We start from the raw sequence: 144,179 nt of genomic DNA, 5'->3' as shown, positions 1-144,179 counted from the left end.
GGACTGATTCGATTGTTCTGTAGTCTCAATGGCTTTCCCATTCCCTTTCTCGACCCTAAACCATGATGTTACTGTATTGCTCATTTCTTTCTCCTCAGCAGGTATTTCAGTGATAAGCTGAGGCTGGGAGCATGCACTGATATAATGCGTTGCTGCCCCCACCACATGACAAACAACCTCAGTTATAAGACTATGCAAATGCACATTTTAGCTACTCCTTTTCTCTTTTTTGGGTTCTTCTTGCTATCCTGCATAGCATTTCATACCACTACTAACAAGTCATCCATTTTACTAGAAATTTTACATAGCGTACTTACTGGGAAGTCATGCTTTGCACCTATGATCTGCAAAGAGTCATCTAAATTTGATAAAAAATAAAACACTGCAACTGTGTCTACATTATACTTTCACTTATACTAGAAATCTTTTTATTTTGTTGTTTAAACCTTGTTCTTCTTTGTAATTTCCTTTTCTTTTAAAGAGTAAAGAGCAAGCAAAAAATTGACTATGCACACAGTTGCAGTGCTTTATGGGTTGAACATCTTTTGAAGCAATTCCAATTGTAAACTTGCCTGGAGACTATTTATTTTTCTTTAGTTCAGCTGAAACTGTGTCCTTGAAATCTGTGGAACGTGCCTGTGCTTGATTCCTGGGAATCATGCACACTCATCTCTATGGAGATGGTGTTTTTCATCTGCTCAAGAGTGGTTTATGGTTCTTAGTGGCTAAACTTGGCATACAATGATAGAATGTTCACTTTTTTAGGCAAAATATTTTGCCAGTTAACTTTAGAAACAATACCTATGTTGAAAAACACAGCATAACCAGGCCCAAAGCTCTCTGCATTGCAATAATGAGGGTGCAGTGTTATTTACTAAGTACATTTGTCACACTACTGAGCAACATTCACTGTTTAGTATACTCTATTAAAATCAATAACAAAAATCCATTCATCTATTTTCATTACCTGCTTATCCAATTAGCAGTTGTGGTGAAGTGAAGCATACAGAATGCTGCCAGCAGCATATGCAAGGCGGGACTCACCCTGAACGGGATATCAGAAAGCATAGATACAGTGATTCTTAAAGTTATATTGATGAAATTTGAAATGCTGACATATGTATTTGGGCTATTGGAGAAAACAGTAGTACTAGAGTAGATCCACGTGTAACAACACAATAGCATGCAAACTGAAAACAAAAAATTACTACAATCCAGAACTATAGCAAGACTCATGCAGAGTAATCTGACAATGTACAAATTAACTGCACCTTTTTCTTTTTTTAACGTCATCTTTCATTAGGTTAGTACAGAATTTACTTTAGCAATACAAGCACTCTATTAAGTTACTGTACTACAATGGAACTATTTTTATTAACTAGACACACACTGACTCCATGCAAACACAATAACTCAAATAACATTTCAATCAGTCTGAAACCTAAACTATCTGCCAGTCTACAGTCCCCAGTAACAACAGTTCCACCAGAGAATCCAACCATCTTTTTTGAAACATGCTTATCTGGTTCAATAGTGTTAATGTTAGTAGTAGTAGTAGTAGTAGTATCTTTTGAGCATGCAGCATATCACAGATAAGGGTGATGGGGCAAACCCTGATTGCATTGGGTGGGCCCTATCCCTGGACGAGGTAAAATTCATCACAGGGCCCATTCACACTGACACCAACACTCTTTTTTGCAGGGTCTGCTTCAATACAAGTTATTCTAACATCTATTCCAACACTCAGACACAATAGAATCTATGAAGTATGGGGAAAAAAGCAGAGTGCCAGAAGAAAAACCCACACTAAAAGCAAGTGAAGACCCACACAGCTCATTCAAAAACTAAAACTATTATGTTTAATTTTAGTAAGTCATATTTTGAGCTGACGTAGCACAGGCTAAAAAGGATTAACTGGGACAAACTTTTAGGTGCTGAATGATTCAAATTTTAAAGTATTTTATGCACAATGCAAGCAAGTTCATCCTGAAATCTAGAAGCAGTAAGAAATTAAAGACGATATCGCAGCAGATTAAAAAAAACAGCAGTATGCATAACAACTACAACTACTTCTACTTAGATTAAAAAAAGGTGAAGTCAAAATCAAACACCAGGGCTAACATTTATCCAAAAGCACTTAATTATGTTAGTGAGTACATATACTGTATAAACCCTGTATTTTTCAGAAATCAATGCACACTGGAGAAATTCTTATAGATTAAAAGGATAGCAATGTTGTCCCCTTATATAAAAAAGTGATCCACGAAACTATAGGCCAGTATGATTAACATGTATCGATATCACTTAATGGAAGCAAAGATTGAAGAAAAGATCAAACATCACATGCCTAGAACAGGAGTATTAGTCAACAGACAACAAGGGCTCAGATAGAGAAAGATCATGTTTTACTAATATGCTGGAAACCACAAAAGAATATGATCAGAGAGGTGTCAGAAAGATTTGAAATGGTCTCACATAAGAGACTTGTAATCTATCTAAAAGAAATGGAAACTCAAGGCATTGTGTGTAGATAGGTGCCAAGTTGGCACAAGAACAAAAGGGTTATGGTGCAGGGTACTTTTTCAGAATTAGGCAGTCTTAAAAGTGGTGCCCATCAAGAATCAATGCTGGAGCTTATGCACTTAAATCTTAATCTTATAAAATACAAATAACAAGCCAGTGAAGTTTGCAGCTGATACTAAACTAGGAGGAAAGGCAGATCATGTTGAATCAATTGAATCATTACAGATGGACATTGATAGAATACAGAGCTGGACAAATTTGTAATAAACAAAATTGAATGTAAGCAAACGTAAGATATTACACATAAGATGTAAAAATGGTAGGGTTGACTACACAATATGAGGCTTGAAACTAGAAAGAAAACATTTTGAAAAGAGCCTTGTTGTCAGAGTGGACTCATCGCTATCCACTATCCAGACAGTGGAACAATTAAATAAGTAGTTAAGAAGGACTAATAAGATGTTAGGTAATGTGTGGGGTACAGGTCAAGGGAGGCCTTACCCCCCTTTATGTAAGTTAACTTACCTGCTTATAATTCAGTTGTGAGGCCTTGTCTGGAATGCTGAACGCAGTTTTGGTCTTCATGCTTCAAATAAGGCATACTGTAGAAATGCTAGAGAAAGTCTAGAGAAGAGTAAATAGGCTGATTCCATGACTATTAGGTATGAGCTATGAGAAAAGATGTAAGGTGTCAGATCATTTCAGTTTAAGCAAAGGAGGATTAGGAGACTGAAATGTTTAAAATTATGAAGAGAATTAGTATGGTGGAGCCCAAGTGTTTGCTTGTTTTTTTTAAAGAGGCCAAAATGGGAAAAGGCTGGTGGTTCAAAAATACAGAATGCTGCAGCTTCTGGCTAGCTGACAGTCACTAGACTACACCGAAAAAAAAACTGAAAACAAAGTGGGGCATCTGTGAGAGAAACCAGGCATGAAAACACAAGACTATCTCCTTATACTGGTAAGAAGTACAACCAAGAAACTGACCTTCAGAATTCAAATCATTTTCTTTTTGATGATGCAGCCAACTAGATAGAAGACCAAAAACAGACAAAATATCCTACTTCTAGATATTTTCTACATCAAGTATCTTTTTCTTTTGTTTTTCAAATAGGAAATCACCAGTGACATCAATGTACTTTCACTGAGTGTGTGAGCAGACCATGCCACAGTTTGACATCACATATTTGTAGGATGCGTTGACAATGCCATCAACACATAACCAAAATGTACAAAAAGCACAAACTGTATGGTAAGTATAAAAGGGATAAAACAACAAAAAACTGTGCAAACAGAAATTACAGTGAGGTCTGGAGAAGTAATTTTTAATTCTGAGAATAGCTGTTTCAGTGTTGTGATTAGCTCTGATTCTGTTTTACAAAGATTCAAACAGTTGTTAATAAAATGGATACTTAATACGCTGAGAGGAAACAACATGTTTATGAGTTTTATACACGAAACATATATTTAAGATTTGCAAGAAACTTGGAAATAAAATAAGGATCAGGGCTATAAGGGTATAATGCTTGTAAGCTTGAGTGTGGCAGGAAACCACATTTAGGGAAGAGAGAGATTGATAGTGGCCATGATAACTAAAAATTCAACTATGTAAATCATGCAGAACTTCATTCAGAATTAAACAAAATTCATATTTGACTTTATTGTTTGTCACACACGTGCGCATGGGAGGCAGCTAAAGGGCTTGAGGGATGGCAGTTCTGATACATGCCAGGAGGTGACAGAGTGCACTGACTCTTTTTCTCTCTTGCCTGCAGACCGTTCCCGGGAGATTCCACCTGGCTCTCGTGACATCATTTCCGGGACCGAGCCAATGGAAGGAGACCTGACTGGTTCCGGCCCTTCTGACGTCATGTCCGGGCTTGGTCCAATGGAGAACGAACACATCCCTGATCCTTATGACCTCACTTCCTGTCTTCCCCTTTAAAACCCTGCCCTCTTTCCTAATTCCTCAGTCTTATCCTGGACTCAATTGTATGCACATCAGTGCTATTCATTGGCTTTCAACGACTTTGTAGCCGAGGATTTTGAGATTATATGGGTGGCTGCCCCAAACCTTTTTCTGTCTCAGACTCGTTTTGTGACATTGGTGTAGTCGGCAAGATGGAGAAATCCTGGCAGAGAAGAGGACAGGACCTGCAACACATCCAGGTGGGAGCGTACCGGGGCCGAGTTTCCAGGCGGGGAGGGTGTCCCGTGTTTCGGAGTGGCCCGGTACAGGCTCTGCCCCCGGCATGCTCCACTAGACAGCCTAGGCAGGCCAGGGAGTGTGCAGGAGGGGCTCACAGAATTGGGCTGCTTTGGACTGGGGAGGCAAAGAGGGCTGTTTGTGCTCTCTCGGAGGAGAGTGCCCACCTCCCTGTGAAGCCAGAGCCCCGATTTCCACCTAGGGGTGCCCCAGACTGGCAGGTGAATAACCTGAAAAGATGGAGGTTCGACCCAGAGAGGCCGACCTCGCAACAAGCCTGGTCCCTATGGGCAAAGATAGGGCAGTGGCTACGGCCACACGAAAATAGGCCCTACCACATAATAGAGCAGGTGGCATGCTACCTGATACTGGAGTCACTTCCCCAGTGTTTCACCCAGCCGGTCTGGGGAAGACAGTTTAAAAACATGGCAGAGCTCATCGAGCTCGTTGAAAAACAAAGGGGGGCCTCCCCATCTGGGGGAGCTGAACCGTCCCTTGGCCGAACTCAAACGAAGTACGTCCCAAACCCTAGCCTCTCCCTGTACAACCCAGAGCTTGTGCCGATGTCCCCGAGGCCGCGGGCACGCAAACCGCTTGGGAATAAGGAGGAATGCAGGTGGAGGGGGAGGAGGGGTTGGTGTGCTCTGACAAACTCGTTGACGGTCCCACACACAGACACGGCGATCATTAATGGGTATAAAACGTCTGTACTGTTCGATACCGGCAGCAACATTTCCATTGTTGCCCGCCGATTTGTGCTACCGCAACAGTGGTTGAAAGTTAAGACCGGTATAACCTGTGTCCACGGGGAAACCCGCTGGTACAGGACCGCCGCTTGTGTCATTAGTTACGGAGGGTCAGTTCAAAAAGTAACCGTGGCGATCCTTCCTGATCCTCCACACCCGGTGATACTAGGGCGGGACTGGTCTAAAATAAAAAGCGGTGAGACACCTACCACTCCTGGGGATAACTTGGGCATAGTCATGGATGGGAATGAGCCGTCTCCAGCTGCCTTCACGCCGTGTAATCAGCCGGCAGAGAGAGATGAAGCAGCCATCATGAGTGACGTGGCTACTCCCGGACCGTCTCGTGCCAACACGTCATCCACCAGGGCCGCGGCGGAACGGGAGGAAACAATTTCAATTTAGAGAGACGCCGGCTTCCTTTAAAAGGGAGCAGTGGAGTGACGACTCCCTGAAATTTGCAAAAAATGCAGTGGTCCTAGACAACGGCCAGCGCACAAATCAGTCCATGCCACAGGGTCCTCACTTTGTGTTGGAAAACGACCTTCTCTATCGTGTAGCAGTGCATGACGGGCAGGAGAGAAGGCTACTGCTAATCCCGCGAGCCTTCCGGCAGCAGGTCTGCGAGTTAGCACACGCCCACCTCCTAGGTGGCCACTTGGGCACCGAAAAAACCCTGGAGCGGATCAAGCTCCGTTTCTACTGGCCGGGAATCAATGAGGAGGTTTGTCGCTTTTGCGCTTCTTGCCCGGAGTGTCAATTGCGACAAATTCCAAGAAAGGACCGTGCTCCTCTCATTCCCATTCCCCTGATTGACATTCCTTTCCACCGTATTGGGGTCGATATAGTTGGACCTCTAGAGCCCTCAGCCCAAGGACACAAGTACATCCTAGTCCTTGTGGATTATGCTACAAGATACCCCGAAGCTGTTCCGTTGCGCTCAGCCACTTCTAAAGCAATCGCACGGGAATTACTAGGGGTCTTTTCGCGTGTGGGGATCCCCAAGGAAGTCTTGACGGACCAGGGGACCCCTTTCCCCTCGGAGACGTTCAAGGAGACTGCCAGATTACTGAAAATAAAGCATTTAAAGACCGCGGTGTATCATCCTCAAACCGACGGTTTAGTGGAGAGATTTAATCAGACTCTCAAACAAATGCTGCGTAAGGTGGTCAGCGAGGATGGAAGGAACTGGGATCAGCTCCTCCCCCTCGTCCTTTTTGCCTATCGGGAAGTCCCACAAGCCTCCACGGGGTTCTCCCCTTTTGAATTACTATATGGGCGACAACCCCAGGGCATTTTAGATATTCTAAAAGAAGGATGGGAAGAAGAGGCTCTTCCCTCTACAAACATATTAGAGTGTATCGCGCAATTACGCGATAGGTTTGGAAAAATACGGCCCCTCCTTAAAAGTTACATGGAAGAGGCTCAAGCAGCACAGGCCCGTTACTACAACCGTGGCACGTCTCTCCGGGAGTTCCACCCAGGAGATCGGGTCATGGTCCTAGTGCCTACCTCCCACTCGAAGTTACTTGCCCATTGGCAAGGCCCCTATGAAGTTAAGGAGAGGAAGGGATTGGTCGATTATTTGGTGAATCAACCAAATCGTCGCCCAAAGGAGCGGGTTTATCATGTGAATCTGCTGAAACCGTGGAAGGACAGGGATCTCGATCCCTCCTCCGGCCAGCCCCGCTCACTCTTCGCTCACACCCATAGCCTTAACTTCGGGGCGGACTTAAGTCCCAGACATCGGCAGGAGCTGGAAACAGCCATCCGGGCCGCTCGGGAGGTAGTCAATTTGATGCCTATCCAATGCCACGAGTGGACGACCTCCTCGAGAGGCTTGGACTGGCTCGTTATTTGACCACACTTGACATGACAAAAGGGTATTGGCAGGTTCCTTTAACGGACTCCGCGAAGGAAAAAATGGCGTTTAGTACCCCTAGTGGACACTGGCAGTATCGTGTCCTTCCATTTGGGTTACACGGGGCACCAGCGACCTTCCAACGTCTGGTGGACAAAGTGCTCCATCCTCATAATTCATACAGTGCTGCCTACCTGGATGACGTGGTCATCTATTCCAGCACCTGGAAGGAACACCTACAGCATGTCCAAGCGGTATTGCGGACACTTGGTGAGGCCGGGCTCCGGATTAATCCCAAGAAATGCTTCTTCGGATTAACCGAGGCCAAATATTTAGGCTAACTGGTGGGTCGGGGTACCATAAGGCCACAGTGCTCCAAGATAGACGCCATTCTGAAATGTCCCCGTCCGCGAACCAAGCGGCAGGTCCAAGCCTTTCTCGGATTAGTGGGGTACTACCGGCGGTTTGTGCCCCGGTTCTCGGAGAGAGCGGTGCCCTTGACTGATTTGACAAAGAAGAGGGCCCCGAACATTGTGGTATGGATTGAGAAGACAGGCGCTGCATTTAGTGACTTAAAGCAGGCCCTTAGGTCCGCACCTATTTTGATGGCACCTAACTTTTCTTTGCCTTTCATCCTCCAGACGGACACTTCGGACACAGGCCTTGGAGCTGTGCTGAGCCAAAGCGTCGATAGTGTGGAACACCCCATCATGTACCTGAGCCGGAAACTGTTAGACCGGGAGACCAGGTATGCAGCGGTGGAAAGGGAGGCTTTGGCGATTAAATGGGCGATTACTCAACTGAGGTACTACCTGTTGGGCCGGGAATTCACCCTTGTCACGGACCATGCACCCCTACAGTGGATGGCCCTGCACAAGGAGTCGAATCCGCGGGTCACCAGGTGGTTCATTGACCTACAGCCATACAAGTTTTCGCTCGTTCATCGTTGAGGTTCTCTCCATGCCAACGCTGATGCTCTTTCCCGCGTTCACGACCTCTCGGTTAGGGTCGCCCGACCCGACGGGTCTGGGCTAAGTGGGGGGCCTTGTCTCACACGTGCGCATGGGAGGCAGCTAAAGGGCTTGAGGGACGGCAGTTCTGATACATGCCAGGAGGTGGCAGAGTGCACTGACTCTTTTTCTCTCTTGCCTGCAGACCGTTCCCTGGGGATTCCACCTGGCTCTCGTGACATCATTTCCGGGACCGAGCCAATGGAAGGAGACCTGACTGGCTCCGGCCCCTCTGACGTCATGTCCGGGCTCAGTCCAATGGAGAACGAACACATCCCTGATCCTTATGACCTCACTTCCTGTCTTCCCCTTTAAAACCCTGCCCTCTTTCCTAATTCCTCAGTCTTATCCTGGACTCAATTGTATGCACATCAGTGCTATTTATTGGCTTTCAACGACTTTGCAGCCGAGGATTTTGAGATTATATGGGTGGCTGGCCCAAACCTTTTTCTGTCTCAGACTCATTTTGTGACATGTTGTGGCTGGTTATCATTTTACTAATTTATGATCTCTAAATGACTAAATAAACTATATATCTATAATATTATAGAATGATAAAACATGTGCCTTTAAAATTATTGCTTACACACATAGTATTTGTTATACAGTTTATGGTAAGAAAAATCAGCCTAACACAAAAACAGAAGAAACATATTTTTCTTGGATGTAACTGAGGAGGAGTATATTATCACACTCCTGAAAGCAGAAAATAATAACCTAACAGAATGACTTCATACAGGGAACAGTCTGTGGGAACAAAATCAAACGGATTACCCAGACAGAGGGCAATGTGTAAAAAATAAGTTGATTCTTTCATAAAACTCATCTCTGTGGGCTATGAACGGGTTATACAATTACATGAGTTTAGAGTTTAGAATGGGGTAATGCTTCACTGGTGTATTAAAGTGCAATAAGAAGACAGGTTTAAGTTTTCTGGTGATCATGGATATCTTATTAGAATTATTAACCAAAAGTAAAGGGCAAAGCACTTTAAGAAGACCGAAATGATTCATGGTATTTAAAATAATGTGCAAAACAAGCAAAGCTTTTAAGAAAAGCTTTTGAACAGTTATTTTTATTTTATATACATGAGAAAAACACATAAAATTATATCAAATAATTATATATCAAGTAATTCTCTAATAATTTTACTGACCTCTTCAAACACTTTTCACAGTCATAGCTAAGCTTTTCAACAGCAATCAGCAGCCATTCACTTACAGAGACTTCAGTAGGAGGGAAAAGTGGTAGGCAAATAGAAAACTGTTTATTTTTGTCTTATCTCTACATCTCATGCCTTTCCATTAATTTACAATACTAATGCTCTGATTATTTGTTCTGGCTTTTGCCTTCTGAAAACATTACACATTAAAGCTGATGGAGTATATTTTATCTATAGGGCATGAGAATATTGTGCATTTAACTTGTCATTGTTCTGTCATTTTTCTCTTTGTCTTTGCACAGGAAATGTGCGGATGACAGTGAACAAGCCTGTGTCTATTCATTCATCAGTTTTAGAGTCTACAAATAAGTAGTGTTTGCTAGTGTGCAATGCAGGGCTGTTGCCATAGAATAAAAAAGTTAACTGCCACAATGCAGACAGGAGAAAATGAAAAAAACACATTCATCTGTTATTAATTTAAAAATCTTGCTGAACCTATAGTTGAAACCCATAAGTTACTGAGCAAATGGCTGATATAATGTTACAGTGTGTCCTGGGTTCAAATCCCAGCCTGACTCAGGTACTGTCTCTGGTTAATATTGCATTCAAACTAAGTGTGCCATATTTCTTACCTGTCTCTCTGCAGTGACAATGTCGTAACTCTGGCTAAATGTCAGTTCACACAGGAAGATCACAGAGGTCATCAGGTGGGCCCCCCACTCCTAAATGGTATTTCATTGAGTTTAAGGCCCACGACACTGAGGTTTCAGCTGTGCGTGTGATGTCATACACACAACCCCCTCCTTTCCTGATGGCAGAGACTCAGCCAATTAAATACATAAACCACCTACTATATACAGTATATTAATACCTCTAAGACCATAAAGGCTTAACAACATTCTATTCCAGTTACATTGATTCAAATTGCATTTAATGTATAAAATGATTATAACACAAAAACAAAATACATTTAGACAAGGTTGCACTTCTCTTGGAGTATAATGAAATTCTTACTTGCATGCGCTACCAACATGTAACATGTCGTCACTGTATAGTACCATGAGTAGCAAGTATTAAAATAAAATAAATGTTGATTGAGCATTGAGTGGCCACATTTCAAAAGGTTTTAATGATTAGATGTGACATAACCAGTCATAGATGTTGAGGCATGCCAAGCAGATGTTCAGAATTCTTAATAATTAAAAATACTTTTAACGAAGGTCTGCCAAATTCAAAAGATGTTTTGATTAATTCTTTATAAATGAAATTTGACTTTCTGCAATATTAAATAAAATAGGTGTGGTCGAATAAGGTACTGCAGGTTCCACCAGCAAAATGTTGGGGCATTAAACTGGTCATCCTTGTTTAATAAATTCACAAAAATGAAACAAAAAGGGGGTCACTATGCATGCCACTATAAATAACTATAACAAAATCAAGGCAAATTAAGTAGTTTTCTTAGGACACTTTGTCAATTTTTGGGGGGCTCCACTCTATGGTGCAGTTGGTTCAGAGCTGACTGCCTCCTTCTGACAGCGATGGGTTTTAAAAGTGGCAGACCAGAGTCAAATGTCCTCACCGGGCATCTTCTCAGTGCTGCTGAGGAAAAAGAAGAGGAAAAGGTTAGAGCGAGCGCCCCCTCTCAACCCGAGATGTAATACCTGCTTCAGATGAGCCTGGAGGGTGATCCACTTATGTGTATGTATGACAACTTTATACAACTGTAGGATATTACTTTCCTACAGTATTATGGTAGGTGTCGTGGTATGTTTATTTCTGATTACGGTAATCCCTCCTCCATCGCGGGGGTTGCGTTCCAGAGCCACCCGCGAAATAAGAAAATCCGCGAAGTAGAAACCTTATGTTTATATGGTTATTTTTATATTGTCATGCTTGGGTCACAGATTTGCGCAGAAACACAGGAGGTTGTAGAGAGACAGGAACGTTATTCAAACACTGCAAACAAACATTTGTCTCTTTTTCAAAAGTTTAAACTGTGCTCCATGACAAGACAAAGTTGACAGTTCTGTCTCACAATTAAAAGAATGCAAACATACCTTCCTTTTCAAAGGAGTGCGCGTCAGGAGCACTGAATGTCAGAAAGTGAGAGAAAACCAAACAAATCAATAGGGCTGTTTGGCTTTTAAGTATGCGAAGCACCGCCGGTACAAAGCTGTTGAAGCTCACACCACCTCCGTCAGGAGCAGGGAGAGAGAGAGAGACAGAGGAAAACAAACAGTCAAAAATCAATACGTGCCCTTTGAGCTTTTAAGTATGCGAAGCACCGTGCAGCATGTCGCTTCACGAAGCAGCTGCACACAGAAGGTAGCAACTCTTTCAGCATTTTTAGACGAGCGTCCGTATCGTCTAGGTGTGCGAACAGCCCCCCTGCTCACACCCCCTACGTCAGGATCAGAGAAAGCCAGCGCAAGAGAGAGAGAGAGAGAGAAACAAAAGTAAGTTGGGTAGCTTCTCAGCCATCTGCCAATAGCGTCCCTTGTATGAAATCAACTGGGCAAACCAACTGAGGAAGCATGTACCAGAAATTAAAAGACCCATTGTCCTCAGAAATCCGCGAACCAGCAAAAAATCTGCGATATATATTTAAATATGCTTACATATAAAATCCGCGATAGAGTGAAGCCGCGAAAGGCGAAGCGCGATATAGCGAGGGATCACTGTATATCTTTTATTTGGAGTTCTAGATAAAATATGTGTAATGGTAATGATTGAGTGGATAGGATACTAAAAAAAACTTTTCTTTACTAAATTTTTCTTAATTCTTATAGACAAGGTTCTACCAGTATCATGAAGATTACATAAAAAAGTTTCCCTTGTAATCATTCTCTAGTTTTATGAGATGAAGTGAAAAGTGCAAGACAATTCCGAAAGATTCTCCATTCTGAAAATACACTTTCTGATGTACCCTTTAATAGTGGAAAAGATCAAATGTCACCATATAAAAGATGTATGTGTACAGATAAAATTCATTCAATAACAAATGATTCATGGTTTAAAGTACAAGCAAGCATACATTTAAGATAAAATCTTTTTTTGACACTTATTATTAAATAGAACAAATGTGGATATAGATTTAACAAAATGAAAAAAATGTTACTGCAATGAGCAATGAACAATTTATAATAAATACTGTTGTGGCCGCAACTCTGTGCTTTCTGCAAACGGTGTCGTTTGTCTATTATTTGCATTTGTTTTAATTATTATGTATAGCTATTCCAATCATGGTTTCTAATCTCAAGCTCTAAAAAAGATTGATGCATCATAATTGTACATGGAACTCTCAAATAAGCGGACACATATTAATGCTAGACAACTTTCTAGCTGTACCACAGTTAGTAAAGTTTTTTCACCCTTCTCGACATACCCCAGTGCATACTTTTCTGTGAGGTGCCCTTAAAAATCCATAGACTTGTCAATAATGTTGGATGAGCAGCCATTTTAAAAAGTTAGAAACCCATTTTATCATTCAAGGTAAAGAGGTAAGATAAAGAACTAACTAATAATCTGATTTTTGCCTTATGAGGAACATAAAGAATAATGAATATCTGGTAAACATTTACAAAAAGCCTACTCAGAAGCACTCAAGGCACAAACAATTAATATGTTTACAGCAATCACTAAAGGAAATCCATCCATCCATCCATTTTCCAACCCGTTGAATCCAAACACAGGGTCACGGGGGTCTGCTGGAGCCAATCCCAGCCAACACAGGGCACAAGGCAGGAACCAATCCTGGGCAGGGTGCCAACCCACCGCAGACTAAAGGAAATGCTTCATAAAATAAATAATGGCTTTGCCTGATAAAAATTAAATTGTGTATACAGACAGGCAGCTGCAGTACATAACAAAAAAGCAGTGAATGCATGATCATAATAGTGGATATATGAAATAATACACTGTATTAAATTGTAAACATTTTCTACTTTATGCCAATGCCAAGTCAACCCAAGTTCAAAATTTAGAGTGAATTGATACTGCATATAACTGCAGACTGCATTAATGAAGGACAGGTCAGTCAGCTAATAAAGCCAATTTGCAAAAGCCCTGTTTGTCTGTCTTGCAGACAAGACACAGACTTTTTTTGTGCAAAAGTTTTAGGGAGGTGTGAAAAAATGCTGTAAACAAAGAATGCTTTCAAAAATGGAAGTGTTAATCATTTATTTTCATCAATCAACAAAATGCAGTGAATGAACAAAAGAGAAATCTAAAGCAAATCAATATTTGGTGTGAACACCCTTTGCCTTCAAAACAGCATCAATTCTTCTAGGTACACTTGCACACAGTTTTTGAAGGAACTCGGCTGGTAGGTTGTTCCAAACATCTTGGAGAACTAACCATAGACCTTCTGTGGATGTAGGCTTCCTCACATCCTTCTGTCTCTTCATGTAATCCCAGACACACTCGATGATGTTGAGATCAGGGCTCTGTGGAGGCCATACCATCACTTCCAGGACTTCTTGATCTTCTTTACACTGAAGATAGTTTTTAATGACTTTGGCTGTATGTTTGGGGTCGTCATCCTGCTGCAGAATAAATTTGGGGCCAATCATACGCCTTCCTGATGGTATTGCATGATGGATAAGTATCTGCCTATATTTCTCAGCATTGAGAACACCATTAATCCTGAGCAAATCTCCAACTCCATTTGCAGAAATGCAGCCCCAAACGTTCAAGGAACCTCCACCATGCTTCACTGTTGCCTGCAGACACTCATTATTGTACCGCTCTCCAGCCCTTCGACGAACAAACTGCCTTCTGCTACAGCCAAATTTTGACTCATCAGTCCAGAGCACCTGCTGCCATTTTTCTGCACCCCATTTCCTATGTTTTCATGCATACTTGAGTCGCTTGGGCTTGTTTCCACGTCGGAGGTATGGCTTTTTGGCTGCAACTCTTCCATGAAGACCACTTCTGGCCAGACTTCTCCGGACAGTAGATTGGTGTACCTGGGTCCCACTGGTTTCTGCCAGTTCTGAGCTGATGGCACTGCTGGACATCTTCCGATTTCGAAGGGTAATAAGCTTGATGTGTCTTTCATCTGCTGCACTAAGTTTCCTTGGCCGACCACTGCGTCTACGATCCTCAACGTTGCCCGTTTCTTTGTGCTTCTTCAAAAGAGCTTGAACAGCACATCTTGAAATCCCAGTCTGCTTTGAAATCTTTGTCTGGGAGAGACCTTGCTGATGCATTATAACTACCTTGTGTCTTGTTGCTGTGCTCAATCTTGCCATGACATGAAACTGTCTTCCACAACCTCACCTTGGTAGCAGAGTTTGGCTGTTCCTCACCCAGTTTTAAGCCTCCTACACAGCTGTTTCTGTTTCAGTTAATGACTGTGTTTCAACCTACGTGTGACATTGATGATCATTAGCACCTATTTGGTATAATTGGTTGATCATACTCCTGGCTATAATCCTACAAAATCCCTGACTTTGTGCAAGTGTACCTATAAGAATTGATGCTGGTTTGAAGGCAAAAGGTAGTAACACCAAATATTGATTTGATTTAGATTATGCTTTTGTTCGCTCACTTTGCATTTTGTAAATTGATAACAATAAACAATCATTATATTTCTGAAAGCATTCTTTATTTACAGCATTTTTTCACACCTGCCTAAAACTTTTGCACAGTACTGTATATCAACTGTATGTTCCCATTAGGTGAGATTATGTGTTGGTATGGTTTAAGCTTCCACTGCTATGCTGATGACACACAACTTTATATAAGTGTTCATGCAACTGCAACATCTTCAATCAATCAATGGATGACAGATAATATTGTACGACTTAAACCTGATAAAACAAAAATCTTATTAATTGGTACCAAATCTGTCCTTTCTACCCTTCGTGGGCTAAAAACTGACGTTGATGGGATCCTGGTTGAACCCTCAGCATCAGTCTGTAATTTGGGTGTCATCTTTGATCAGCTTCTTACTTTTCAACTACACACTAGCTCAATAGTACAGACAGCTTTTTTTCGTCTTTGCAACTTTGGTCATCTGCAGTTTGAAAGATACTTGTGACAGATAGGGGGCACTGTCATCCCCTTGAACCCTCAGACCAGACATCAGACACCAGATAAAAGTCCAAATATTGACTTTATTATAATAATACAGTGCACAAAGCACCCTCCACTCCACAATAAACAATCACTAATCAATACAATACTCAATAATCCTCCACTCCCAGCAGCTCAGTCACTCTTCGTCCCAACTCGGCTCACTGCTGGGATCTCCCAGAGTCCTTTTATATTTTCTGACCCAGAAGTGCTTCTGATCCCCCAGTCCACGTGATTTCTCAGCACTTCCGGATGAGATGAAAACTCCTTCTTTTCTTCAACCCGGAAGTACATAATTTCCTTTGTCCCTGTGACTGGGAAGTACTTCCGGGTTATAAGGAAAATATAAGTCCCTGAGCCTCCCTGCAGTGTCCCCTGGTGGCCCCCATGGTCTCCAGCAGGGCTGCGATGTAAAACTTCACTGTCCATGATGCCCTGCTGGAATTCGGGGCCCCTCCCTGTTGCAGGGATGGCTCCATCTGGCGGCTTGGGTGTATTGGCCCCGGGATAAACTGTCGCCCATCCCTCACAACTGAAACACTAATTCATGCTTTCATCACTACCCGTCTGGACTAGTAGTGCATTGTTTTATGGCCTCCCAACTAAATATATCAATAGATTACAATATGTTCAAAATTCTGCTACTCGTCTGCTTAAACACACACTAAAAAATCTGCTCACATCATTCCTGTCCTTTATGATTTGCATTGGTTACCAGTCTTTTCAAGAATCAAATATAAAATTATTATTCTCACCTTTAAAGACCTCTGTCTGAGCTACTGCTTTCTTAAACTCCTGCCCGTGCATTAAGATCATCTGACGCTAACTTACTCACTGTACCTAAATACATGTTAGTAACTATGGGTGACAGTGTGATAGCACCTAAAATTTGGAATGCTCTTCCTCTCAGCCTTCGCAAGGAAAAATTTATTATTCATATTTTTCATTATTCAACGCCTGTTAAAAGCACATCTCTACGATGAGAATTATTCATTTCCTTGTATGTAATTTCTACTGTCTTGTTAATATGTTTATTGAATTGTAAAGTGTCCTTGACTGTACGAAAGGTGCTACATAAATAAATAATTATTATTATTATTACATACATTTAACATGGATCATACAGATATGCAAAACATAGTAGTTTTCTTAAGCAACTTTATGAAGTGAATGCAGGTAGTGTTGTGTAGTGGTTAAGGCTTTGGACTTTAAACCCTGAGGCTGTAGGTTCAAATCCCACTACTGACACTGTGTGACCCTGAGCATCCTACTCTAAAGAATAAAATCAAGTTAATTTATTTTTGCATAGGGTTCATTATGGAGTACAGTCTATGAGCAGCTAAAACACAAATTTTACAAATTTAATTGTACAAACATACATTGGTTTAAATATACTACAAAACAAATCAATTTGAAAATGATTACAATAAACAGACTTATGTCATTATAAGTAAAGTAATACTATAATTCAGATGTTTTCACTTGACAACAGAAAAGAGGAAAACAAAAACTCTGGTCAATATTATTCCTGAAGGAAAACAAACCTTGGCAGCATGGCTGAAAGTCATAGAAAAAATTCAGAAACCACCACAGTTCTGAAGACCTATGTTAGCTAGCCACCCTCCCCCTCCTGGCCATTTTATTGTCTAATATTAACACTAAATCCTTTCCTTTCCTTCTGGATTCCAAGGTTACCAGTATTTTGCTTGACTTTCTAATGGTCCGGAGAAACTTGAGCACACGTAGGAAAAACGGAAGGTACAGCCAAACCAAACACTGAATGGAGACACCTTGAATGATTAATGAAACGTTAATACCTTTCGTTTAGTGCTACTGCCACACATACCTAGTGTCCAAAATTTGAGTCACACACCCAGTCATTATCAATGTGAAGTTTGCATGTTCTCTCTGTTTTTGGATGGGGTTTCTTCCAGCAGGTCCCAAGATGCATGTGTTACATTAATTGTTGATTCTAAAACAGTTCATCAGGAGTGTGAGTGAGCCCATCAAAGGACTGGAACCACGTTCAGGTTTGTTTCAGACAATTTCGGAATGAATGTATCTATATACATAGATCAGCATTATAGCAGCAATTCTTCTTTAATACATTCTTATAAACAATTATTGTATAAGCTATTATTAAACAGGAAATATATATCGAATCAACAAACTTCGACTTCTTAGACATCTGATTTGTAGACTATAATTTGTTAACTTTGTCACCTATTGCAGCTAGTATCTGTCTGCTAAGGAGCACAGTCAGCAGGCTTCCGGATTTGCAGCTTGCAAAAGATCTGTCATATTTTCTATTGCAGTACTGAACCATGACCATTTATTTTTGATGGTGGATTGTGCATTTTTAGATGTCCTCTACAGGATGAAACTGTGACATTTCAGGGTCATTTAGAATCAGAGCTCTAAGAAGCTCATTACTTTGAGATGTACGTTATGTAGCTTTATACCCTTGGGCCTTTATACTCAGGAGAATTTCATTGGTTCAGTTAATTTCACATAGATGCAATCTGATTGCCAGTATGATACTCAAAGAATACCTTTTTTCTCCTTAATTTTTGACTGAGGGTTTTTCACCATTGTGCCTTGATAAAATATATTGAAAACACAAACTTGAAGCATAATTAGACAAATGTGTTGCAGTGCATAATTCTACAATGCATGATTTTTTAAATCTAAAGACATGAAAAACAAAGCATGTACAAATAAAGTGTGTATTATTTTAGTAACTTAATAGTAAACATGAAAAGATGATATCTAGAAAATAAACATTTTGTTTTGTTTGTAATGTTGCATAAATTATTCAGTAATGTAACTCATTAGCACAAATTATATCAGATGGAATTATGGAACGTGACTGACAGGTAATTTACTTTTGTCATAACATTGAAAATTAACAGAAAATAAAATGGGAAAGGTCAAACTGACACATTTCAACAGTTGCATTAATTATCACAGTACACAAAATATTACTTGCATGTCTCGTTATTATGACTAATTCTATAGGCATTTTCGACTTGTTTTTTTATCTCTATTTTCCATCCATCCATTTTCCAACCCACTGAATCCGAACACAGGGTCACGGGGGTCTGCTGGAGCCAATCCCAGCCAACACAGGGCACAAGGCAGGAACCAATCCCAGGCAGGGTGTCAACCCACCACAGGACACACACAAACACACCCACACACCAAGCACACACTAGGGCCAATTTAGAATCGCCAATCCACCTAACCTGCATGTCTTTGGACTGTGGGAGGAAACCGGAGCGCCCGGAGGAAACCCATGCAGACACGAGGAGAACATGCAAACTCCACGCAGGGAGGACCCGGGAAGCGAACGCGGGTCCCCAGGTCTCCCAACTGCGAGGCAGCAGCGCTACCCACTGCACCACCGTGCAGCCCTTTATCTCTATTTTGAATAGCTTAAGTATGTATAAAAAGTAAATTACGTAAAAAATCATTCTGTATGAGTAAATTTTTGAAAAGAATAAACCATTGAATGTAATTGCTATTACTTTTTACAAAGTAACTTTCAGAATAGCACCCAAATGAAAAAAAATTTGTTGTTGTTTTAATGAATAAAAAGTATGAAAAATATTTCTCTCTATTATAAAAAAAAAAAAACCTGGAAAGCAAAAGCAAGCAAGGCTACGATACGTGATCTTCTCGGAAGACATTTAAAAGACCCGCGAGACAAAAGAGACTTGCCACGGTGTGTCTCGTGGGGACCGTAAACATGAGACTTAGTGCCAAGAGATTGTCCCAGGGCCATCTCGCGCAGACATGGAACATGACATTCTTGCAAGACACGCCCTACTTACAAAAGATATTATATAAGAGCACACCCATCAAAAAACACTCAGTGGTGTAAAAGCACATAGTACACACAGATCATGTCCTCTCAGCACATATAAAGCGTATAAGGACAATACGGAGAATAGAGACCCAAAGGCATTGGAGAGATAAAAAGGCAGATAAAAGATTATGAAAGCAGTGGAATCCGAAAGGCTCAAACAAACGATGGCGCGATACACATGCAGAGAAAGGTACAGAATATGAAAGCAGTAAAATTAGAAAGTATTGTAGTGTCCCAGCCAGGTTGAGGGCTTTTTGGTTTTAAGTGACTGTTAGGTCCGATTGAGGGAGGGCGGAGTACAGTACGGAAGACTGATGGCAGGGTATTGATTGATGCGGTAAGGGGGGGGGAGGGGCATTGGAGAGTGCTAGAAAGTTGTGTTTAGGGTTAGGAAGTCGGCGATTGTTCAAGTAAAAATTTTGTGACACTTTATCATGTCTGTCGCTACAGTATTAAAGAAAAGATTACCGCAAACAAAAGGTGATTAATCATCAGAACCAGGTGTAATTGAAAAAATAGCAGGACAAATCAATACAATACAATACAATACAGTTTATTTTTGTATAGCCCAAAATCACACAGGAAGTGCCGCAATGGGCTTTCACAGGCCCTGCCTCTTGACAGCCCCCCAGCCTTGACTCTCTAAGAAGACAAGGAAAAACTCCCAAAAAAACCTTGTAGGGAAAAAATGGAAGAAACCTTGGGAAAGGCATCCTAGAAATTTGATTCTGTTCATCTGGACAAAGTTTTTAAGTGGGAGAAATATTTCTAGACTTATCCAAGTCTCTTCCTCAGTCTCAATTGACTGCAGGTTTCCCCAACTTTATAAACAGTACCTTTGCTTAATCACAGAGACTAGCACCATTGACAAAGGGCCAGTTGATCAGTGATATGCAAATTGTCCACTGATTAGTAGACATGTGAACCATTCATAGAGGGTTGAGGAATGGCTGCAATCATAGCATTGTAAGATGGTGACAGATGTACCCTTAGGCCCCCTCCTCTGTTCAGAGATGGTCGTTCCTTTTTCACGTAAATGTCCTCCTTGATTCCTCTCTCAAACCAGCGCTCCTCCCTGTCCAGGATGTGCACCTCTTCATCTTTAAAGGAGTGACCACTATCCTGTAGATGTAAATAGACTGCGGAGTCCTGGCCTGACGAGGAAGCTCTTCTGTGTTTGAGAGAGGAATCAAGGAGGCCATTTACGTGAAAAAGGAACGACCATCTCTGAACAGAGGAGGGGGCCTAAGGGTACATCTGTCGCCATCTTACAATGCTGTGATTGCAGCCATTCCTCAACCCTCTATGAATGGTTCACACGTCTACTAATCAGTGGAAAATTTGATTTTCACTGATCAACTGGCCCTTTGTCAATGGTGCTAGTCTCTGTGATTAAGCAAAGGTACTGTTTATAAGGTTGGGGAAACCTGCAGTCAATTGAGACTGAGGAAGAGACTTGGATAAGTCTCGAAATATTTCTCCCACTTAAAAACTTTGTCCAGATGAACAGAATCAAATTTCTAGGATTTCCTTACCTGGATTATTGAGCATGCATCGAGACTTGGGAAAGGCAGTTCAAAGAGAGACCCCTTTCCAGGTAGGTTGGGTGTGCAGTGGGTGTCAAAAGAAGGGGGTCAATACAATACAATGCAGTTCACAGAACAGAACAATTCCTCAATATACTAAAAAATAAAAAATATAAATTTTAGAATTACATAGCAGAATTTAACAGTAGATGATATATCCCATAATAAGATTTGGATTTGTGTAGAGTCCTGGAGACCTCATCCTTCAAGCTGCCTCCCCCATTTGGCCATTCCACGGCTGAAACAGTGCTGGGCCAGCCAATCCGATGAAAGGACCCCTCTTTCCCACGATTCCTGCGATCCTCCATCTGGGATGACTTTTCCTTAGGCAGGCAAAACAACTTGGCAGGTGGGCCATGGCACCAAGTGCCACATTTGAGTACCGAGAAGAAAAACAGAATAAGTGAGAGTTAGTATACAATTATAACTGTCATGTTACTTATGTTTAAGTGCTAATGACTAACAACAGAGATGCAGTCTGTACAGTTAATCAGCAGCTCTAGTCAGGATATGCTAAACTGAAGTAGTGAGTCTTCAGCCGGGATTTAAAAGCTGAGACCGAAGGGGCATCTCTTATAGTAGCAGGCAGACCATTCCACAGTTTAGGGGCCCTGTAACTAAAAGCTCGACCTCCCACTGTTATTTTATTAATCCTTGGAATCATAAGCAGACCGGCATCTTGAGACCTTAATGTGCGCTCAGGTTTGTAAGTCATGATAAGTTCAGACAAGTAAGCCGGACCTCGACCATTTAATGCTTTATATGTTAAAAGAAGGATTTTGAAATCTGCCCTAAACTTAACCGGGAGCCAGTGTAAGGATTTAAGAACTGGAGTTATGTGTTCATATTTTCTTGTTCTTGTAATAATTCTCGCAGCCGCATTTTGGATTAACTGGAGGCTGTATAAAGAACAGTTTGAACATCCAGTGAACACCGCATTGCAGTAGTCAATCCTACTAGAGATAAATGCATGAATTAGTTTCTCAGAATCCTGTTTATTTAAAAAGCGCCTTAATTTCCTAACATTTTTAAGATGGAAGAAACATGTTTTGGACAACTTTGTAATATGCACTTTAAATGACATGCTAGAGTCAAAGATAACTCCTAGATTGCGGGCTGATTAAATTCAGATTAAATCAAGGTCAGAAAAAAAGAGTAGACAACGAAGTCTTTTCGCATTCGCATCAATCAATGCACAAAACGTGGATTTACACAATAAAGGACCATACGCTATGAGAATCTGTGGTGCCGGAACAATTTAAGCAACGACAAGTTAAATTTCAAAGAATACACAATTTGGTCGGGTGTATATTGATGATCACGGAGAAGCGATGCAAATTTTAACAGGCAAAAACAAACGTAATGTATATATTCCGCGAATAACATTACACACCAAAGGAGATTGTGATATGCCATTCGTATTAAAATGTTTACAGTTTACCATGAGAATAGCGTTTGCTATGACAATCAATAAATCACAGGGACAAACATTAGAAAAACTCAGATTATTTATTACAGAAACAGAAAAAATATTCACTCACGGGCAGTTATACGTTGCGTTGTCACAAAGTGTCTCCAAAAAATATTGTTTTTAATAAAGCTTTAAAGTGAAAGTGCAAATAATGAAATTGAAACAATTCCAAAGAAAAAAAAAATTTTAATTGTATATCCGATTAACCAAACACCGGGATTGGCGAGCGAAGCCCCCTAGTTTCCAACAAAATAAAGTATTTGAACATTTCTTGTTGTTACATAAAAGCATCAAATAATCAAAAATATTTAATCAAATCTAAAATTTCATATTTGAAGAAAAAAATTATTTCCAGAATGTAATCATTTTTTATTTTGTTAGCCAACTTATATATAAATTTATATAAAACAGATTCTAGTTGATATTTAAGAAATATTTGGTAGCTGAGCACTATAAGTGCTCTCCATGATATGCTCCACATTTTAGGCATATTGCATGAAAACCTGATTTGCAGGTAATGCAGCTGTGACAGTGTGTGTAATGTGAATCTAAAATGTTTTTTTTGCACAACTTGTTACTGTATACACTCATGTTTACCTAACACAGGGGCAAAATCAATGGAATGCCATGTCAGTTTAAGTTTATTGATAAATGTTTATAAAAAAAATGAAAGACATGCATCATTTAAAAGAAGTTGGAAAGAGCAGAAAAGAAGAGACAGGGTGTTAAAGTTTAATTAAAGGACCAGACCAGAAAATCATACGGTGTATGTACTAAAGGGTTTATAACAAGAATTCATTTTTCTCATGGGCTATAATCAATTACCAGAATTCAGAGTCAGGTAAAGTAAGGATCAAAACCAGAAGTGCACACACCAGTAAGCCAAATAAACCAAAGCAACATGAGAAAATGGGTTACTGGCTAACCAAGTCCAATTCATGTCCAAATGATTTAGGGTGGCTGTCAGAGGAGGGCTGCTTACTGCACCAACAACCAACCGATGCTTATAAGAGTCAGCAAGCCAGCACAGATTACAAACAGCTAAATAAACAGACAATAAAGATACAAGACTGTTAAACATTAGGTTGCGAGGTAGAGTTTGACACTGAGGTTGTTGGGAGTTAGTCAAACAACAGAAAATAACTGTATACTTTGAAACTCATAAATGTACTGCTATATATTTACATCATATCCTAAATCAAATAATTCAAAAGTCTCACTTACATTAACAGATTAAAAACACTGAAATTGCGAAAAAGACATGCGTACTATTAGCAACATTTAAATAACAGAAAACTTTTTTTTAGTTTGTCTGCTTGTTGTTTTGTGGCAAAAAAAGTACTTTCTTATTTGTTAACAAGTTAGAAATATATACATAGTGTTAACAGTCAGGTGTTTTCTGAGTTTGGGTTAGCTGTTATTAAAGGTAAAGTGTTTTTAATTTTTTATTTACTTTATCAAAGAGACATTCTAGTTTATTAAATATTTTTAACATTGGTTTGTGTGATGTGTGATAGAGATTTCTTCTGGCCTCTGCACTGCTGTTTGTACGCAGACCGTGGGAGCGCGGGCATGCACGCAAGTGCAACTTATTTCAATAGCTTGGACTAACTATTGAGGATTTGTTTGCCAACAGGAGAAGCCATCAGACATGTATGTCAAAGATGAAAATACTGTGAGCAAGTTCAAGTGACTTTTCTCAGTCAATTTAAATGTGAAACAGGAAACTAATCTGTAATTAAAGTCATGCAGAATGTTTGTTCTAAGGATAGGCAGCGTGCAAGAGAGAGCTGCAGAGGGTAGGAAGGATTTATACACTGCATTAATTTATTATTAATATATTTATATTAGCTGTGCTTTAAATTTTTTTTAAAATTGATTAAAAAATATAATTTATTGGAGATTTATTTTAGTAACATCCATTGGGGCCAACCCTTAAACTCTCCTCCATAGGTATTCATAATGCAAAATGTCTGCATACAACCCGTTTTCAATTAATTTCAATTTGTGATCCAAATAAAATTGAAAGCACTTTTTAAATTGGAAAAGATAAGTAACTTTAAAACTCAACAAGGTGACTAATTTAAATAAGATGTTTTGCTTTAGTTTTAGTAAGAAATCAATAATCATTACATGTAGTACTAGGGTGTTGTACTGTGTTAGCCATTATGAATGTAGTGAAAAGTCAAGCAAAATGACATCTTCTATTGGCTAAGCCACTTTTCACTATAACCATTACATGAAAGCTGAAATCTGTCTTTCTATTTCACATAAAAAAGCCTGGCATTTGTTAACAAGTACACACTGATAAAACTAATAAATGAGTTTCCTTCAAAATATTAACGTAGAGCATTAGTTTCATGCACTGTCAAAACAGAGAAATATACTTCAAAATAATAATTGAATAATATTATTTAATATTAGATTGCAGGAACAAATTACTTGTTTACTGAACCCACCAGTTCTTCTGAATAATAAAATGGAATACCTTTTGTAGGTGCATCCATATATAATGTAAAAATGACATAGTGCAATTGACACATCTGCCAGTCAGTTTCTCTGTCTGCCCACATGGAACAACTTGGATGCCAGTAGAAATTATCTAAGTGGAAAGGAATTGTGTAAGTGTCGCTCTGCAAAAAAAGAGTGTACAAATATGTACTCATTATGTAGAGTATTATACACTACTACTGGCTACATTATCTACAAAGCAGAGTGATTCAGTATTTCTCTGGCACTAAATGTATTGGCAAAGCTCCAGGCCTGCTGTCCATCCTGTCCAAAGTAGCTAACAATTTTACCTTGAGATTTAAAAAATGTAAAATCTTCTTCAAGTATATCTTTTAAAAATGTTGTATTTAAGAAATCTGAAATACACTTAGTTAGAGTCCTTTCACAACCAACAGCTAACAATATAACATCAGTCAATGCTATTTTTACATCAATTGAGTTACAACCTCCTGCCTATGAAACAAATGAGCTTGTTAGGGCTACGTTTTTTAACACTAGAATTACCAGAGCCTACGAAAAAACTCGTATATCCGGCCCACCTTAAATCGCTTCTTAAAACCTTTCTCACCTCTCCGCCAGCGTCTTTTGTCATCTAAATGTACTGATAAAGACAAGCTGCCAGCAGCCGGCTATTCCATCCCCCCAACGACTTAGAACATAAACAGGCTTTTCCCAGCTCTTGCCTTGATTGATTACCTGGGAGTGAAGTGGAGTTTTAGAGTAGAAATAATAAGATTGTTATTTGAAACACACGCATTTCATATGTGTTGCATTTCTACAGTAATCTGTGTAAACACATTGTTAAAACAGAAATGTGTTATATATTCTAGTAGCAATTGACAAAATGTAGGCATAAACTATATAATGTATGAAGCCTGAAGTCCAAATATCAAAGAAACACTTTCACAAAAGGTACAAAAAAAAGCCACCGCCAAAAAAACCCGCCTTAGTGTGAGACATTGATATAACTTAACTATCACTGCTTCTGTGGCGTAACAGTATCAGTCGCTGACTGGGAATCAGAAGGTCATGAGTTCGATCCTGCACAACTCCCATTTGAGAAGTGTTCTTATTTTCACTATTTTAGAATAAAAAGATACATTTGATTTCAGTCTGTAACAGCTGGTGTAATTTATGATATTTGTAAAGGTTAGCTTTATTTTTTTAAAATTCACTTTTCATTGTCTCAGTCGCGTTCAGGATCCATCCCTACCGCCCCCCACCTGACACTGCTGTTTTTACATAAAGACGCACTATAGTTCTGCAGTGTATCACGATACATACGACCGCGTGTTTTTTTCCCCCAATATTGCCAGTCCCCACATGTTGCTGTATGCTGTTTCTTTTGTACTCCAGGACATGCAGAGGAAAGCATAGTAAAAAGCAGTAACTTCAGCGCTATATGCAATCATCAGACACTCACCATCTGATACTGCTGTTTTCACATAAAGACGTGCTAAAGCTCTGCAGTGTCAGCAAACTGTAACTTGCTTTCTTTTTTCTTCGGTTATAGTCTTGAATAAAAGTGCACTTGTTTTGTTATACTTTTACATCAACATATGTTCCTGTGTTTGAGCTACATGGGCATGCTCAAAAAATACACGTATAATGCCACGAAAAGTGCATGCAGACACTTCAGTTCGCAAGCATTGGTACGACAATGCAGTCACAAGTACACTGCAGGGCTTTAGCGCGTCTTTATGTGAAAACAGCAGTATCAGATGGTGAGTGTCTGATGATTGCATATAGCACTGAAGTTACTGCTCTTTACTATGCTTTCCTCTGCATGTCCTGGAGTACAAAAGAAACAGCATACAGCAACATGTGGGGACTGGCAATATTGGGGGAAAAAACACGCGGTCGTATGTATCGTGATACACTGCAGAACTATAGCGCGTCTTTATGTAAAAACAGCAGTGTCAGGTGGGGGGCGGTAGGGATGGATCCTGAACGCGACTGAGACAATGAAAAGTGAATTTTAAAAAAATAAAGCTAACCTTTACAAATATCATAAATTACACCAGCTGTTACAGACTGAAATCAAATGTATCTTTTTATTCTAAAATAGTGAAAATAAGAACACTTCTCAAATGGGAGTTGTGCAGGATCGAACTCATGACCTTCTGATTCCCAGTCAGCGACTGATACTGTTACGCCATGGAAGCAGTGATAGTTAAGTTATATCAATGTCTCACACTAAGGCGGGTTTTTTTGGCGGTGGCTTTTTTTTGTACCTTTTGTGAAAGTGTTTCTTTGATATTTGGACTTCAGGCTTCATACATTATATAGTTTATGCCTACATTTTGTCAATTGCTACTAGAATATATAACACATTTCTGTTTTAACAATGTGTTTACACAGATTACTGTAGAAATGCAACACATATGAAATGCGTGTGTTTCAAATAACAATCTTATTATTTCTACTCTAAAACTCCACTTCACTCCCAGGTAATCAATCAAGGCAAGAGCTGGGAAAAGCCTGTTTACGTTCTAAGTCGTTGGGGGGATGGAATAGCCGGCTGCTGGCAGCTTGTCTTTATCAGTACATTTAGATGACAAAAGACGCTGGCGGAGAGGTGAGAAAGGTTTTAAGAAGCGATTTAAGGTGGGCCGGATATACGAGTTTTTTCGTAGGCTCTGGTAATTCTAGTGTTAATACATGACATTGTAAAATACTGTTAAAAAGCATTTCATGTACTCCGCTAATTCAGCAGAAGACACATATAGGCAGGCTGAGAGTTGCAGCTGGGTCTTGTGCTCCAGAATATTTATCCCTTCCTTGTATGTTTAATCTTTAATAAATATTTAACCTTTGGTCTCATTGCCATTAACCTGGGTGAGCAGAGATGCAACAGGGACACCCTCTCCAGTTACTCTCATTCACTCTGTCTATCCATCTTTTGCCATAACTCTGTTCCTCTGTCTTTTTATGTACTGGGAATATATTGCATATATATAGTGATAAGGTACCCAGTTTGGCAAGCCGTTGCAGGAACAATGTCAAAAGCACTACCACCACTCTACACAGAATACACAACGTCTCCAGGGCATGAGAGGAAGCTACACTGGGGTGATATGTGTTCTGGGCATTAGACAGGGGCACCAGCTTGACTGTTAGAGAGTACTCTCCTGGCTAGAAGCTTGCAATGTTTCTCCAGCATAACAGAAGAATAGAATAGAATAGAATGCCTTTTATTGTCACTATCCACATGTACAATGAGATTAAAAGCAGCTCCTTTAGTGCAGACATATACTGTATGTAGAACACAACCAGTAAATAAACAAATAAACAAATGGTGCAAAAACTTGCAAAGAAGTTGCAAAAAAAGTTCTGCAACGCTATATACATATGGAAAGAATAATAACTATTGCATTATTGGGTTATTGCACATTATTTAAATATTGGAAAGAATAAATAACTATTGCCCTAGTGGGTTATTGCACATTATTTAAATATTGCACAATAATGATGATCATGTGCATTAAGTAGTGGATGCTGGACCCTGAGAGTAATGATATTATACAGTATACAGATATTACACAGTTATTATCAGTTAATTTAGATATTGGATATTGCACAGTTGATGGATAGAAGGAAGTCCAGGGGTTGGGGGGTTAGACTCTGTAGTCAGTGCATGTGTGAGTTTAGAATGGTTATGGCTTTTGGAAAAAAACTGTTCTTGAGTCTGTTTGTCCTTGTTGTGATGCACCTGTAGCACCTTCCTGAAGGCAACAGGTCAAACAGATCAGAGCCAATGGTGGGAGCTGTCCTTGATGATGTTTTTTGCTCTACTGAGGCAGATGGAGGTGTAAATGTCCATCAGGGAGGGAAGAGGGCAGCCAATGATCTTCTATGCTGCCTTTACTACTCGCTGAAGCCTCTCCCTGTCTGCCATGGTGCAGCTGCCGTACCATACTGTGATACAGTACGTCAGCAGGCTCTCGATGGACGAGCGGTAGAAGGTCAGTAGCAGGTTATGCTTTCTGAGGACCCTCAGGAAGTGTAACCACTGCTGAGCCTTCTTGATGACTGCTGTGATGTTATCTGTCCAGGAGATGTCAGCGGAGATATGGACGCAGAGAAACCGGAAGGTATGGACCCTCTCCACACACTCGCCATTGATGATCTCCTTGGTTTTCCTGGTGTTCAGAGCCAGATTGTTCTTTGAATGCCAGGCTGCCAACTTCAGGACCTCCTTTCTGTAAGCTGCCTCATCTCCCTTTGAGATGAGTCCGACGACTGTGGTGTCGTCAGCAAACTTGACGATGAGGTTGTTGTTGTGTGCCGGACTGCAGTCGTGGGTGTAGAGACAGTACAGAAGGGGGCTCAGCACACAGCCTTGTGGGGTACCGGCATTCAGTGTGTGAATGGAGGAGTGGTGGGGGCCGAGTCTCACAGTCTGAAGCCAGTTGGTAAGAAAGTCTTTTATCCAGACACATGTGAGAGGGGGGAGGTCAAGAGTGACCAGCTTGGTGATGAGAATGTCAGGAATGATTGTATTAAAAGCTGAGCTGTAATCCACAAAGAGCATCCGGACGTACCTCTGCTGCTGCTCCAGATGGCTCAGCACAGAGTGGAGAGCTACGGCGATGGCGTCTTCTGTGGATCTGTTTGTGCGATATGCGAATTGGTAGGGATCGAAGTCTTAGGGGAGATAGTCCTTGATGTGCTGGAGAACCAGTCTCTCGAAGCACTTCATGATTACTGGAGTGAGGGCCACAGAGCGATAACTATTTAGGCTGGTGATGGGAGACTTCTTCAGCACTGGAATGATTGTGGCTGATTTTAGGCAGGACGGAATGACTGCCTGAGCTAGGGAGAGGTTGAAGATTTTGGTGAAGATAAAGGTGAGCTGGTGGGCACATGCTCTGAGCACCCTGCCAGGCACTCCATCTGGGCCGGCAGCCTTTTTGGGGTTCACTGCCAGGAGCACCTGTCTGACATCGTGCCCCTTTACAGTGAGTGGAGTGGTGCAGGAACCCGGTGAGGGTGGATGCAGGGCTGGAGCAGGTGAGTGCTGCTGTTGTGATGATTCAAAGCAAGCAATGAAGCAGTTTAGCTCCTCTGCTAGCTGTGCACTCAGATCTCCTGTTGTTGCATCACAGCCTCTGTAGTTTGTGATGTTTTATATTCCCTGCCACACCTCCCGTGTATTGTGGCTGGACAGGTGGGACTCTATGCTCCTTTTATGGTCTGTCTTGGCTTTTATAATTCCACTTTTCAGTGCGGCTCGGGCAACCCTGTACAGAGCTCTGTCACCTGACCTGAAGGCAGCGTCGCGGGCTCTGAGGACTGTACGGACCTGGGTGGTCATCCAGGGTTTCTGGTTTGGGAAAACCCGAATGTTTTTGTCTACAGTCACATTTCCGATGCAGAACCTGATATAGTCCAGTACCGTTCCTGTGAATGTTTCCAGCTCTTGGTGTTCAAATATATCCCAGTCCATCTGTTCGAAGCAGTCCTGTAGTTTGGAGAGTTTGGAGAAGGCAAAGAGAGCAATGCCAGGACAATATCAAATAGCTGCTAGAGAGCACTCTGTCCCATAGGTGTATTTCCCTTTATAATGGGCTGCCACAAGGACTTCTTACTTAATATAATATACAGTGCATATTATAAATATATTTACTAGAGAGAGCTGGGTTAGGATTTACTAGAAATCAGAAAAAAGCACTTTTGAGTTACTGATTTGCTCAACTCATACTGTGCATCGTTGTTCTAGAGTTTAAACTCCAGACTAAGGAAGACCCAAAGCCTATCAGTCGCTAATGGACTACAATTCTTCTACTGCTTTCTTCCATGGAGCAACTCCCAGAGTGGAATTATTTACACCTTGGTAATCTGATTAAAAACGTCATGTTCTTCTATAGTGTGATCTTATAACCCAACAGAGGGAGGCATACCTGGAAAATATGGAATCTAGTAGACCATTTTATCACTTTATCCTCCTTGAGTTTCTGGTGGTCAATCAGAAGTGTCTTTTGAACACTTATCTTCCAATTCCTTTCAGAGAACAGGAACAAACAGGCTGTGATATATCTATAAAGTGGTCTTCCCTGTACTTCCAGGGATTTTAACAGCAGAGGATAATGCCTACTGTAACAATAAATAATGTATATGCAATATGTATTTAAAAATAAAAGATAACAATTGGTCTTTTGTTGATAATTCAGAAAATGATCTATGTATGTTTCATGAATTATATAGGATTTCTCATGTATTAAGCACTGTGATGAGACTGACTGAGGACAAGGTTACATGTATTTAAATAACCTAATATAAAAAAATCACTGCTGCTGTAGGAAAAGGTGGGCTGGATTGTACTAAAGCATGGGATACCGAGCATGGGATACCTGACAGTAGAATACAAAGGAGAATGCATAAAATGTGCAACTTTTTTATATTAATATTGATTTTCTCTAAAATCATCCTCTTGATTTTCACTTTATTAGTGAATTTTCAAGATCTTATTAAGGTGATCTCTGTTGATTGTAGCCTATACAACAACAAAGCTGGAAATGTCAATGAAAGTGTGAAGACTTCCTTCTTACATTTTAATATAGCATAATAATATTATTTTAAGTACAAACTGCACAAGCTAACTATATTCAGTGTTTAGTTTAGAAAGCCACATTCATATCAAATGACTGCTTGTTTAATAACACCAAAATAGGGAGCCTGTCTCGGCACACTTTATCTAAATATATTGTCGGAATTGCCTAAAATGTTCCTGTTGCAACTTAACCTATTAAAATTTAGCATAAATTATTTATTAGATTAGGTAGTATTGTATTTTTAATGGAATTGTAATTGTGTCATATTGAGACATGCTGTTAGCATTGAGGTACTGCAGAGAAAGCATTTTTTTCTTTGAGTTAAACAATTTACTTATCATATATGCTGACTTTTAAATTACAGCTATGGATGATTGAATTCATTTCAATCATAGTATCATTTGCACCATCTGGTTAGTTCAGGTAGAACAGTTGGCAGGCAGTTGGGATATTTCAATTGTAAACATTCACACAAGAGGCACTTTGAGATTTTCAACTGGAGACTAAACCAATTATTCTCTTCTGTCAAACAGAGTAAAATCTTTCTGTATGCAACAGTTCTTCCCATTATTTCTTTCCATTACACCTACCCTTAGCTTCTGACAAAATGAACTGAGCTGTTGAGTGTTGTCATCAAGACAGACTAGAGCCAAGCGCAGAAATACCCAAATAAGTAATAAATTATGAAACAGCTCCCAAGTTAGTCACCATTGCCAAGTTTTTGGATACTAATCAAACACTCATAAAATAATAATTTTACTCTCAATGGTATCATCAGCATTTAAAATTGAACTGGAAGGAAAAAAAAAAACTTGTCTTACTCTTCTATTGCATTAGCAGCCACTCTGATTTCAGAAGTGACTTAACTGTCCATGCAATTGTTATTTTAAAATAATTAAGAAACCCTAGTGGCACTTTAGATAAAAAGTGTGCTAAGTTTAATTGGCTAATGGAGTGTGTGTGAAATTCTGCAAAATAAAAACATTTTCTTCACCAACTGATCCTCTAGTTTCTTAATGCTCACAGGTCAAATAGTTCAAGTTCATAGGCCTGGTTGATTGAGTAGTTAAACTTAAGGGCAAATTTAAAAGTATAGCATTATGGTGTAGTGGTTACTGCTGATGCCGTATAGTTGCATGACTTTGATTCCTAGTAAGTGATTGTCTGGGTGAGCTTGTTCACATTGCATTATGCTTCCCGACATCATGGCATGGTTGAATTTGTAGCACTCCAGTCACAGACCATCCAACACTTCAAAGACTAACCATGTCTAATCATGCTACTTGCTGTCTATCACAGTTATACTCTAAGACTGTGGAATGTGAAGATATTTTTAATGGTTAGCTTCAATCCATCCTTAAAGACCTACCAAAAGAGACATTCATTCTTCTCTTCATTCATTGCAGAATCTGAACAATTCAATCCAATATTTCTGGAGCCAGAGAATATTTCAGTAGTTTTGGCAGCAAGACAGAAACCAACCATTGATTGCCCTGTCTATTAAAATACTTTTCTCAGAAACTCTTAACTTTGCACAAAACATTTCTGTCATCTGCCTAATATTTTCTTGTGAAACTTAATAAAATCTCTTCACCATTCAAAGTTACTCCTAAATATCCAGTTTATAAATGGCAGAAAAGGAAATCCATTCAAAGATCTCTTAGATATTCCACACAACTTTGCAAATAATCACTTGCAAATGGAAGATCATTCATGTCTTAGTAAAATGGCACTCGTACAGTACTTAACAATTACTGTGAATCCCCACAAGCTTGCCGTTCTGACATTTTACCGTAATCAATAGTTCTTTTTTTATTAAAATCAATGCCTTCTATTATGCATGAGGTACTTTATTAGACTAGTGTTGACGGTGAGACAGAAATAACAAGAGGTCTTGATTTATCTCTTCAGAATGTAAATCTTCTCATTTAATTGGTTTTGTGCACACAGAGTCAGTATCATTTAAAACCCTTTAGTGAATTTTTTATACACTTTGATTGCTCCTAAATTTAATTTACAACATAGCTTGGTTATACTCTTCTCTGAAGGCTTTCAGTACAACTGAATGTCTGCTTCAGTCAAACGTATATACTTTTCTCCCAAAAGCAATTTCTGACTATTTTTTTCTGTAAAAATAAAATTATTATGTGTCCAGGTGACAATCGTGCCGCTATAAACCTATATGTTCTGTTTATGTTGAAATAGCAAAATATATATTTTTAAATTATACCACATGACCGTTTGACTCTGTAGTTTTGCAGAATGATAAGTGAAGGAAAAGCCTTTCTTCTATTTAATAAAACAATAAAATTGAGAAGGTTACCGTGTCAATGCTATTTCATAACTCAAAGTTTGAGGTTTGGTCTAGTCGGCCTATGTCAAGCTAGAAAGCTCTCTCTGTGTCCATGTGAAGTTTTTCTAAAAGACCTGCATGGTAGATTGGTATGAATTCGCAGACATCCTATCAAAGATTGACTTTCTCTTCAGGTTTCATGTCAGTATGATGCCAGTCTGCAACTCCCCATAGCCCAGGGATAGAATAAAGTGTGCTCAGAAAGTGAGAAATTATACAGATTCATTTATAGTGAATAAAAAATATTATTAGTGTGACTCTGTTTAAGCAAAACTTTAAGTGTCTCCATCTAATAATTCATCTAATACAATTTTAATGCAGTCCCAAATGCATTTTCAATGCTAATTACTCCTGTGGGTGCCATTTTAGTATGTTGGCATGACATGTCTGTTTCTTCAGTTATTAAATATGCAAGGCAGGTGTTTGCTAAACTTCATCCTACCTATTTTGCCTAACCAGTTTCTTCTTCAGAAATGCATTTCACTTCAGCAGAACACCTGGACTGATAAGCCTATTGTTATTCAATATGCATAATTAGAACTATGTACCAGCAGGAGGTTTACTTTTGTAATTGCAGGTATACTTTCATTTGCTCTTTTTTCTCAGTCCTTGTCACCATACTTCACTATAAGTGCTTTAGCTCTTACATCACATCTACCTTCCTGTCTCTATTTAAATTACATTTCTTAACTCTCAATTTTCTGTGCGAGTGCCCAGTTGCATTGTCTTGACTGTAATTCATCCAGACTTTATAGTAAGAATTTTTATCTTAATAACATCCTTTGACCAACATTTTAGTATGACTCTGCTCTGAATATGAACCCTCAAAAATGCTCAATTCCACAGCTTACATGTGCAAATCTTATGACTGATATAATCCTATAGGGCCATTCTTAGCTAGTGAGATCCTTTATACATTCCTTTCAAATAGAATCAATTACCTTTTACTCCTTTTTCATGAATGATTTATGTACAGCACATATTTGTAGAAGGAAAATTTTGTTGCACTGATAGGTAAAATAAACTTGCTCAGTGGCAGTATAGGCAAGCCCGCCTGATTTTTGAAACCCAAACTTGTCTGCTACAAAAAAAACGACAAAAAAGGTCATACAAAGTTTGGTAACAGAAGATAAAAATCTACAGGTGACAAAAACATTAAAAATTCTAAATCATGGTCAAAACAAAGCCATAAAGTCTAATACCAAGAGATACTAAATAAAGAAAATCGCATGGGCAGTTTCAAGAAAATATCCACTATCTCAAATGACTTGGAAACGCCTGATGCTGACCTTTTATCGCAAAGCAGTGGTGGCTTCACACAGTGCGATATCACTTATGTGTGTCTGAGGACCACATTGTGACTCTGTTCAGTTATGTGGTTCCACCCTTGAATTAGAGTGGCCGCTGTTGCTGACTGTCTTGTCTCTTTCTTCCAGAGTTCTGAGAAGACACCCCAGGGAAACGACTGACTATGCCCCATCAATCCATACAGGAACATATGAAACCAGCTGTCCCCGGAAAGTGGCATCTCATTTGTAACCTGAACTCTCTGCAGAGTTAGATCTATCATTTATCCTCCAAGTGATACTTTGTGTTTTTTATTTATATCCTTGACGCTCAAAAAGTTTCAGTGATTTTGCAAAATTACAGGATACCCCGGCTGGCACCCCAACCGTTTTTGGGGCTCTACAAATCACTCTGTTCCACAGCGCACTTCTGGTTCATTTCGAAAGCCGCACTATGGCACCTACTTGGAAAAACAGCAGGGCAAGTGAAAAACAAAATGGCATCAGGATTAGACATGAAAATATTGTAGCTAAAATTCTTAATCCAAAAGCCATTATCATCCATGGTTTCAGCATGCTTTGTTTTTATATTGGGTATGGCAGTAGCTCTTCTTATTTGAGTGTCTGTTGTTTTAGGGGTATAACTTTGTCTGATGAAATCTTGTCTAAGCTCCTATAGTTGTTTATAGTTGTTGCTTGGCTAAAAATAATGGAGCGCCTTATATATTTTGGGTGGAAGTTATCACTTCTCAGGTAAGTCCATCTGTCCATCCGTTTGTGAAAAACAGTTTACAAGGGTGTTATCTTTCAGTTGAACTGTGGTATCATGGAAGCTGACTTCTGTTTTTGAGAAATTAAGTTTCAGCTTTATGTTGAGGTGGAAAGAATTATATTATTAAAATGGAGGATGTCCTTCTCACTGGCAGTCCAGATTATGAAGATGTCATTTATGTAATGGAGATATATCATTGGTTTTAAGATGCATGTTGACATAAAATCTTCCTCCAATTTTGCCATAAATAGGTTTGCATAGTGAGGTGCAAACTGACAGCCCATTGCAGTCCCCATTTGTTACAAGTAAAAGTCTTGTCCAAATGAGAATAAATTATGTGTGAATTTTATCATTTGTATGTAACTGACTCTGTGGGTAAATCATGTTGTTCAGGGTACACTACATATGTCAATATGCCATCATCATGGGGGATGTTTGTGTAAAGTGCCTCAACATCCATTGTGGCCAGTAAGGTTCCCTCAGGTTAGAGGCCTATAGCAGACAGTTTTTTAAGAAATCACTGGTGTCCTGGATGTAGCTGGTTGTATTGCGGGTGAGGGGTTTAAGGATGTGATCCACCCAAACCCAAATCCTTAAACCCCTTGCCCACAATACAACCAGCTACATCCAGGACACCACTTTCAAGTTACAATGTTTGCTAAAAATGGAACCTGGCCAATTTTCCTTACTTTACACCTATTTTTATTCAAGAAGAGATATTGATAAATCTTGAAGACTTAAATAGCATCTCCATAATTTATAACATTTTGAAGTGCGCACATGTGCAAAACACTCAATTACTCAACTTAAAGTCATCTATGGAGCACATTTACCTCAACTGAAACTATCCAAAATGTGTCCAGGGCAAGATTCAACCTGTGAACATTGCAGTGTAGCTCCAGCTTTACTGGACCACATGTTTTGGGTGTGTACCAAATTAACATCATTCTGGACAAAAATCTTTGAATACCTATCAGACAGCCTTGGTGTCATAACCACTCCTAATACATTAACAGCTGTGTTTGGTGCAGTCCCAGGTGGGTTTGAAGTGGAGAAGGACAAACAATTCATAATTGCCTTTACCCCACTATTAGAATGTAGAGTTATCTTGGTCAACTGGAAGAATCCCATCCCACCACGTTTTAAGTCAGTGGGTAACTGAGGTCCTATACTATTTGAAATTGGAAAAAATTTAATTCTTACTCAGAGGATCTCTTCAGAACTTAAAAAATATGACAGGATCTAATCAATAACATTTTAGAATAAGTTTCTATATTAGGGAAAATGATAAGCCCATATAGACTCACCTTTTGTATTCCACATTAATGCTATAGTTTTTATCTTATGTTGTTTTTTCAATTATTATTTTGATTACTTTTATCCTATTTGTGGTTTATATTTGAGTTATGCTTTGCTTGTGTTAAATATTTTATTAATTTTTTCTTATTTCTTTTCTCTTTTATTGTTTTTTGTTCTTGCTTCAAATTGTGAAGCACTTTGTGCATTTTCCTTGAATGATGTTGTATAAATAGAGATATTTTTCTTAGAATTTTTATCATTATTAATATAGAACTCAGAAGATAGATACGACACCACAGGCTGTCTTCACTTCAGGAGGTGCCTTTTGAAAGTCCTGATCTCTCTGCTACATCACATATATATTAGTGTCTTGATTTGTTTGACCTCTACATGCTGTCAAAAGCTCGGAATTACAAAAAGCAATTCTTGCTCAAAAGTAAACAACACCAACAGAGCTGTTTGCATTAATACCTGTGCTATCATGTCATTTGGATGTGTATTTCTTTTGTTGTTGGACATTAGTAACCACCCAAAATGAGCTAATAGTGGCAATATTGTATTTTGCATTTATATTCAATCATATATTGGATGTAATTTTTATTTTCTTCTCAAACATTTGTTGAAATCTGAATCAATCTATCTGTTGTCTAAAACACTTTTTACATGGTCACGGCAGCATTTGGCACAAGGTAGGATGAGACAGTAGTCTATCTATAAGAATATGTATGCACATTCCGTCTCAAAGAGGCTGGCTGAATCGTTTTGAGAAACCACTCAATAAGCAGGGAAAACTAGGGGTTGAATCTTAGCAAATGCTTCTAATATACAAAAAAACATCAGGAAAGAACCTAGCTCACAGTTTACAGTAGAGCTTGCAAGGGTTTGCTTTACCTATATAGTCCTACAGAAGTAAGAAATAGGCACTTGTCTCTAAGATAATTAGTCCCTGAAAGCAAAGAAAATTAATGACACAAGTGGCAACCAAAAATTGACACTGTAATTAAGGTACAACCCACACCAAGCAACAAAAGTAGACTAAACAAACAGAAGTAACACCTTTGTTATGCAATAACAGAAGTTTACATAGGTTACCTTAGAATGACCCGTTTTATTTTTTCAAACAAAGTAACACTTGCACGTTTCTGGGAGAAATGAGGAAACGAATGTGCCAAGTCGCTTGATGTACAATTTACAACTGTTTGTAAACTGAACACCTGAAAAACAAAACAAAACAAAAAAAGACTCAACAATGAGAAAAAATAATGAAAAAATCAAGACAAGTGTTGAACCTGAACAAATATGTGCACTAGGTATAATACAGTTTCAGACATGATGAGAATGTGCACATAGATGACTGGGCCAAACTCTGTGAGACAACAATGTGAATCGGTGAGCAACCATACTAAAATACAGTTGTGCAACTCAACAAAACTTTTAAAAGTTACTGAGTTTTGTTGAGATTGCTACTAGATTCATTAATTTCTTACTATATTATTAATATGTATAGAGTGAGCTTCATACCTATTGTGTTTAACTCATCCAGAACTTACACGAGGTTAACCACTAAAAGGAGCTCTATTACAAGAGCTTGGCATAAATAAGAGTGTGTTACAAGAGTATACAGTGTAATAAAAACAAAACAAAAAAAAAAAACTTTTTTAAATTAATAAATCAAAAATAAAATGAAAATGACCATTGGGTCATAATAATTGGTAGACAACAGTAAACTATATAATCCCCACTTTATATGCAAAATGTGCCCTAATTTTCTGACCAAATTAAATTTAATTTCTGTACTGTGCTCGATGTTGTATGAATAGACTCTGAAAACCTATATTCTTATACTGGCAAGAGAAGATTAAGAAAATGGATGGATGCAAAGTGTTTAATTGTGACTTTCTTATATGTTCCTAATTACTTATTTGCTTTTCAAGGCTGTGTGAAACAACTGGAGCAACAACCAATATGAAATGTGTCCATTGCTGAGCACCCACTCACTACACCTGAAATAATTAAGATATTCCACTCAATCTCATTGCATGATCTGGGATTTCCGGATGAAATCCATGCAAACCAGCACACACTGCACAGAAGAAAGCAGAGTACAGAACAGGTTTAGAATGTATGCCAGTCTCTCTAAAGTACAGTCCTGGGGTCTCATATATAATGCAGCGCGTAGAATTCACATTAAAAATGGAGTACAGACAAAAATAGAAATCTGCGTACTCAGAAAAAAATCCAGATACATAAATCTGTGCGAACGCCAACTTCCATGTTCTTCCATTGCATAAATCCCATTCAGCATGAAATGTAACACACATACATGTACCTGCCGCCCCACCCCAACTGCTCCCAGAATTACGCCCCTTTGAATATACAAATCAATATAAATAGCCCCTTATGTTTTGCGTTCTGTGAAAAGACAATGGCATAAGAACGGGGAAAAAAGAAGAATCTCAGCGAATACAAAGTAGAGGCAAGGAAAAATTTACTATCTGTTGGTATAAACAACAAAAGAAAGTTGATTGAGTGTCAGATAGTGGTGGTTAAACTCGAACGTTCAAGTTCAGAAAGTTGCACAGTGCCTGAAATAAAAAAAAAGTCAGATATCAAAGTCGCCGTAAAAAAGCGAGTTATAGTCCACTGTCTGAGTGTCATATGGAAGCATATTAGGGTACAGAGAAAAGAAAAACAAAATAGGGACACAGTGGGGAAAAAAATGTCCAAATGTCAACTTTAATCTTAAAATTTTCACTTTAAGCACGTAGTTTATTTTGCCATTAAAGTAGAACATCATAAACTTCATCTTAAAATTGTTTAATTTACAAGTTTCTCAAATGCCATCGTAACTAAAGTAGCACATTAAATGCTTTGTATTCTATATGTTCTTCTACATACTCTATTTGTGTGAATCACTATGTGCTTTCTCTTCCGCCAACAGGACACAGAAAATACATTACATTCATGACATTACAGCTCTCTGAACAACTTAAACACTTTAATACATATCAAGTATTATGCATTCATGTTGTATTTAAACATGGGGGCGCAGAGGTAGCGACAAGCTGGCGCCCCGTCCAGAGATTTTCCTGCCGTGCGCAACCCTCAATGAAATAATTTATTGCAGCAGTAATGTCTCTTTCAAACGTACTAACCCACAATTCCTATCCAAACAATAAGTTCTTTAATAAATGAAAAACCAACTGTAAGCTTTGAACATTGAAATATCTTTGTAGTACATGTTTAATTATTCCATTCATCCATCCATGCAGGGTTGCGCCAGTCGCAGCAAGCATGCAGCGTGAGGCAGGAACAATTCCTGAACATGGTGCCAACTCATCGCTACTGCTGTGCCACTGTGCCCACACGTTTAATTATTAACAGTATACATTATTTAAATGAAGTTAAAAATTTATCTGTATAATGTAATGTGCGTACTTTACTGCATTTCATCTTAAAAATGATGTCAAGAGCTCCAAGAAGATAACGCTTGGAAATCTAAATCGACTTAGAAGCCCGTCATCATCATCTGTAAATACGCACTCTCTTCTATTGAATTGAATTGAATTCCTTTATCATTATTGTATGGTAAAATGAGATTCAATATGCAAATCCTCCATAAACTTAGTTTCTTATAAAATTATCAAATTAAGGTAATAATAATAATAATAATAATAATATGACAAAAAAACTATGAAAAATATACAATATGAAAGCATAGTACAATATACATGCACATATAGTACAGACAGTGAAATGGTTCATAAAGTGGCTCAGGTTCTGCAGTATTACAACTGTAATGAAAGTTTTCACTTCAAACACTTCTACCAGGAGCACTTGATGGAATGATTGAGTGCATTTAGAGCTTCTGAACTCTGAGGTCCCTACAGGAAAGGCTCTGAAGTGTTTGCCTTATGGGTACAGTTCAAATAGACTGCGCATGGCTGAGGTAGCGTGTGCTGAATTCTGTATCCTGAAAATCCTCTTTTTCGATCAGCTGCTGTAGAGCTGTGATTCCACACTCAGATACAGTGGGTTAAAAAACTCAGTGGTGCACTGAAAGTAACAACGCTAAAGCAGCTATAGTATTTGGAATAGTTTTGCCATTCTGTGGACCATTATATTGTTACAGGTTGATTACAATCAGATGCCTGAAACTAATAAACAATATGTGGTTAATTTCAGTGTATTTGATAAAGCTGTGTCAGGAATGTGACTCTAAAAATAAAGGAAAACCACATAGGAACAGTAGCACTGCTTTGACGTTGGGTGCTGCCACTTTGCAAAACCGAGCCAAAAACTTGGTACGCAATGGTTAGAGGTGGCGTGAGAATGTGCATGGCATTATGGCAAGTTTAGTTTTTATAAATCGCTATGTGAGTGTGGAAACGGACATACGCAACGTTTTGTGCATACGCATCGTTTATACTTAAGCACTCTGGAGAGCCACAGCAGCTACAGGCTTTGTTCCAGCTCAATCTGTTAAATAGAAGTTGATTATCATTGCTTAAGCAGTTACAGTATTACTCAAGCTTCATTTTAGTTACCTCGCTTGTTAAGATTCCTAAACTTTAATTGCTTCTTTAAATCTTAGGCCCTTCCCACACTGATATGTTTTGGTTTAAAAATGCAGAGATTTGTCTCTGTTTTCACCTTTCATCCAAACTACACCAGCACTTTCAATCCACAAAAAATAATACTGCTCAAAACACCCTCCAGAACTGGGCACGTTGAAAAACACCAGCACGGAATTTCAGTGTGGACTGTTGTAAATGTTGGTCACCGTTTATGGAAGAAAAGCATATTTCAATATAATGGGCATAGAAGAGTTGTTTTCTGTTACACTTGCTGTGTTGCTTAACTGAATGCATGAAAATTGTGTTTTGTGAAGTTTTTAAGAAATTATGGTCAAGCGACTAGTGACACAGTGCGAAATAAGAGTAACCAGTGCTCAAAGTGCACAGTCACATTAAACTTGATTGACATGCGATGATGTGGGTGCTTTGCTTAGACCACACATGTTCAATTCACACACCCTGTGGTTACTGCTCCTTTGAATTTCAGGAAATTTAATGGCACAATCAGAAAATAGGCTCATGAGAGAAGCAGAAGAAAACTGCTCACAATACAAGTCAGCCAATTGAATTTTCTTACATGACAGAAATTCTTCCAATCATGTGACAGCCCAGTCGCAAGATGTAGTCGGGCACTGCAACCACTCTCATACTGCATGAAAAAAAGATGGCTGATGGAGCTGAATTTTGGACTGACTCAGTCCTTGACTGTAAGTCAAGCTTAAAATCGTGCCAAAATCGCAGAGTGTATGTCCGGTTAAAGACATCTATACTGTGTACATGCTTAAAGTAGGCGAATGATTATATCATATACATTTTCAAAAATACTTTTGTAAAGCATGTGAAAATGCTAGTGTGGATGGAGATCATTTTAGTTTAAAAATGCTTTTTTTAAATGAAAGGATAATGGTGAGGACTTAGCATTGTGATAAGAAGAGACACAAGACATGGCAAAGGTTTTGGGCAGCCACCTGTATAATAATGGGATCAAACTCCCATTACTGTAATTCCTTCACCTGCTGGCCTGGGGAAAGCCCATTCTTATCAGGGACCTTGGTCCTGATGGGCGGCTCAGCTCTCCCATCCTGGAGAGCATAACGAGCCCCTTTTTGCGTCCTCCCCAGAAGCCAGCCCACGCCTGTAGGTCCTTTCAACTATCTCCACTAGATAGGACTTCAGGCCGGGTTTACCCATGTGGAGCGGAGCCTGCACCAGGTCTTTACTGACCCCCCGACGCACTCCCCGCCCAGAAACTGGGCCCCAGTACTTTCCTACCTGGGTTGTTTTAGGGTCCTGTCCTGGGTTCTTCAGGGACATCATCCTGCCGGCTATGCCACTGTGATAAGAAGAGACACGAGACATGGCAAAGATTTGGAGCAGCCACCCGTATAATTCTGTATCCTGGCTGCAAAAAAAGTAAATGTTGAGGTTGAGTCAAGCTTACAAGACAGAGTCCAAAACAGAACTCCCTTCCAGGGGAAAGGAGTGAGGCTTTATAGAAAGTCTGGGGGAAGTGATGTCATCCTCGGGGCCGGGACCAGAAGTGATGTCGTCCTCGGGACCACGACCGGAAGTGATGTCGTCCTCGGAACCGGAAGTGATGTCATCCTTGGGGCCGGGACTGGAAGTGGCGTGTCTTGAGTCCAGGCAGTGGCTCCTGGTGGGATTTCCCGGGAAAGGTCTGCAGGGAACTCAGAAAGAGCGTTAGTGCACCCTGCCACCCCTGGGCAGATGTATTACCATTCTTTTCCAGGCCCTTCAGCTGCCTCCTATTCACATGTGTGTGACAGCATTAAACAGCTGCATTCACTTTTTTAATTGCTTCTTTTTAAATTTTAAATAGCTGTCAATTAACAATGAAATGCAAATTGAGGAAACACCAGCAGTTTACCTTTCAACTTGATGTCATTTTCACCTGTGTGTGTGTTTGTCATGAATTGTCTGTTTTAATTAAATACCTGGAAAGAAAAAAGTGAAGAACTGTGATCCACAAAATCATTTTGGTGGTATCTTCAGAAATGACAACCCAATAATAGAAAAATGACTGGACATACTGTAAGAGAATGAAAATATTAACAAGCTATAAAATTAGATAAAAAACTATTCAGAGATCAAATAATAATTGAGCAATTAAACTGGAGGAAAAAAAATGCATTGACTGTGGCCCTCCAGGCCTGAACTTGGAAACATCTGGTATAAACACTGTTAGGCGATAGCACTACCCATGGAGCACTAGGCTTTCCAGATTTGTGATGAACAGAAAGGTCAGTGAGTACCATATATTAATTGGAGAAAGAAATGTTCTAAAATCCTATTAAATTGTGTTAGATGTATATTTGTTTTCTTAATTACTTTTTGATATTAATAAGAAAGTTTAACTCTAACATTTTCCTCTTTTCAATACCCTTATTTTCTACCTGTCCTCGGAAAAACAATGTTTTGTTTGATGTGATGCTTCTTACAAGTAGTTATAGAAGAATAACGTCTTTGAAAATAGAATACTGTGGATGTATAGTTGTTATCTGTGAGGGTCTTTGGCAATGACTTCATATAAATTTGAATTTACTTCAACTTGGTTACCACATCTTTTGGATTGGTCCCTTTTCTTATTAAAGCAAAGAGAACGACAAAACAAGTCTATATACAAATTTCTTGTACATATCCATGATTTTGTAACCTGTGGAACTTTCTGAATAATTTCAAATTAGATGAGCACAATGTTTTCTTACTTGTGTGCCGCATAATAGCCTCAGGGGCACATGGACAGACATTTTGAATATGGTTAGAGTTCTTCTTCGAGTTCTTCTTCTTCATCTTTTCCCTCTTCTTTATGTGGTCAATGTGCTTGATAAACCTCCAAACAGCTTGGTCCTGCACCCCCTCCCCAGTCAGACCCTTTTCCTTTAGATCTCCACCTTCATTTTGACATCCTTTGCTTTCAAAATACAAAATACACCTACCTTTAATATAAAATATTTTCTGCAAGCAAGAACATTGCAGTGCTAATGAGCAGCTAGGCTGGTTGCTCGTGTTAAAATGACACTCTGACACTGACATCAACAACATTAACATGCCCCTGTCTCCATTTTGTCTGAAATTTAAATGTCTATGTCTATTTGGGATCACTGCACCGATCTCCATGTTTTTGCAAAATAGACAAGACTTCTGTACATTAAAGATGAGGTACAAAAAGGGTATCTTTGCAGTATTCACTGAAAATGTTCACAACCTGTGAAGTCATCAGTGCAGATCAGCACACAGTTAGAGAGTGAACTCTAGTGTATTATTGAAATGAAGATAAAATACCATTATCACCCAGGATTTCTATCATGACCTTTACTGTATACTGACTGCAGAAATGTGACAGGACAGTGGTTTCTGGATATACAAAAAATAAACAAACAAAAAAAAGAAAGCAATATTGTCAGGGAAAGATGCTGAGCAAATAAGGACATGTTCTGTGTCTGCTTTAGCTGAATATTTCTTTGCTGTTTAAAGAGAACTGCATACAATAGTGGTTGATTGGCACAAAGAAAGTATTAAAGCAAAAACAAACAAGGAGTTTTATAGAAATAGCATTGCAACAAATTGTAAAAATGATAAATAATGCCAGGATGAAATACATTTAATTCCTTGTTCATCTTCACATATTTGTTGCACTGATTCAACCAAAATCTAAGTGAAATTTTGTGACATTAAATTGTTAACAGATTATTGCATGTATTGTGAAGTGATCTGGCATACTATTCAAGCTACTATTGATTAATTCAAATGCTATTATTGTTGCTGTCAAATTTAATGTTGAAATTTCTCGGAACACTAAAAGACCTGTTCTGTTTAACAACCGAAAATTACTTCTGACTTGTTACATTATATCATTGTTCTTAGATTACTTGCAATAGGATCATTTATCAAGGAACAACACAAATTCTCTGGCTACAGTTCAGGTACAATTCTATCAAAGTAAGGACACAAAAACAATACTCTTAAAATGATAACAGAAATATTTTTCTTGGTGGGGCTACTGATAGAAGTAGAATTTATAAGCCCACAAATCCTTCTTAGAAACATCCTGCCACAGGATTAATGAAATTAATTTTTTTTTTCTATAATCGGAAACCGCTCTATCTGTACAAAGTGGCACTAAGGCTTTGTGAATGCAATCAGTGGCACCACTGGCATTTTTCTTTCTAACTACCTTATCAAACACCCCTTTTACTATTCTCAGTTTAACAAGGCAGATAAGGCATGACTTCCCTGTCTGGCTGATTTAGCCTTTTCTTCATGAATGGACTAGACTGGATTTTTGACGTGTGAAAATAAAACACATGTCACTTTCTGCACATCTGCTAATCACCTTCACTGTCCTATTGGCATTGTTGGTGGTGTGCTTCACCTCCACTAGAAGACCAAATAGGGTTTTCTCACCAATGAGTAAATAACAATCTACGTGAAATTTGTGTTCTTTTTACTGTATACTTTATATCGGATGGAACATGAAGAGAGCACAGAATAGCCCATTTTCAAGGGATTTGAGAAATTTAGGTACCACAGAGCTTGCTTAGCTTCCCTTTCAGAAGGAACAAACATTTTTGTTCAACTGAACATGCCTCTGAAGACCAGGGGCCCCATGTATAAAAGGTGCATACGCACAAAAATATTGCGTACGCCTGTTTCCACGCACACTTGGAGATGTATAAAAACTAAACTTGGCATAAAACATTTTCACGGCAGCGTCCCCCCTTGCGCAAGTTTCTGCTTGCTTTTGCTAACCGGCAGCACCCAGCGTCAAAGCAGTGGTACTCTTTCTGTGTGGTCTACCTTTTTTCAGATTCATATCAGTGACGTGGGATTTATTAAATATATCAAAATTAATTGCATATAATTTACAAATTTAAGGCACTTGATTGTAATCATTCTGTAAATATATAATGGTGTATGCAATTGCCAAACTATTCCAATACCTTAGCTGCTTTAGCGTTGTTACTCTCAGTTCACCACTCAGAGTATTTTAACCCATTGTGTCTGCATGTGGAATCACAGCTCTACAGCAGCTGATTGGAAATCCCTGGAGGACATTTAAAGCACATGCTGCCTCAAGAAAGCCACCAGCATCTGCATGAATCCCACTCAGCTATGCGTCCAGTCTATTTGAATTTCTCCTATCCGACAAACAGTTCAGAGCTTTCCCTGCATGGACCTTGAGGCTCAGAAACAGTTTCATTCCAAGACTCAATCAGTCCATCAAATGCTCCTGGTAGAACTGTTTGTACTTTTAATTACAATTACCTCACTGTAAACTTGCACTGCAACTGCATTATTGCAGAACCTGCACTATATCTGCACTATATATACATGTACAGTATATTGTACTTATGATTTCATGCTATATATTTTCAAATAAATTCAATTCTAGGGGGTTACCCCCTGCTCGCTTTGCTCGCTAATCCCTGTGGCCTGTGCTACGTGCCAGCCATTTTGCGTCTCTGCCGCTTGTGTTGTGAGGAGGGGGGGCTGAACTCACCCCAAGGAGATGCGGTCACTCCTCCGAAACCCCGTCTTAGATGGTGATACCTCCTCTTTGCTCGATCAGCTGCTGGTTTGCTGCTACTGCTGCTGCCATGCCACGTGATCTGCATCTAGTGCAGTGCTTTGAACATTTAAAAGCCTGTACAGCAGCTGTCTTTGTCATCTACTCTTTTTCTTTTATTTCCACCCCGGGCATGGTTAAATGTCATGGCATAAAGTCTAGTCTCGCGGGACTGGAGTTCTTGATATTTTAATTTATAATTTAAAAACGGAATGAAAATCTGACAATCTAACAACATCACATTAAAGTTCGATAAACTCTGAAAAGAAAGATGCCAAACATACAAATATAGAGTAAATTATTATTTATATTTATTATTATTTTATAGGAAAATAAGTTTATGAAGGATTTGCATATTGAATCTAATTGTACCATACAATGACAATAAAGTAATTCGATTCAACTCAAAAGAAAAGTGCATGCATTTACAGATGATGATGAGTGGCTTCTAAGTTGATTTAAATTTCCAAGAGCTATCTTCTTGGCACTGTGAGCTATTAGAATACTAGGATGTATACTTGATGTCATTTTTATGATGAAATGCATTAAAGTAAGTATATTACACTATACAGATGAATTGTTAACTTAATTTGAATAATGTATACTGTTAATAAATAAACGCGGGGGCACGGTGGCACAGTGGTAGTGATGAGCTGGCACCCCATTCAGGGATTATTCCTGCCTTGCACTGTACCCTTGCTGGGACTGGTGCGACCCTGGATGGATAGATGGATAGAATAAGATGGAATAATTAAACATGTAATATGAAGATTTTTCAATGTTCCTTAAAAGCTTTCAAGAATCACGTTGTAAGTTTACAGCTGGTTTCGGATTTATTACAGAGCTTATATTGTGCAATTGGTTACGTGGAGAAAGAAAAGGAATGACAGGAATCTGAGGTTGGTACTTTTGACAGACACAGTACTGCTGCAATAAATTACTTCATCGAGGGTCACATGCGTCCCAGCAAGCTCCTTGCAGGAGGCAGGAATAATCCCTGGACGGGGCACCAGCTCATCACTATCACTGCGCCTCCGTGCCCCCATGCCTAATACATGCTTTAATGCATTTTATTATGAAAATGATATCATTTATATATCTTAGTATTCTAAAATGTTCAGAGAGCTGTAATTTCATGAATTTAATGTATTCTGTGTTGCGATTAGTGCCTGCGTGTTCCTGTTGGCATAAGAGAAAGACTATTTTAGAAGCATGTAGCAATTCACACACATAGAACACATAGAATACGAAGAATTTAACATGCTACTTAAAATCGATGTTTAATTTTTTCAAATCCCATCATAATTAAAGATGAAGTTTACTACGTTCTACTATGACAAAATAAACTTTGAGATTAAACTGGAAATTTTGAGTTTAAAGTCGACATTTCAATCTTTTTTTTTTCTTCATTGTGTCCCATTTATTTTTGTCTTTTCTCTTTGCTCTAATACGCTTCCATATGACATTCTGACGGTGGGCTATGACTCGTATCTTTAGGTCGACTTTGACATCTGACCACTTCTTTTTTTATTTCAGGCCCTGTGCAACTTTCTGAACTTGATCTTTCGAGTATCATTCTATCAAGTTCCTTTTGTTGCTCATACCACTGCCTAAGCTACCAAAAAGTATGTTTTTCCTTACCTCCACTTCATTGAGTAGGACCTCCACTTTGCTTTTGGTGGATTTCTTTTTTTATAAGTGCTTTTGCCATTGTCTTTTAACAAAACACTCAACTGAAAGGGCTATTTATATTGATTTACATAATCAAAATGTGAAATTCTGGGAGGAGTTGGGGTGGGGCAGCAGACACGTGCACGTGTGTTGCATATCACACTGACTGGGATTTATGGTGCTGAAGTGCGTGAAGTTGGCTTACACACAGTTTTGGCATGTGAATTTTTTGTGCATATGCACATTTCCACTTTTGACTGTAGGCCATGTTTTAGTGTGAATTCTACGCACGGCATTATACATGAGGCTCCAGTTGAAAAGCTATTGAGAGCTAGAGACTTGCCTAAATGTTCAGGGAAAACTCAGGAGACCTTTCTCTTCTAGTCACATGGCTTCAGGATTGGGTATAAAAGAAATATAGAGAAAAACACTACAAGTTAGTTAAAAGAAGTTGTACAACACCTTAGAAGGGATTTGCCAAGGTTATGCTGGACTGTCTTGTTTAATATCTTCTATTAACAGGTACTAACTTTGTCTTTTATTTTCATGATAAAATCTGTTTCTTGGTTGCTCATTCTGTTTTTGCTGAGGTGTTGTCAATTTTTAAAGAATAACTCATTCTAATAATTGGAGAACAGAATGAATTTTATTTTGAAGAATACAAGAAAATTTCCATTATTGCTAGATTTCCAAATTTTATTCTAATTCTAAACTTTGTCTACTGGTTCTTATTGACCTCCCACCAACAGTCACTAATATATATATATATATATATATATATATTGTGATAGATTGTGGTCTCCGTGACCCCTTGAACCCTCTGAGCAGACGTCAGACACCATATAAAAGTCCAAATATTACTTTTATTTAGACAAATATGTGCACCAAGCACCCTATACTCTACAACACTCATATATAAATCAATAATCCATACACAATCCTCCACTCCCAGACACATCGCCACCCTACCTCCCAGCTCAGCTCGGCATACTGGGCTTTCCCATAGTCCTTTATACTCCCTGACCCGGAAGTGGTTCCTGGCACAACCCACAAGTCCTTATTCCTCCCGGGTCAGGGTAAACAGTCCTTTTCTTCAACCCGGAAGTACACCGTTTTCTCCTGTCCGGGGATTATGACGTACTTCCGGGTAATAGGGCATATAAGAGTCTACGGGCTTCCCTACAGCGACTCCTGGTGGTCCCCAAGGCATCCAGCAGGGTTGTGCATAAAAACTACATAGTCCATGAGTACCTGCTGGAACTCGGGGCAGGTCCATGCTGCAGGGAAAGCTCCACCTGGCGGCCTGGGAGTATTGGCCGGAATGGAAAGCCGGCCACATATCACAATAATATATATATATATATATATATATATATATATATATATATACATACATACATACACATTAGAAAAATGAAAAAAGACATGTCTAGCTCCAGATTCCAGTTATTGTAGGTCAGCTGGTCCCACACGTCCACCACAGAGCAAGTAATAAGATGAAGGACTGACAGTGGGTCTATTAGCAAAGAAACATCCATTCCAAAGTCCTGTTCCTTGATCAGGAGGGATACCTTCAATAAACTGGCACTAATACAACCATAGGACACCAAGGCAAGAAAAGAAATAGGAAACATTCAGCAACAGCTAATCAAAACAGTACCTAAAAGTATTAAAAAGTCATATAAAGAGTCTCCACGGGAGCTATTCTAAATGATGTCTTTTGCCTTCACCTAAATGCTGAATCTGATGAGGCTTTTGTAATATTGGTAGAGAGCTCATGGCATATTTGGGGACCCTATTAGCATATCATTAAATATAGGTAGAGATTCAGAAACAATATAATACTAATTATGTTATAATTACAGTAGCTATAAATAATAATAGCTTTCTTTTCAGATAAACTTGACAAGAACTAGCGATAATATAACACCATCACAAGCCATAGCAGCAGCCATCACTGCTGTGTTCATAATTTTTGAACTGCTATAACTATGCCATTTTACAGTCATCATATGGAATTTACACTAATGATGTTGTCTTTGACTCATAACTGTCTCTGGCTCTTCAGAGAAGACTCTTTCCTTGAGTATGACATTCCTATTAAAGCTCCTTTTTCCTTGCTACAGGTTTACACTAGCTTTGTTTATCTTTAGCTGTCTACAGGTATGAGGTCTAAATTTAAACATAAAAAGATATATTGCTCTATTTCACAAATATTTAAGAATTTCTCATTATAAAAGTCCTTGTGCAGTATAACCAAATCCAATGTTAACTCCTAAATTCAGCAATGAAATATTTAAATGTAGTTCCTGTCAGTTTTCTACAAAGGGGCTGAATGCTCAAAGCAGGTGTAGTATCCAATTTTACAATCCAAATCTATTATAAAATTGAGCTTACATAACACTCTCAGAAATCGCGTACAGTAGTCAATTATAAAGTATAAAAATAGATTTTTTTTACAAATTATGTACTTTAAAATGTATGGTAGATCCTTTATGTACTAATATGATGTCTTGCTGCTATGACAGTACATATAATATAGTTGTAATGTAGCATAAAAGAGGGACAAGAGACAGAAAAAGGTTTGGGGTAGCCACGCCCCATATATTGTGCTGTAAATAAAGCAATGAATAGTCACTAGAGACAGAGTCCAATCAGAACTGACTTGTACATTGAGAACAGGTAGGCTTTTATCGAGCTAGTAGTGATGTCAGGTTGGTCCTTTTTTGGAGGGTCTGGAGAATAGGGAAGAGAGGGAGAAAGAGAGAGTTAGTGCACATCACTTTGGCCCAGCATAGAAGTACAGTCACTTAAGCCCTTTGACTGCCTCCCATGCACACATTTTTGACAGTAGACTAATTATATACTAGGCACGTTATATGTTAAAGACAAGTAATTGAATAAACTTAAAAAATATTAGATATTTCTTGCCCTATGTGTACCTTCAGCGTTCCTTGTACTCCTTTCCACCGTGTGTCTGAACCTCTTTTCCAGAAATCCTTCTTCTTTTCAGAAACTGCCATTTTGAGGCACTTTGCTCACCTCCTGTCTGCAACCAATGGTAGATAGGCTCCCATCACCCACTGTGAAAACCTCATTCATACCTTTTGAGATTACTGCCTGTCTTTGAAGACAACTCTTAGCCTTCCTCCTATGCTTTGACTCCTCCTTGTGTGCTTCAGCCTCTCTTGCCTAGCACTTCAAATGTTGATTGCATTACCAATCTCAAACTGACTAATCAGATTGCTTCAGAGGAACCACACACAGTAGCGTTTTATTATATACAGTAAGTTGATCCTGCTAAATTTGAGCCATGAACCTGTGATAGAATATCAGAGCAGTCAAGTCAGAATAAATGTATTCACACAGGAATAAAATTCAGACTTGTAGTTAGAACAATGACAAGAGGATGAGAGGAAAATGCGGGTCTTCAGTTCAAAAGCTCAAATCCATGTGAATGCATTTCCTCTGCATGCACTATTCTGATTTTTCAGGAAACAAGAATTTAACTAATTCTTAGCAAAAAAAATGCATGTGTTTTGCTCATTATGCTCATATGACTGGATGACTTGACATCTGGATTGTGCAACATTTGTAACATCACATTTTTTCAGTTGTTTTCACATTATTTGCAGTGGTCCAGCATTTGTCTCCATAGACACTGTCACACACATATGCATGGGAGGCAACGAAAGGGCTCAGAAAAGGATAATTTGATGCCAGACTAAGAGTGCCCTGATCCTTCCTCATTTCCATCAGCAGACCAACCATGGGAAATTTTGCCTGAACTCAAAAATGACACTGGGCCCAATTATATCACTTCTGGCACTGGGTCCAATTATATCACTTCCAGTTCTGGGCCCAATTATATCACTTCTGGTTCCTATCCCGATGTCATCATTTCCCCTGTCCGACTTTAAAACCGCTATGTTTGCCTATCTGTGTTGTTCTATTTTGGATTGAAGTCTGTCAAGACCATGTCAATTTGGAACCAAAATCTTCACATTCGGCAGTCTATTTCAAGCTGCCCCCAAACCTTTCCTGTGTTGTCTGAATCCTTTCACAACACTCATTCTGTCAGAAAGTTTGTTATCTCTGTTCTTCATGAAAGCATGAGATTAAACACCATTATAAACCTCTTAGGGTAAGTAATATAAAAAATAATAATTTTGGGGTAGAGTATTCCTTTTAAGTTTAGCATTAACGAAAGTAAATGTGTAAAGAACCATATAGTAATAGTAGTAGAATATGTGTTGCTGGCAGGTATAATGCCATTTGTTAAGATGCATGCATTAAATGAGAAAGTGCTACAGTGAGTTAGGATAGCAAGACCAAATATAGTTATGCATTCCTTTCTGCAATAATGTCTACTGGATGCAAAATTACACTTCAAAAGAAATTCAGGTTGTCCTGATTATTCTATATAGAGCTATTCCTAGTAAGTAAACCTTCTCTTATAGTGCTTCCTATTATAAGTAAAAATAAAATAAAAAAAAATAATGTCCAATGTGCCAGATGTAAAAGTAAACTTTATCATGATCTTTCCCAAATATTGCAAAATTAATTTGTCAGGTTTCTGTGCTGATCTAAATACTGTAACATTACTCAAAGAAAGCAAAAGAAGAGTTGCGGCACCAATTCTTCCCCGTATTTCCAGTCAATCTTATAACCTTAAGGCACACCCTATGCCCACGTATCTGACTTGCAGTTGTGGCTCAGAGATTATGAACCCAAGACATGAGATGTGTGTTGGTGTTGAGTGAGCCCTTGCGATAAACAACCTTAAAATGATACCCCTGTAGTTCCAGGAACAAGTGACTCAAGGATTACTCTTTCTATGAGTAAACAACCATTGAAGAGGCACATGATCTGTAACAAGAGTGAACTCCTGACCCAAGAGGTAGTACATTAATTTCATGACTGCTTTATTAATTGTGAGTGCTTCTTGTTCTGCCACTGCATTCAATTCAGATAGTGAATGGGATGCTCATCACCATTGTGTTCTTACTCAACACAGCACTGAGGCCACTTTCAGAAGTGTCTGTCTAGAGAATGAAAAGAAGAGAGAAATTAGGTTCAACTAAAATAGGTGAGGACATGAAGGCCTACTTAAGGCCAGTAAATGCAGTTTCTGCAGCTGGATTCAAGACCATAGAAGTGGGAGCTGGCTTTCTGGTTAAGTCTGTCAAAGGTGCAGCCCTCTCAGAAAAGCTGGATGCAAGCCTATGATAGCAGCTTGCTAATCCTAAAACAGCTTGCACTTGCTTTTTGATTTTGGTTGGCATCAAGACTTTATGGCATTCAATCTGGACCACTGTGGCTTGGCTTGGCTTGGCTTGACCTTAACCCAATAAATATCCAAAGATTTATCCTCTGTTACTCCAAAATAGCATTCTTTCACGTTGATGTGAAAACCTGCCTGCAATGATGTGCAGCATGGCCAAGGCATGCATCAAGTCACTAATGGGTATGCCCCACTAAAGGCCTTATGGGGCTGTAGCAGTCTACATTGAATCTTCACCAGAACTCCATGCATACTGACACAAGGTAGAACATGATACTGCCAGTAGCCACTATGTGTTCTAAAGTCAGTTTTTTCTTTGGCTACAATGGCTAGTGCGATCTGCCAATACCCCTTCGTCATGTCCAATGTTGAGAGGTAACGTACATTCGCAAGTGGCACGGCATAGGTGTCGAACCTAAAAACCTGATTGAGTCACCAGAGGTCATTGCAGAACCACCAACATGCGTCAGGCTTGGATACAAGTATGGTAGGGCTTGACCACAGGCTGTTAGTCTATTCTAGAACTAATGCCTATTTCTAATACTCTTCTGACTTTCTGTATGATTTTGTAGGCTTAGCTTGGGTATTGGATTGGAGTGCTCTCTGAAAATCACTCCAGGGGTTCTGATGATTTTGTGCATAATAAGGCTGGTTCAACCAGATTTAGTAATGACAACACCATCAATACAAACAAGCTTTTCAATTAGTTGAACTCTTTGGTTATGCATTAGTGTGTCTCCAAAGTTGAGGGAATCCATATATAGAGCAAGGATGTGGGTCCTGGAGGGACTAGTTTGCATTTATTCCTTTCAAGACTTGAGTAGGTTTACGTGGTATAAACCTTCAGAAGACCGCCAAAGGGACTGTTTCATCATGTACTCTACTAGCTCCTTGCAATCTTCAACCTCATAGGGACCCTGTCAGTGTGCTTAAAATCTGAATTGAGAGGAGGGGACCAAGACTATAATGCAATCCCTGTGCTAGAATTGACAGAAGGTGGCTCTGTGCTTGTATAGCCTCCCCTTTGTACTTTATACACTAAGTGGGTTTGTACGAGGGAAGCGGTGTGTTTAATATGTTCACCCAAATGTGCTATATATTCTAAAATATTTACAGGCTAGAAGTCCTGTTCTTCCCACATCTATTTGACTAAATCCAGAATACCCATCTGCAGGAGCACTGGAATCATCGGGTAGAAGCTTCCTTTCATCAGATTGGCTGGTTTAGCACTGACTCAGCTGTGAAAGGCCAGTAGGGGCGAGGCAGCTTATTGGCCGAGGTTGCCAGGACTTTGAACAACTCTGAATCCTCATACATGATATAATCTACTCGTGTATTTTGCTTTGAACTTATACTATTACTACTGCGTTATTGTATTTCTCAGGTGGCAATGAAGATTGGCCCTGTAGATCTGTGAAGAGGATTACTTGTGTTCTGTTCTGTATATTGTAATGTATTTACACCATTTTTGACACATTGCATACCTGGAAAGGGTTCTCTTTCTGAATTGCCTTCCCAAAATTTCTTCCAATTTTTTCCCTATAACAGTTTTTTTTTCTTCCTTGTCTTCTTGGGGAATCAAAGCTGAGGAGCTGTCGAAAAGCAGGGTCTGTTAAAGCCCACTGTGGCACTCCTTGTGTGATTTTTGAGCTATACAAAAAATTGTTGTTGTCTCCCATACAGCATCTTGAATGGAGAAAAGCCTGTGGATACCTGAGACACCTGTCTGTATGCGAAAATAATATACGGGAGAAGCTGATCAGAATTCCACCATCTTCTCTCACTATCTTCTTTAACATCTGTTTTAATGTCTGTTTGAACCTTTCCACCAGACTATCCATTTGGGGATGAAAATATGGATGTTTTGATATATTTGATACATAGAAGGGCTGCTAGTTCTTTGAAGATTTTAAACATAAAACATGATCAATTTTAAACATTAAACATGATCTGTGGGAATTTCTTTAGGAACCCCTCACGAACACCTCTAATAATTCTTACAGATTGTTTTAGCATTAGCCACATGCAAAGGGATGGCCTCTGAATATCAAATGGCATAATCAACCAGTACAAGAATATACCTATGGCCATGGACAGACAGAAAGTTCAAAGTGTCCAACGATATCCATTCCTATTTACTTGAACTGAATGTCCATAATCAGTAATGGGATGAATAGCACAGTCTGACATCTTGGTATTTTTCTCAACGGTTAGTCCAGACAAGACTCACAGAACCATTGAACCTCTTTGTTAATTCTGAGTCAAAAGAAATGTAACTTTATACAGTATTTTCTAGCTTCTTATTGCTCCCAAAACATCCACACATAAGATGTATTGTGCCAGCTCACATACCTCATGTGATTATGAGCAAGGGACAAGCAGTAAATGGTGCGCTTCACCCTGGAGCTCAGCTACTCAATACAAGAGACAATTTTCCAGAATACAGAATGGGCCCTATATTCCATAATTGTAGGTGGAAGCTCTCTTTTACCAAAACAACTTGATTCGGGATGTGTTTCAAAGAATCATCATGCCATTATTTCCGTTTAAAGAAAATGTTTAAACTGAAAGTGTAGCCCTGTAAAGGATCAGCAAGATGATTATCAAGTGTGTTAGCCCTTGGGCTGTTCAACTAAGTCGACAACACTAAGGTCAAAAGTATTCTTGTTTCCTAAATCTGGACTACAATGTCTTGGAGGTCACCTTTAGCCATAAAGTATACCATGAACAAAGTAGGCGTGCCTTGCCTAATCTGGTTTCTAAGATTTCTGGATAGTGACTTGCCAGTGGTGCACGTTATGCTTGTTTGTTTATATTAGCTTTCAGACCAGTCTCCTCCAATAATCACAATTTATACCAGGGTACAGATCCACCTTCATACTCAGACATTTTAGCAACCCCCGGAAATTAATTACGCAATCTGCAAGTAAATAAGCTAAAAAGCCCTGATGCATAGTGGTAGGACTGGTATTATCTTTAGTACATTGTTGCAATTGAGTGAATCAGTGTGCAACAAAGTAAATGTTACTGCCAGAGCCAATCAAGGTGATCATAGTGAACCCATTTATCTTAGAAAAACCCATTTATAAGAAAGAACCTAAAGATACCAGAGCACAACAGCATTTGCCTTTGGCCCAGCCACACTCCATGGGCTCTTCGAGAGGGAGCCATTAATGATGACTTGCCTAGGGGTCCCTGTGCTTGTAGCAGAAAATAAGAGGAGGAGACTTTTCTTTGGGACCTGAAGATTGATCACTTTCTCACTGGGGTCTATCTGTGTAGAGCATCACATCCTGGCAAGAGACCCTGGCAAGGCATTAATTGACAAGTCGCATGCGGCACTTTCTATGATCATCTCACTTGTGTTTTGAACAGGTCACAGTCAGGGCCGGATTAAGACAAAATTGGGCCTGATGCTGCAGCGCAAAAAATGCCTATTTTTTCTCGCCATTGGTGCATGTGCATTTGACACTCACCGTATATGTGCACTCAGACCGACCACGGAGCCTTAATTGCTTGCAACGCAACCAGCCAACCTTTACTGAACATGAATAATAATAACAACGTAGTATCGTAACAACTCGAGATTAACATCAAACTAAGTAACATCAACATTAAATAGCAATTGTCTGAAGAGTGCACTTAATGAGATCGTTCCTCCCCCAAACTATGCGACTCTTTAATTCCACCAGGGGGGGTAAACGTTAATATTTAACATTATACATAGTTATTGTCTGTTTTTTTTCACCTGTATTATTATCATTCTTTAATTTAATATTATTTATTGTATCAGTATGCTGCTGCTGAAGAATGTGAATTTCCCATTGGGATTAATAAAGTATCTATCTATCTATCTATCTATCTATCTATCTATCTATCTATCTATCTATCTATCTATCTATCTATCTATCTATCAAACAATGAAATACACTAACTTTCATAATTCTCTTACAAAACAGAGTAAGAAAAAATGAATTTGCAGAGACATTGGGTCAAAGTGACTCAGTTCAGGCTCTTGAGGGTAAAAAATTGTCCACGATTTAAATTTCATAATAGACCAGAATCCTGTCAAGGATTTAAAAAATTCTAAACATCCATGCCGGGCCAGCTTTTAGTTTTACCTTTACAGATAACCACTTAAATAGCCATCGATTTTTACTGTAAAACTAACTTTCAAGGTGAAAAATTTACTACGTGGCACTTACCAAACAATAATAAAGTGGCAAGAATCCCCAAGATATTGCAAAAAAAGCAGCTAAATTAATAAGTAAACTGTTTAACGTAAAATTGATAGCATTAACTTGAAATCTTCAGTTAACAATAAACACAACGACGTTATAGTTACGTCACAGCGCAAAGAACAATAGTAACTGTATTATAAGTAACGTTGTGTCTAGGCATCCGAAAGTCAGACTCCAAATTTCATTCTAAGAATTATTTTGAGGTTAATATAGCAAAGGAAAACTGTTCAGCTTCCGGAAAATTCTCGTCTGCTTTCATCTGAGCCTATTTCAGGAATGGGCCTAATGATGCAGCATCAATAGCACCCACTTTAATCCGGCCATGGTCACTGTCACACGATATATCTTTCCAAATATCACAAATATTGAAAGCCTGAACCCATACAGACTGACTGGAGTCAAAGTGCCATACTTGACACTTTTCCATCCAGATATCTGGGGTTATGCCATAGTGTGGCAATATTTCCTTTTTTATTTAGATCATAGTCCATAGCAACCAATGCTACGATGTCATAATAAGCCCACTGCACTTCCCTGTTTAGAATGGTACTGGTGTAAGGACCAACTCTGTCTTAGTCCAGCTACTGTATATGAAACTGCCACCCCCGTGTATATCATCAGGTATGTTTCTGTATTTTTGCCTTTCCATAGCAGTACAAGTACCTGAAATTTCTAAAAAATGTGGTCCAGCTGAATTAGGACCTCCACATTATCCATGCCCCTGCCTCTAAATTCATCTGCTGTTTGGACATCTGGATGCGTAGCTGGGTTACGTGCTCTGCCAGCCTATGAGGTCCACCTCTTCTGTCATTTCTCAGGGATATACTGCCAACTACGCTACTGTAAAACCACTGACAGACAACAAAAGAAGAGTAGGAGTATGAACTGGTGATCCCCATTTAATGTCTGTGTTATTTGAATTGATTTGTAATGAAGAAGGGGAAAAAAATATAGTTTTTGCATCAGGGTGTAACATTTGTGCGTATACACATTCTAGCAGACTTCTGCCAGAGATCAACTTCTTGGGTCAGGTGGTTTTTAAGGAAGTAGAGTTAGAAGAAGTGGAGCAACTGTTGATGACAGCGAAAGTGTCATCAGTGGTTCTCGGAAAAGTTCTCTTTCCTTCTAAGGCAAAAGGAAACCATGTTATTCAAGGTGTTACATTCAAATCCTTCCTCGTACTTCCAGTTGATACCATACCGGTAAGGTACATCCATTGCTAACCTGTCTTACAATATATATAATGCAAAATTGACTGAGTGACTCACTCATTCAATCACTCACTCATCAACAAAAATGTTATAATTTTAGTTAAAAGTCTGAAATTTGGCAATATGGTACATCTAGAGTAGTAGGCCTCATCTAACAGGACATTTCGATATATCAGTATTTAACACTAGAAATACCAGAGCCTACGAAAAAACTCGTAGATCCGTCCCACCTTAAATCGCTTCACACTTCTCCATCAGCGTCTTTTGTCCTGTAAATGTGTCGATATGTGGCAAACAGCAAGTAGTCTGCTATCACATCCCCCACCGGCGCACAGTTTTCTCAGCTCAAATCTGTTTATCTGTGTGTCAGTAGCTTGGAGTTGTATAGAGTGAGAAGTCAAGCAAAATGACACCTTTTATACATACTATATCGTTATTTGGAACACATGCATTTCATGTCTGTTCCGTGTCTACAACGACCTATGTAAACACATCGTTAAAACAGAAACATTTTTCATGTTTTAGTAATAACTGACAAAATGTAGACATGAAGTGTATAATGTGTGAAGCCTGAATTCCAAATATCAAAGAAACACTTTCACAAAAGGTACAAATATAACAGAACAAATGCGCTTTTATTCAAAAATATAACTGCAGAAAAACAACCTGCGCTTACCTGCGACACTGACACGCAATTGGAACGAGAGATTCGGTGGCGCAACGGTATCAGCTGCTGCTTTTAATCAAGGCTTTGCGGGTTCGATCCCGGACGAGTCTGTTTTGAGAACTGAGCTGCTTGTATTCTTATTATTTTAGAATAAAAACATACATTTGATTCTAGTCTGTAACAGCCGGTGTAATTTATGATACTTGCAAAGGTTAGCTTTGTTGTTTTCTATTCTGTTATTCTCTCAACGTTAACGTTCACAACTCCCCGCGCTAATCCTCACGCTTTGGACACTGCTCTTTTCACATAGACACGGTATAAGAGAGGTACACTCAACTCATGCCGACGATTCTACATCGGATCAAGAATGCACTTTTGCCATCGCTGCACTTTGTATATGTACATGGGAAGCTCTACTACAGCATAAAGTCACAAGTGAACTGCGGAGCTTCTGTTTGATCGTCAAAGGCATGCTCACAAATTACACATGTAATGTCACAAAAAATACCTGCTGACACTTTAGTACGCGAGCAATGGTACGAGAATGCAGTTAGACATTTTTTGGGCACATACACCACGCTAGTGTTTAGATCTGGAAGGTGTAGCATTGGCGAAATTAATAACATGTGAGCTATAGCGCGTCTTTCTGTGATCCAAATAAATAACATTTGAGCTATAGCAAGCTATAGCGTTTCTTTATGTGATCCAAATAAATAACATGCGAGCTATAGCGCATCTTTATGTGATCCAAATAAATAACATTTGAGCTATAGCGAGCTATAGCGCGTCTTTATGTGATCCAAATAAATAACATGTGAGGTATAGCGAGCTATAGCGCGTCTTTATGTGATCCAAATAAATAACATTTGAGCTATAGCGAGCTATAGTGCGTCTTTATGTGATCCAAATAAATAACATTTGAGCTATAACGAGCTATAGCGCATCTTTATGTGATCCAAATAAATAACATTTGAGCTATAGCGCGTCTTTATGTGAAAACAGCAGTGTCAGATGGGGAGGGGGAGTAGGGTGGAATCATGAACGCGACAGAGAATGAAACTGAATAAAAAAAAAATAAAACAAAGCTAACCTTTACAAGTATCACACATGTACACCGGCTGTTACAGACTGACTGAGCGCATTTGTTCTGTTATATTTGTACCTGTTGTGAAAGTGTTTCTTTAATATTTGGACTTCAGGCTTCACACATTATAAACTTCATGTCTACATTTTGTCAATTATTACTAAAACATGAAAAACATTTCTGTTTTAACGATGTGTTTACATAGATCGTTGTAGACACGGAACACACATGAAATGCAACTATTCCAAATAACGATATAGTATTTATAAAAGGTGTCATTTTGCACAGTATCACTGACCAAGCTGTGGCTGTAATTGTGCAAAGAAATGGCAGCGAGTGAAAAAGGTGAGGTATCTTGTACAGGAAAAAGAGATGGGTGGTAAACTGTGTGGAAAACGAGCTGTGAACCTGACAAAGGAAAGTTAGGCAGAGCTCAAGTAAGATGTGGTTAGCATTCATGCTATGTGGCTGTATGGGACCTTAAGTGTTGCTTTACCTCCGCTAAATTAAGGAGTCATCGACTTCGCCCCCACTGTACATAGTACATGATATTGTTTCATTTTACCTTTTCTTTTTTGTACAGTTCTTACAACATTAAATTCATTAATGTGCAGCATGTCAAAGTTTTTGTAAAAAGTTTAAGTAAATCATGATTCAATGTTACAACTTTATTGTCTGGCTATAGCTTTCAGAGTAAAGTTGTAACAGACCTACTGCATTGTGCTTTACTTAAGCGGGTTTGCCTTGTGAAACGAAATACTGGAAGTGTTTTGCTCTCTTGGGGATTACTGTAGTTGAGAAGGGATGCATCTGTTCTAGTTTTTTGGGGTTCTTTAAGAGAGAAGCGTGTGAGGAAAAGGGTGTTTGTCTCTGGACTAGCTCTATAAATAATGTTGGAATATTCTCCACCCAAACGTCCACTTCATTATTTCATTAACAAGCAATGTCCAAGTAAACTCAAGGAAGCTCTGCTATGTTGGTGGCAGTGGCTATAGGTAGATTTAAATAGCACAGAGAAGTACAGATCAATAATTAAAACAATGTGGCATAAGGATGAACCTCCTGTTGGATTTGATCTTCATTGTGACTAAGATCACACTTATAATAAAGTGAAGACTATGTTGTTTTCTCTCCTTTTGAGTATTCCGTATTAATCAAGGCAGGTCTGTTACAAAGCCATAGTAATGAAATTAAAATAATAATAATATGATAGTACTGTATTCTGCAACCCCCCCCAAGGTGAACATATGACTCTTGATAAACTCTAAACCAAATTCTTGAGTGATCAAAGTGAAAACCCACATCTAAAGCTGACGTCTTTTGTTTGCTAGCTGATTTTGTGTTTTGCTGTACCTTTTTATTTGACTTTCCATCATTTTCCATTTGGGTATTATGTCAGTTCGTATTGGCTGCAGTTTTGAGTTTCTCACTTTCTGTAAGGTAAACTCTTATTTCCATTCAGTAGACCTGTTTCAAATTACGTATTGCTTTTGTTCTAAACTCTTCAAAACTTTGTAATCGTACAGGAAAACATATGAAACTGTTAAATTCATACACGATTGAAAATAATAATTTCTCAAGAACTGCTACATTTAGAACCAAAATTTCCATTATTCCTAGTATTTACTGAAGCCTATTGGCTCGATAAATTTCCCAACACAGCTAGTTATAGCATTAAAGTAAGAAAAAAATCCAGTCATTTGCTGCCTGCCCTATTTATTTCATTATGATTTTATATGTCAGGCAAAAGTAATATTATTCTCCACTATTTAAAAAAATATTTATTCATATTAAGCACATGGACTGCATATACTTTTATTAGTTATAATGAATGTACTTAGTAAACCTGCTTTTGAAACAGAATAAAGCTCTTGCCTTTAATGCACAAACTGTGTTCCACTGTTATTTTAGCCATCACAATTTACTGCTGTTTTTATTTTACTTTCTAGAAATACTTTTATATATCATTCAGGCTCCTTTGCCCTTGTTTCAATTCCAAACAGTCTGCAACCAAACGACTGGCAAGTGCAATTTGTGCTTCTGTTGCCAGGATGCCGCAAGCCATGTTATTCATTTGAAAGACATGTCCTATCTCAGTATTCCCTAATCTCCTGTTTGGAAATAGAAATAGCTGTGTTTTCTATTTTCATAATCAATGATTTGTCACATTTGGCAAAATGGGCAGCAAGATCACATGAAGACAGCCCTGTATGATTTATTTTTCCTCCCATTATATTAATCATCACGGCATCTTAAAGTCTAGTTACAAACAATATTAGCAAATGAAATAATGTATTGTATATAGATAGACTGTGTAGTTATCTGAAATATTGGTATTATTATTATTATTATGAAAAAATAAGTCATATTCAGTCAGCTGGATGAAGCCTTTTGTTTGCTATAAATCACACTGTTATCAGGATGACACTGAAGAACGTGTTACTTTCTTGCTACCTTATGTACTATGAAAAATTTACTACTGCACTGTAACATATGTAAGGAATCCTTCTGGACCTAAGTTACCATTGAAAATAGAAACATAGTAAGTATGTTGGTAGTAAACATATTTTAAAATACATTTAGGTATCATGAACTGCCACCGTATCTTAGCAAAATGTTGAAAAGCAAGAGCAGTTAAGCCAGCAATATATGACAATAAAGTAGTAAATATTTTGAATTTAACTTCTTTATATGCTTTTCCTTGTTCTTCTGTTAGATTCCATGTCACCTAATAATTTCTTCAGATTGCAGAATCTATGTAGTATGCAATAATTGACCACCAAATACATGTGTTGTAAAGGCCAGCCGTGACACAGACAGTCGTAGGACACAGGTTCAAAGCACACAAGAGTTATTTTTCTTTTTCCTTGTGGGTAGTGCCTTCCTCGTTCCCACAAGTCAAACACAGTTTCCAAAATACAAGCACACCTCTACGCAGTACTCTTCTTCTTCTCTTTCTCCTTTCTCCTACAGGCAAACTTCGTCTCCCTCCTCCCGACTATGGCTCCTTTTATAACACACCCGGAAGTGCTCCAGGTGCTTGATGACCTATTTCTGTCAGCACTGCCAGTTGTGGCGAAAGAGCTGCTCTGTAGGGCTCAGCAGCTCCTGCTACAACACGCACTGGCAGTACCCACGGATCCCAACAGGGCTGCACGAAACTCCAACTCCCATGAAGCCCTGCGGGAGTCCTAGGCACCGCTGCAACCCTATCTAGCAGGCTTGCTCTCCCGGTCCATACTAGGGAGAGGGCAAGGGCCTCGGCCATCAGCCACAGTGCTCATTTCATCCGCATTGTGAAACAAGAGTAAACACTAAAATTATAATTTAAATTAATTTTAAATTTAAGTGACAGAACTATTATTTTTTCCTGTCTTGTGCCTGATGTTAATGGAACAGGCTACAGCTTCCTCAGAACTCTGCTGGATGGATGATCTGTGATACTGTTGCTTAACATAAATTACTACTTCAAACAAACAATTTCCAAACTTTAAAAATTATAATTGTAAATACAAATCTTGCTTTATATATAACAGTGTGTGTGTGTGTGTGTGTGTGTATGTATAAAAAGTAATAAGAAAATGACAAGAAGGAGAGAATGAAGTGTTGAGGGTCTGCCAGTACTCTATTCAATTGAAAGAAAAGTTGGGTGGATGGGTTCTTTGGGACTACGCTGAAAGTAATATTAGTGGGCTTTGTCCTCTGGGCTACGGGTGTAAAGAAAGAGACAGTTAGCAATCGCATTTCTCCTGATGCTGGCGTCTATGTCTTTTCCTCTATAATGCCAATGCTCTCAACTTGCTCACACATGAATGCATACAGTATATAAATATTTATATATGAATATGTATGTATATATGTATGAAATATATAATATAATGTATGTACTGTACACTTTTCAGTTAATAAGGATTTAAAAAGATCATAGAAGGTTGGAATATTGTGAATAATCCAGGCCAAAATGCTGATTTCTTCAATCACCACTTTCCTCAGAAGATGTTCAATGGGAATGAGAGACAGTACATGCCGTATGAGCAGAGTTTGATGGAGTGCAAAGACAACAAACAACGTCATCTCATACTACTGTAAGTACCCCAAATCTTTTGACTATTAGAAATATGGTGGAAATCACTTCAATAAGAGACAAATTTAAACTATGCATCACAGAATATAATGAAATACTGTACAACATCAGAAGTATATACGCTTGTTTAGATAGGGCACACAGTGAGAGCAGGGAACAACTTTAAACAAAACAGATGTGCCACTCATTTCCCATACATAACACATTCAAATAAAGTTTTTCTTCTAACAGTGCCATATTTCCTGAAGGCTCCTGGGCAAAATCATAGAATTTCACAGCTTGGTTGCTTTCCATTCTGTACCTGTGCCAAGGCTGTGGTAACTCAAGGTGCATTAATTGGTTTGTAGACATGTAACTGTCTAGGCTGCACTCAAAGCTTTATTTCCCCATGGGCCAATTTAAAATGCTGACTTTGGTTGTGTACATTTTTTTTTTTACCTTTATGCAAAATTCAGTTACAAGTATAATGGATCGAATATAAAAGAGCAAGCTTTTACATGCAGTGTTTAAAAAGACTTATGTTTAAAAAGCTGATCCATAACTAAATGTTGCTTGCACATCACTATTAAAGGAGCTGGGCTGAGCTGTTGTCCTGCACAGTGTAAAAAAGAAATAAAAAATGAAATCTCAATCAAGAGTTTAAAAAGCAGCCATTTGTATCCTAAAATGACAATTAACAATGAGCAGAGCAAACATCTAGGCTAACAACACTGAATGCTGAAACACTGCTACTTCAGCATCAGACCCAGTAACCTGTTCATTTTTATGTAATGAATTAAATAACCAGAACACCTGGAAAAGCAGAATAAAAATCATGATGATGCTGAAAATCTTAAAAACCAAGTTAATAAAAAGCAAAACTTTACCAAACTTGTTTTTTCTAATTTCTACATTGACTTCCAGACACAATAGCTTAGAAATAAGAGCTTATTTAGGACAGGGGTCCAAATAAAAACAGAAGTTGTTCGGAAGAAAAATCTGCAGCCATATCATAACCATATCTTCTTTGGTAGACTAAGTAAATCTTTCCAAACTAAATTATCTTAAGAAGAAAAATGAAAATCAAACCTTGTAAACTGAAAAATATCAAAACTTTCTTTCTTTCTTATAGGTGGTCATATTTGATCTTCCCCACTACTCTTAATATTTCTTAGAATACATGTTATGTTTCCTAATGCAGTTATTATTTTGTCTTCATAATCACTTTTTTCAAAGTTTTTTTTTTGATGCATCTTGAAGTTTAGTTATGCAAGATGTCAAGCTTTTTGAGGTTTCTTCTTATTTCTGGCCTTTCAGATCTAAAAACAAATCTCATTTTTAGGCCAGTTTGCACTATATTTTGTGCAGGGAATAACACCCTTATGATAAAAAGTAGACCAACAGGTGTCTTCAGTGAAAATGATTAGAAGGATTTGAAATTGTACATCAGCTGTTCCCCCAAACTGGGATATGAGGGGTAAAACTTACTCCTTTTAACAAAACTGGAAAAAAAAGGGGAATATTTGGTAATATATGGTAATACAGGCTCGTGGAGTGTTTTTTCATCCTATTTTGAGGTTGCTTGTAGTGGTGCTATTGGGGATTGAAACTCAACTCACAGCAGTTTTAGCAGTGGCTCTGATTGGTCATCTGCTGAGGGTGCAGGAGCTGCTGGGTATAAGGAGGCCGGCGCAACATTTAAAAGGGGGCCAGTGGTACAAAAAGGGGGAAGTGTTTTGTGTCTGGAGTTGCCTGTCTGTTAGCCTTCCCATTTAATACTTGTGGATACTTGTTTTGTTCTGAATCATCTCCTGTTTTGGGTGGATAGACTGTCTGGTGTTTTCCTGCTACATGAGTACTGTCTGAGGATTTGTTGTCATCTTGAGAAGAAAGGAGTGCTCCTGATCCCATTCATACGCCATCATCTCATCAGGAAATACCGGTTTTATTGACCATTACATTCATATACAGCATGTTGATCTCTGGACTATCTACCATCATTTCATTTCATCAGTTGCTGTTTTCATGGACTTAATAGCGTGTGGTTTTTGTTAGTGGTTTGTTATTGTTGAATTTGTGTTCATTGTACATCGCCATAAGGGGAACTGAGGAGGGATTGTTGTGGTTTGCCTATAATTCATTTATTATTGTTTAATACATTCTTTAATTTCTGTTTTATTATCGGGTGCTTTTATTGTCTCTGTGAGGGAGTGTGTGCAGGTCGGGCCAAGGTTGGGTACGTCCCTGGAATCTCCACCAAATAAATAAATAAGTAAATCTTAGCAGTGCCGGACCGCTACATGCTGATCACGGATATGTTAATATTTTTGATATCTGTTTCTTTAACAGTGGTACTAGACATTTAACAACCACCCCCAGAAGGTTAAAAATTACAAATTTCAAACATAAGCATGTGGGGTACCATTTAGACTATTTCAGGTCAGTGATTATGAATATAATGTAATTTTTGATTTTTCATCCTTCACTGGGGATCTATTCCTCGATGGACCTCTATCAGAGAGTGAAAAATGCCAAATTCTATTAAAATTAAGAATGTTTAAGCATTTAAAGTAACACATTTTAATATTTCAAATAATTGACCAGCTATTCTTGTTTATTATACACTTCTGCCTCATGAAGTAAATCATTATATTTCTTATGAACATTCCAAATGAGAGTGGCTTATGCTAAATCAGATTTTGTCTTCACCCTAAACACCAAAGTTATAAATATAATAATTATAAATAAATACCATACAAACAAACTGTAATATACCCTATTTTATATAACGTTATACCTAGTACCTTGTGGTTAGAGCACCATACAGTATTCTATTTATGATAAGTCTGAAATGGTTTATCACAATGAAAGGGGCCAAGGGACACAGTTTGTCTTTCCATCATTCACAAACTTAGAAATATGTTTTCTTGCTAGTGCTCTTACTTAAATAATCAAAGAATTAAAAAACAGCAAGATCTGAAAAAGCAAGACAGACAAATAATATGCCTTTGCGTAACAAATGCCATTAAACATTTAGCAAACTCATTCTGTAATTTATGGATTGATGCAAAAAAGGCAGAAACTGGGAAAAACAGCCTGCTTAATGAAAGCTGGGAATTCTTGTCAAAAGCAGATGTTGACTAGGAGGAACACCTGCACCTAAAGTGTTCCACAGAATTGAACTTGAGAAATAGTGACTTCAGCCTACTTAGCACACAAGTGAATATGAAGTAACTGTACCACTTTGGCATTCACTGTCATTTAAAGCTGTCTGCACTACTTATCACTAATTGTCAGTAATTGGATAGAATTAAAGGAGCAAAATGCACAGAAAAAGTTGACCTCAAAAGAATATGGTAAAAGAAAAGTAAGCTTTTAACACTATGGAAAAGCATATGATCTTCTGAATTTCTTCTAAATGTAAACATCATACTAACACATTTTTAGGAATGCAAAAGAAGTAAAGAAAAAGACTAGCAAATTAAACAATCAGAAGTGATAATAATCCATTGATTTGTGAAATTGCACAAAGCAGGTATTTGTTGTCTCCATATCAAACAGATCTAGGTATGTATCTGTGTGTGTGTGATTGTGTGTGTGTTCATTTCTTTCTCTTTATCATCTAGCATGTGCTCTGGTAGGGCAAACAAGCTGTCATCTGTCTTCATTTATAAATTTCTTTGAATGTATGAATGAATGCCTCTGTGGGTGCATGCATGTATCTATCTACTTGTATAATAAAACACTAAGGTCTGTGTGTCTAGTACTTCATTTAGTTTGGCTTTGGTGACATGATTGAATGAAGAAGTGCAAGTGTGAGACACAAGAGGAGGTGAAACAGCATAGGAAGTACGAAGAGAGTGTCACCTTCAAAGACGGAAAGTATACAACCAGACAGGAGTCGACAAAGGTGCCTAAAAAATTAATGCCAGGGTTGGAGAAGCAGGTTTTATAGAAACGCTCTTGAGAGAGGAAGCCCCAGTGGAGATATGTTCACACACGAATACAGAAGAAAGGTGCTGAAGGTACACATAGGACAAGAGAGCACATATTTTAAAATTATTCTACTACCTGTCTTTGACAGGTACATTAGATTCTATTTAAATAAGTTATGTATCTCAGAAACTACTCGTGTAAAAAGTTTGCAATTCAATAGGCCTGGTCCCATGACTAAATAGTACAGACTGAAAACATTCAAGTTAAATTAAACAATTTGTATGCACTTATTGTTGGATATATGTATCTAAATTCTGTTTTTATATTTTTGGTAGGGTGTAGTTGTCCAGGAGCTCAGAAAAGAGTATAATTTTCCAACAAACAAAATTTTAAAACATGAAAGTCAGTTTAGAATTTACACCAACACCATGTTAAATTCAGCTTTTCTTGACATTTAAAACAACTTAGAATTTGAACTTAACTCGATATTGAATTTTTGACTCCATCATCAAAACTTTCATTTAATTAGAAGTAAAATTTATATCTTATCCTGGGTTGCTTAATTGTTGTCTCTGCTGCTACCGGAAGTGGTTTTAATTTCCGGTGACACTGACCAGGTAACAGTGTGTTAGTTACACAAATATAAAATAGTAATCTATAATTATCCATATAATCGTCCAGTCCCTCGGAGCAATCTGATTGGTCAGTTTGGCTTTGATGACATGACCAAACAGGAAGCTTGAGTGTAAGATACACAAAGAGGAAAAATGACATAGGAAACACACTGAGAGAGTCTCTTTCAAAGATGGCAAGAATAAAACTGGATAAATAGGAGGCAAGAAAGCTGTGTCAAAAATAATTACAAAGTCTGAGAAGCAGGCTTTACGGGAATGTGTTCAAGAGAAGGAGCTTGGTCAAGAGAGGTTCAGACACATGTGAATACAATAGACAGGTGCTGAAGGCATATGTCGGGCAAGAGATAGCAAGTATTTTTAAATGATTCTATTACCTATCTTCAACAGGTGTTGTAGCTAGTGTAAAATAATAAATCATACAACTGTTATTTCAGTTATGCCAAAATGACAAGAATTAAATTAGCAAAAAAATGAATTTGTAGTTATACTTGGGATTATGAATATGCAGTATAATGTACCTAATGTATTAACAAATTCTAAATTATTACATAAGATTGCATATAACAATAGCCATTGGTATATTCACTACATTTCTCCTTAACTGCTGAAGTCTTAATTTTAAAAAATTGACAATGTCCATTACTGTAAAGAATAAATAAAAGAAGTAATATATAGTCATATGCATGGGAAAACTCTGCGTCTAACTTACCAAGTACATGTGAGATGGTGTTAGGGTTTGCACAGCAAGCAAACAAACTATAACTTTCTTCTTCAACTCAGAGGATTCAGACTACCTGGAATTGCCATGGAAACAGCTATGCCCCACCCCTCGGTCCTCCTCTTTTTAGTCCAGGGGGGTATTTTTCGTACGTGGATTAGTCGTTTAGCCGGATGTAATTGTTGACGATTTGACCTGATTCTGGATTTGTCGGTTTTTCGAAACTCTTGCTGGAAGTGTTGTCATAGCAACACATCCTAATCCTCAAACCTGCTTTTGTTCTACGTAAACAAGGATTAGTTTACACACGTAGGGGGTATTTTCCGTACGTGGAGTAGTCATTTAGCCGGATGTAATTGTTGACGGTTTGGCCTGATCCTGGATCTGTCAGTTTTTCAAAACTCTTGCTGGAAGTGTTGTCATTGCAACACATCCTAATCCTCAAACCTGCTCGGAGCAGGTTTGTTCTACGTAAACAAGGATTAGTTTACACACGAAATCGGTGACGGTGCGTGGAAGTCATCCAGTCATGGCTTCGCCATTCATGAATGAGCGACCAATTGATATTGGTGCGCAAATTATACGAAGAGAATTTCATATAGAGAGGGTTTTGTGCGATTGGCAAGATCCTTTATTGCTCCTGGAGGAAATTCTTTTCGAAAGATACCGCTTTAGCCGAGGAGGAATATTGTACCTCAATGATTTATTAGTACCTTATATTCGAAGTCAAACTAGGCGAAGTCGGGCTCTCACAACCACACAGACAGTATGCATTGCTTTGAGGTTTTTTACAAGAGGCACTTTTTTACATACTGTAGGCGATGCGGAAAATCTATCTAAAAGTGCAGTTTGCCAGGCAATACGTAAAATCTGTTTGGCTCTGAAATATTTCCTTCAGGTTTTCATAGTGTTTCCTGGACACCTGTGTGTGCAGACAATGAAAGAGGCGTTTCATGCCATTGCAGGTAGGTAACACACAGGCTAAAACACCCACAGTTCCATGAAGAATCTCAATCAGCCTAACATTCTCATTACCAGGATTTCCAAATGTGATTGGGGCACATGGGACTGATCAGAGTGGAGTTTGATCAAATATTATTTGGAAAATGTACCTCTCCTCCTGATGAATAATCATACACAGTGTCTTTATCAAATATTTCACCTTCGTCAATATCTCATTGGTCAGACACAGGTTCAAGGGATATGACATTCCCTGCAACTTACCCAACAAAAAAGAGGGCTATATGGAACATACCTATGGCACACATGGAGGACAAATATATGCAATGACCATCCTTTACCTGAAATGAAGTGACCACTGCATCCTGCCACTGGTTCTGAGGAGGAGCTTCCCCCTGGAATGCCCTCAGAAACAGGGCGATGGGCATTTTGCTGGTTAGCCAACTCTTCTGCAGGGGTTAGGTCTGGACCGCGTGGACCTCCACCTGTTTTTTGCTTGTCTGCCTTCTTATTAGCTTTAAAATTAATGTTTTTTATTTTATATATGATTATTTATGTCAATTCTTTAAATAGTTATATACCAATATTTATCAGTTTGAAGTATATTCTTGTACTTCACTTTAACCTGTTCCCATGTTCTCCTTGTGCTCACGTTTGATCTGGAATTATGGCATATTAAATAATTAATCTGACACATAGGAAATGAAACGCTGCTTTCAGTAAGTACAATGCACACTACTTAGCATTTAATTTGTCGGCCACTTTTTGCCAGCCGTCTTTTCTGGTCTGGGCTGCTTTTGCAGTGTTACCCCTTGTGTATATTAAACCTTTAAATTCTTCATGTCCTTCGAATAAAAGGTCTTGCACCGCTTGTGTGAAAAAAAAATGCGCCCATTCTTTCATCATTTTGTTACAGCCTATCAAAGACTTGCTGATCATGTTTTCTAGACTCAATATATATGGGCTTTTCACTCAGCTTGGGCGCGCGCATTCATCTCGAATGATTAGATCCAGCTTGACTAATCTGCTACGCGGCTGCGTTTGAAAAACCGACCTATCCCGGATGAGTGTCACCGGCATTAACTTATCCAAGATGAGGCACCTGATCTCGGATGATTTAAGCGACGTACGAAAAATACCCCCCTGAAGATCCAAATCCTGCTATTTGAATATCAACAACTCATTTCAACCAGTAACTATAAAGGGAATGCCTTATATGCCATACAATTTTAAGAAGAATTCTCTATGCTAGTATACACTAATATATACAGTATATATCCAGTTATATAAATAAGTGCCTCTCTGATTCAGGGAGGAAAGGTTTTTTCCACTTAATCCTTTTCCAGGTTATATATATATAAAAATATAGATGATAATAGGTTCTGTATTGTAAGTAATATTTTCAACCTCCAAAATATTGTTAGTAGTACTCTCTCATTCATAGATTAATTGCAAGTTGCCAAAATGAATGGTTAAAGATCACATCTTGACATATGTTTTCAAAGAGCTCACATCCAAGTCCATTAAAAACCAATAAACTAAATTCTGCCATGCTAAGCAGCACACAATAAACACATTAATTTTTCTGGGAATGCCATTGATGTAATAAGCATACATATACATAATACAATTATTGGACACTGCTGCACATTGTTTCTCTCATTTGTTCATGCATGAAAAATGTTTCTTTTCCAGTAAATGTTTGCAAACAATGATTCAATCACAGTCTTTAAAAATGACAAATTGATATTCCTTGCTGCCACAAAAAATTTATAGAGCCAAATGATGCTTGAAAACTTCTTTTTGTGTTCTGCTTTCACATTAATAAAACATTTATCACATATCTGTTCTTCATATTTGCTGAAAATTATTTATTATTTATCAAGTAATATGACAAGAACTGTCATATGAAAAGAAATTCAGCTATACATTATATAAAATCTGTTTTGCAATACTATAAACGTGCTTATATTATCATTATCAACATTAAGTAGTAAAACCAAAGATTTCTGATATCTAGAAAGTCTGAAAGCAAACACAAACAGAAATTAATACATTGTTGTTCATCTCACACCATCTAATGTCCAGTTTGTCATAATAATCATTATTATGGACACTACGTAAAAATATGAAAGGAATTAGTTCAGTGGGGTGAGACTGCTACTTTAAAATGAGTTCAAAAAGAACACTTGGCCACAGTTGGAAACTTGTTAAGGGTAAATTTTGCACAAACATTGGGAAGTTTTCCTTCGCACAGAACACCTTTGACACATGAAATAAGTTAGCAAGTAGTGTGGTAGACAGTAGGATTTTAAGGACCTTCAAAATTAGGCTTGATATTAGTTTGAAGAAATTAAGTGGATAGGACTGGCAAGCTGGTTGGACTGACACCGCATGGGTTTACTCCGGTTTAGGTGAATTGGCTGTGGTTAACCATCCTGTGCAATGTGCTGGTACTCAGTCCAAGAATTGTTCCTGCTTGTGCCCAATGCTTGCCTGGATAAGCAGGGTTAGAGGATGGATGGATGGGTAAATGGATCAACGAATACTATAATCCGTCCTGCCCAAAGCAACTCTCACTTGCATGTCACCAGTCCTTAGAACAGGCATAATAATACTCAATTTGAATTATGGGTTGGTTCATTGTTTTAAATTTAGAGGTTATTTCTACTTGTATATTTTGTCTACAGTATTTTTGCATACCCTAAAGACGCTTCTTTTGGCAATATGAGTCCAGTCATAATGAGTGATTGAAACAGTCATTTTTGGGCTGTGGCTTATGACTGCCTGTTGTGGTAGAGATCAACATATTAATTAAAGAAAGAAAACTTATTCTTTACCAGGAAAAGTTATGTAAAACTTCTTTAAGTCAGTAATCAGGCAGGAGAAAACAAGTCCATTGTGTCATTTATTTACTCTTGCAGCACCATACTGAAGAGGGAGCATTTATCACAGCAGTCTGTTACAGAATGGTCAAAAAGTATGGGTTATGTTTATAGACAATTTAATTTGCATAACAGCGCTGAGTTCATGCTTACATAGCATACTCTAATTGGTTAAAAGACATGAGGTGCTTTAGCATAGCGCACAACCAGCCTAAAATAAGTCTGTCTTTCTCCATTATACCCTTGTTCTTCAATATCTCTAGAATTAATCTCTTATTCTGTTATGAAAAATGCATACATTGCCAACTAGCAAGTCATACAGTACTAGGTGCATTGCAAGAACATTACATAAGCCCAGTTTCTTGAAACATGCCCCTGGAACATTCTGCTTGTTTACTTGGCCATTTCATCAGTCTCTTTTTGACATTTTTAAAACAAATGTTGTATATTTTAATGTGAACTGTGAATTCTTCTTTTATCTCCAATCATGATAGTGTCATCTGTCACCTAATCACCTCTTTACCTGTGGAAAGTTCCAAACAAGTTTTGTGACACCTTCCACAGATAAACAAATGCCTGTCCCAACTTGTTGTAGGCATCAAAATTTAAAGTACATTATATTTACAAATTTACTTTAATTGTTTGAGGTGAAACATTATATACATCTTGTCTTTGCACTGTTTTCACTTAAATATGGGTAAATGGCATTTGCACATTACTGTTTTCTATTTTTATTTGCATTATACATACTGATCCACCTTTTTTGGTAATGGGTTTGTGGTATAGTGTGCATCAGAGGTAGTAGTAGGCGGCAATATGTTGGAAACCGCCTTAATGCACACAAAAGGAGGATAAAAGCCCATTTCCTGTTTCAAAAGTGATTACAATGGACCAATGGCTTACTGAATGGATCCAGTGGTACTCATAGAAGGATGGAATGATACGTGAAAAAAGTAACAAATGAGAATAGAGGGTCTCTAGTGAAAGCAACACTGTTTTCTCTGACTCAACACCTGTAATCTTTGTTTTTCAAAATTCAGCTATTTATATACATATAAGACAACCCTTATTCTAGCTATTTTTTATAAGTTGCTGTTTGTTCAGGTAAGGTTCTTAGAAAAGAATAATGAAACAAAATCCGACCTCCATTCAGAACGCACTTGGGACACCCACTGATTCAGATTCATGTACCCTGTGTCTAATTTTTGCTTACTTTAAAAACCTATGATGACATTTAAAGAAAAGAAAAAAAAACTGACAAATGACAGAATAAGAATAGTTTACACAAAGCAGCTGTTCCACTTAAGGAGGAAGCAAAGTTGCTTCAGCCCCACTAGATATTACTGAACAATATTAGTCTCACAGTGGCAGGCAAACAAGAAAATCAATCAAAAATAGTCACAGATATCTACTGCATTTATTATTTCTTAACAGTAAGACGTACCATTTCAGGTAAATCCTAAAAATACTAACAAAACAGTCTCTTAGTTTCATTCATTAGGAATCCAGGTTATGGTATAGTACATAAAATAACCCAATTTAATGCATTAATACTTATATTAAATATAATAAAGGTATAATTTTATATGTAATTCTAAGGGTTTTTTTCTTTGATAGCCTGGTAGTTTTAGAATTTTCTTGTTGATTTTTCACCTTTATAATGTATGTGCTACCTAAATAATTTACTTAGTATTTGGTGGCACACTTAAAAAAAAAAGCATCACTGAGTGAACTGTTCATCAGAGCTGGAGATCATCTAAGCTCTGGAGTTAAACTTACAGCAGGAAGTTTAGGAACTGCATGGGACTGGCATCTTCTTGAAAAACAACTGCAGTTCCCACAGCACATCATGAAGACCTCTTTGAGGCCAGTTATCCTTTTCATCTTGGTTAACAAAGAACATCATTCTTTTGGAACTGACAGTGCCTTGGGATTATCAGCTGGCGGAGGCCAATGAAAGGAAAATGACAAGGTACAAACGATTGGTGAATGACTGTCAAATGCAGGGCTGGAAAGAAAGGTGCATGCTAGTTGAGGTTGGCTATATTGGTTTTGCAGGCTATTCCCTTTACAATGCCCTCAGCTCACTGGTTATCAATGGATGTGATACCTGGGTTGCCCACAGCCGTGGCATTTCTTTGAAACCAGAACATTGATAGTTGTGACCAGATGGCTAGGATGATAAGGACACATAAAACAAACAGGAGTAGTGCAAAAAAGTGCTTTGTGCAGATTATTCAAAAAATATTTGTTCAAATAAAGTGCAGTGCCAGTTCAACTGTCTTCAATAAATAAATATCCCATTAAAATCAAGTACTCAATAAAGAAGTTAAAAATAGAAACAATAAATAATCCATTAAGACCAGGGATAAAATCAAGTAGGTTCAGCCATTATCTCCTTAGCAGTGCTGCTGACTCTCTCTGTCTTTCTCATCTCGTCTTCAGTCGCCCATCTCCCAGTTATACTGAACAGACCGAAAACCTCTAGTGAATGTGGTCCCTCAACGATTTTCCATCCTGACCACCTTCCTTTGGCATCTGCAGAGACACACTTGACTTTGTCTTCCTGCCTTTTCAATCAGTGTCCACAGGATCCCTAGCAGCATTTAATCACTCCTGCTCTCGACTGTTCAGCATCTCAAGGCAACCTTAAATGTGGTACATCTATGGAGGGTTAGTGGGTAGAGCACACTAGAGCACACAAGAGGACTTTCTGCAAATTAAGTTTAAGCCATGGAGTGACTAGTAGCTCTGTAGATTTATTTTAGATATGATGCATTTTTGATGATAATTTTAATGTAAATATGCATTTTGTTATTGTCTTGGGATTAGGTATACACTGTACTTGCATAGTACAGTGCAATTTGTGGAATTCTTGTTGCTTGTGACATTGCTTGTGTTGAATGCCAAATTGGTGAATAGGGTTTGGTTTGATTGTGGGTTTTGCAGGCAAGGTATTTAGATGTTTACCTTTTATAAATTATATAATGTATTTTACTTTGGATTTAGGCTTAATATGTGGCAATGTCACTTTTGTTTTAACAAAACAAAATAGGGCTTTTGCTTTTGTTTTTGACCATGTGGCACTTCCAATCTTGGACTGAGGAGAAGCTGCTGAAAATATTTGGTGCAGGCGTTTTGACGTTTGTTTAAGTTTTAGCTCTTCTCTTGATCTTGTGTGCCGCTACTATCTGGCAACACATTTGTTACCAAACAGTAGCAGTCAAGTTCTAAGAATCAGCCAATTGACCACTGATTCTTTTGAGTTTATTTAGCTTCTTGCCAGAAAAGTGATGAGGTTATTTTTTTGTCCAGTTATTCATTTGATTGGCTGTTTGCTCCACGTCTATCTATCACAAAGTTGAATATAAACAAGCAGTCAATCCTCCCTCTTCATTTTGTCTGCACAGCCTACTTACCCTCAACAATGTTTTGTGTATCTTTGTGGTCTTCCTATGTGGCTGTAATCCATTTTCTTATTTTGTTTGCATAAATGGCCATATCACAAACATTGAAAATCACATTATTCCTGTTATTCTCTGAAGTGGCCAGTCCTACTTCCTACATATACCTTTCACACTGGTAGCATTTAGTTCTGCATAACTTAATATTACCTCATAGGGGCTGCCTTGTTTGGTGAAAAGCATTTTTATTTCCAACACTCTGTATGGGATATTTTGGCAACAGCTTTTGTTTTCTGTTTCTTATTATGCCAGCTTATTCCCACCACTCAAAAAAATTACTATTATTTCACAAATACTGCATATTGCTATTTTTCAAAAACTATTGTGTTGTTTCACAAAGATATTGTCTGCTGCAGTTGGTATCTTTGTCAATACGCTGCTTTGGTCATCTAGTGGCAGTTAGTGAGGAAGAGGTTAAGCATGTGCATAGTGTGCAATCAAATGGCAAGAACTGAACAAACATTATAGGTACGAGGAACGTTCAGAAAGTTTCTGCACTTTTATATTTTCATTGAAAACGGTGAAGGTGGGAGGAGTAGCAATTGGGCATTAAAAAGTTGGTACAACGCTGGGAAAATTGCATTGCAAATGAAGATGACTATGTAGAATATGATGTAATTTGTTTTTGAAATTTTTAATAAGTAGCGTTTAAAAAAAAGTGCAGAAACCTTTTGAACGTCTCTCATATTTATTTAATCCTGCACGTACAGAAAGATAAATATATTCTGACCAGTGTAGGGCCACTGGAATCCAATTATCATCACAGTAGCACTGGTGTAAGGCAAGAAGCAACAGTGGTGAATGGTGTGCCAGTCCTTTGCATGGCACAATAACACAGCCAATCAGAAAAGAGCATGTGGCATGCATTCCACTAAAAGAAACCTGTAAATAAAGTATCTGTTTAGTTTTAATCCAGTTATTTGCTGTATATATTCTGAAACAGCGTGATATGGTGATGCATCATTGAGTGTTTGGGATTAGGTTGGGGATGGAAAAAAGAAATGGATGGTCTTTACTTCACAGCACATGAAGGACTAAATGTTTTGTGCTAATTCATAAGTATTACTGACACATTTTCAGTATTCAGTGTTAAAACAGGTAATCATCTGCAGTTAAAACAACTTTCAGATACCAATCAATCCACAAATACACAGAGAGAATATGTAAAACCCTCACAGACTCTGGCGCTGTGATGCAATAATGCTACTTCTGCATTAAAACTCTGCCTATATTAAAGCATCTGTGCTAAACTTACTGAACTTCAACTTGACTAAAGTTTAATGTATACCTATTAATTTTTGCTTGGACTTAAATGCATGCTACATGCATGCTTAATTGCTTCCTCGATTGCTGTCACTAGAGAACTGAACCACACGCGTGCATGGTGTTAACAGCCGCAGGGGGCAAAATAACTCAGAAATTTTAGACTCCACTGCCACTCATAAAACCACCTACTGCCTCATCCTGAGGATTTATTTTAGTATATCTACCTTTTTGTATTCCTGAGGTATAAGGAGAGATAAACTGACTGTGTGGTTCACACATAGCATAGTGTCTAGCTATTTGTCTGGTTTGTCAGATTTGGAAACATCAGCTTGTCTTCACTGCTTTTCTGACAGCACAGCACATATTCAAACAGAAAATAAACAACCTCCATTTAAACAACTTCTTGTCTAAACACTTTTGGAATTTCTAATGTACATTTCTACAGTCCTGCTAGGTTGCTATAAATACACAAATGATTATTTATAAACCAGATAAATAATAAAAAGTCATGGCGTGCAAACTGTAATAGCCACTTACACTTTCCTGATTAAGGTCTGCTGCTCAACATCTTTGGTATATAAATAACCTTAAGAATGACTATTGAGTTTGCACCTTTCAGCACAGGCAGGTTTTTATTTTATTGGATGAAAAGCTATGCAGATCAGAAGATTGGAAGATAATGATTTCTCTCAGTTTCTTCCCTAGAGGGAAGGCTCCTGGCAGAGTCACTTTGCCCCTGCTTGGAAGATGAAATCTGAGACTGCACTAAACATAACAGCTGCTATATATTTCTTACTGCTGACTCTGGCATATTTAATCATACATACTATGAATACAAGATGTCCTGAATGACAGGTTTTATTTGATGAAGCTATATTGATGGACCTGACATAAGTAGAGGCCTTCAGACTGTTTTTCAGACAGAAGTGAAAAGATAAACCACACTTATTTTTAGGATTTTAAAGCTATCTCAGTATTATTAAACTTTCATTACTGATGTTAACTCTGGATGAAAATTCTATTGTCTTTCTGACAGACAGCAACTAAACTAAACCAAAACCTTTATTTATAGTGCATATTTCAATGCCCTCATACTACAAAAATATCTATTAATGTTCAGAATGAAAATATGCTATTTAAAATGTACCCCCTAATGACTGTCGGCTGATGATTTTGTGTAGACTATATAATAGGTTATGCACTAATGTCCTATTCATAATCATTTGCTGGTTTGCTGCTAACATTGCAAGGAAAGGATATAGCTATCTACAGCTCCACAATGGATAATGAGAATCAAAATATGGATGGACCACGGAAACACTGACTGAGTGCATTTGAAAACATAACTCATATAAAATGATAGTTATTAACCTTTGAATCTGAACAGGGCTTAGGAAAATACATTGCAATTATTATGTCATGTATGAAGTGTCAGCAGAAAATGACATGTGATTGTAACTGAGCATACAAACACAAAAAATCTGAGCATAAGCCACTCTAATTTGAGGTGTTAATATGAAATGTAATTATTTACTTCATGAGGTAGAAGTACATAATTAACAAGAACAGCTGTGTCAGATATTTGAAACATTAAAATGTGTGCTTCAATTCAAATGTTTATTCTCAGTTTAAATAGAAGTTAAGAACTTTTCACTCTCTGATAGAGGGTTCATAAAGAGCTATATCTCTAGTAAAACATCAAAAATCAAAAATGAGTGGTGGCTTTGAGGCTAAGTATCTATGCTAGTATCTACAAGGTTGCTGGTTCAAATCTTGTTACTCCCAGAAGGTATCGTTTTCTTTTGTGCAAGGCCCTTAACCTGAAAATTGCTCCCGGGTGCTGTACAAAAGCTGACCGTACGCTCTGACCCCCAAACATCATGCAAAAAGACCATCTGGAATTAATAAAGTATATCAAATCAAAATAGAAAATGCGGGAGTGGCCTCCCCTAGACTTTCTCATATACTCAGATGTGGGGATGGATATTTGTGGAGTAAACCACAAGACAATGGTTATATTTTTATATTATGTACATTAAAGAACCATGAACAACAAATCAAATTAATAATACATTGAACAATTATTATAAAAGTAAAGTTAAATAAATTGGGCCCTGTAGCTGCATGAATTAAAGGTAAAGTACCACTTCCAGTTAATGGAAATAGCCCAAAAGTTGATAGAAATCTATGTTTTGTACCTAATACTTGTATGCAAAATTTGGTTGACCTAAATGGAAGTGTACTTAAGTTATTGTGTTTACATACACACACACACGCACACAGACAGACACACAGACGTAATTCCAAAAATGGTATTTTTGGACTCAGGGTAGTCTAAAATGTCGAGATTCATCAAAATTTTGAAATGGAATTTTTGGAGGATTCCAATAATTTCCCTATGCTTTGTATATGAGAAAGTCAGGGAGGTCTAAAACGTCAAAATTAATCAAAATCTCGACATCAAATCTTTGAATGATTGCAATACTTTCCGTATACTTTGTATAAAGTAAAAATGATACCCCAAATTTTTATGCTTTGAAATTTGTTATTTTTAACCTCCTGGAAGTAGCTGTTAGAGGGTTTGGACCAGCAATTTAAAAAATGAGATATCAAAAATTTTATCTATTCGTGATCTGCAACTTTAACATAGCACAAAACGACACTTCACATGCCTATATTACCGATCCCTATTTTTTTGAAGTGCTATGAAAAACAGTAACTGTGATCCCTTGTGTCTCAGTATGGGGTGAGTCACTGGGGTTTTTTGATGTGGTATGCACAACTTCATAACCTTCTGATCATTTTTGCTGAAGACACCTATTGGTTTACTCCTTATCATAAGGGTATTATTTCCAACACAAAATATGGTCTAGAAATAGCCTACAAATGAGAGGTGTTTGGGTCTACAGGTCCCAAAAAGCTTGACATCTTGCACAACTAGACATCAAAACATATTGAATGGTATATCAAATGTGGGGGTTTTCTTGTATCAGTGAAAATGATTTCAAAGCGTTCATAAGTAATTCTTATAAACACAATATGCTATTTCAAATAATGACTGAATTTAATGTTACGTTTGGAGGTGCAGTAGTGAGCACTATTGGCCTGTGGTCCCATCATCCCAGGTTTCAGTAATATGTCTGGGCATTGTGTGTGTGCTGTTCTCCTCAAATCTGTGTTTTTTTCCTCGTGCTAGTCACAAAAAAATCACCTATGTCTCAGTTAGAGTTGGAAAAATAGATCTAAATGCAGTATCAATGATAACTACCTTTTTAAGTATTTCACTGAATACTTTGTGTCTGTTAAGATTTTTCATAAACATCTCACAGATTTAAAAACAGGCCTGTAAACCACACCTGGATAATTTGTTTCACCTGATTTTTCCGCCAGACTATTTTAGAGAAAGGAATTTCAATAATGTTCAATTTCCACATTGCTCTACTCGTTCAAAACATATAAAATGTTACATTTCCAATATCATATCAAGCCTCTAATTGGTAACCTTATACATTTAATCATTCATAGTCTTTATAAATGTTTCTGTGTGTGAGACTGGGCTCCCCATATAAACTATTAATTTTTTTCTTTCCTCTAGAGACATGTTGATTGCATATATCGACCTCAATTAACTAGCATGCCTAATCAACAATGAGATCACCTTCATCCTCCATCTCTTCCACCAGTTTCAGCATAAAGATTTGCATGCGCTAAATAGAATTAATACAACAGTGTAATTTAAGAATTGGACCCATATACATGCAATATATGTATTATCATCAATGTTTTTAATTCCTATGCCATTTGACCATAGCACCACATCCATGCTGTATCTCATACAGCTGCAGCAGGAACTGTTCAGTAATGGGTAGACAGAGAAACTGGCATTCTCTGTGTTTAAATAAAGCTACCAGTAAGTAATTTAACCATCTTGAGTCTGTAACATAGATGTAAGCAGAATTTTAAAAAGTATACTTGTTAGTTTCATTTTTCATCTCATCTAAAGACAAACCAACATTAGTTTTATATTTATAATTTTCAAATGTTATAATTTTCTATTTATATGATATTCTTATAATGTGTGATTTCAAATGATTTATATTAATCTATTTGTCATTTGTGTGTGTGTTGATCACCTTTAACAAAACAATCTTTTATACACCATGAAGACTCTAAGAAAAAAATACAATCTGTTTCCACAAATATTTAGAGGAGGGAAAAAAATGAAAACCTAAAAGCTTAGGATTTAAACCCCAGGTTTTATATAGATAGCAGCTAACCCAAGTTAATTTGTTTATTTATACAAAAAGACACCTGTTTTAGAGGCTGTGATACGTTGTCCTATGGCATTTGGTTGTACTCTGCACCTTGCCCACTCACATACATTATGTTATATTTAAAATGTATTCCCTATTGTTTGGTGTTTTGTAATTTCAGAGCACTCTAATCTATTGCATTTATTATGATTTTGTTTTTGTTAAATTGCTTTTGATAGAGACATCCATTAAATAAAGAATAAGACTATTCAGAATGATATCTGTTTAAATCACGTTGTTGCTATCTGCAAACCCCTTCATAAAAAAAAAAAAAATACTTCCTGGAACTGGCTGCAAACTACCAGCATACCAGACTGCCATTGCTCCCTGTATGCCAGCCAATAGTTGTGGGGGATAATTGTAAGATCCCTATTGTTAAAACAATTGCAGGGTGAGAGGTGAAGCCGAAACCTGGGCAGCTGTAAGCAGAGTGTGTCTTCTGGAGGTTCATAGGTGTATTATATTTTAATTTGCTCCTGGACTGACTGTCCTTGTAAAATTGTGTTGTGTACCTAGCCTTATCTGTTTGGCAATGTGCATGGTGCCCTAGAAAAGGTATAGAAATAAAATCCTGCAGTTCTTTATATTCCTTGCTTTGTACCCCAATAAATGCAAGTTATTACCAATATACTAACAACCCAATTGTGCTTCATTCACTCAGAATATGGAACCAATGTAGGAAGTATTTTAAGATAGAGAAGCTTTTATCCGTGGCACCTCTGCACAAGAACCACCTTTTCCCACCCTCTCAAACGTACACAGTTTTTAATGTCTGGAAATCATTTGGGATTAAATCACTTAGAGATCTGTACATAGACAATGTCTTTGCATCCTACGAACAATTACACTCTAAATTTAAGTTTCCAGCAACACATTTCTTTCACTACCTTCAAATTAGAAACTTTGTTAAACAAAACCTGGCCAATTTTCCTCACCTCCCACCTACCTCTATGCTGGAAAAAATATTGATCAGTCTTGAGGAGTCTGACAGCATCTCCAAAATATATAAAACCATTTTACAGTCCCTTCCTTTCAAAGATCCCAGGGTAACTGGGAAAAGGATCTCTCACTCAACATCTCAGAAAAGGAGTGGAAGGTAGAAATGCAGAGAATTCATTCAAGCTCCATATGCACAAAGCATAGAATTATTCAACTCAAACGCATCTTTCTCGTTTAAAATTGTCCAAAATGTTTCCAGGGCAAGATCCAACCTGCGAACGTTGCAATCAAGCTCCAGCCTCACTGGGCCACATGTTCTAGACCTGCATCAAACTGACATAATTTTGGACCAAAATCTTTAAATGCCTATGAGACAGCCTTGGTGTCACAATCCCTCCTAATCCATTAACAGCTGTGTTTGGTGTAGTTCCAGTTGGGCTTAAAGTGGAGAAGGACAAACAAACTGATTGCCTTTACTACACTATTGGCACTGTAATAAGTGATCTTGCGCAAAAAAAAGACTTCTACAAATAGAAAAAGGTTTGGGGACCGTCCCCATATATTGTCGTCCAGACAATAATAATGACACTGATTCAGATGACTTTTCAGTACATTGAATGTTTTACTGTGAACAAAATGGCGTTTAAATAGCAGAGGGAATGATGGGACAGGAAATGGTTAGCAGGAAGTGATGATTGGAGACAGGAAGCAGTGGATTGTGGGACCGGAAGTGATGTTGTCGTGACGAACCAGAAGTGAAGTCGCTTCAGCCATTTTGAACCCGGAAGTGGAGCTTCTTAGTTTTCATCAGGTTTTCTGTAGGCAAAAAGAGATTCAGGTAAGCACCACGTGATGACCCTCTGATATTTCACTCACCTTTAGGCTCTTTGACCGCCTCCAACTTGCACGTGTGTGACATGACTCAAGACCCATCCGGTCGGGCGACCTGCACCGAGAGGTCGTGGACATGTGAGAGAGCATCTGCGTTGGCCTGCAAGGAACCTCTGCGATAAGTAACACTAAAAAGGTTGAAGATCCAAAAACCACCTAGTGACGCGAGGATTCAACTCCCGATGAAGAGACATCCAATGCAAAGCGGCATGGTCCATCACCAGAGTAAATTCACACCCCAATAGGTAGTACCTTAATGACGTGATAGCCCACTTAATTGCCAAGGCTTCCTGCCCCACCGCAGCATACTTAGTCTCCTGCTCCAGCAGTTTCCGGCTCAGATACATAACGGGGTGTTCAGCACCGTCGACACATTGGCTCAGCACGGCACCCCATCCTGTGGCAGATGCGTCGGTCTGGAGAATAAAAGGAATAGAAAAGTCAGGAGATTTCAATACGGGTGCTGACGTAAGGGCCAATTTTAAGTCACTGAATGCTCTAGCAACCGATGCATCCCATACCACTTTTAAAGGTGCTTGTTTCTTTGTTATATTAGATAAGGGCGTAGCAATTTCTGAGAAATGCGGTACAAAACAGCGATAGTAACCAGCCAATCCCAAAAATGCTTGTCCTTGCCGCCTATTTATCGGATGGGGCCAATTCATGATGGCAGCAATTTTAAGACATTGTGGTTTAACAACACCCCCACCCACTAGGTAACCTAAATATTTGGCTTCTCTTAATCTAAAGAAACATTTCCTTGGGTTAATACGAAGCCCGGCTGACGCTAGCGTGGAGAGTACTGTTTGAACCTGCCATACATTATCCTTCCATGTGCCGGAATAAATGACGATGTCATCCAGATAGGCGGCACAATATGAATTGTGGGGCTGTAGCAGTGTGTCTACCAGACGTTGGAAAGTAGCTGGCACCCCGTGCAAACCAAAAGGAAGAACCCTGTATTGCCAATGTCCACTGGGTGTACTAAAAGCATTTTGTTCTTTAGCGGAATCTGTTAAGAGAATTTGCCAATACCCTTTTGTCATGTCAAGAGTAGTCAGGAATTGAGCGTTCCCCAGGGCCTTGCCAATGTGCTAACAATTTTGAATGGGAGGTTGGGACTAATACCATAACACGATCACCCGGGACAAATTCCCGAATGGTGGTGTTCCTATTATAATAACGTAACTGCGCTGCTTGTGCTTTTTCCAAATTCTCTTTTAGAATAGGTTGAATCTTCTCTAATCTATCACGTAACTGAGCGATATATTCAAGAATATTTGAAGTAGGGAGGACCTCCTCTTCCCATCCTTCTTTTAGCATATCCAAAAGCCCTCTGGGTTGTCTTCCATACAGCAATTCAAAAGGAGAAAACCCCGTAGAGGTCTGAAGTAGTTCTCGGTATGCAAACAAAACGAGAGGAAGTAACTGATCCCAGTTTCTTCCATCCTCGTTAACTACCTTGCGTAACATCTGTTTTAATGTTTGATTAAAACGTTCTACCAGCCCATCAGTTTGGGGGTGGTAGACCGACATTTTCAGATGTTTTATCCTGAGTAATTTGGCGACTTCCCTGAACGTTTCTGAAGTGAAGGGAGTCCTTTGGTCTGTTAAAACTTGCTTGGGGATCCCAACACAAGCAAATATCCCTACCAATTCCCGTGCGATATTTTTAGTATTAGCTGAGCGCAGAGGAACAGCTTCAGGAAAACGAGTAGCATAATCTACTAGGACATTAAATATATTTAAAGCCCTTTACTGAGGGTTGTAGGGGTCCTACGAGATCAACTCCAACCCGTTCAAAAGGGATATCTATAAGGGGAAGGGGAACGAGAGGAGCTCTAGTACTACTTGGAATCTGGCGAAGCTGACACTCAGGACATGAAGTGCAAAATCGCCGGACCTCCTCATTAACTCCCGGCCAATAAAATTGGAGTTTTATTCTCTCCAAAGTCTTGTCGGAGCCTAAGTGGGCTCCTAGAAGGTGAGCATGTGCTAATTCACATACCTTTCACCGAAGAGTAAGTGGAATTAACAACTATGTTCGCACTTCACCCCCGTGTTCTGCCACTCTAAATAATAACTCGTTTTTAATTACAAAGAATGGCATTGGTGGCATGGGATCTAGGGTTGTATAACCCTTGGTTGATACTACCACATTCCTAGCAAATTTCAATGAATCATCATTCCATTGCTCTTTTAAAGGAGGATGGTGTTAATAGGAATTGAGCAGTTAAATCTTGAATGGGATCTCTTTCGAGCTCAATGGGTGGGGCTTCTGCCCACACGTCCTCTACGTCAACTGTACTAGGTCCCGCAGAGGACGATGGGACATCGATTTCTTCACACTGGGTACCCATGTGGGTCCGTGCTACTGTGGGACACGGCGTGGAGGCATTCAGAGCAGTATTCTCCATTACTAAGCCCAAATTCTTGTTAGGTACAGTCCTGGTTTTACCGCTGATAATTTTATTCCAATCTCTTCCTAATATGACTGGAAAAGGGGGATCCGGTAACACAGCCATGGCCATACTAGTTAGTTTCTTGTTCACGGATACCACACATCTGGCTGTTTTATAATACCAGATGTCTCCATGAATACATTTCAGACTAGTTTTTATTCTAGTCCACTGTTGCGGTAAAATGAAACGGGCAGCAACAATAGAAATGTTACTCCGGGAATCACACATTGCTCTTACCTTCCGGCCATTTATAATAACTGCACCTGTATAGGGAAGAGACAAAGGGTTAATCCCTGTGGCACAATACCTTTCTCCCTTAACTAATTAATAATCCATAGGCTCGTAAGTGCAGTTTGGGGACAGATGTCCAATCTCCCCACACTTGAAACAGCGAGGGAGACCGGCTGGTCTGTCCCTTCTACGGACGGCAGGTTCGGGAGGTTGTCGGCTGGGCTCAGGGACTGCCCCACGTACCAGTTGGGTCCGACGAGTGAACCGTTCCGACTGACACGATTTACAGGCCGCCCAATGACGCTCCACTATTTTGATCAAGGAGTCCATGTCCTCGAAATTATGTTTCCGGAGTTGCTGGGCGATATGTTCAGGGAGGGCATGTATGAAGGTCTCGCACGCCAGGAGTTCGGCCATTTTATGTGAGGTGTTTATATCGGGCCTTAGCCAGTGACACACCTTTCCCCAGGCTTCAAAGCCCTGAGTTCTTAACGGCCTTTCGGGGTCAAACTGCCACTCCATCCATTCTCTCGCCTGCTGTTCCGGTGACAGGCCGTAGCGTTTAAACACCTCCAGTTTGAGAGCATCGTAATCTGCAGCCTGCTCCTCAGTTAAGTCGTAATAGGCCAGCTGCACTGTCCCCTTCAGATAGGGAGCCAGTTAGTACGCCCATTCTGACCTCGGCCAAGCGTTCCGCTTAGCGGTACGCTCAAAAATCAAAAAGTAAGTCTCAATATCATCTGATTCAGTCAGTGTAGTCAACTGAATTGGTTGTGACCGAGCCACCTCCGTCCGTACACCAGCGAGAGAACGAGCCTCGGCTTCCGCCAGTTGGGTCCATGTTTCTCCCATCTGGATCTTTAGGGTCTGGAGATCGCCCATAATGGTATTCAGCACGGTGTTAAGGTCCTGTTCTTCTGACATCTTCGAAAAACAAATCCTGCCGACTACGCCAATTGTAATAAATGATCTTGCGCAAAAAAAAGACTTCTACAAACAGAAAAAGGTTTGGGGACCGTCCCCATATATTGTCATCCAGACAGTAATAATGACACTGATTCAGGTGACTTTTCAGTACATAGAATGTTTTACTGTGAACAAAATGGCGTTTAAATAGCAGAGGGAATGATGGGACAGGAAATGGTTGGCAGGAAGTGATGACTGGAGACAGGAAGCAGTGGGTTGTGGGACCGGAAGTGATGTCGTCATGATGAACTCGAATTGACGTCGTTTCGGCCATTTTGAACCCGGAAGTGGAGCTTCTTAGTTTTTGTCAGGTTTTCTGTAGGCGAAAAGAGATTCAGGTAAGCACCACGTGATGACCCTCTGTCTTACGATATTTCACTCACCTTTAGGCTGTTTGACTGCCTCCAACTCGCACGTGTGTGACAGCACATAGATTAATCTTGATCAGCTGGAAGAATCCTAACTCTCTTATTCTAAGTCAGTGGGTAACTGATGTTATATACTACAGTATATGAAACTGGAAAAAATCAAATTTGCACTTAGAGGATCTGTACAAAACTTTTTCAGAACCTGGCAGGACTTAATCAATAACATTTTAGAATAAGTATTTAACTTGAGGAAGCAGGTTCTCTCCCCTCTTTTACTCCATTTATCTTTATTCATTTATCTATTTACTTATTTTTACTAGCTTTAAGAATTTACTCTGCTGGCCTAGCTCTCTTTCTCAGGGGTGGGGGTTGATTTGTTTCAAACCTTTTTTTGTAAAACTTGAGTTATTTGTACGGAATGCTATTTGATTTTAATAAAATCAATAAAATCAAAAAAAAGAAAAGGTGTAAAAATGATCAACAAAACACCTTAGGGGCATAACTTGTTACTTAAAGTTTTCCATCCAACATTCAAGTCAGGCATATAGTAAAGGAGTCTGCTGACATAAAAAAGGATTACTGTAAACAGCAGAACATTTTATTTGTCTACTGTATGATCTCACATTTCAGTTAAGCCTACCAAAGCAACCTTTAATGTCTGAAGGAGATATGGCTGCAAAAGATCAAACAGGCACTATACCGTCAAGGCAATATTGCCAGCATCTGTTGCAAAATGTCATAAATCCGGATTATCTTATCAGTGTGTGATAACTCTGTTGGGTTACAGTTCTTCCACACCTATGCAGGGAGATAATTATGGATGCTGGTGATATTTAGTAAAACATTAGAAATTATATGCAATACATACATAAGTCAGAATAATGTTTAAATGCATAAAGGTTCGCCCTTGCTGTCAATTAAGCCATGAAATCTAAACAGGTTAAGGTATGGATTTTTGGGAGTTTATTGCCTCATCATAACAAAAACTATGATTCAAATAATTGTGACCAGTTAACCATACCCTTAAAGCTTTAATTTGCAATTAACGACATATCAACGTGATTAATTTTACTAGTACATCTCAGAAGGAGAAGCAGACAGAGTGTAAAGCACAAATTATGCTGGGGTTCTTCTAACTGCATAGCCATAACTTATTAAATATTCCAAAAATTGTTATCATGCATCTATATACATCAGGAAAGCAAAGTGTTTGAATGGACCTCATCTGACTTCTTGTTTTATCAGTTTTGGTGTAACAGTAATTCATTATCTGCATGCAACAGGCATTTATACTGACAACTGTGTATTTCTTGTATATAACACCTGATATTGCATTTAATATATTGGTGTTGTAATCACTGTTGTTGGGGTTGTATTAATGTTAATAGACTATGGGAAATATGAAAGTAAAAATTTTATTGTGCTATTTAAGACCCTTCAGACATCTTGCATCTCAACACAATTCTTTCCTCCATCTCTCCCTTAACTTATGTCATTGTTACTTTGTAACAACAGAGCTGCCACCTGTGTATTGCACATCATTCTCTTCTGGTTCTCTCCACTAAACTACTTTGCTCACTTATTTCAATTTCATACATCTCTGTTCTCTTCAGTTTCCCCACTGTTCACAAATATCCTTCTGCAGACTTTTAAGAAAGCTCTTGTGATCTACATTCTCAAAAGAATTCTCACATTCAGCTGGTATGAAGAAATGTTGCGCAGTTTTCATCCCGCAATTTCAAGCAAAAACATGGGATCATGTAGATTTCCAACAACTCCCTTTTGCTCTAAGGCAACAGCCTGTAAGATCCTGCAGTCTGTCTTCTGCAGTGGCCACTCTACATGGACAGCTTTATTCATTTCCTTGTCCTTCTTTCTCATTGGTATTTCATAAGCACCCCCAGGTTTCCTTTTTCCACTGTAAACCTATAGTTGCAGTTTCTGCTCTAAACAAGTTTTCCTTCACATCACATCATAGAAGTGTGTCAAGATACACTACTGGGGCTCTTTAAACCAACAATAATACGCTTGGATAATGCCGCACTGTAACTGTGACTGCCAAGTCAGACATATTCTTACTTTGTAGTCATTCTGGAATGTGTTCAGACCATATTGTGTGTGTGTGTATTTGTACTTTTGCATTTATTTAAAGAGCTTATGTAAAAAGCCACATTTCCCCCAGGGACAAATAAAGTTTATCTATCTATCTATCTATCTATCTATCTATCTATCTATCTATCTATCTATCTATCTATCTATCTATCTATCTATCTATCTATCTGTCTTATAACCAATTCCACAGAATCTGTCCATAGGTACAGTATGCCTCAGTTACTAGCGCTAGGCCCTCTCAGCTTCTACATTCTTGTGACTTGTCTTACCATCTCTGCACAGATGATGCCAGATCTTTCTTCTGTTCTTTCTTTTAAAATCTCAAGGTATCAGCTCAGTCCTCCAAATGAATCTTTCCTGCTTCATTGTGGAGTAATGACCTTCAACTTAAACTCCATTTATCCAAGTCAGAAAGTGTGTACCAATTTTCTTCTACTTTCTCCAGTTATCGTTCTGCCTACATTGTTTGAAATGTCACTCTTTCAGCATCAGCAGCCTTGGCATTGCCTTGACTGTCTCTCTGGCTTTAAATCAACATGTTTCATTATTGACTTATCTCTGTTGTTTCATTCTTTATAGCATCCATAAGGTCCAACCCTTCCTCATTATTTATTTCACACAATATCTTCTTTAGGCTCTTGTTGTCTCAGTTTAGATTAGATTAATGTCATCTGTTGCTGGCACTATCAATAAGTGTCTGATTCTATGGGAGTGGTGTTTTCTGAACCTTGCTTCCCTCCAACACACTCCTCCACTTTGCTCTCTCTACTGGTTTTTCAGTGCTGGCAGGCTTTAGTTCAGGTCTCTATAAGGTCCTGCTAATGATAAAAACTCTTTTTTGCTGTGTTTCTCATGTATGTATCTGTTCTACTTCATTCTAATACAGTAGGTAACTGTTAGTCCTTTCTCCAATGACCATTTAAATTGCTCTCAGTTAAGTGACACTCAGGTACTCTTTACAAAAAATCTTGAGACGATCTATTACAAAGATCCACTCGGCATACACACGGTCTTTTCTGATGCCATCAACCCATGATTTATTGGGTTATTTATTTTGTTGAAATGTTAATGGCTGTTTATCTATCTTATTCTGGCTCTTGGTACTGAATTGAATGGTTTCTTCTCAACTTAATATTGTTTTCACAAATACAAATTATGTTGCATTTTGCACTACTTTGTCTCTTTAATTTTAAAAATGTGTATGTGTTATTTTTTCAGTCACCTTGCATCAAGGTGTTTACTAAATAAAGAATAAATTTCTTTACAGTTTATAATTTGGTATTTTTGTTTTGGAAGTGGTTACAATGTATTTTAATAATAATAATAATAATAATAATAATAACAAAATTAATAATAATAATAATAATAATAGTAATAATAATTAATTATGTGGTATCCAAAAATGGCTTATTTTTGTTTCAAATGTTGCATTTTTAATTATCTTCCAACCTCAGATCCATCCCACGCCCTTGCTGTATCTTACATTAAACAATTGATATTTAATTTGGAGTGTAGGGTAATTACTTTAGCAGTAACTGGTTTATACATTAAAATATAGTAACTGTAATTAACAAATTTAATGGTAGTAGAATTATTCAATATAATGTGTTCCACATATCATAAATTGAATACTTTAAGAAAAAACTATACAGACATGTACAGTATGTGGTGCAACAAAAGTACAACTTTCAACATTCACTAAAATAATTATATGTTATTGGTGACACATATTGGACATGTGGCAAGACCATTTGTCCCTAGAGTTTCTGAAATCCTGTATTATAACACAAAGTTTATTATGGCAGTGCTTGTAAGAGAGCTCTTTACATGAGAAAGTTGTAGAAAATGGTGTGTTACTGAATATGCTTTATGTCATTTCTGTCCTTAAAAATAAATGCATTGCATCATTGGTTACAGAGGAAGATGCCTCATATCTCATTTATCCTGTGGAACTCATGATATGGGTGATGACTAGAAAACATTTATTGCTAAATAATTTTTTCCATCAGCTATTTTTTGGAATTATGTTGTTGGGCAGACTTTCATTACAAAAAGTTTCCTGGTCATATTGTATGGATTATTGAGTGTTGTGTTCAAAGTTCAGTTTTGTGTGCCTACTAGTCTAGTGCTTGTCTTTGCAAAGAATGATACTGTTTACCTTGACAGAGCATTTAATAAGATCATATTTAATATTGTGGAAATGGAAATATTGTGGACTTATGTGCTTTGTAGATATTAGCCCAGAGCCGCCTAAACAATGGATTGCCCTTTCAAAACAAATTACAGAATTAGTTCAAATTCAGGATGGCCCTGCTTATTAGTGGACTTTACTAATCCTCGAAAATAGGATTGCAGCACAATATACTGACATTCTAGCCGAAATAACAAGAAACTATTCAACTCTACATTTAAAAAGTCATTATAATGAAAGTTAAATGAAAATTAAGTTAACTTAAAGAAGAATATTTTTACAAATGCGTCTATAGTTTACAATATATAAAAAAGCGGTAAAGGTGTCTCTTAATGATACATAAACAGTATGTATAGAAATTAGTTAATTTCAAAGAGGAGTGAAATCAGGCATCTGCCTTTTTTTAGTTTTAACTTTATTTCATTAATGTATTTTTGTGGATGGCAGGGCTGGCTTAACGTATGGACACAATAGGCACTGGCTGTGGGCCCCAGGATCATAGGGGCCCACAATGTTTCTGATGCCTATATATGTTTCTGTTTTGCTATCAAAGCAGGGGCCCCAGTGCACTACTTTGCTGTTAAAACTGCCCTAGTGGATGGTACAGTAGCGTTGCTGCTCCCTGAGTGAAGTTTGAAAAATCTCCCCGTGTCTGTGTGAGTCTCCTCTGAAAGTTCAGATTTCCTCCTGCAGTCCAAAGATGTGTGGGTTAAATGAACTGGTAATGCTAAATTGGCCCCTAATGTGTGTGTGTGTTGACCCTGCTGTGAGCTAAGGCCCAGTCTAGGGATTGCTTGTGTCATGCACCCAATGTTTGCTGAGATAGACTGCAGCTTCCAGTTTGAATCTAAGAACATTTAGAGTCACCAGTCAAAGTAACACACACATCTTTGAGATCTGGAAGAAAAGCTGAAGTAGTCAAAGGAAAATCCACTCAAACACAGTAAGGATTTAGACACGTAAACCGTCAATGGACACAGAACCTTTACATCCAAAGGACAAGCTTACTAACCACTGTGCTAGCATGATTCCCAGGGTTTAAACATACTACTGAATAATCATAAATGTACAAAATAATATTTGATAAATACACATTTTAATAGTTAGAATACTGACTAAGGAATGCACATTTTTTTGTTTTCTGCTGCAGGGCACACATGGTGATGCTGTGATAATAGCTACAGTTTGGGTACAATTGGGTAGCACACACACAAACCATAATTTACTGCAGACCTTCTTTTGCCATCTGTTTAATTCTCCTTTTGCATTCTTTCTTACTATCTGTTTTCCACACTTTACACTTTAATATTTCTTTTTGTCATTTACATTCTCATTACATTTAAGAATGCATCTCTGTCTTAAACATCACTGTGAGAAAAACTAAGTCTATCAGGAACATTGTTATACCTGAGAAGTGAATGATGAAGTGCTTGTTGTTGAAGTTTCTCACTTTGGCAGGCATTCCAGTCACGAGCTGTTTTGTCTTACTAATCTCCCGATGTTGTTTCTGACATAAAAAAACAAAACTTTAAAATGTCAGCCTTGAATTGTATTGTTTTAGCTTTTTCATTTCTTTATCAGTCATTTTGCCATTTTGCTATATCTTAAAAGTTGAAAGCATGTTGTTTAGGAAGGTCGTAAAACAATATTTATGTGAAATTCAGAAAAAAAATTATAGTAGTAGTAAATCTTAAATGCCACTACTAACACATGTGCCTGTAATAACAGATCAGTTCTATGTAGATATGGCTACTGCTATAGAACTGATATAATTCTTCATGGCATTAATTCAACAAGGACCTGGAAACATTCTTGAAGGGATTTTGGTCCATATTGACATGACAGTTGCTTCAGATTTGTTAGCTGCACATCCATGAGGCGAATCTCGCCCTTCTACCACATCCCAAAGGTGCTCAATTGGATTGAGATCTGGTGACTGTTGTGGCCATCTGTGTACAGTGAACTCATTGTCATGTTCAAGATACCAGTTTGAGATGATTTGAGCTTTGTGACATTGCGCATTATCCAGCTGGAAGTAGCCATAAGAAGATTGGTAGTTTATGGTCATAAAGGGACGGACAAGGTCAGCAACAATACTCAGGTAGGCTGTGTCATTTAAATGATGTTTAATTGACACTAAAGGTCGCAAAGTGTGCCAAGAAAATATCCCCCACTCTATTACATCACCACCACCAGCCTGAACCATAGATACAAGGAAATTGTATCCATGCTTTCATGTTGTTGATGCCAAATTCTGACCCAACCATCAGCAAGACAAAAACCCCAAGCATAAAATATCCAATAAACAGCAACTTTAATCTCATTAAATGGCCATATCAGTATCCATATCTCCACCCAATTGACAATTTGTAGGTGGACTTGAAAAAGGCTGTTCAGTCATGATCACCACACAACTGGATGGAGTTTGACCAGTTTTGCAAAGAAGAATGAGGTGAAATTGCAGTGTCCAGATGTACAAAGCTGAAATAAACCTGGAGACACAGACTCGAGGCTGGTATGTCTGCTAAAGGTACATCTACAACATACTGAATTGAAGAGGGTGAATACTTAGTTGATCAGTTAGTTTGTTTTACATTTGTAATTAATGTAAATCACTTTGCGTATCAGTTTTCTTAGTCTCTGTCTGTTGATCAGTGTTAAAAAGGCGATATTAAATCCATGATGATTGAATGTTGTATAATAATAACGTGAAAACTTCCAAAGGGGGTGAACATTTTTTATAGGCACTGTGAATATCTATAGGTCTACATATATGTATATAATATACTAGCCATCCCCCATAGCTCCTCCAATGTAGTAATGAAACAAGACAGTGAGGAGGGCCCCTCTCCCTACTCCTAACATTACGCTTTCTCCTCCCCTCGGCCCGCAGCCTCTGTTCCGGATTAGCACAAATATATCACTCCTGCAAGCGAACTATAATACTTAGGGCAATGAGAGAAGTCACAAAATCAACAGGAATGTTCAAGCAAATTATAGAAAAAAACTCTAAAAAAATCTAAATCCGTTAAGTAGTTCTCTCATGAAAAGCAGACAGACAGACGTTGGATTTCATATATATATATATATATATATATATATATATATATATATATATATATATATATATATATAGAGAGAGAGAGAGAGAGAGAGAGGGAGAGAGAGATAGAACACCCCTAACAGTTTTTATTGAAATTTAAGCAATTCAAGTTAAGTGAATAACAACCTGAAAAGGCACAAACGTAAGCGGTAAAGTACAGGAGGTTAAAAAAAGTTTTGTTTACCAAAAACTGTAAAATAATGTAATTTACAGTTATACAAAAAAACATTTTCAGGGAACAAATAATGGGTTAACAACTTATAACATTTTTGGAGTAATGGAAGTTAATTAAACCCTGAAAGTTGATGCAAACAATTCCTAATGATGTTCCCTCTTCTGTTGATTACTTAGATAAATAGACAGAACTTTATTTGTTCACTAGATAAATTTGTCTTTTCACAGATGCTCATTAAATAAGTAAACAAATAATATATATATACACACACACTATGGTCAAAACACAAACCAGAAGGACTAAAAAGGAAGAAAATTACAAAGAAAGTAAATTTCTGACTTGACAGTTATAGTCGCAGTGAGTCATTATGCAATTATAAAGGAGCCGCAGTAGTTTTTCTTGACACGCTTCTGCTGAATAATTCGTTGGCTAAAATTCCTCAGTGTTACTGTGTCAGAGAAGGGATGTGCGGCATTGATCATAATGGCACTCCATGTTCTCTCCTTTGCTGTGACCTTGAAGGGGGTTCAGACTGTATGCCATAACTGAGCCTGCCCTTTAAATTATCTTGCTGATTCGGTGTTCCTTCCTTGAAGTGATATTTATGGTCCAGCCCATCACAATGTATAATAACACACTAGCCATCACAGAGTTGTAGATGTTTAAATAAAGGAACACAGTCTCCTAAGAAAATAGATAGATAGATAGATAGATAGATAGATAGATAGATAGACAGATAGATAGATAGATAGATAGATAGATAGATAGATAGATAGATAGATAGATAGATAGATAGATAGATAGATAGATAGATAGATAGATAGATACTTTATTAATCCCAGGGGGAAATTCACATATTCCAGCAGCAAAAATATTAAATTAAAGAGTAATAAAAAATGCAGATAAAAAAACAGACAATAACTTGAATAATGTTCAACATTTACCCGCTCTGGTGGAATTTAAGAGTTGCATAGTTTGGGGGAGGAATGATCTTCTCAGTCTGTCAGTGGAGCAGGACAGTGACAGCAGTCTGTCACTGAAACTGCTCCTCTGTCTAGAGATGACACTGTTTAATGGATGTAGTGGATTCTCCATAATTGATAGGAGCCTGCTGAGTGCCCGTTGCTCTGCTACGGATGTCAGACCGTCCAGCTCTATGCCAACAATAGAGCCTGCCTTCCTCACCAGTTTGTCCAGGCGTGAGGCATCCTTCTTCTTAATGCTGCCTCCCCAGCACACCACTGCGTAGAAGAGGGCACTCGCCACAACCATCTGATAGAACATCTGCAGCATCTTACTGCAGATGTTGAAGGATGCCAGTCTTCTAAGGAAGTACAGGCGGCTCTGTCCTTTCTTGCACAGAGAATCAGTATTGGCAGTCCAGTCTAATTTATCGTCCAGCTGCACTCCTAGGTATTTATAGGTCTGCACCCTCTGCACACAGTCACCTCTGATGATCACGGGGTCCATGAGGGGCCTGGTTCTCCTAAAATCCACCACCAGTTCCTTGGAATCTGCTCTACCTTTTCTTATATAGTTCTCTGTGTTACGATAAATACTCTACACCCCGTTAGTGCAGAATCATCTGAGAATTTCTGCAAGTGACATGACTTGGTGTTATATTTATGGTTGGAGGTCTACAGAGTGAAGAGAAAAGACTGTACCTTGTGGTGCTCCAGCACTGCTCACATCCCCATCAGATAATCGGTGTCCCTATAATAAAGCTGTTTTGGAACTGTGTTGCTGCACACTTTGAAGTATTATTTTGTCAGTCTTGCACTGTATATTGCGAGAAGAAGGCAAAAAACAAAGAAAAAAACAGACAGACCATTATAACCCTTAAAAGTGTATGTCTTACCTTTAGAGAAATTGCAAAGAAACCCAAGGTGTCCATGAGTGTGCTGTTTACAAAGAACTTGTGAACTGGAGAAAACTCTGACAAGAGCAGGTCTGGTAGACCCAAAGCCCCAACTGAATCAGAAGGCCAACTTCTGAAAGTCCATAGCTTGTGTGATAGGTGACTCACAGGACAACAGCTTCAAGCACAGTTTTGACAGTGTAAGCAAGTTTCATTTTCAACTGTGAAGTAGACTTCAAGCTGCAAGTTTGACAGGTTGAGTGGCAGTAAGAAAACCATTTCTAAAATGTTCAAAACTTTAGAACATCCACATTCTTTATTAAAATACACACAGCTTACCGTCTTGATGTACTCTGAAGTTAAAGCATAGAAAGTAAGACTTGCTTACTTCCACGACTGTTAAGCTGTGCTTGAAGCTGATGTCCTGTGAGGTGCCTATTATACAAGCTGTTCACTACATATAATACAGTATAATGGCCAGCCGTGGTTAGTGCTGGATTTGAATTCTGAGCTTTTCCCATGGTAGACAGGTACCTTGTTGGGAACTGGTTCCTGCCTTGAGTCTTATTTTATTTAGATATGCTCAAGGCCCATGATGCTTTGTTGAAGAATGTAGTGTGAGGAAGAATTGTATTTGATCGACTGATGTTAAAGAATGAATGAATTATCAACTGTGCTTTTCATAATGAAACAAAAACTTAGACATTTCAATACAACTGTCCCTTTATTCTATTATTGTTGTGTGTAGATGTGTTTTCCTGCCCATTATTTTTATGAAAAGTAACTAAACCACACATGTTCTTAAGCAACAGAATAATACAATTTATTATTATAGTGTATACAAGTATTACAGAAGTATAATACTGATGATATAGCAACACAAAAACATATAACAAAGAAGAAGCTGCTCTTAACTCATTTTGTGTTCTCTGGAGTTTCTTGATTTTACATGCTTTTTCTTTTAGCATTTCGTTTTTGGAACATTAGCATTACATTACAGTCTGCTCAGGACTGTTTAAAGTTCTAATTTATCTTGTCATAAGTAAAGCAGTTTTATGATACTAAGACTTTGATTTATGATGTCCAATGCTGTATGGAGTTGCATATTGTGTCTTTCGGTTCAAATGAAGAACGTGGCTTATAGTGAACTATGGTCATCTGCACCAAATGGTCCTTTATTGTTATTACTTAATAAATTGATGCCTTTATCCAAAGTGAATTACAACATTTGAGAGATGCAATTGGTTACATTTCTGTTGTTTTTCCAATTGGAACACAGGCAGGTGAAGTGACTTGCTCCTGATCACATAGTGTCAATAGCAGGATTTGAACCCACAACCATATAGTATAAAGTCCAAAATCTTAGACTACCATTACACCACTTTATAAGGGTGGTGGTGTCTTTCTTAGCTTGCTATGAGAGTTAAGCGCCTTGCAGTGTCCTTTGCAACTTTATAGGAAAATGCTTGAATCTTTCAGGAAAGAGGTTAATTGTTGAAATTCCTCTTCTTAAAGTAAGGCTTCCTCTCAGTTTTCCCAGATGGGCTGAGTCACTGGCACAAAGCTTGATTTGAAAGAATGGTTCTCAGAGCTAGGGACCAACCCCACATCCATAAAGGGTGTTCACAGGGATTTCAGAGTTGCCAGCTATAAGAGGTCTAAGGAAAGAAATCTACCAGGCCCAAAGATACAGGGTGCATTCAGCTCCCCAAGAGAATGAGTTCACTTTCTAGCTTATTAGAGACTGGTTGGGCTTACTAACTCCAAGACAGTGGATCAGTTTCCTGCTCCAAATAGAATGAAGACATGTATACACCTAGTTTTTAAAGAGCAGTTTCAGCCACTGCTGGTTACATCAACCTTTTTCCTAATACAGGCTAGTACCTGCTCATAGGTACCTGATTAGGTCTGTCAGAGTAAGCAAAAGTTCAGCTTGAAATTGCAAAGTTAAGGTGAATGTCTTTTTATGCACCTCTTGATTTGCAGACAGCAAACCTGTCAGTTTGTTTGGACTAATGACGTGAAATTCAGAAAGCAAGATAACCAAATGCTGATAGAGTGAGATCAGGACATCAGTCTTAGAGTGCTAAAAGCAACAATTATATTTGAAATAACCCAGGACTGGTAGTATTGGGCTGGAAATTGAATTAACTAGTATGTGACGATACCTAATATGTCAGTCAGTTATTTTCAGACCCACTTAGTCCTGTACAGGTTTGTGGGAGTCTACTGCAGCTTATCCCAGCTAGCATAAGGCACAAAGCAAGAACAAATCCTGGACACCATCGCAGGGCAGCTATACCTAAAATGAATCATTTAAATGTCCTTTTTCTGTCTTTGTATTAATGACAAATATATTCTGAAGGTTTTCCAGACAGAAGGAATAAGTTTCAAGGTAAAGTAGTTATACTCACTAGTCATGGCTCCGGAGAGGCAACATGTTTTATGATGATTAGAACAAGGAAACTAGTAAAAATGTCCCTGTACTCTGTACATGATACAATAATGACCCTAAAAATCTATATCTGTAGAACAGTTCAGACACTCAAATGAGTATCATCTTGAAATGTTAATAGTGAAGATACAGATAGCATTCTGAATCTGTGTAAGGTTTCTAAAATGAATGTAGGCATATTTTATTGCTGTAATATTCATTAGTTAACTAAACCTAATATAACAATTTCTGAAAAACTATTAAATGCAGATTAAAATGACTGCATTAGTTCCACTTTGCACAGTGGATAATAAGCTGTGGTATAGAATATAAACAAGTTGAGGCAATATGCTTACAAACACAAGAGGTTTCTCTTCAAACTTGCTTTTTCAGTGTACTTGAAGACTACTTAAATCAAAACGCCATAAATGCTTTGCCATCGTTTGTGCAACCATCTTTTTTTTTCCATGAAATGAATCTCTGACCTCTCTGGTTTCACACACTCACACGTCCTTGCTATTTGGCACATTGAAGTTCCTAATTAGTGTTTCTTGCTTGAAGCCCTCCTTGTCAATGTATCTCACAATTACAGAAAGCTGAGAATGGCAATTTCTGTCAGTAGGTTCTCCTTTCTGCCATTCAAAGAACGGAGCTAAATAAATCCTAGGTTGAAATTTCACTCTTGACAGTATCAGCAATAAATGAATTAAATAATTCTGTTTTATTTTTGACACACCATAAAAAATAGAAGAGATGTGTAAATATGTAAACATTCACAGAGCACAATCAATTCAGCCAGCCCTCTTTAGTTATCTTTATTATAGGTTTTCATCATGCTTTCTGAATGGCACAAGTTGCAAATGAATGTATCTGTTGCAGTCTACGCTCTTTTAACAATGTGTTGCCAAACAATAAAAAAATCTCACTAATATGATCTGTACTGTTCTTGAACTACTTTTAGGCTTGATTTAATCCAGGTTTAAACCAAGATTTTGACTTGCCAAAGAAGAGACATTAACCAGTTACTTGCAATCCTCTAAGCCACGTGTTATTTTTTTTTTTTTATAAATTTAATTGATTTTATTGTAATCATTCCATACAAATAGATACATTTTTACAAAAAAAATAGGATTGAAAACAAATCAACCCCCGCCCCTGACCTGAGAAAGACAACATGGCCAACAGACTAAAACTTAAAAATAGTAAAAATAAATAAACTGAACAGTTTAATAGGCAGATACAGATAAATGGAGAAGAAAAAGAAATGGGGAGAGAATCTACTTCCTCAGTGCTTTAAAAGCTTATTGTAAAATATTATTGATTAGATCCTGCCAGATTTTGAAAAAGTTCTGCACAGATCCTCTAAGTGAGAATTTGATTTTTTTCAATTTCAAATAATATAAAACATCAGTTACCCACTGACTTAAAAGAGGAGAGTTAGGATTCTTCAATTTAGCAAAATAAGTCTGCATGCCACTACTAGTGTAGTGAAGGCAATCACAGTTTGTTTGTCCTTCTCCATTTTAAGCCCATCTGGAAGAACACGAAACACAGCTGTTAGTGGATTAGGAAGGATTATGACACCAAGGCTGTCTGAAAGGCACTTAAAAAATTTTGTCCAGAATGATGTTAATTTGGTGCAGGCCTAAAACAGTGAGGCTGGAGATTGATTGCAGCGTTCACAGGTTGGATCTTGCCCTGGAAACATTTTGGACAATTTCAAGCGAGACAGATGTGTTCGATATATAATTTTGAGCTGAATAATTGTATGCTTTGCGCACATGGAGCTCCAATGAATTCTCTGCATTGCTACCTTCCACTCCTTTTCTGATATGCCAAGTGAGATATCATTTTCCCATTGTCCTCTTGGATCTTTGAAAGGGAGGGATTGTAAAATATTTTAAATATTTTTATATATTGCAGAAGTGCTGTCTGAGTCCTCGAGATGGAGCAATATTATCTATCTATCTATCTATCTATCTATCTATCTATCTATCTATCTATCTATCTATCTATCTATCTATCTATCTATCTATCTATTATTTCCAGCATAGAGGAAGGTGGGAGATGGGGAAAATCGGGCAGGTTCTGTTTGACAAAGTTTCTAATTTGAAGATAGTGAAAGAAATGTGTTGCTGGAAAATGAAATTTGGAATGTGATTGTTCATAGGATGCAAAGATGTTGTCTATATAAAGATCTCTAAGCAATTTAATCCCAAATGTTTTCCAGATATTAAAAACTGCATATGTTTGTGAGGGTTGAAAAAGGTGGTTCTCATGCAGAGGTGCCACAGATAAAGGATTCTCCATCTTAAAATGCTTTCTACATTGGTTCAATATTCTGAGTGAGTGAAGCACAATTGGGTTATTAGTATATTGGCGATAACTTGCATTTATTGGGGCACAAAGCAGGGAGTATAGCGAAGTACTGCAGAATTTTATTTCTATTGCGGACCAAGCCTGTGTATGTTCATCCATTTGTGTCCAGGTTTTTATAGCTTGTATGTCTGGTGTCCAATAGTAAAACTGAAAGTTAGGTAGAGCCATGCCACCTTCTGGTGGTTCTGATGTTTTAGGTTCCAAATAAATGAGGTTATAGATAGATAGATAGATAGATAGATAGATAGATAGATAGATAGATAGATAGATAGATAGATAGATAGATAGATAGATAGATAGATACTTTATTAAACCCCAAGGGGAAATTCACATACTCCTGCAGCAGCATACTGATAAAAACAATATTAATTAAAGAGCAATAAAAACACAGTGCAAGTTAAAAAGTGCAAGGCGGAGAGTGCAAGGCAGGTATAACAGCCATTAACATTGTATAATGTCACCATTCACCCCTTTGACGTCAGAGCGACAGGCCGGAAGTCATTCAGCTCACTAGGATGTGATACCTTTGGGACTGGGGTGATGCAAGATGTTTTCAAAAACCTCGGGACTCTCCCCTGTTCCAGGCTCAGGTTGAAGATGCGCTGTAGAGGACACCCCAGCTCCAGCGCACAGGCCTTCAGCCATCGTGGCGCTACTCCATCTGGACCCACCACTTTGCTGCCACGAAGTCTCCTCAGCTCTCTGCTTACCTGGGCTGCTGTAATTGTGGGTGGGGGGAAACTCCCTCCTATGCTGGTATCAGTAGAAGGATGGGTTGAGGGTGCAGTACTCTGAGGTGAGAGTGGGTTAGGGTGGTCAAACCTGTTAAAGAAGTTGTTCATCTAGTTTGCTCTCTCCACGTCTCTCTCGATGGTGGCACCCCGCCTCGAGCTGCAGCCAGTGATGATCTTCATCCCATCCCACACTTCATTCATGCTGTTATTCTGCAACTTCTGCTCCAGCTTTCTCCTGTACTGCTCCTTCGCCGCCCTGAGCTGGACTCAGAGTTCATTCTGCACTCCCTTGAGCTCATGCTATTCACCGCCTTTAAAAGCCCTTTTCTTCTGGTTCAAAAGGCCATTGATGTCACTTGTAATCCATGGCTTGTTGTTAGCATAGCAGCATACTGTTCTTACTGGAACTACAATGTCCATACAGAAGTTGATGTAGTCAGTAGTGCAGTCAACAACCTCCTCAATGTTCTCACTATATGATCCCTGCAGGATATCCCAGTCTGTAGTTCCAAAGCAGTCTCTCAGAGCCTGCTCTGCCTCAGGGGACCACTTCCTGAATGAGCGTGTGGTTGTAGGTAGCTTCCTCACTCTTGGTTTGTAGTGAGGCTGAAGCAGAACCAGGTTATGATCTGCTTTCCCAAGCGCAGGCAGTGGGGTGGCGCTGTATGCATCTTTAATGTTTGCATACAGTAGGTCAATAGTCCTATTTCCCTGGGTGTTACAATCCACATACTGGGAGAAGGCAGGTAATGTTTTGTCAAGCGTCACATGGTTAAAGTCTCCAGCGATTAGCACAAGCGCGTCAGTGTCCTGCATTTGCAGTTTAGCAACAGCAGAATGGATAATGTCACTCACTAGCTCCACGTGCGCCCAAGGAGGGATGTAAACAATAAAAACAATGATGTGTCCAAACTCTCTGGGCAAGTAATACGGACGCAGACTTACGGCCAACAGTTCGATGTCCCTGCAGCAAGTGGAGATTTTTACGTTTACATGTCCAGAGTTGCACCATTTTGTATTCACATAGAGACAGAGTCCTCCTCCTTTCTGTTTCCCGCAGGTATTTGTGTCTCTGTCCACTCTAACTGTGCTAAACCTGGGTAGCTACACGTTAGCATCTGGGATGTTAGTTGTTAGCCACGTTTCACAAAAACACAACAAACTGCATTCTCTGTAGGTCCTGACATTTTTCACCAGCGCGGCCAATTCATCAATCTTATTTGGTAGTGAGTTCACATTTCCCAGAATCACAGAAGGCACCGAAGGCTTGTATCGCCACTTTCTCGTAAGTTGCCTCGCCTTTAGCTTAGCTCTGGCTCTGCTGCCATGACACCGCCTTCTTACTTCGTCAGGTAAATAGGGAACCACACCGGCGCAGGCATTTGTTCTCAGCGCTTGAAGTTGACTACCTGAATAGACGAGTCTCGGCATGTAAAAATCCATGTCCAAGTAGTAAAAAGTGTCCAGGGAACGAGTCCACATAAAATAAAATGGTAGGAGTGATCAGTGAAACAGATAAAATAGATAAAAAGGTAGAAAGATAAAAGTCATACATGGAGCTGCTGGAAAGGCTGCCACTCATGGCGGCACCTGAGTCATGAGTCATATTGGCCGTATTCTTCAGAACAGTTCTCAGGATTATGGCTTTAACTATCTAATACAATTTCTCAACAATAATGGTCTTTTTTATAATATAATACTTATTTAATTTAGGGGAGTGTGGCGAATTGTATGTTTTAAAATAGATATCTTGACTCACACTCTAGTTCAGAAGGTGGTGGTAATGCACCTGATAGCTGCTTGCCAATTGCCATAAAGCCAAGGAAGAAGAAGAAATTCAATGGAACGCAATATCATAACTTGGTATTGGTGAGTTCTCGCTTGTGATTTGTAGCTAACATGTTGTCTGATTACTGGAGTTTGACCTTTCTGCTCTGTTTCTGACCTGTCTCCTTGGATTATATATTGGGACAATGTTTGATTTTTGATTGACCATTTTTATGCAACTCCAGCTATGTTTTTGGTGCTTTTTTGAGGCCTTGTTGGTTAAGAGTCATGCCATTTTCCAACCCCCTTAATCCAGATCAGGGTCTGCTGGAGCTTATCTGAGCTAGCATAGGGTGCAAGGCTGGAACAAACCCGGGACAGGACCCCAATCTGATGCAGTGTTCTTTTGGAAAATAAATCTCTTTTATTTATAAACATTCTTGGTTTGCCATTTTATAAGAAGCTGAAGGGTCACTCTCACCCTTCCACATTTAGGACTTTTGTGATAGTTTCTGGACTTAGTACTTTGCCAGCTTCCCATTGTTAGGACCGGCTCCAGTTCAAACCAGCAGGTTAGCTTGGGCCTGGCTGAAGTTAAGGTTGCCTCTTCTAGGTAGACCAGGTAGGTTTCTAGCCTGCTTCCAAGCTTCTTTTAGGAAGTCACACCATATTTTGCTCTGGAAGAAACACCAAATGAGGACAACAGTGGGAAGAGCTGTAGGCATGTATGAAACTTTGACGTTTGACATCACTGTGCAGTTCTAGACATTAGTCACAGCACTCTAGCTGGTGCTTTGTTTAGAAAAAAATTTACAAAGTTTCATTCCCTTAGAAATGTTAAAAAAAAAAAAAACCTTATATGAATTGCAGCAACTAAAACCTGCAGACTTAGACTGAGTAGGATTTGAAAGAACCAGTAAGTATTGTACATTTCTGTTCATTGTAGAGGTCTGTTGTTAATTCAATAAATTTATGTTTTACATTACAATTTCAGTCATTGAATAAAGGTAAACTCAAACGTAAATGCAAAAAACTGGAATTGACTTTAACCTCTTGATCCTTCTTGACAATTACTTTTAACTTTTTAAGCTAAGGCACATAACTCAAAGCAAGGGACTGGGACCAAATTATGAACACAGGAAAAAATAGAAACAAAGCAACAAAGAAAATCTAAAAGACAAGATAGACATAGCAGAAGATCTTAACAGCTATGTTGTTCACTTTTGGTAGCTGGAGCTTGTTTGTCTCTTTTTTCTTTCTTAGGACATTTTTTCTCATTAAGCTATATACAGTTATGCTAGCCAAAGAGCTCACCAGTGGCTATTTTGGTTTGTTTCCTACACTTGATTTTATCTGGACAGAAGAGCATAAGAGATCTGACAAATGAAAGGAGACCATTTATTCCATGAGGCATGTTTGTTTAGCTACTGTAATACTTAAGCTATCCCATCATCTCATTCAGATACTTCTTAAAGGTTGTCATGTTTCCTGCCTCAACTACACGTTTCAGAGGATTGTTCCAGTTTCCTGCAACTCTTTGTGTGAGAAAGTTCTTCCTGGTTTCAGTCTTAAATGCACTTCTTCTTAATTTGAGGATTTTGACAACCTGGATTAGTTTCTCATGCAGTCTCCACTTCCCAAGACAGATTTAATTCTCTGAGTCACTCAGAGTACAATGTGACCGTAAGTCCTGAGATGCACTTGACTGTTCTCCCCTGCACAGCTTCAAGTGCTGTTATGTCTTTGTTTGTAGTGTGCTGACCAGAATTGCACACACTACTCCAGGTACTCTCTTATTAGTGCATTATATAGTTTAGCCTGTCTGCTCCAATCCCACAGAAGAAGTACTGTAGCACAAATTGCTGAAAAACTTAATGCTGGCCATGACAGAATGGTGTCAGAACATACAGTGCATTACAGTTTGCTGAGTATGGGGCTGTGTAACCGCAGATTGTTCAGAGTGCCCATTATGACTACTGTCCACTGCTGAAGGCACCTACAATGGTGGCCAAGTAAATGTAAGAGCTGGACCATGAAGCAATGAAAGGTGGCCAGATTTGTTGAATTATGTGGATGCCTGGGTGAGTGAGATTTATTTACTAGGGGAAGAGATGGCAGCAAGATGCAGTATGGGAAGAAGACAAGTTGGCAAAGGCACTTTGATGCTCTGGGCAATATTCTGCTGGGAAGCTTTTTGCTAGACTGCAAAAACTGCTCAGCAATGGTTTGAGAAACATGACAAAGCGTTCAAGGCTAACTGGACCGCTAAATTCCCCAGATCTCAGTCTGATCAAGCATCTGTGGGATGTGCTGGAAAAACATGATTGGTCCATAGTGGCCACACCTCACCATTTACAGAACTTAAAGGATCTGCTGCTGATGTCTTGCTGCTAGGTACCACAGGACACCTTTAGAGTTCTTGTGAAGTCCAAGCCTTGATTGGTCAGAGCTGTTTTGATGATACAAGTGGGACCTACAAAACATCAGGCAGGTGGTTTTAATAAACAGATATATATGCAATGTTGAATGAATGTTACTAATAATTTTCAAGGTTTTTAGTATGTTTTTCAAGAAACATTTTTTGTACAATGCAGAAAAAACATATTCAAAGGCTCATGTAGGACAATCTGTAATTGCTAAACAACCTACAATGCATGCCTTTGAAATGGAAATTAAATTCGACTATTGCTGGAGAACGTCCACACAGATATTGTATGTGAAGAAAGTGTACATTTCCCATAGCCATTGCTCAGGTCACTAAAATAGACATTATTTACTATACCACCTGTTTCTCCTATGCTCATGGTTAAAATTTAATCATTTTTATCTTTAGCATCACTAACAGTATCATTGTGTTCAAAATAAAATTTGACATGTTCAACAAGTGGACAGTGAATTTGCAAACTGAACTTAAGCTTTCCTCCAAACAATCCATCCATTAATTATTTATTTTCAATGCTACTTTCAATTCAGGGCTATGTTTTCTGAACCTTATCCTGGTGGCACAAAGCAAGAGCAAATCCTGAATTAAATGTCACTACCCACAAAATCACTTTTACAGGCGCAGTTTAGAATTACCAATCAGTCAAACCTCTATTGCCTTAAATGTGCAAGAACACTGGAATACCAAGTACAGAATATTAACAAGAAATAAGTCTGTGTACTATACATTTTCAGGCTCATAATTAGTTTAGAATGCACTGAAAATACTTCAAATAAAATCAAAACACACAAACCTATTGTTTCATAATTATAGATTTGTTAAGAGAGCAGACTTGAAGTTTTGCTGATCCTTAACAATTTGTTTATACTCCTAGAGAATGTGGCAGTTATATTGCTTAATTATGGTAAGGAACAGAAGGAAAACTTTTCATAATGTAAATTAAACTGACACACAAATTATTCAATATTAAGATTAAACCTTGTATGGAATGCTTTATTAATTATTTTTATTCAAGGACAGTTATGTCTCTGATTTTCTGTAATTTTAGAATGCTGTACTGTACCTAATATTGCAGCCTTTTCAGGTTTTTTTTTCTGCCGTTATTTATCCAGTGATCTACTTTAACATGAATAAAGCATCATAAAAGTGTGAGGGGGTTCAAAGAATTAATATCTGGATTTGAACATCAAGAATAAAACAAATGTTTAAAAAAGACATCTTGCAGTAAATAGAGATGATTTTGGAATATCAGTACCAATGTGACTACTTACAAAAGTGAAATTAAAAGAATACACCAAAGGAATCTTTTCAAAAGTAGATGTTATGTTAAAAAAATGTAAAAATCTAATTTGCTGTAAATTAGGATAAATAAAACAGCAACACATTTTGTAGCAACAATGTGCATTGAGAAATGCTAGTATGATTATATTGTGTTTCGCATTTCATTTTTTTATATTCCATGAAATTCTTACTTGTTTTAGTTGTGTTTGCAATCCATAAAAGCAAACAACATCAAATAGAATGTAATGAAAAAAGAAGAATACAACTAAAATTCATATTTTATCCAACACAACAAAAATAGCCAAATACAGTAGACCTTCACTGATCCAACACCATTGTGACTTGGGGAGTAGTGAAAATGCTGTATCACAGAAGGATCACCCCTAAACACCTCATCATACTTTTAAAATATCATGTAAATAAGGACAAGTTGGATAATAAAGGAAACAAAAAACATTAAATGAAAAAGAAAGTGAAATTTTAATAAAGTATTGTACCTGTACTAGAAAGGTATTGAAAAACCCAAAATAGGAATGGTACAGTATTAACATTTTGGTATTATCACCCCAACCTTATTGCTTCTAGGTGCTGTGGACTTCACGGGGGACCCCTCCCCCTTATTGCTTTAAAGTAATTGCAACTTCACAGTGATTTATTGTTTCAGTGTGGTGTATGGCAGAGCGGAATTTGGAGTTCAAAGAGGACTTAAGCTGTGGCATATTTTTTGACACATCCATGAGTTCATGGGGGACCCAATTGCTTCAGAACCGATTTGGTACCAGTGCTGAGATTCGAAAGCTGGTATTGATATCAAAGTCAAAATGTTAGCACTGATCCATCATTAATACCGGATTAGTGAAGGAATCATATTATAGGGAGGTGGATAGTTGAAAGTCTAGCTGTACTAATTTAACATGAAGGACTGCATGTGCTAATTAGTATATGATATTCAGAGTCCCCGTGGACTATGATGTTTGCTGATGACATTGTGATCTGTAGCGAGAGTAGGGAGCAGGTTGAGGAGACCCTGGAGAGGTGGAGATACTGTTTGCTCTCGAGAGGAAAGTAATGAAGGTCAGTAGGAACAAGACAGAATACATGTGTGTAAATGAGAGGGAGGTCAGTGGAAGAGTGAGGATGCAAGGAGTAGAGTTGGCGAAAGTGGATGAGTTTAAATACCTGAGATCAACAGTACAGAGTAATGGGGATTGTGGAAGAGAGGTGAAAAAGAGAATGCAGGCAGGGTGGAATGGGTGGAGAAGAGTGTCAGGAGTAATTTGTGACAGACGGATATCAGCAAGAGTGAAAGGAAAGGTCTACAGGATTGTAGTGAAACCAGCTATGTTAAGTATATGGGTTGGAGACGGTGGTACTGATCAGAAAGCAGGAGACAGAGCTTGAGGTAGCAGAGTTAAAGATGCTAAGATTTGCATTGGGTGTGACGAGGATGGACAGGATTAGAAATGAATACATTAGAGGGTCAGCTCAGGTTGGACAGTTTGGAGACAAAGTCAGAGAGTCGAGATTGAGTTGGTTTGGACATATGCAGAGGAGAGGTGCTGGGTATATTGGGAGTAGGATGTTAAGGTTAGAGTTGCCAGTCAAAAGGAAAAGAAGAAGGCCTAAGAGGAGGTTTATGGATGTGGTGAGAGAGGACATGCAGGTTGTCGGTGTAACAGAGCAAGATGCAGAGGACAGAAAGATATGGAAAAAGATGATCCTCTGTGGCAACCCTTAACGGGAGCAGCCAAAAGAAGAAGAAGATGGTCAAGCAAACAAATTCTTGCTTCACTGACCTGCCTTAACTCAAATTTGGATGAAACACAATACAGCATGGCATAACAAAACTGCAAAAAACTATATGTTACAAATGTTCAAAAAGAGTTTAAAATGGTCAAAAATACAGATTATGCAAATTACAAAGAAAAAGCAAAAGTTTCAAAAAATTACATGAGATTAATTCTTCCCAAAAATATTTCTGCGGATCTGATTAATTTACCTTTGGTGCTAATTTTTATGAGGAACAATCAATGCCATGGGGGAAGTCCCATTACCACCTTACATCCCTGGAAATAAATGAGGATCACAACCTTAACAAAAATTATGAGGAACAGTAATAGAATTAAATACAACAAAATAAAATGTGCTTAACTAGATATACAATCTGACATTTTGAAGGGATTAGTAAAGGAGGCCCTACTCCCATGTAGATCAATAACAGTAGGTAGGCAAATGCTACAAAAAATTTAGATGCATTCCCAGAGACTCTGCATTAAAATCTCCTTCCATATCAGGAATAAACAGTAATTTGTTCAGTTGCTACTTGTGCACCAACCTGAGCGCCCAGAATAAAAGTTAATGCAACCTGAAGTTTCCATTGAAGCTGGTGGACAAGTCCCAGGTGTCTGAAGAATATAGTAAACTTCATCAACACTTTTCTTGGAGCATCTGTCTCTTGCTATATCAATAATAAGCTGTTTATTGGGTGACACTCAAGGATAGGTTGGAAAGGAATAATGATTTATTGAATGTCTCCTTGTCAGATAAAGCACCAGCTTATCCATATAACCAGAATTAGGTTCTCACAACACAAAATATATCATAAAACGAATACAAGACATAGTAACATGTAAGAGAGTGATGTTGCCATAGTAACTTAAGACCACCTTATTAATTCCAGAAAACATCTGAAAATACCTCTTTCTCTTAAATATTTTTTAAACATAAACTCTTAAAAAAGGAAATACACATTGCTTTGTCATATTTATTTGATATTCAATTTCACATATAATTGTATTATTTCATGGAATATTTAATACTTTACCATACAGAGTGCCTTAGTGAAACATTCAAAGCCTAAGTAACATCTAAAACATGTCAGAAGTGTTTCTAGAAAAGGAGTCTGGCACTTGGATATTACACACATTTTATGACAAAGGACACTACTTTGAAGGACTTCAGTTCAGCATAAGGCACAGTGACAACTACGGCTAGTGGTCAGTCTTAACTCTTTCTGAATCACCTTCTGTTCTTAGCTTGCCAGTGAAACAAGCATTGTTCCAGAATGAAAAAGTGTAGACCATTTTACCTATCCTGCAAGTGTCACACATACAGTATATGCTTGAGGGCCTACTTGCAGGCTAAAGTCGAGGTATGTAATAACCTACTGGGACGAGGGAGGGCTCTATCACTAACATTGATATCTCCTTTTTCCAAAGTACCAAGAAGCCATCCATTGAGGGCAACTAACCCCAACCCTTCTAGTTCAACTGCCGTAAAAATCTGGGCCTCCTGAAAGGAGGTGACACGAACAAACAACTGGACAAAGTTCTACTAACACTGTGACCTTGGCTAACCAGCCCAGCAAAACTTTGTTTGTTTAACCTCAAAACCTCACATAACGGGAAGCATATGCCAAAGAGCGTTTCTTTTGTTTTATCTTTTTCTATCTTCTGTTTCAGTAAGCGGTAAGACCCGGTTGGTGCCACAAATTTTTTTGCTTCCTCCATCCGGCCACACTTCACTTCCTTTAGCAGCTACTCCATGCCTATTATTTCATTTGTACATAATATACACCCTTCTAAAATTGCTATCATCTTACAATAAGATGGAACCCCATACTAAGATTTTTCCAGAAATGAAACCTGCTTTAATGTGACCCAGATTACTGCTTATTTAAAACATATAGCGCATCATATTCATTCTGAGTGGGCCAGCAGACATGTACTTTCAATATGATGCTATTTTCCCTTACACAAAAAATGGACAACACAAAATATGCACACACAATGCCAAAAATATCATATTTCAGCAAATTATAGTTGATGATTTATTAATGTTGTCAGAAGTCTGTGGGATAAATAGTCTGTGTGAAATTGAAGAGAAGCATATGGAAGCAAAAATTCTCATTTAAGACAGTGGAAAGGAAAACAGTCACAGAGGCATTTGAAATTTTAATTGCATTTGTCACAGAGGCTACAGGGGGAGTTCATGCATTTTTTCATACTTCCCTTGAAAACGAGTTTTTAAAATTTATTTTTACTTTGCCCTTTAAAGTTAATTTTTATATTTTTAAGATGCCCTCTGTCAGGTGCAACAACAGAATAATGAGACTCAGTAAAATGAGTTACTTTAAGTATGGCAGAAGTAATAAATATGCACAGGAGTGTGCATTTAATAGCAAAACAGTACTGTCTTTAATTATGTATCTTATATTTGTGATTAAACTTTATTTGCTTACTGGCAGAACTTGCACATTCAAAGACAGCTCAATATTTAAGACAGTGCGTTTAAAAAGTGTGCTATATTCAGAATATTTTTTTATTTAATGCCTTTCTCACAAATGATACTAAATTGAATAATGAATAAATTAAATAAAAAATACAATTCTGGTGGTTCTGAAGATGTTAGGTGATTTCGCATGAAGTGATGTCCCCTTTACTTTTATAGTTTTTTTTTTTTACTGCTCTTCACCATACCCTTTTCTTAAAAGCATAGTTCAAAAGCAAATAGCTGGTGGTGAAAGTTCTTTTTTTCCAATTTTAAGTTATTTTTTCCCTATCATAAAGGCTCCATTTTGCTTGATCATTGGCATTTTGCTATTGCATGGTGTGGCAGTTGTTACCAGTTACCTAAAATTAGGAATTAGTGTAAGCAAATGATTGTCTACTGTGATGACACACAATGAAGTGGATACATTCAGCATTGTGTATATTATGGCAAAGGGGCATCAAAACTAACGTCATATTAAAACTATGTATTGAAAAATGACTGCCATATTGTTAGTACATTAGCAGACTTAAGTGCTTAATGAAGTGGCATATTTGAAGCTGTAAATGTTGATTAAAAGTTTTTTATTTTTGATTATTATTAGCCAATGTAGTACTAACTATGTATCTTTTTTTATTGATGTGGATGAACTCTACAGCATGGACATCATAACACTATGGTAATGAACATACATTGTTAGCGACATAGTGGGTTTGAAATTTCAAGTACACAGATGTTCTTTTTCATGTTTAAAGTTTTTCAAAAAGTTAGCCCAGTTACTAGAATAACAAAACAGTCAAAAAATGTATGCATTAGTAATGAAAAATAAGATGAGTTCCTATTGACTTATCTTTTTCAAAGTGAGGAAGTTGAGGAAGACTGTGGATATATGCTGTAGATGTGACATATTCTTGCTTCTTGATCCTGTCTGGTGGTAGGTTTGACAGGTCCAAAAAGCAGCTGTGTCACCAGAGATTAACTGTTATTTTCTTCTCTATTTATTTTCCAAGTAAGTATATGAACTCAAGATAATGGAGGGGCTTAAGCCTATAGTTGGAGCAGCATTGCACACAAGACAGGATTCCATCTTGTATAGGGTACAGGTTCCACTTGCTCACTCACACTAACTCATATTGGGAAAGTTTGTAATTCTAAAATAATTTAATTTCAACTGGAGTACCTGAAGAAAACCAACCTGAACACACAATTATTATGTACTGTATATTACACACAAAAAATGATTCTTGGGGTATCTTGCTATTATTCAGTTAACTTAAATTAACTTTACTCAAAATGAATACGTTTTAAGGCTTTACGTATCCATTACAAGTACTGTACAACTGGCTCACATTGTCTGGGTGTCACATTTAGAAGTACAATTTGCATTCAAACAATAGTAGTGAGAAGTCAAGCAAAATGACACCTTTTATTGGCTAACTAAAAAGATTATAATATGCAAGCTTTTGAGGCAACTCAAACCCCTTCTTCATGCAAGATATAAAAGGTGTCATTTTGCTTGACTTCTCACTACATTCATAATGGCTAACACGGTACAATACCCTAGTACTACATTCAAACAATATAAATGGATTTAATTTTTTTAATTAAGAAAATTTCCAGAAATAATTTTTATGATATATTGCCTTTGCCTAATTTTCTGAGGTTAACTTTACTTTAAATGAATATGTTTTGAGATTAGAGAAGTGACTTTTAGGCAAATGTGTTATTATGCAGCTACTTTAAGTTGGTTCAACTGAAAATAGACATGTTTGTAGGCTTTGTGCATATGTTTCTAGTATAACTGACATAATTTGTTTGTTTGTCATAAGCACTCAGTTAATTTGTGTTTATGGAAACAAAAAGAATTTCATTGGCAATCATGTTAGGATACAGTGTTGCCAAATCAGGTGATTTTCTTTTTACATTTTCCAGTGCAGGAAAAGAGGATTTCACATAGAACTATTTTGGGAGAAGTTTTCCAGTATGCTTGAGCAATTTTGGGTTATTTGTGGTGATAAAAAATGCCTTATTAGCATAAGCTATGTTAATTTGCATTGAGCGGCTACTCTATTTGTAAAGATATTGCAGAGTTCTAGCAATCTTCTCCAATTTGTCTAACATTAGAGGAAGACAAAGACTTGACATAACAGTAATTTAAGTGTCAAAGATTAGTGCAGTTATGAAGGTGGCTTTGAGTGCATTTTTGTTCAAAAGTCTGTTAAATCTATTGCATACCCTAAGCTACATGAGCAGGCTTTTTTCCTTGTGGTGACAGCAGATAATTTAATTTGTTCATTACCTTTACTTCACTATTAGCATGTAGACTTTATCTTGCTCAACTGGAAGAATCCTAATCCACCTCTAAGTCAGCGGGCAATTGATGTTATATATAATTTTGAAATTAGAAAAAATCAAATTCTCTCTTAAAGGATCTGCTCAAAACTTTTTAAAAACCTGACAGGACCTAATCAATAACATTTTAGAATAAGTATTTATATTGGGGGGGGGGGGGGGGGGACACTCCTTTCTGTTTTTACTACTCTCAGTAGTTTTACACTGGCTGTTGGCCTTCCTCTCTTGAATTAAACTGAATTTAATGTTGTTAAGTTTAATTGGATTGTATGGATTGTTCTATGATTTTAATAAATTTATTAAAAGATTAAAAAAAACAATAATAATTTGTTCATTACCCAGGTGGCTACTTGCCAATGTCATTTAATAAAGATATGGTTGTGGTTAGTGATTTGACAACTTGCCAATCTGAATAGAACTTTAATATAAATTTTCAAAATACAATTTTTGTTTTATATAATTGATTAGAAATGAGTATGCAATGTAGAAGTGTGCAATCACTGTATTTAAATTTTATTACCATTCAGTTATTTGGTTTAACAAAACTCAAATAGGTTGACCTAATTCCTTTCATTATGGCTAGAGTAACTAAATAATTTAAACAGTTTAAACTAATTTCATGGAAATTTTACACGTAATTGAATTAAGTTCCTCCAATGAATAATTTTTTGAGCACATTTCATATTATTATTTGTACAGTGATTGATCCTGACAAAGCTTTAATTAAACGTATATGTTGGCCCATGGTTCAGAAACTGCACAGTTCTTTTTTTTTTAATGCAGAGTTTTAAATCACCAGGTGAATACAGAACAATAAGCCCGATTTGTCCAGTGACATGAGGCTGAGACATCCAGATGACCTTCTTAAAATGATGGGGTAATCTGAGCTATTGGTTTGTTTTTTTATTACCTTTATTGTCAATTTGAAATCATTAGAAAGAAACATAACTGCTATCTTCGGTAAAAAAAAAAATATAATCTTACAGTAAATCTATTTTCTGTTGGAAGATCCATAAAATGCAGTCTTTACTGCTTCAATGTGATTGCGCCCACTTTTAAGTTTCACAAGTGAAAGTACTTTAGCTCACAGCAGAAGTATTTTCAGGTCTTTAAGTAGAGCCCAATCATCTGTTTCAGTTGGCTAAATTTAAAATGCTGATATAATGCATTCTCAGAAGAGGACAAGTAAGACTGACCAGTGCGGAATACATTATTACTGTATTACCAGGAAGATTGTTGCAGTGTTTGGTTATGCTTTGTACTAGTGTATCAGGGCAAATTTATGAATTTTAGTCAATATGGCCGAAAAGCTGCAATTATAAAAACAGGTCCATGGAAAACTTATAAATCCATTTGTTTACATTTAATTAAAGCAGAACTTTTACCACTTTCTTACATATGCCATTGTATAATGCATCCAGTAGATCAGTAGAACATTACATAATAAATAAATATCATAAATGTTGTTGTAAGGCTGAATATAAAATTATTGTTTTCTTTTCAACTACGTATCTTGCACTGTACTGCTCAGTACTACAAAATAATAGTAATCCATCGTTCATGTTTCTCTAAACTACATACTTTTGGAGCAAGGTTGTTTTCTAATTTTCATGCCATTTATTATATTATATAGCTATATAAAGATGTACTTGAAGCTATGATTAACAATGGAGGCATCAAACTCTGATATATGATGACTCCACAGACTAATCTCTGTCTTTTATGGAAAAAATAATCTATTTTTACAAGAAGTACATTAGTTGAGCAAAATTTAGCTAAAAGTTGCTTGTCATCAAAATGTAAGTACAGATCAGGCTGAAACGCTTTGTTGTCCTATCAAGTAACACTCATCTGACACGGCAGTGATTAATGATACATGCAAAATATCCAACTGCTCTACCTATCAACCAGCTCTTTGAAAATGTGCTGCTTCCACAAAACTTTAGCAAGGGGTTCCAATTTAGAAGCACTTTTCCTATGACCCTGAATGAGATATTCTCCAAAAGAAGCAAAGAGAGCTGGATAATTGATTCAAACAAAGCCATGCTTTGCATGAATTCTTTGAACGCCTAGCTGAACTACTTAAGAGAAAAATGTTTAAACAGTTTTTTTTGAAGAGTACTCCTTCTTATACACTAGATCTGTAGTGACCTAGGAACAGGAGCATTAAATATACAAATTGAAGTGATTGAATAGTTGCAAAGAAGAGGAGCAGAAGGAGGTTATTCTGGTATACTATAATATTAAAATGAAATAAAGAGGTAGATTTATATGATGGTTCTATATATGATTACCTCATGTGGAATTTTTATTAACCGTTACATACATAAATAAATACATGCAGTACATACTATATATGCAATAAATTGTGGACTCTTGTTCCACCATTTAAATCAAGCGCAGAAGAGTCAGCTGTTGGACTGGCAGAAATTAGCTTATTATATTGAAGTGTATGTGCTATTGGATTACACTCACTATTTTACAGTGCTGCTGCCCAAAATCTGCACTCCAGCACAATAATGTTATTGTTGTCATACTCCTGATCAAGTACCTATGTGCGTTTTGCCTCTGTCATGCATTACTTTAAGTAATTTAAGTTAAGTACTGTAGTTATCTGACAGTCATCTAGAACCATTTTGCCTGTCTGTTGGCATATCTAATGCAGCTCTGAGCTCCTATTTTCTTAGTCACTGACTCTTTAATGTATTTCATTGTAAGCAACAAAAGTGAATTAAAGTTTTCCTGAACTTTAAAATACAAGCTGCCTAATTTATTTCATGTAAAATAGTAAGCCACCAAAAAAAATTAATGATTTTTTTTCCTTAAGATTGCCAGATCATTTATTTTATTCTTGCACAGCAGAATGCAAGCAACCTAGACAATAATCCCAAACCAAAGTTGAATAAAACACCAGAAAAACCAATACTACACATAATTATTTATTGATCAAACAGTCAATCAATCTTTCAAGACTTGTAAGGTGATATCCAAGGCTCATTAACAGGACCAGGTCAAAGTCAAATAATCAAAAGCTAGTGATCCCAAAACTCTATTAAATGAGAACTAAGCCAGACAAACAAACCCAAAGCTCCTTGCTTGTTTAAAAAAGCCATTGCACTTCTGTGCACTCTTGCATCCCACAGTGTCTCACATGGCACCACCTGGAACCAACACTTCTCAGTTAGGCAATGGCATGTTCTTTCAGTGTTCTATTGCACAAACATTATAGTTTTCTTTTTTTCCCCTCACAAACACTAAATTCTGTATTGGCTCATTCATTTCCACCCCCACACAAATTGAACTTAAAAGCTCAGAGTTTCAGGGACTTGGGTTTGAATCTCATTTGGGACACTGTCTCTGAGAATTCTGCACATTGTCTCCATGCCTCCATGAGCTTCCTCCAGGCCTTTCCTTGCCTTACAAATCCCAAATGTGTAATTTAGGCGGATTGTTTACTTCTATTCTGTTGAAGCAGGATCATCTTGAGTTACATCATGTGCTAAAACAAGGTTGTGATCAGTGAGATTCAAAAAGGAAATTCCAACCACATCTATGCAGATTTTTCCAACACCTTCATATGCTTTCAGATAATCAATGTTAAGTGTGAATTTTTCACATTGATAAAGTCCTTGCAGTAATGAGAGAATTCTAAATTCAACCAAATTCTGCTAATCCTGAGGAACTTCTAATGGCTACAAGCGTCTACTTGGTGAAGGAAGGCTTATAGACATACACGTGTGTTAGCCTCTAAATCTGTTTAAACATGTTTATTTCCTTTTTTCATGTTGATTTGGCTGACATAATGTAGTAATTATGGTCTCATTCCTTGGCATGTGATGTCATAGCAGCCAGTTTTTCTATAAAATGAGGACTGGGGACAATGCTATGAGCAATGTCCCCTCTAAGGACTGGATAGGTAAAGCAAACTTTTTTTCTTTGTGAGCCAACATTTGTTGTTGCATTACCTTTTGAGCATTACTTAATACAATATAACTACCTATTTATCCATATTACTAACCGAGAATGGTAAACCGGATATGGACGCAGGTACATGCCCATGGACGCAGGAGACATAGTGCGCAGGCGCCACAAAAAAACGACGAATCAGCCCCCTGCCCCAGAGTGAAACAGGAGAGACTACGAACGACACAGCCACACAAACAAGAGGAGTCAGCGCCCCACCCCAGAGTCAAACGGGACAGACTACGGAGTACACAAAGGTAATCAAACCCGAGATGGTACGGAAAGCACAGGCGCCTACAGCGCGCTATACACCGCCAACAACGAAAGAGCTCAACTAACAGAAATAAGAAATAAAGCAAAAAGCCCAGAGAATACGGAACCCTAAACGTCCACACCACACAGCAGAGGCAAACCCGACATAGTACGGAAAGGTACAGGCACCTACACAGCATAGTGAAACCCGACATAGTACGGAAGGCGCAGGCGTCACCGCCATATTGTGAGTGGCACTACTGCGGAGTGAAGTTAGGAATAATGTGCTGCTTGGGATTGTACAAACCGCTGAACGCTTTACGCCAAATTCAAGCACAATACAGCTCAACAATACAAACACGAGCCCAACTGGATAAGATCAATAAATGCAGGCGCCTCCAACGCGCGTCTGAAACTGCGGAAGCAAAGCAGGCACGGGTTCAAAACGAACGAGCTCGACTGACGGATATACAAACACGAGCCCGCCTGGATAAACTCAATGAACGCAGGCGCCTACAACGCACGTCTGAAATGCTGCGTGGAAAGCGGGCACGGCTCCAAAACGAACGAGCTCGACTAATGTATTTCAGGATACCCAACGCCTGGGGTAGGCGAGCGAAGCGAGCAGGGGGCGGAGCCCCCTTGTATACTGAGAAATGCTTGTCATTTCAGAACCAATGGTTTCTTATTTATTTTTTCTCAATTATTAGGTGTCCTGCTATCCTTACAAAAATGTCTCACTTAGAAATGAGATTTTTCGAATGCCATTTTTATAGGCTGATACTGCTACTGACTCAGCCATGAAGTTATTCTCTGGATGATGCATTTTGTCAGCACCCTTATATTACCTTCCTATAGACATGTCAGTTGTCTCCATTATCACGTCCAACTCCTTGCAATGATGCACAAACACTTTATAATGGCAGAGTGGTCTTTCCTATGCTGAACATAGTGCTGTCAGGTGATGCAGCAGGGATGCTGAATGCTAAATTATTTTGTGGTGTATCACACCTTTTTGTGTGATGATCTATCAATTTTATGTGGGTAGGCAAATCTCCTTTTGTGGAACTACAGATTTTGGTGTTCCAGATCTCCACTTTGGGACTCTACCTTTGTTTTATCAAGGATAGATTTTGGGGTGACACTATCATAAAAGACAGAATCTTTCAGTTTCACACCCAGTTTCTTTGTAACATAGACACTGTCACACAAGTGCAACTAGGAGGGAGCTGAATGGACAAAGTGGAGGTAATTACCCACCAGGCTAGGCCAAGGGGTGGCGGGGTGCGCTATATCCTATTCTGTTATCTTTGCAGGCCAAATATAGGAAAACCTGCCTGATTTAACAACATCACTTCCAGTTCCGGTGCCAAGAAAGATGTCACTTCAAGTTCTGGCGCCAAGAAGGATGTCACTTCCGGTTTCTGGTCTCAGATGACATCACTTCCTGTCTCACCCTTTAAAACCACCATCTTCTCCACCACCAGTTCAGTTCAATCTGGAGCTCAATCTATGCACATCATAGATTTTGCAGCCAGGGACAATATACAGGTGGCTGCCGCAAACCTTTCCAGTGTATTGAGACTCATTCTTTCACAGCTCATGCATGTGTCCTCCACTCCAACTCTTCTTCTCTTATCCTTGCACTAACCTGTCTTAGAAGGAGACGCAGCAAACTTGTAGCTGGGACTATGGTCTGACTGCTACTGTGCATCACATTTCCTATTAGAGGACATCTCCTCTTTTCTCTACAGCCTAGATTGTGAGACAAAGCAATAAGGTAAAAAAGGAGAGCAGGCAATACACTTATATTCAGTCATTATATTCTTTAACATACCTAAATATCCTTAATGTGCCAAACAGCAGAATAAAAGTAAAATAGATGTATGACTGTATGGGTCGGCTTCACACTCCCACTTCTGTTTTGGAAGCTTCTTGAACCTGACACCATCGATTAACAGAACCGTCTGTGCCAGGCAGATGAGGACACACACACATAACATATTGCAAGGGGTAGGTGCAAAGGTGCTCAGTGCTTTTATTTTTAAAACTAAAGCAAATCAGCAAAACTGTGTCTGAAGTGCAGTGCAAAATTCATAATAAATAAATTGTCCAATAAAACGAAGTGTTCATAGTGGAGGTTAATACCAGTTAATAGAAGATCCATAAAAACAAAGTTAAAAACACAGGCAAGAAACTGTCCTTTAAAGACAGCGCTGGTTGTTCCCCTTTATAACTGATGTCTCCTCGACTTGCCTTTTTCAGACCTTGCAGTCTGAGGAGAATTCCAACAGCAGGTGCAGACAACCTTTTGTCCTGGCCTGGGTCCCCACCGCCAGTCCCAAGGGGTTCCACGGAGAGACACAGAGCCCTGCTCAGCTCCGTTCCTACTGCTGTCAAATAGCTCCACCTGGTGAAAACAAGCTGTCCTCCCATCACTGCCAACTCAATGTCTCCTCCTGGCAAGAGCACACTCCTGAGCGTTATGGTCGCATTGGCTGTTTGGTCATTCCCTCAGCCAACTCCTGAGCACTGGCCACAAACGCTCCTCCCTGAGGCTCCATTCCTGTCTGCCTACTTCCTTTCAACATGCACTCACTTTCTTTCTCTCTTACTCACTTGTTCCTGCCTGCTCGCTCACCTCTATCCCTTTAACCTTCGTTACTCCATTAATTTTTCTTTCTTTTCTTCCTCCTCCTGTGTGTCTTCCCACTCTTCTTTTATAAACTGGGGAGGGGTTGCAGGTGCGATTGTCTGATTGCTGCCCCAGGTTAATAACGAAACAATCAGACCACCTGCATGTGCTGGCAAGGCAGTACACAGTTGGCTGACTGCCTTGCACCAATTGGAAGATGACCTGTCTTGTCAGTCAATTGCTTGTACCTGCTCCTTTCCCCAGCGTGAGCACATCCATTATTTATTTACATATTTACTTATAATATGTCTGGAGTATCTTACCACAGGATGATGGCAAATCACCAATAATACAACCTTGCCATTTCAGGAGCTGTCACAGACGATGTGTATGACATTTAGTCTCATTATGTTATATTGCTGTGTCTCCTGACAAGAATCTTCTTGGTGACTTTGTTCTTCCTCCTTATTCTCCTTCCTGGATTTCTCTCTCTTTTCGCTAATTGCACTTTAAGCTGCTGACTATTTAAAGCTTGTCAGGTCTAAAGTGAACACCAAACACCCCTACCCCCTCTCTGTCCAATGTCATTTTGACAGACCTTATCAGCACATGTTCATGAGGTTTGCATGAATGAAATGGTTTGGGGGCTTTACTTTTTTGCATGTGAAAAGTCCAGAAAATGACCAGTTGAAAGATTCTGACCTCTTATATTGCCTTACAAACTGCCTTTTTTACAGTAATAAGTTGTGTAGCCACAGGAGTGTAAGGCAAGTTCAAGCACGGGTAAAACACGTGCCGAAAGAAATCTCTCAGTCCAAAAAGTTTGTTTTATAATATTTAGTGAAAATTCAAAGAAAACAATCCACACAAGATTAAAGAAAAAAGTTGTTACACACGTAGAATAAAAGGCAAAAAAAAAGACAAAATGTATCTTCTCTAAACTTAGCTTTTCTTGTAAAACTTAGTTGTTTCTATACTTAAAGATTCTTAACTTCTTCTTCTGTATGCTTTAAACATACAGCGCAGCACTTTCAATTAAGTGCTTTGTCTTACATGTTACTTGACACACAAAACACGCACACAAGGTTTAAAACCATGTGCCCTCTACACCTTACACATGGCAAGGCTGATCACTAACTTGAGAATAATGTTTAGTCAGAGAAGTTAGAAATAGCTAGAATATACCATTTCAATTCAACTTATGGGGGTTATAAGAACCTCCCATAGATTATGCATCATTTAGTAAAACATTTATGAATCTTATGTAAGTAGGAAATGGCTCTTACAAGTTTAATGTTTCCTTGTTTGTCCCTCTGCCTTCTTCTGACACCCAGTGTAGTGGGAAAGATGGCACCAGACTACACACTTGGTGTCTTGTAGACCAGGACTGATTGCGATCAGAAACAAAAGGTGTTAGACAGGGAGGCACAGACAAAAAAGATGGCATTACAAAACAAAAGTGCATTTTATTTACAGTACAGAGACACGATAAACAGTATCAGGTGAGTTTTTTTTACTCAGTCCTCACCACAACTGACACACAAAATACAAAGAACCAATGCCCCAAAAAAAAAAGAACCAAAAGCAATAAGTGTATATACACAAAAATTTGTCAGTTTTCCAAAATAAAAATGCAGATAGGAAGATACTACACTAAAACACAGCCCTTCCAATAATATGATCCACAAAAATATTTAAAAAATAAAAATTTATGTATACAGTAATCCCTCCTCCATCGCGGAGGTTGCGTTCCAGAGCCACCCGCGAAATAAGAAAATCCGCGAAGTAGAAACCATATGTTTATATGGTTATTTTTATATTGTCATGCTTGGGTCACAGATTTCGCAGAAACACAGGAGGTTGTAGAGAGACAGGAACGTTATTCAAACACTGCAAACACACATTTGTCTCTTTTTCAAAAGTTTAAACTGTGCTCCATGACAAGACAGAGATGACAGTTCTGTCTCACAATTAAAAGAATGCAAACATATCTTCCTCTTCAAAGGAAACAGAGAGGAAAGCAAACAAATCAATAGGGCTGTTTGGCTTAAGTATGCGAAGCACCGCCGGTACAAAGCTGTTGAAGGCGGCAGCTCACACCCCCTCCGTCAGGAGCAGAGAGAGAGAGAGAAACAAAGTCAAAAATCAATACGTGCCCTTTGAGCTTTTAAGTATGCGAAGCACCGTGCAGCATACTTAAAAGCTGCGCACAGAAGGTAGCAACGTGAAGATAATCTTTCAGCATTTTTAGACGAGCGTCCGTATCGTCTAGGTGTGCGAACAGCCCCCCTGCTCACACCCTCTACGTCAGGATCACAGATAGTCAGCGCAAGAGAGAGAGAAAGAAAAGTAAGTTGGGTAGCTTCTCAGCCATCTGCCAATAGCGTCCCTTGTATGAAATCAACTGGGCAAACCAACTGAGGAAGCATGTACCAGAAATTAAAAGACCCATTGTCCTCAGAAATCCGCGAACCAGCAAAAAATCCGCGATATATATTTAAATATGCTTACATATAAAATCCGAGATAGAGTTAAGCCGCGAAAGGCGAAGCGCGATATAGCGAGGGATCACTGTATACAAAATGTGCACTAGAAACCCAATTCACATAAATACTTCAACAAAAACTATACTATTACTAGACACAAGCCATTATGCTTGATGTACTTTTTAAACAGAGCTACAATAAACAATTACTCACCACCAAGACTCTGTCAAAAGATGGCCCCTGCAGTCAGGAAGTGCTTTTTATACTCGGTGCTGTTTAGCTGATCAATCATCAAGCACTGCATCACAGTCTAATTCGCCTCTGCAAAGCCTCTATTAAAATACATGCACATGGGAACAAAGCTTGAATACTGTAACACCAAATCTAAGGTAAGTTAATACCTTTCCTTCTAATCATATGATTAGATTAACCTTCGGGATTCGTTTTACTTTGTGCAGTAAATTAGATGTTTGGACCCTCTCTTCTTTTACTTCAGCGGGGGGTGGCTACGAAACACTGGCAAGTAACTGGGCTGCATATGGAGCCATGCAGGTTTCCAAAGGACCATGTAGCCCAGATTGCCAGTGATGTGTAGCGTTGCACCATCTACCGCTAAACATGAGTGGTAAATCTCTCTTTTCTGTATGCCTCCCCTTGAAAAGCAGTTACTTAAAAAGAACGTAATTTTTTCTCTGTTGGTAATACCACACATCTGTCTTTATTTACACTTCCTCTTTCCTGTGTATAAAACTTTCTGCTTTTACAGAGGTCAAATGTTCAAATAAAAGTAAAATGCACTTTTAGCTTAAGCTTTTTTTACCCATTAATACACTGTCTATAATCCTTCTCAGCACAATCACCAGAAATATATCTACTACAATAATAAAATCACATTCCTCTACACCCTTCTCAGCTGCCACAGCACACCTCATCCTTTGCCTGTACAGTCTTGCTGCCTGCTCTGCCTCTTGCTGCTTACCTGATGATAGTGACAAAATGATCCACCATATTTTCCCCAGTTCCATGAACCGATCCTTGCCAGGATCCTTTCTCAAGTTTTTATGGAGGCTGCACACCTAGGCCAAAGGATCATAACATTTCTGAAAAAAAGCAAAGAAATTCCTGCAACAAAATGTATTTAGCCAGCTTTGATATAACTAGCGAGAGTAGTAAAGAGAGTAATGATAAGAAAAATGTTAAGGTTTACCAGTTAGCCTGTGGCGTAGCAATGGACTATGCAGATTGTGCAAAACACAAGGGCCTACGAGTGTGTGGGGCCCACTTGGGGCCATACAGATTTAAAAAAAAAATGGAATAACTTAAATCACTTTCACAGCTCATTGCGTTATTAATTCACAATTTCAGTGACATGTTTGCACCATCACCAGGCAAGTCCAATCCAATCCATGATAATATTACATTTTTATTTAAATTAATTTTATTGTAATCATTCCGTACATATAGATCAATTTTTATAAAAAATAGGATTGAAAGCAAATCAAACCCCACCCCTGAGAAGGAGAGCATGGCCAAAGGAGTAATACTTAAGGCTTGTAAACATGCCTAAATTATTGAGTTTAATATGGCAATAAAAAAGATAAATGGAGAAGGAAAAGAAATGCGGAAATAATTATTTCTTCTTATTCTAAAATATTATTGATTAAATCCTGCCAGGTTTTGAAAACATTCTGTACAGATCCCCTAACTGAGAATTTGATTTTTTCCAATTTCAAATAATATAAAACATCGGTTTCCCACTAACTTATTAGAGGAGAGTTAGAATTCTTCCAATTTAACAAAATCAGCCTGCGTGCCAAAAGTGTAGTGAATGCAATCACAGTTAGCTTGTCCTTATCCATTTCAAATCCATCTGGAAGAACACCAAACACAGCTATTAGTGGGTTAGGAGGGATTGTGACCCCAAGGCTGTCTGAAAGGCACTTAAAAATTTTGGTCCAAAATGATGTTAATTTGGTGCATGCCCAAAAATGTGACCCAGTGAGGCAGGAGCTTGGTTGCAGCGTTCGCAGTTTGGATCTTGCCCTGGAAACATTTTGGACAGTTTTAAGTGAGACAGATGAGCTCGATATATAATTTTGAGTTGAAAAATTCTATGCTTTGCACATATGGAGCTCGAGTGAATTCTCTGCATTGCTACCTTCCACTCCTTTTCTGATATATTAATTAAGAGATATTTTTCCCATTGTCCTCTTGGATCTTTAAAAGGAAGGGACTCTAATAAAATTTTATATATTGCAGAAATGGTGTCTAAGTCCTCGAAGTTGAGCAGTATTTTTTCCAGCATGGTGGAGGGTACGAGATGAGGAAAATCGGACAGGTTTTGTTTGAGTTGAATAATTGTAAGCTTTGCGTATACGGAGCTCAAGAGAATTCTCTGCTTTGCTCCCTTCCACTCCTTTTCTGATATGTTAAGTCAGAGATCCTTTTCCCATTGTCCTCTTGGATCTTTGAAAGGGAGGGACCGTAAAATCATTTTAGATATTGCAGAAATGCTGTCCGAGTCCTCGAAACCGAGCAATATTTTTTCCAGCATAGAGGGAGGTGGGCAGATGAGGAAAATCAGGAAGGTTCTGTTTGATAAACTTTCTAATTTGAAGATAGTGAAAGAAATGTGTAGCTGAAAGGTTAAATTTGGAATGTAATTGTTCAAAGGATGCAAAGATATTGTCTATATAAAGATCTCTGAGCAATTTAATCCCAAATCTTTTCCAGATATTAAAAACTGGATATGTTTACGAGGGTTGAAAGAGGTGGTTCTCTTGCAGGGGTGCCACAGATAGAAGATTTTCCATCTTAAATTGCTTTCTAAATTGGTTCCATGTTCTGAGTGAGTGAAGCACAATTGGGTTATTAGTATATTTGCGATAACTTGCATTTATTGGAGCGCAGAGCAGGGAATATAAAGAAGTGCTGTAGGGATTTTACTTCTATTGTGGACCAGGCATTTGTATGTTCATTTATTTGTGTCCAGGTTTTTATGCCTTGTATGTTTGCTGCCCAGTAATAAAACTGAAAATTAGGTAGAGCCATGCCACCTTCTGCCTGAGGTCTTTGTAGGGTCGCTCTTCGGATACGTGAATGTTTTGAGTTCCAAATAAATTAGGTTACAGTTGAATCTAATTGCTTAAAAAATGATTTATTGATATATATATTGGGATGTTTTGAAATAAAAAAAGAAGCTTAGGAAGGACATTCATCTTAACAACGTTAATTCTTCCAGCTAGAGTGAGATGAAGGGTTGACCATCTATGCAAGTCTTGCTTAATTTTTTCTATACAGACGGCGAAATTTTGTTGATAAAGAGCTTTATGTTTACTTGTGATATTTACCCCTAGGTATTTAAACTGATCTGCTACGGTCAAAGGTATGGTGTCCAATCTAATATTATATGCTTGTGAATTCACTGGAAAGAGTATACTTTTATTCAAATGAATTCTGAGACCAGAGATCTTTTGAAAATCTGAAAGTGCCGTTAAAACTACAGGCACAGTGTTTTCTGGGTCTGATATATATAAAACCATATCATCTGCATATAGAGAAATTTTCTGTTCCAGTCCTTCTCGGATAATCCCCTTTATCTAATAAGAATTTCGACAGTGGACCACCAGTGGCTCAATGGCGATTGCAAACAGCAGTGGTGACAAAGGGCATCCTTGTCTGGTGCCACGTTCTAGTTTAAAGTAGTCTGAACAAATGTTGTTAATACAGACTGAGGCTTCTGGACTGGTGTACAGTAGTTTGATCCATGCACAAATATTTGGGCCAAACCCAAATTTCTCCAATGCAGTGAAAACGTAGTTCCATTCAATCATATCAAATGCTTTTTCTGCATCCAATGATAATGATATATCTGGGGTGTTTGACTTTGCTGGTGAATATATTACATTAAACAGGCGTCAAAGATTGGAAGATAAGTGTCAGCCTTTAATAAATCCAGTTTGATCCTGTGATATTACCGAAGGCAGCACTTCCTCCATCCTTCTAGCCATAATTTTTGAGAGTATCTTAACATCATTATTCAGAAGTGAAATTGGTCTGTATGATGCACATTGTAACAAGTCCTTATTTTGTTTAGGAAAGACGGTGACTAATGCTTGACGAAAAGTTTGAGGTAGAATTTGATTGTCTCTAGCTTCTGTAAATGTTGCGAATAAGAGGGGAGCTAGCTGAGTGGAGAATTTCTTATAAAATTCTATAGGGTAGCCATCAGGGCCTGCTGATTTCCCGCCTTGAAGTGACTTTATAGCATCTTGTAATTCTGATAGGGTCAGAGGTTTATCCAGTTCCTCAGCACTAAAAGTATCTATTTGTGGTATATGTAATGTATCCAGAAATGTATTAGATTGTGTGTTGACTTCTTTAAACTCAGTAGAATATGAGGTTTTATAGTAGTCTCTAATGTGTGCATTATATTTTTATGGTCAAAGATTTCATCTCCATTAGTGTTGGTGATTACTGGGATTGCATTGCAAACTTCTTGGTTGTGGATTTGTTGAGCTAAAAGCTTATTAGCTTTCTCTCCGTGTTCATAGTAATGATGTCTTCATTTATAAATAAGTTGTTCAGTTTCTTTAGTTGTCAAGATGTTGAGTTCTGTATGCAGAGCCTGCCTTTTCCTATGAAGAGCCTCACTTGGACACCTGGCTTTTTCTTCATCTATTCTAGTAATTTCGCTTCTTAGCTCTGACACTTTCTTGGTTTCTAATTTACTTCTGTGGGAAGGATATGAAATAATCTGTCTTCTTAAGAAGGCCTTTAGAGTTTCCCAGAGTGTTCCTGCAGAGACCTCTGAGGGTGTGTTTGTCTCTTTTTCTTTTATTACCCTAAAGGAGACTGTTTAACATCATACCCTTGATTTATTATTATTTCTATTATTGCATTAGGATTTACTATGCTTATCTTAGACCACCTTTTAACACCATTCCCAGGGTTCATTATTTTATTATCTTAGTATTATTTTAAAATTGCTGAAGATTATATTTTAAGCGTAAAGACTGTTAATGATTATATTTTTGGCAGATAGTATTTAGACTTTGTATTTAGTATTTAGGGTGGGGGGACGGGTACTAACTGTTGTTTGTGCGTATGCACCGAACAGCAGTTCGGAGTACCCACCCTTTTTGGAGTCCGTGGAGGGGGTGCTAGAGGGCATACCTTCTGGGGACTGCCTCGTACTGCTGGGAGACTTCAATACTCACGTGGGCAATGACAGTGAGACTTGGGAGGAATGGCCCCTCCGATCTGAACCCGAGTGGTGTTTTGTTATTGGACTTCTGTGCTCGTCACGGATTGTCCATAACAAACACCATGTTCAAGCATAGGGGTGTTCATGTGTGCACCTGGCACCAGGACACCCTGTCGATGATCGACTTTGTGGTCGTGTCGTCGGACCTGCGGCCACATGTCTTGGACACTCGGGTGAAGAGAGGGGCGGAGCTGTCAACTGATCACCACCTGGTGGCGAGTTGGCTTCGATGGTGGGGAAGGATGCCGGTCAGGCCTGGTAGACCCAAACGTGTTGTGAGGGTCTGCTGGGAACGTCTGGCAGAGCCCCCTGTCAGAAGTAGCTTCAACTCCCACCTCCGGCAGAATTTCGACCACATCCTGAGAGAGGTGGGGGACATTGAGTCCGAATGGGCCATGTTCCGTGCCTCTATTGTTGAGGTGGCTGACCTGAGCTGCGGCCGTAAGGTGTTCGGTGCCTGTCGTGGCGGCAATCCCCGAACCCGTTGGTGGACACCGGCGGTGAGGGATGCCGTCAAGCTGAAGAAGGAGTCCTACCAGTCCCTTTTGTCCTGTGGGACGCTGGAGGCAGCTAATAGGTACCGGCAGGCCAAGCGGAATGTGGCTTCGGTGGTTGCTGAGGCAAAAACTCGGCCATGGGAGGAGTTTGGGGAGGCCATGGAGAACGACTTTCAGACGGCTTTGAGGAGATTCTGGTCCACCATCCGGCATCTCAGGAGGGGGAAGCAGTGCAGTGTCAACACTGTATATGGTGGGGATGGTGTGCTGCTGACCTCGACTCGGGACATTGTGGGTCGGTGGGGGGAGTACTTCGAAGACCTCCTCAATCCCACTAACATGCCTTCCAATGAGGAAGCAGAGCCTGGGGACTCGGAGGTGGGCTCCCCCATCTCTGGGACTGAGGACACCGAGGTGGTCAAAAAACTCCTTGGTGGCAGGGCCCTGGGGGTGGATGAGATACGCCCGGAGTTCCTCAAGGCTCTGGATGTTGTAGGGCTGTCTTGGTTGACACGTCTCTGCAACATCGCATGGACATCAGGGACAGTGCCTCTGGATTGGCAGACCAGGGTGGTGGTCCCCCTCTTTAAGAAGGGGGACCGGAGGGTGTGTTCCAACTACAGAGAGATCACACTCCTCAGCCTCCCTGGAAAAGTCTATTCGGGGGTTCTGGAGAGGATGATCCGTCGGATAGTCGAACCTCGGATTCAGGAGGAACAGTGTGGTTTTCGTCCTGGTAACGGAACAGTGGACCAGCTCTACACCCTTAGCAGAATCCTGGAGGGTGCAGGGGACTTCGCCCAACCAGTCTACATGTGTTTTGTGGACTTAGAAAAGGCGTTTGACCGTGTCCCTTGGGGAATCCTGTGGGGGTTGCTCCGGGAGTATGGGGTACCGGACCCCCTGATAAGGGCTGTTCGGTCCCTGTACAACCGGTGTCAGAGCTTGTTCTGCATTGCAGGCAGTAAGTCAAACCCATTTCCAGTGAGAGTTGGTCTATGCCAGGGTTGCACTTTGTCACTGATTCTGTTCATAACTTTTATAGACAGAATTTCTAGGAGCAGCCAGGGTGTTGAGGGGGTCCGGTTTGGTGGACTCAGGATTGGGTCACTGCTTTTTGCAGATGATGTTGTCCTGTTTGCTTCATCAGGCCGTGATCTTCAGCTCTCTCTGCATTCGTTCGCAGCTGAGTATGAAGCGGCTGGGATAGGAATCAGCACCTCCAAATCCGAGACCATGGTCCTCAGCCGGAAAAGGGTGGAGTGCCCTCTCAGGGTTGGAAGCAAGATCCTGCCTCAAGTGGAGGAGTTCAAGCATCTCGGGGTCTTGTTCACGAGTGAGGGAAGAATGGAGCGTGAGATCGACAGGCGGATCGGTGCGGTGTCCACAGTGATGCGGGCTCTGCATCGGTCTGTCGTGGTCAAAAAGGAGCTGAGCCGTAAGGCAAAGCTCTCATTTTACCAGTCGATCTATGTTCCTACCCTCACCTATGGTCATGAGCTATGGGTAGTGACCGAAAGAACGAGATCGCGAATACAAGCGGATGAAATGAGTTTCCTCCGCAGGGTGTCTGGGCTCTCCCTTAAAGATAGGGTGAGAAGCTCAGTCATCCGGGAGGGGCTCAGAGTAGAGCCGCTGCTCCTCCACATTGAGAGGAGTCAGGTGAGGTGGCTCAGGCATCTGATCAGGATGCCTCCTGGACGCCTCCCTGGTGAGGTGTTCCAGGCACGTCCAACCGGGAGGAGGCCCCGGGGAAGACCCAGGACACTCTGGAGGGACTATGTTTCCCAGCTGGCCTGGGAACGCCTTGGGATTCTCCCGGAAGAGCTAGAAGAAGTGACCGGGGAGAGGGAAGTCTGGGCATCTCTGCTCAAGCTGCTGCTCCCGCGACCCGACCTCGGATAAGCGGAAGAGGATGGATGGATGGATGGATGGATGGCTAATCCTTGTTTACATAGAACAAACCTGCTCGGAGCAGGTTTGAGGATTAGGATATGTTGCGATGACAACACTTTCAGTAAGAGTTTCGAAAAACCGACAGATCCAGGATTAGGACAAATCGTCAACAATTACATCCGGCTAAACGAGTAATCCACATATGAAAAATACCCCCCAGGTCTCAGAATTAATTTAAATAAAAGTATACTCTTTCCAGTTAATTTACAAGCATATAATATCAGATTGGACACCCTACCTTTTACCATAGCAGATCAGTTTAAATACCTAGGGGTAAATATCACAAGTAAACATAAAGCTCTTTATCAACAAAATTTCGCCGTCTGTATGGAAAAAATTAAGCAAGACTTGCATAGATGGTCAACCCTTCATCTCACTCTAGCCGGAAGAATTAACGTTGTTAAGATGAATATCCTACCTAAGCTTCTTTTTTTATTTCAAAACATCCCAATATATATTAATAAATCATTTTTTAAGCAATTAGATTCAACCATAACCTCATTTATTTGGAACTCAAAACATTCACATATCTGAAGAGCGACCCTACAAAGACCTCAGGCAGAAGGTGGCATGGCTCTACCTAAGTTTCAGTTTTATTACTGGGCAGCAAACATACAAGGCATAAAAACTTGGACACAAATAAATGAACATACACAGGCCTGGTCCGCAATAGAAGTAAAATCCTGCAGCACTTCTTTATATTCCCTGCTCTGCTCTCCAATAAATGCAAGTTATCGCAAATATACTAATAACCCAATTGTGCTTCACTCACTCAGAACATGGAACCAACTTAGAAAGCAATTTAAGATGGAAAATCTTCTATCTGTGGCACCCCTGCAAGAGAACCACCTCTTTCAACCCTCGCAAATATATCCAGTTTTTAATATCTGGAAAAGATTTGGAATTAAATTGTTCAGTGATCTTTATATAGACAATATCTTTGCATCCTTTGAACAATTACATTCCAAATTTAACCTTCCATGTACACATTTCTTTCACTATCTTCAAATTAAAAACTTTGTCAAATCAAACCTGCCCAATTTTCCTCATCTCGTACCCTCCACCATGCTGGAAAAAATGCTGCTCAGCTTTGAGGATTTAGACACTATTTCTGCAATATATAAAATTTTATTAGAGTCCCTTCCTTTCAACGATCCAAGAGGACAATGGGAAAAAGATCTCTTAATTAATATATCAGAAAAGCAGTGGAAGGTAGTAATGCAGAGAATTCACTCGAGCTCCATATGTGCAAAGCATAGAATTATTCAACTCAAAATTATATATCGAGCTCATCTGTCTCGCCTAAAACTACACTTATGGCACACAGACTGATTTTGTTAAATTGGAAGAATCTTAACTCTCCTCTAATAAGTCAGTGGGAAACCGATATTTTATATTATTTGAAATTAGAAAAAATGAAATTCTCAGTTAGGGGATCTGTACAGAATTTTTTCAAAACCTGGCAGGATCTAATCAATAATATTTTAGAATAAGAAGAAATACTTATTTCCACATTTCTTTTCCTTCTCCATTTATCTTTTTCTGCCCTATTAAACTCAATAATTTAAGCATGTTTACAAGCCTTAAGTTTTACTCCTTAGGCCATGCTCTCCTTCTCAGTGGTGGGGTTTGATTTGTTTTCAATCCTATTTTTTGTAAACATTGATCTATATGTACCGAATGATTACAATAGAATTAATAAAAAAAAAAAACCTACTTTAATTACTTCGACACACTCACGTCTATAACTTCCACACACTCATGTCTATAACTGTAATTAAAACATAAACATATAGCGTCCAAGTAAAGAAAAGGATGTATGATTATAATACCCATGTCTTTACAAGTGGATCAGACAGCAGGTGATAGCTCCTTGCCATGCCATGACAGGATACGGCTCATTATTGTCTTTTAAAAGAGTGTCGGGAACAGCTTCTTTAATTCCTTTTCAGCTTCCTCCTTGCTTGAAAATAAATAATATTGGCCACGAACTTACACTTTCAGTTTGGCGGGATACAAGAGGCTGTATTTGATATTGGCTTTCCGTAACAGCTGTTTAATGTTGAAGAAGGCTGCCTGTTTTGCAGCTGTTAAAGGTGAGAAGTCAGGGAAAATACTAATGAGATTATTTTCAAATATAATCTCTTGCTTGTGTCTGAGAAATGCCATCACATCAAGCTTACTTCGTAGTCGCTCAAAGCGAACAATAAAAGACCTAGGTTTAAAGGTATTTGAACTGCGTATACGATAAGCTGCTACTATCTCGGTATCTGGTTTAAAGTCATCTCCTATTATTTTAGAGTGTAATTCTACTGCAAATTTCACTGGGTTTGTACTTTCTCATTTCTCAGGTAGACCTTCGATTCTAATATTATTCCTTCTGCACCCATCCTCCAGGGCTGCAAGTCTGTCTCTGAGTTTTTTGCATTCGGAATTCGCAGCTGCAGCTTTTTCATCGGCGTTAGATGCCAATTGTTCTGCTGTTTCAATTTGAGCCGTGAATGTCTGCTTAATGTCATCCATCTGATTGGCAAGTTTTTTCAGTTTGGATCTATTTTCTTCAATGTATTCCTCTATTTTCCCCACTATACCTTTAAAGGTTGAATCAAAATGATTAAATAGACGCATTTCCCGGTCTTTGTTATCCTTCTTAAGCCCCTTCTTAAGCTCATTTACGGCTGTGGAGGTGGCAGTCATCAGTGTTGTGATCATCTCTTTCATTTCGCAAAGATTGCTTCAGCTTTCATGCTCCACGGGTGGAATTGCCGCTCCTATTACAGCCGATGCTTCGGGCTCGCGAGGAGTACACGAGAGCACGTACTACAGGGCCTTTTCTAGTTTCGAATGATCTTCTCCTGAAATCGTCGATCCATCGTGACCTGCATCATTTGCATCCTCACTCCCATTTTCACTCTCGACTGGAGACGATGCAGCGGAGCGAGGGCGTTGGAAGTCTGCACATTCGTCTGCCAGTTCCAGGTCAGTCTCCGAGTGGCCGTATCTCGTACTTGGGCTTGATGTCTGTCTAGACTTTGATGTAGCTTTATGTTTCTTTTCTGGTTCTTTCTGACCTCTCTTCTTGTTACTCATGTTTATATACTGTAGTGGAAGCTCCTCGGGTCGGGTAAAAAAAAGGATATCTCTAAATAATAAGAAATACGTGAGAAAATAAAGCCACTGCTAACGGAGCTCCGCTTCAGACGTCCATCTCCTGTAACGGACGAGACCAAGCATGATAATATTTCATATTTGGCAGGCCTACAATTTACACAAATTTAGACTTCGGGAGTTCAGAGGCTCTGAGCCTAATCCGAGGCACAATGTGTTCTAGAATCCTTACAGAGAAGTGCACATTCTCAAATTTGGCGACGTTTGGCTTGCCATAGCAGACGTGAACGGAAGAAGTTTTGAACAATGTCACATGAATAGTGTAAATATACATTATTATCGTAAATAATTGTTACTGTTGTACTTCGATTTGATGTCAAAAGTTTTTGAAATTCGAACTTGTAAACGGTAAATCAAAGCAATTCTGTTGTTAAGTTATATTTAAACCATTTGATGCTTATTATACTCTCACCAGATGACACCATGTCAGCCAGTAGCAGCGTATCAGGCAAACATTATAAGAGTGGTGCTGCTAAACGTAAGGCACACCTGCAACAGGAATTAAAAACCGCTAAGCTTACCAAGATTTCTACCTTTCTCAAAACTGAGCAAGGTGCCAGTGGTGGTAACTGAGAAAGCTGAGGCTGATGAATCGGTCGCAAGTAGGTTATGCAGACAGTGCGGTGAGTGAAATGGTTGCAACTACCGAGTCTGGAAGTAGCGATACAATGGCTTCAGATCAGGAGCTGTCTGCTAAAACTGTTAAAAATGGACAAACTACTAAAGAGAAACAAGCAATATACTGTATATGACAGAGCAATTTCCTACCAACAAGGCAAAATTCTTGGAACTATTGACACCTATTGCCATTGACAGACTGCTGTCACCGTCCTGCTCCACTGACAGACTGAGGAGATCGTTCCTCCCCCACACTATACAACTCTTCAATTCCACCCGGGAGGGTAAATGTTAAAATTATACAAAGTTATTGTCTGTCTGTATACCTGCATTGTTATCACTCTTTAATTTAATATTGTTCTTTATCAGTATGCTGCTGCTGGAGTATGTGAATTTCCCCTTGGGATTAATAAAGTATCTATCTATCTATCTATCTATCTATCTATCTATCTATCTATCTATCTATCTATCTATCTACCTCACTTTATGATGTCCATTTTCTCAGAACTTGTGTAAAACAGGTCGATTGTGTAGTAGTATCCTGTCAGCCGGTATTGTTTTAATTTGTCACAAATTGAAATTGCTTCATTTTATAGCACAGAACAATTTCTACTTTGTAGCTTACATTATATTTTAATCATCTTCCTTCACAAAGTTGTCTTGGAAAAGCAAGCAGGTCCTTATCTTACATATATTTATGTACTACTATTACTACCTACACCTCCCACATTCCCTTCCCACAATTTACTCTATTTTTTTATTACTTACAGCAGCTGTAATAAAACGATTAAAAAAGTTATTACAAATTTGGAGAGCCGGTTTGTTTATTACCAGCGTGTGATCCTGATAGTGTCACAGTCACAGACACCACTACCCAGCCGGCCTCTATAGGATCTAGTTGTGAATAAATTACTAACAGTTATGCTAGACAGGAGGGGCCCACCTCAGGGCGCTGCACAGGGACCTTCAGCAAGCTAGCTACGCCACTGCAGTTAGCATATCATTAGTTAAATGGACAGGCTTCTGCTTCTTTAACCTGACATCTCTGAATTCTGCTGCTTTATTATGCTGAACAACCATCACCGCAAGCAAAAACTATATTTCTTTGTCAGTAATACAGTAACAATAGAACATAAGTAATTTTTCTGATTTTTTTTTCTCTTGTTATTATAACAGCTTTACAAATCGCCATTTAAAAGAGTTCTTTCAAGATTAGCAATGCTCTTTTTAGTTACTTCAGGTTTAGCCAACAAGCAGGTATGGACACAGTTTGAGTCTTGTGTGACTGCTGACTTGACACAATGCCTAAAACTATAAGGCAGAATGAATAATAAATATTAAGGTCACCTCTGTTACATTTTTGCTGTAACTATAAAGGGGAAAAAGGAGAAACTGAGTTTTATTTATTTATTTTCCTGTATATCATTCTTTGACAGTCTGTTCCTGCCCACAGCACTCAACTGGCATCCTATGCTACAAATGTATGAAATCGGCTTTAGCACACCAAATTTATTGTCCTCCAGCAGCATTTTTTAAATAGCTATAAAAAAATGATTAATGATTGTTTTTAACAACTTTGAGCAGTCACCAGTGAATTTTCGGGGTTTATCACGTACATTACTAGACGACACTACACATTGCTCCCCATTCTGCATGCTCTTTGATTATAACACTTTGTGCATCCAGAAAATCCTGTTTTTGTGCATGGGCTTTTAGGTGATTTTAGGTGTTACATTGGTTTGAAGCCTGCAGTTGAGTAGAAATAAAAACAATAATAATAAAAACAAGTATAAATAAGCATATATACAGTACAAAAGTATTTGTAGCACCTAGAACATTTAACCTTGGTTCAAATACTGTATATACACCATTGAATGACAAACTTCTAAGCAAATAACATTTGCAAGAAATGGGCATAAGCCAAACTCATTTAGTCACTTTTCAAAGGATTTGTCTATTCCGTAAAGCCCAAGTTTTATTCATTGCTTTCAGAGAGGAGGGACATTGTGCTGCCTTACAAGTTGTGTTTTGACTGTGTTATTTTTCTTTCTTTTTTCTTTTGTGGTCTAGTTTATGTAAGCAGGCACTCATACTGACCACACAATGTTAGATGTATAAAGCAAGCCCTTACAGCTACAAACATAAGAACTTTTTAAATCTGCACATTTTCTCTTAGGCTAGTTTTGGGTTATTTTAGGGATTTTTTTAAACACTAAATACTGTTCATTTTTTAAATTTTTTCTTATTGTTTCTAAATCCAAGGCAACTCAGTTACATGCTTGTGCATCCTGACATTTCTATTTACTTTTATAGCAGCTGTGTTGTGACAAAGTAAAGATAGTGATATTTGCCCATGTGACCATTATAGTCCTCAGATTTGACTTAAGTAATAACAACAAGAACAACAATATTTATTTATATAGCACATTTTCATACAAATAATGTAGCTCAAAGTGCTTTACATGATGAAGAAAAGAGAAAAAAAAAGACAAAGTAAGAATTAAAATAAGACAACACTAATTAACATAGAATAAGAGTAAGGTCTGATGGCCAGAGAGGACAGAAAAAACAATAAAACTCCAGACGGCTGGAGAAAAAAAAAAAATCTGCAGGAGTTCCAGACCATGAGACCGCCCAGCCCCCTCTGGGCATTCTACCTAACATAAATGATCAGTCCTCTTTGTATTTAGGGTTCTCATGGAAGGACTTGATGATGATGGTCATGTAGACTTCTGGCTTTTAATCCATCAATGTAGGAACATCATGGTGCTTTGATTAGGTGGTGATGGCACAGGTCGCCACCACAAAAAACCAGGAAAAGAAACAGAAGAGAGTTGAGGTTAGTACGGATTCTAGAGCCACCATTAATAGTTATGATAATTAATTGAATATACAGAGCATCAGGATTAAGCTAAAATGAAGTTATGAGAAAGCCATGTTAAAGTAATGTGTTTTTAGCAGTTTTTTAAAGTGCTCCACTGTATTAGCCTGGCAAATTCCTATTGGCAGGCTATTCCAGATTTTAGGTACATAACAGCAGAAGGCCGCCTCACCACTTCTTTTAAGTTTAGCTCTTGGAATTCTAAGCAGACACTCATTTGAGGATCTAAGGTTACGATTTGGAATATAAGGAGTGAGACATTCCGATATATAAGATGGAGCGAGATTATTTAAGGCTTTGTAAACCATAAGCATTATTTTAAAGTCAATTCTGAATGACACAGGTAACCAGTGTAGTGACATCAAAACTGGAAAAATTTGCTCAGATTTTCTTTTCCTAGTTAGGATTCTAGCAGCTGCATTCTGCACTAGTTGCAAACGATTTATGTCTTTTTTGGGTAGTCCTGAGAGGAGTGCCTTACAGTAATCTAGTCGACTGAAAACAAAAGCGTGAACTAATTTCTCAGCATCTTTCAATGATATAAGAGGTCTAATCACATTCATTATGATTTTGTTGTGTCAACAATTAGGCAAAGCTTGTTTGCTAATGCACCAGGTTCTGAAGTTTGTTTTTGCACTTTTTGTGTAAATTCTTCCACATACTTTTGTTTTTTTATGGGTGCTGTATTGTTACATTTGTTTCTTTGCTCCTAACACAGTTTCAGAACTTTATCCAATGTAAAAAAAGTAAAAAGATAGGAATGTGTTTGAGTTTTATTTTTTTTTATGTATTTATTTTTTACTGTGAGAGACCTGGTGCTCTATATTAAATAGAATAATACAGAAGAATTTCCCACAGTGGTCTTTGTTCAGTTTGTCAACTGGGTGCTATCTTACTTATTTATTTGTGGCCCTCCTGTTTGTTTAAAAACTCCAGCTTGTTAAAGACTTCTCAGCTTTCACCATTTTCTATTTCTTTTAGTGTGTAATTTTGATGCCATATTTTCATAATCTCTGCTATTACAAAAAAGATACAGTAATACAGGATCTCCAACAAGGTATAACTATCAATTTTGCCAACATATTGTTCTCCTTTCTGCCATTCAAGAAAAAGACCTGATGATCTAAAAGCCACAGAAAGTGAGTCATTCTTTTTGCTTTTTTTTGTGTTCATCAGCTAAATGATGGCACTGAGAATGCCATGTGCTGATGGACAAAACCAGTCTGGCAAGGTGAAGCAAAGGCTCAAAAACAGTGATTGCCTTTTGAACTCACAAACAAAAACTGGTCATATAACTGAAAATGTTGTAACTCAGTGATTGTAATGTCTGATGTGTAATAAAGGAGAATAGCATGAAGATGTCCATTTTAAAATACAGTTCCGTTCAAACAGTATTAGCAGAGATAATAAGAAATGTTCCCTTAATATGTTGGCCATCTTAATCTTAATGTCATGTCTTAATTCCCTAATTACTTTATCTAACATCATGAAGGATCAGCTTCTTTTGACCTAGTGAGCACTGCTCAGCAAACGTTGGTTAACTTACAGTTAGTGAATGCCTGCATCAGCATGCATCTGCAAATGAAGAAATTGTTAAATGTTTTTCCCAGTCTGAAAAAGCAGAAACAAATTTTAGAGATAAAAAGGTTTGTCTGTATGGCCTCTTTCATATGTGTGACTGGACAAAAATGGCTACATATACAGGTATAGAGAATCACATAGCCTGGAAAGGTAAAAGGAGTGAAATACCAGGAGGGGGTGTGAAAAGCAGCCATTAGAGAAAACGAAGAGACAGAGATTAGAAAGAGAAAGGTTAGTGCTATATAGTGCTAGAGAGGTGTGTGTTTCAAGCCAAAGAATATTATTGTCTCTATTTTTTTTTTCAAAGCCCTATTAAATAATACCAACAAACATTTCAGTGTGGGGATAATCGAAAAATATGTAATGGTCTACAATAGACTTTGTACAGTTTCTAATGTTAATGGCTTAAGCATACTTCTGGAAGCAATCTGCAAACCATTTCCCTGTTTTGCCCAATTCAGATTACCAAAAACCTTTTGAAAGAAATGCAGTAACTAAGATTTTTGGATTGGCAGGAAGCCTGTTGTGTAATATGACATTTTCCAGAGGAACTACATACAATCTTATCATTGGTGACATATTTGCAACTGATACAGCGGCTGCTGTTACAACAAAAAGTGTCAGTTGGGAAAGTACCTCTGCTTTGTGAAGTGTGGCATAATAAAATAAAACTAAAATGTTTAGATTATGTTACAGCCATGTGACACACTAGCTGTCAGATTTGCAAGCAAACTAACATTTAGTACAATTTTGATGCTATTAATCATGGAAAAAAATATCAAAACTTTTTCAACAATGTTATACTGATTAGGTAAATATGCATGAAGGTGTGTATTCAATACATTTACGTGCATACAGCTTAGTTCTTTATTTTAAAAAAATGTCATATTTTCAGTATACTTTTAAATCTTCCACTGTGAGATGGCAATGGATGGTACAGATGAATGAAGCTGAAGGAGGCAAACAGATGGTTATACCAAACAAGCCAACAAGGCAATGAGAAGGTCAGTGCAGCTTTGGGTTAATTACATAAACTTCTTTTTTATGTTTTTAATACATTTCGAAACGGTTTGGTTCATTGTACTCTATTTAGCTTGTTTGGCCTCTACATGTCATACTTCATTGGCGGTACTGTGGTTAAGCTGCTGTGCTTTTCATTTTATTAAATAATGCTTCTAATACTACTACAAAAAAGCTCAGTCTGTTGTCATGTTAATTTTAACTGGTGTACTTTAATTATTTAGGAAAAATGCAGTAATTGTGTTACTTATGTCTAGCTAGCTTTTGTAGCATAGCTATCTTTAATTAGCAAACATGAGGCATATGAATAAATAAGATGTTGAAGTTGTAACAGTGACTAATGTACATTAGATTTTGAGTTCAGTAATAAGCAAACAGACATATAAATGTATATGTGAAAAATTGAATTTTCATTATAAGATACCTTAATCACAAGCTGTATTATTGGTATGGTGTATATTGTATAGTTAAATGTTGTATTAATTTGTTTAATGTTCTTAATAGAAATTAGATACTGTGATAACTGAAGATATGAAGGTCATTATGGTTCTCTCTGTTTAGGAGAGATGGCAGTGGAGTTTTTAAACCAGTGTTTCATGGAATCTTGTGAAGTGAGAGGATGCCTGAGGAGTGGAGAAGAAGGTGTACTGGTACCGATTTTTAAGAATAAAGGGGATGTGCAGAGCTGTAGTAACTACAGGGGGATACAATTGATAAGCCACAGTATGAAGTTATGGGAAAGAGTAGTGGAAACTAGGTTAAGAAAGGAGATGATGATTAGTGAGCAGCAGTATGGTTTCATGGCAGGAAAGAGCAACACAGATGTGATGTTTACTCTGAGGTCAGAAGAAGTTGCATTGCGTCTTTGTGGACCCGGAGAAAGCATATGACAGGGTGCCTTGAGAGGAGTTGTGGTATTGGAAGTCGAGAGTGGCAGAGAAGTATGTAAGAGTTGTACAGGATATGTACAAGGGAAGTGTGAAAGTGATGAGGTCTGCGGTAGGAGTGACGGATGCATTCAACGTGGAGGTGGGATTACATCAGGGATCAGCTCTGAGC

This window comes from Erpetoichthys calabaricus, chromosome 8, assembly GCF_900747795.2.
Source record: "Erpetoichthys calabaricus chromosome 8, fErpCal1.3, whole genome shotgun sequence".
Taxonomy (NCBI): domain Eukaryota; kingdom Metazoa; phylum Chordata; class Cladistia; order Polypteriformes; family Polypteridae; genus Erpetoichthys; species Erpetoichthys calabaricus.
This window is presented reverse-complemented; position numbering follows the sequence as displayed.